The following is a 144,179-nucleotide window of genomic DNA, read 5'->3' on the forward strand; positions in this document are numbered from 1 at the left end:
TCTGGATTACTGCAACTCGCTGTTGGCTGGGCTCCCTGCCTGTGCCATTAAACCCCTACAACTCATCCAGAACGCCGCAGCCCGTCTAGTGTTCAACCTTCCCAAGTTCTCTCACGTCACCCCGCTCCTCCGCTCTCTCCACTGGCTTCCAGTTGAAGCTCGCATCCGCTACAAGACCATGGTGCTTGCCTACGGAGCTGTGAGGGGAACGGCACCTCAGTACCTCCAGGCTCTGATCAGGCCCTACACCCAAATAAGGGCACTGCGTTCATCCACCTCTGGCCTGCTCGCCTCCCTACCACTGAGGAAGTACAGTTCCCGCTCAGCTCAGTCAAAACTGTTCGCTGCTCTGGCTCCCCAATGGTGGAACAAACTCCCTCACGACGCCAGGACAGCGGAGTCAATCACCACCTTCCGGAGACACCTGAAACCCCACCTCTTTAAGGAATACCTAGGATAGGATAAAGTAATCCTTCTCACCCCCCCTTCCCCCCTTAAAATATTTAGATGCACTATTGTTGTCATGCAGGTGAAAGAGGACCCAAACGCGACTTAACAGAAACAGAGTTTATTAAAGTCCAAAACGGAATAACAGAAATCCTCTAGACTCGTAGAGGGGAAACAACTGGAGAAGCGGCCACAGACTGCAGGTCGCTTCGGGTAGGCGCAGGCCGTAGTCGACTGAGACACCTGCTCACACGCAGCATCTGATGAAGGCACAAAACACGACAGGACAGGGTGATACACAATCACGGCAAAAACACGACAGGACAGGGCGAAACGCAATCACGGCATGGTGAATACAATACAAGGAACCGACGGAACAGGAACGGATCACAAAGGAATAAATAGGGACTCTAATCAGGGGAAAGGATCGGGAACAGGTGTGGGAAGACTAAATGATGATTAGGGGAATAGGAACAGCTGGGAGCAGGAACGGAACGACAGAGAGAAGAGAGAGCGAGAGAGTGAGAGAGGGAGGGGGAGAGAGAGGGATAGAACCAAACAAGACCAGCAGAGGGAAACGAATAGCATGGGGAGCACAGGGACAAGACATGACAATAAATGACAAACATGACAGTACCCCCCACTCACCGAGCGCCTCCTGGCGCACTCGAGGAGGAATCCTGGCGGCAACGGAGGAAATCATCGATGAGCGAACGGTCCAGCACGTCCCGAGACGGAACCCAACTCCTCTCCTCAGGACCGTAACCCTCCCAATCCACTAGGTATTGGTGACCCCGTCCCCGAGAACGCATGTCCATAATCTTATGTACCTTGTAAATAGGTGCGCTCTCGACAAGGACGGGAGGGGGGAGGGAAGACGAACGGGGTGCGAAGAAAGGGCTTAACACAGGAGACATGGAAGACAGGATGGACGCGACGAAGATGTCGCGGAAGAAGCAGTCGCACAGCGACAGGATTGACGACCTGGGAGACACGGAACGGACCAATGAACCGCGGAGTCAACTTACGAGAAGCTGTCGTAAGAGGAAGGTTGCGAGTGGAAAGCCACACTCTCTGGCCGCAACAATACCTTGGACTCTTAATCCTGCGTTTATTGGCGGCTCTCACCGTCTGTGCCCTGTAACGGCAAAGTGCAGACCTCACCCTCCTCCAGGTGCGCTCACAACGTTGGACAAACGCTTGAGCGGAGGGAACGCTGGACTCGGCAAGCTGGGATGAGAACAGAGGAGGCTGGTAACCCAGACTACTCTGAAACGGAGATAACCCGGTAGCAGACGAAGGAAGCGAATTGTGAGCGTATTCTGCCCAGGGGAGCTGTTCTGCCCAAGACGCAGGGTTTCTGAAAGAAAGGCTGCGTAGTATGCGACCAATCGTCTGATTGGCCCTCTCTGCTTGACCGTTAGACTGGGGATGAAACCCGGAAGAGAGACTGACGGACGCACCAATCAAACGACAGAACTCCCTCCAAAACTGTGACGTGAATTGTGGGCCTCTGTCTGAAACGGCGTCTAACGGGAGGCCATGAATTCTGAATACATTCTCAATAATGATTTGTGCCGTCTCCTTAGCGGAAGGAAGTTTAGCGAGGGGAATGAAATGTGCCGCCTTAGAGAACCTATCGACAACCGTCAGAATCACAGTCTTCCCCGCAGACAAAGGCAGACCGGTAATGAAGTCTAAGGCAATGTGAGACCATGGTCGAGAAGGAATGGGGAGCGGTCTGAGACGACCGGCAGGAGGAGAGTTACCCGACTTAGTCTGCGCGCAGTCCGAACAAGCAGCCACGAAACGGCGCGTGTCACGCTCCTGAGTCGGCCACCAAAAGCGCTGGCGAATAGACGCAAGAGTGCCTCGAACACCGGGATGACCAGCTAACTTGGCAGAGTGAGCCCACTGAAGAACAGCCAGACGAGTGGAAACAGGAACGAAAAGGAGGTTACTAGGACAAGCGCGCGGCGACGCAGTGTGCGTGAGTGCTTGCTTAACCTGTCTTTCAATTCCCCAGACTGTTAACCCGACAACACGCCCATAAGGAAGAATCCCCTCGGGATCAGTAGAAGCCACAGAAGAACTAAACAGACGGGATAAGGCATCAGGCTTGGTGTTCTTGCTACCCGGACGGTAAGAAATCACAAACTCGAAACGAGCGAAAAACAACGCCCAACGAGCTTGACGGGCATTAAGTCGTTTGGCAGAACGGATGTACTCAAGGTTCTTATGGTCTGTCCAAACGACAAAAGGAACGGTCGCCCCCTCCAACCACTGTCGCCATTCGCCTAGGGCTAAGCGGATGGCGAGCAGTTCACGGTTACCCACATCATAGTTGCGCTCAGATGGCGACAGGCGATGAGAAAAATAAGCGCAAGGATGAACCTTATCGTCAGACTGGAAGCGCTGGGATAGGATGGCTCCCACGCCTACCTCTGAAGCGTCAACCTCGACAATGAATTGTCTAGTGACGTCAGGAGTAACGAGGATAGGAGCGGACGTAAAACGTTCTTTTAGAAGATCAAAAGCTCCCTGGGCGGAACCGGACCACTTAAAACACGTCTTGACAGAAGTAAGAGCTGTGAGAGGGGCAGCAACTTGACCGAAATTACGAATGAAACGCCGATAGAAATTAGCGAAACCTAAAAAGCGCTGCAACTCGACACGTGACCTTGGAACGGGCCAATCACTGACAGCTTGGACCTTAGCGGAATCCATCTGAATGCCTTCAGCGGAAATAACGGAACCGAGAAAAGTAACGGAGGAGACATGAAAAGAGCACTTCTCAGCCTTTACGTAGAGACAATTCTCTAAAAGGCGCTGTAGGACACGTCGAACGTGCTGAACATGAATCTCGAGTGACGGAGAAAAAATCAGGATATCGTCAAGATAGACAAAAACAAAAATGTTCAGCATGTCTCTCAGAACATCATTAACTAATGCCTGAAAAACAGCTGGCGCATTGGCGAGACCGAACGGCAGAACCCGGTACTCAAAATGCCCTAACGGAGTGTTAAACGCCGTTTTCCACTCGTCCCCCTCTCTGATGCGCACGAGATGGTAAGCGTTACGAAGGTCCAACTTAGTAAAGCACCTGGCTCCCTGCAGAATCTCGAAGGCTGATGACATAAGGGGAAGCGGATAACGATTCTTAACCGTTATGTCATTCAGCCCTCGATAATCCACGCAGGGGCGCAGAGTACCATCCTTCTTTTTAACAAAAAAGAACCCCGCCCCGGCCGGAGAAGAAGAAGGCACTATGGTACCGGCGTCAAGAGACACAGACAAATAATCCTCGAGAGCCTTACGTTCGGGAGCCGACAGAGAGTATAGTCTACCTCGAGGAGGAGTGGTCCCCGGAAGGAGATCAATACTACAATCATACGACCGGTGAGGAGGAAGGGAGTTGGCTCGGGACCGACTGAAGACCGTGCGCAGATCATGATATTCCTCCGGCACTCCTGTCAAATCGCCAGGTTCCTCCTGAGAAGTAGGGACAGAAGAAATGGGAGGGATGGCAGACATTAAACACTTCACATGACAAGAAACGTTCCAGGATAGGATAGAATTACTAGACCAATTAATAGAAGGATTATGACATACAAGCCAGGGGTGACCCAAAACAACAGGTGTAAACGGTGAACGGAAAATCAAAAAGAAATAGTCTCACTGTGGTTACCAGATACTGTGAGAGTTAAAGGTAGTGTCTCAAATTTGATACTGGGAAGATGACTACCATCTAAGGCAAACATGGGCGTAGGCCTGTCTAACGGTCTGAAAGGAATGTTATGTTTCCGAGCCCATGCTTCGTCCATGAAACAACCCTCAGCCCCAGAGTCAATCAAAGCACTGCATGTAGCACCCGAACCGGTCCAGCGTAGATGGACCGACATAGTAGTACAAGATCTAGATGAAGGGACCTGAGTAGTAGCGCTCACCAGTAGCCCTCCGCTTACTGATGGGCTCTGGCCTCTTACTGGACATGAATTAACAAAATGTCCAGCAACTCCGCAATAGAGGCACAGGCGGTTGGTGATCCTCCGTTCCCTCTCCTTATTCGAGATGCGAATCCCTCCCAGCTGCATGGGCTCAGTCTCAAAGCCAGAGGAGGGAGATGGTTGCGATGCGGAGCAGGGAAACACCGTTGATGCGAGCTCTCTTCCACGAGCCCGGTGACGAAGATCTACCCGTCGTTCTATGCGGATGGCGAGAGCAATCAAAGAGTCCACATCTGAAGGAACCTCCCGGGAGAGAATCTCATCCTTAACCACTGCGTGGAGTCCCTCCAGAAAACGAGCGAGCAGCGCCGGCTCGTTCCACTCACTAGAGGCAGCAAGAGTGCGAAACTCAATGGAATAATCCGTTATGGACCGTTCACCTTGGCATAAGGAAGCCAGGGCCCTAGAAGCCTCCTCACCAAAAACTGAACGGTCAAAAACCCGAATCATCTCCTCCTTAAAGTTCTGGAATCTGTTAGAGCAATCAGCCCTTGCCTCCCAGATAGCTGTGCCCCATTCTCGAGCCCGGCCAGTAAGGAGTGAAATGACGTAAGCAACCCGAGCTCTCTCTCTAGAGTATGTGTGGGGTTGGAGAGAGAACACAATCTCACACTGCGTGAGAAAGGAGCGGCACTCAGTGGGCTGCCCGGAGTAGCAAGGTGGGTTATTAACCCTGGGTTCTGGAGGCTCGGCAGGCCAGGGAGTAACAGGTGGCACGAGACGTAGACTCTGGAACTGTCCAGAGAGGTCGGAAACCTGAGCGGCCAGGTTCTCCACGGCATGGCGAGCAGCAGACAATTCCTGCTCGTGTCTGCCGAGCATGGCTCCTTGGATCTCGACGGCAGTGTAACGAGCGTCTGAAGTCGCTGGGTCCATTCCTTGGTCGGTTCCTTCTGTCATGCAGGTGAAAGAGGACCCAAACGCGACTTAACAGAAACAGAGTTTATTAAAGTCCAAAACGGAATAACAGAAATCCTCTAGACTCGTAGAGGGGAAACAACTGGAGAAGCGGCCACAGACTGCAGGTCGCTTCGGGTAGGCGCAGGCCGTAGTCGACTGAGACACCTGCTCACACGCAGCATCTGATGAAGGCACAAAACACGACAGGACAGGGTGATACACAATCACGGCAAAAACACGACAGGACAGGGCGAAACGCAATCACGGCATGGTGAATACAATACAAGGAACCGACGGAACAGGAACGGATCACAAAGGAATAAATAGGGACTCTAATCAGGGGAAAGGATCGGGAACAGGTGTGGGAAGACTAAATGATGATTAGGGGAATAGGAACAGCTGGGAGCAGGAACGGAACGACAGAGAGAAGAGAGAGCGAGAGAGTGAGAGAGGGAGGGGGGAGAGAGAGGGATAGAACCAAACAAGACCAGCAGAGGGAAACGAATAGCATGGGGAGCACAGGGACAAGACATGACAATAAATGACAAACATGACAATTGTAAAGTGGTTGTTCCACTGGATGTCATAAGGTGAATGCACCAATTTGTAAGTCGCTCTGGATAAGAGCGTCTGCTAAATGACTTAAATGTAATGTAAATGTGGGCCTGCAGGTACCAATCTGGAATAGGCCTATAGCAAATGCCTCTAATATCTGAAAATGTTCACAATAGGTCTGTTCTTGGATCATCAACCAAAGACCGTTGCAGAAAACAATATATCATACCCGTTTATTTAATAAGGTTCCCTGTTCCCTTGAATGTCTTAATACTCATGTCCTATTATGTGGCTGTGCTGGCGTTCCTTTTAGCATCCTCACAGTATCACAACTAGTAAAGCATCTGAGGTAGACCTGCAGTATTTGCTGGTTGTAAAACTATACACGTTGTTTCGTTTAGATATAGCTCTTCGTTGTGTTATTTAGCTTACTACATGTTATGTTGAGGCAAAGAAAATGTTGCCTTATTATTTCAAAATGATTTACTCTCTCCCTCTCTCTCTCTCTCTCTCTCTCGCTCTTTGTGGTCGCCAGACGCTCTTGCGCGCAAGGGTGAGAAAATCTGCAATTGATTTTAATGGGGAGTAGCCTACTTTCCAACACTATGGGTGCATTGGTCTCTTTTCACTTTGTCTGAACGGCGCGGGCGAGTGCAGTGTCGCACCCCTGTACTGTGTACTTGCTCATTATATCTGTCGCTATTTGGGCAGTACAGAAGAGCCTCTGTTTCTTAACGGCTTTCTATAATGTAGCCTACCTCCGCAGAACGCTCGAGACTGGGCAGACGGGACTCGTCAGTTGTGTTTGGGAAGTTTATATTTTCTTCCAACAGATGTGCATTTTTTTGTATTGTTTTGGACCTCAATCATTGCACCGTGTTGTCGTTTTAAGATTCGCCAATACACCCGTCTTCGGTAAGTTTGATAGTGTCAATTGTACGCATTTAACAGGTGAGTTTATGAAGTCAATTTCAGTCATTTCCAGTAACCTTAATGTTTGTCTGTCTTCACATGCTCTATTATTTAGCTCGCTTTGGGATTTTTTCTTTCTTCTGATATATTATAAGGCTGTGTCACTATGCGTAAAGCACTGTTGATTACGCAGCTGGCGACTTAATATTTATAAGAACTCAAGTATTGAGTGAATTCAAGTAACATTATTTCATTCTTGCAGCACGATTTCTAGTTATTATTAAGATATCGTTATTAGCTTGAAATGATGGCGCAACAGCCAGCCTATAATTTGTTCAGATAAAAACGGATTACTGTTATTATTATTGTTGTTTATAGTCATAATAGTATAGTGTAGTAATATTACATTCTCTGAGAGAACCTCTGGACGCACTGAAATGGAAAGGCACGGAGGACAGGTGGGCGAGGAAAGAACGTGGGGCGGGAGATCTAGCGCGCGGTGTGAACTCTCCTCGGTTTACAGCTGCCGGGTGGGTCCGAGGAAAGAGCAAGAAAAGCAGCCTAAGCAATATAGGTTACAATAAGTAGGCTATGGAGTCCATGTGTTTTAATAGCTCTCCGATGTAGGCCAAGTAGCGATGCCAAACCAAGCAGCACTTCTCGGATCCCGCATTCGACTGTACACCATATGCCAAGTCTCCCAATGCGTTTGTCAATTCTGATGTTTTCCCTTTACACCACTGCATTCGTATAGACAAACGAATTTAGGCCTATGAAAGATTGGGAAGTTATATTTTCAAGTCTAAATGCTGATACCAACAAGTGTAAACCCGATCAGAATGCTAGTGAAATTTAAGGATAATATTGATTTGTTCCCGCTTCTGGTTGAGATCAAGTCAGAATTGAAGATTGCTTATGAGATTATTTTATATATATATGAATCCAAGTATCTTAGAAAATAGTAATGCATATTAAAAAAGACTCAGGAAATGACTTGGCAAGTTGTCTTGTCTTGACAAGCTTTATTTGGCTGATATGGCACTGAGCATGAGTCCTATGAAACAAAATCACCTTGCAATTATAATTCGGAGGACTAACTTTTTATCAATGCACAAATCATATAGCCTGCATATGACGGATTAGTAGTAAAACGCAGACAAGCTGCTGGGAGAAAGGCACACCACAACTGCAATAGATTCCTTATATTAAATGCTTGAATTGAGCTCAAGTGTGCCTCTATTAGAGATTAGTGTCAACCACTTCACCCACGTATCCTCATTCTCCTGGAATGTTGCTGGTAGCTGTCCTGAAAGATGATGTTGTTCATGCAACCTTTATTTGTTCACTCAGATCAAGAAAACATTGATATGGTTTTAAATGTGGTACAATTATTACCTAGATTTTCTTTGTCGAATGCAACAACAGCACTTATTCACAGAGAATATCCGTAATTTCATTGGTTTATAAATTAACCACGGTCTTTTAATTGCATCATGTTATGATCCATCAATAACACACAGCCAAAGACTGCGCCAGGAGCCACCAGGGCTCAGGCACACGGTTGTGTAAGCTAATCCACTGGAACTTACTCCAGCAGGTTTATAAACTCCTTCTGGTGGTGTGTGTGTGTGGCCGTATCTTCTGGGAGCGTGTGTGTGTTGCCGTAACGTAAGCAGATCATTTTCTCTTTGCTTTGAAAGGCAGGATTCCTCGGGACTCTTGGCTCCGTCCACCTGAACGAGTAAAATCAACACGTCCAATATATTTTTCTTCTCTGGTTTGAACAGCCTGATGGGGGAAAGGAATGCTGCTGGTTCTTTTTCCCCCTCTTGTTTTTCTCTTATTTCGGTGGGCCTGAGACAGCTGTTGGTTTGCAGAAATACATATTTGTAATCCTTAACAAATTAAACAAGCTGATTGGAGTGTTAAACTAAGTCCCACACACTGGACTGAACTTTGACCTTTTATGGAAGAACAGTATGGCAGATTCATTTGATTCATGTTTGAACATTTTCATTCGTGAATCAATTATGGCCTTACCAATATAAACAGCTTCTATGTTAATTAAGGCTATCACACTGTTAAATAGCCAACACTAGCCGGCTTCCACCCGGGTACACAACACTGTATCTATATACATAGACTTGGAATCACTTGCCGCTTTAATAATGGAACATGAGTCACTTTAATAACGTTTAAATAATGTTTACATACTGCTTAACAAATTCATATGAATATACTGTATTCTATTCCACTGTGTTTTAGTCAATGCCACTCCGACATTGCTCGATCTAATATTCAAATATTTCTTAATTACATTATTTTACTTTTAGATGTCTGTTTATTGTTGTGAATCATTGTTAGATATTACTGCATTGTTAGATACTACTGCACTGATGGAGCTAGAAACACAAGCATTTCGCTGCCCCTGCAATACCATTCTGCTAAATATGTGTATGTGACCAAACATATTTGATTTGATTTGAATGCCAATGTCGTTCTCAAATCTACTGCAGTGTTTTTATGCTATGTCTACCTAATGGTTTGACATAGGCCTTCAAAAGTAGCGTTTCACTAGGCCTCAGAAGGAGGGGGGGGTCAAAAAGGGGCGGTCCCAATTCTATTTGTACTTAAATGGATATGCTTCTTAATCCGAAATTCCGAGCACCCTCGGAAATCGAATTAGCGTAATCAAAAAATCCCCATAAAAATCTGTCAGTTTAAGCTATAGGTATGATTTTTTTTTAAATTGGATGAGTCTCATCTGCAGCATCCGCCTATGTTGAACTTCTGCATCTGCGGTGATAAGTGACAGAGTGGTGTTTGTCAGACCATGAGATATCCCAAAAATGGGGTTTCTCTCAAAATCATCTGTAGCGTGCGAACGGTTTGGCCTATAAACCATTATGACCCATCTATGGAAAGATGAGGCTCACACGAACACGATCATATCGGTAGTTTTGCTCTAGGAAGCCAACATGATTCGTCTGAAGGTCCCATGGTAACAGTTGAAAAATGAATGGAAATATACAGTACCAGTCAAAAGATTGGACACACCTACTCATTCAAGGGTTTCTTTATTTTTACTATTTTCTACATTGTAGAATAACTGCGAAGACATCAAACTATGAAATAACACATATGGAATCATATAGCAACCAAAAAAGTAACAAATCAAAATATATTTTATATTTGAGATTATTCAAAGTAGCCATTCTTTACCTTGATGAAAGCTTTGCACACACTTGGCATTCTCTCAACCAGCTTCATGAGGTAGTCAACTGGAATGCATTTCAATTAACAGGTGTGCCTTGTTAAAAGTTCATTTGTGGAATTTCTTTCCTTCTTAATGCATTTAAAGCAATCAGTTGTGTTGTGAGAAGGTAGAGGGGGTATACAGAAGATTGGTAAAAGATTTGGTAAAAGACCAAGTCCATATTATGGCAAGAAGAGCTCCAATAAGCAAAGAGAAATCACAGGCCATCATTACTTTAAGACATGAAAGTCAGTCAATGACTTTGAAAGATTCTTAAAGTGCAGTTGCGAAAACCATCAAGCACTATGATGAAACTGGCTCTCATGAGGCCCACCACAGGAAAGAAAAACCCAGAGTTACCTCTGCTGCAGAGGAGAAGTTCAATAAAGTTACCGGCCTCAGAAATGGAAGCCCAAATAAATGCTTCAAAGAGGTCAAGTAACAGACACATGTCAACATCAACTGTTCAGAGGAGACTGCATGAATCAGGTATTCATGGTTGAATTGATGCAAAGAACCCACTACTAAAGGACACCAATATGAAGAAGAGGCTTGCCTGTGCCAAGAAACATGGCTGTGTGTTTAGGGTAGTTGTCCTGTTGGATGGTGAACTTTCTCCCCAGTCTGAGGTCCTGAGCGCTTTGGAGCAGGCTTTCATCAAGGATCTCTCTATACTTTGCTCTGTTCATCTTTCCATCGATTCTGACTCGTCTCCCAGTCCCTGCCACTGAAAAACACCCCCACAGCATGATGCAGCCACCAATCTGCTTCACCATATGGATGGTGCCAGGTTTCCTCCCAACGTGATGCCTGGCATTCAGGCCAAAGAGTTATATCTCAGTTTCATCAGACCAGAGAATCTTGTTTCTCATGGTCTGAAAGTCTTTAGGTGACTTTTGGCAAACTCCAAGTGGGCTGTCATGTGCCTTTTACTGACGACTGGCTTCTGTCTGGCCACTGTAACATAAAGGCTTGATTGGTGGAGTGCTGCAGAGACGGTTGTCCTTCTGTATGGTTCTCCCATCTCCACCGACAAACTCTGGACATCTGTCAAAGTGACCATTGGGTTCTTGGTCACCTCCCTGACCCTTCTCCCCTGATTGCTCAGTTTGGCTGATGGGCCAGCTGTAGGTGGAGTCTTGATGGTTCCAAACTTCTTCCATTTAAGAATGATGGAGGCCACCGTGTTCTTGGAGACCTTCGATGTTGCAGACATGTTTTTGTACCTTTTCCCAGATCTGTGTCTCGACACAATCCTGTGTCTGAGCTCTACGGACAATTCTTTCGACCTCATGGCTTTCTTTTTTGCTCTGACATGCACTGTCAACTATGGGACCTTATATAGACAGGTGTGTGCCATGTCCAATCAATTGAACCACAGGTAGACTCCAATCAAGTTGAAGAACAATCTCAAGCATGATCAATGGAAACAGGACGCACGTGAGCTACATTTAGAGTCTCATAGCAAAGGGTTGGAATACTTATGGAAATAAGATATTTCTGTTTTACATTTGTAATACATTTTCAAAAATAAATAAAAAACTGTTTTCACTTTGGCATTGTGGGGTATTGTGTGTAGATTGATGAAGAGAAAAAAAGATTGAATCCATCTTAGAATAAGGCTGTAACAGAACAAAATGTGGGAAAAGTCAAGGGGTCTGAGAACTTTCCGAATGCAGCGTATTTATATCCTAAAGAAAAATGATGGTCTTCATCCATAACCGTCCGTTACACGTCCCATTACGTCACAGCCCTGCTTTTCAGTCTGGAGGGGTGTGTGTCAGTGCCAGCCGGATATCCCTGTTTTAACTTCTGCTTGTCAGTGTGAAGCCTCGCTCTCCATCCCATAGGATGATCCCGGGCCAAGATTCCAAAGCTCAATTATTCGTCAGTGTGACAACTCGCGCGCCCTTTCCCTTGGGATGATGCCGAGATTGCAAAGCGCCATCCCATCACTCCCCATGCCCTCCCAAGTCTGCATTTGTCATCCGCACACATTTCCTCCAGATGCAGAAGGATGTGTGTGTGTGTGATGTCTGTGCATGTGTGTGTTTGTTCTCAGGGTGCCATCTAAACCATTTTAAGGTTTAACAGTTGTTTTATCTCAACTATCGATCAAGGAAATGCCACTAGTGTACACATGCAGGTGTTTTAGTTCTATCCGAATGAATCCAATACCTCCCTCATATCTTCTCTTCTCCTCTGGCCCTGGGGGCTGCCATGGCAACATGGAGCAGACCAGCTTGATGGACTGGGAGGGCCACTCTCTCGCCTCCCGGCCATGCTCTGCAGTGTACCATTACCCTGCTCCAGCCTGAAAAATTGACTTCACCATCGAGCCTTGTGAGGAAAGGGAGGGAGAAATTGGGACGAGGAGGAGGAGGTGGAGAGGGAGGAGAAGAGACAAGGGGAAGGCTGGGTTGTCCGATGATTCAGCCCCCGCCTACAAAAGCCCTGGTACCCCTGATAATGTATGGGTCTCCATGTGTGTGAGTGAGAGCGCATGTGTTTGTGTGATTGGATGTGGTGAGCCTATGTGTTTGTGCGTGTACATGTGTGCGAACGCTAATAGTATTTTGAACTCTTAATAAAAAATGATTCGTGGTTTCCCCCGACAGTTCAAAGTGGCCCAGCTAGCTTCTGGCTGTGAGAAGTGTCTTGTGCAATGGAAAAGCAGTTTTCCTGTCGGAGGGCTCGGGGAGAAACCGCAAGCCTGCCTACCACAGAGCCAGGCATCAAAGGGCTTTGAAGCACACACCTCGACACCCCTCTCTGGAATAGGCCTATATGCCTTACATGAAGTCGTCACTGATGTCTCGAGATTGTGAGATCTTCATTTAGAAGATCCCGAAGGGAAGTATTCCTCTCCTCTCTGAAGTCTCACACAGCAGCGGGTGTCATCAGTCCCATTTGAGTTCACATATAGGGGGAAATACACAGTAATGAAAAAAGTACCCAATTGTCATAAAGTTATGATACCTTAATAGAAAAAGTCTGAAGTCAAAGTGTCACCCAGTAAAATACTACTTGAGTAAAAGTAAAGATACCTTAATAGAAAATGTCTGAAGTCAAAGTGTCACCCAGTAAAATACTACTTGAGTAAAAGTAAAGATACCTTAATAGAAAATGTCTTAAGTTAAAGTGAGTCACCCAGTAAAATACTACTTGAGTAAAAGTAAACATACCTTAATAGAAAATGTCTCAAGTTAAAGTGAGTCACCCAGTAAAATACCTACTTAAGTGAAGTCTAAAAGTATTTGATTTTATACTTAAGTATCAAAAGTAAATGTAATTGTTCAAATATTCTTAATAAGTATCAAAAGGAAAAGGAAAAGTATAAATCATTTCAAATTCCTTATATTAAGGAAACCAGATGGCGCCATTTTCTTTTTTTTAAATGAAAAGCCAGGGGCACACTCCAACGCTCAGACATCATTTACAAATGAAGCATGTGTGTTTAGTGAGTCTGCCAGATCAGAGGCTGTAAGGAAAACCAGGGATGTTCTCTTGATAAGTGCTTGAATTGGAAAATGTTCTAGTCTTGCTAAGAATTCAAAATGTAATGAGTACTTTTGGGTGTCAGGGAAAATGTATGGAGTAAAAAGTACATTATTTTATTTCGGAATGTAGTGAAGTAAAAGTAGCACAAAATAGATATAGTAAAGTAAAGTACAGATACTACTTAAGTAGTACTTTAAAGTATGTTTTACTTAAGTACTTGACATCACTGGAAATACAGTATGTTAACTTTATATAAAAGTGGATCACACTTTGACACTGGCTATAATTTATAAGTCCAAACCGCCACTACGTTATGAAATGAACAAGCCTCTATCTCCTCATTAACGAAGGAACATTTCTCCAGGATTCCCGTATAAAGCATAAAAGTATGTGTTCTATGAAACTCAGGGATAAGCTTAAGCCCTTGTTCTTGCCCAGACTCCATGTTGAAATCTCCATGTCCTCAAACCCAGATGGGGGGGGGGATTTGTAGGCCTATAGGCAACATTTTTAAGTTTGGACTGGCAATATTCAATTGTCTCTGTCTCTCTCTCTCTCTCTCTCTCTCTCTCTCTCTCTCTCTCTCTCTCTCTCTCTCTCTCTCTCTCTCTCTCTCTCTCTTTCTCTCTCTCTCTCTCTCTCTCTCTCTCTCTCTCTCTCTCTCTCTCTAACTCTCCCTCTCACTCACCCACTTACTCATCCAATCTCAATAAGCTCCAAGGAGGAAACCACTTTAGACTAGTGAGTGTTGGTGGGAGTCTGTTGAGAGTAGGATGACATTTCCCTGACACTGATCTAAGGTCAGTTGTGTTGTCTAACCCAACCTCCCCCTCTTTGCCCCCTAATTTTTGACACGTGAGTTGACATTGTGCCACGCTCGCGGTCTCATATCCTTCCCCTTCCCCTTCAAACCCTCCTCCTCCACTCCACAGACTGTTACTCACAGACCAAAAACACTGAATTTGCAGAAATATCTAATGAACAGAAAATACCCCAAACGTGTGATATCAGCAGTTTTGCCTCCCTTTGTAGTGGCCTGTAACACAGAGAACCCTAAGTTTAGTACAGCTTCCTGTCTGGATCTATGAGAAGTGGCCTGACCTGAGGTTCTGCCTCCTCTCCTTTCCTCTCCTCTTAGTAGTTCTGGATCAGGTTCTGTTGTTTTACAACTGCTGGCCAGGAGAGCAGGCTGGGCCGCAGTGGCTGCATTCCTCTCCTGGGCGTTGTTGCTCTCTCAGAATGATGAGAAGGAGGCGAGAAAGAAAGAAACAGATCGCTGCCCCTGAAACCCACCTTCAGTGGCACACTGTGTGTCTGAGCTATAGTCCGGGCTGGGGGACAGTGGGACAGTTCCCTCAGATTCAGAGCAGACTCAAGGCTTTTCTGAATTTGTCAGTGATGCCCCTGCTAATGACACACTCGCTGTGAGAGTTGACCCCCTTTTGCCTCCCCCTCTCGCTCTCATTCACTGCTAATGAATACCAGAGAGCCACACTGAGACCCCCTCATTTTCTTTCTTTATTTAACCTTTATTTAACTAGGCAAGTCGGTTCAGAACAAATTCTTATTTACAATGAAGGGCTGCCGGGGAACCAGTGAGTTAACTGCCTTGTTCAGGGGCAGAACGACAGATTTCACCTTTTCAGCTCAGGGATTCGATCCAGCAACTTTCGGTTACCGGCCCAATGCTCTAACCACTAGGTTACACCACCCCCATTATTGGATTTGGTTTCTGTTATGCAGGTGAATGAGGACCCAAAAGCGACTTGGCGAAAACAGAGTTTTTAATCCAGTAAAGATACTTTACAAAACAAAAGGCATAATACTACTCGTAAAGACGAGAACAGACTGGAGACTTGATCAAGAACTGCAGGTTGCCTCGGGAAGGCACTTGAACCTAGCAGACTCAGACACCTGCTCACCACGCAGCATCTGAGGGAAACACGACACGACAGGGCAATACATAGACACAGCACGGTGAATTATAGACAAGGATCCGACAGGGCAGGAACGGAAAACAAGGAGAGAAATAGGGACTCTAATCAGGGAAAAGGATCGGGAACAGGTGTGGGAAGACTAAATGATTGATTAGGGGAATAGGAACAGCTGGGAGCAGGAACGGAACGATAGAGAGAAGAGAGAGCGAGAGAGTGAGAGAGGGAGGGGGAGAGAGAGGGATAGAAAGAGGGAAAGAACCTAATAAGACCAGCAGAGGGAAACGAATAGAAGGGGAAGCACAGGGACAAGACATGATAATTAATGACAAAACATGACAGTACCCCCACTCACCGAGCGCCTCCTGGCGCACTCGAGGAGGAACCCTGGCGGCAACGGAGGAAATCATCAATAAGCGAACGGTCCAGCACGTCCCGAGACGGGACCCAACTCCTCTCCTCAGGACCGTAACCCTCCCAATCCACTAAGTATTGGTGACCCCGTCCCCGAGAACGCATGTCCATGATCTTACGTACCTTGTAAATAGGTGCGCTCTCGACAAGGACGGGAGGGGGGAGGGAAGACGAACGGGGGTGCGAAGAAAGGGCTTGACACAGGAGACATGGAAGACAGGATGGACGCGACGAAGATGTCGCGGAAGAAGCAGTCGCACAGCGACAGGATTGACGACCTGGGAGACACGGAACGGACCAATGAACGCGGAGTCAACTTACGAGAAGCTGTCGTAAGAGGAAGGTTGCGAGTGGAAAGCCACACTCTCTGGCCGCAACAATACCTTGGACTCTTAATCCTGCGTTTATTGGCGGCTCTCACAGTCTGTGCCCTGTAACGGCAAAGTGCAGACCTCACCCTCCTCCAGGTGCGCTCACAACGTTGGACAAACGCTTGAGCGGAGGGAACGCTGGACTCGGCAAGCTGGGATGAGAACAGAGGAGGCTGGTAACCCAGACTACTCTGAAACGGAGATAACCCGGTAGCAGACGAAGGAAGCGAGTTGTGAGCGTATTCTGCCCAGGGAGCTGTTCTGCCCAAGACGCAGGGTTTCTGAAAGAAAGGCTGCGTAGTATGCGACCAATCGTCTGATTGGCCCTCTCTGCTTGACCGTTAGACTGGGGATGAAACCCGGAAGAGAGACTGACGGACGCACCAATCAAACGACAGAACTCCCTCCAAAACTGTGACGTGAATTGCGGGCCTCTGTCTGAAACGGCGTCTAACGGGAGGCCATGAATTCTGAACACATTCTCGATGATGATTTGTGCCGTCTCCTTAGCGGAAGGAAGTTTAGCGAGGGGAATGAAATGTGCCGCCTTAGAGAACCTATCGACAACCGTAAGAATCACAGTCTTCCCCGCAGACAAAGGCAGACCGGTAATGAAGTCTAGGGCGATGTGAGACCATGGTCGAGAAGGAATGGGGAGCGGTCTGAGACGACCGGCAGGAGGAGAGTTACCCGACTTAGTCTGCGCGCAGTCCGAACAAGCAGCCACGAAACGGCGCGTGTCACGCTCCTGAGTCGGCCACCAAAAGCGCTGGCGAATAGACGCAAGAGTGCCTCGAACACCGGGATGACCAGCTAACTTGGCAGAGTGAGCCCACTGAAGAACAGCCAGACGAGTGGAAACAGGAACGAAAAGGAGGTTACTAGGACAAGCGCGCGGCGACGCAGTGTGCGTGAGTGCTTGCTTAACCTGTCTTTCAATTCCCCAGACTGTTAACCCGACAACACGCCCATAAGGAAGAATCCCCTCGGGATCAGTAGAAGCCACAGAAGAACTAAACAGACGGGATAAGGCATCAGGCTTGGTGTTTTTGCTACCCGGACGGTAAGAAATCACAAACTCGAAACGAGCGAAAAACAACGCCCAACGAGCTTGACGGGCATTAAGTCGTTTGGCAGAACGGATGTACTCAAGGTTCTTATGGTCTGTCCAAACGACAAAAGGAACGGTCGCCCCCTCCAACCACTGTCGCCATTCGCCTAGGGCTAAGCGGATGGCGAGCAGTTCACGGTTACCCACATCATAGTTGCGCTCAGATGGCGACAGGCGATGAGAAAAATAAGCGCAAGGATGAACCTTATCGTCAGACTGGAAGCGCTGGGATAGAATGGCTCCCACGCCTACCTCTGAAGCGTCAACCTCGACAATGAATTGTCTAGTGACGTCAGGAGTAACGAGGATAGGAGCGGACGTAAAACGTTCTTTTAGAAGATCAAAAGCTCCCTGGGCGGAACCGGACCACTTAAAACACGTCTTGACAGAAGTAAGAGCTGTGAGAGGGGCAGCAACTTGACCGAAATTACGAATGAAACGCCGATAGAAATTAGCGAAACCTAAAAAGCGCTGCAACTCGACACGTGACCTTGGAACGGGCCAATCACTGACAGCTTGGACCTTAGCGGAATCCATCTGAATGCCTTCAGCGGAAATAACGGAACCGAGAAAAGTAACGGAGGAGACATGAAAAGAGCACTTCTCAGCCTTTACGTAGAGACAATTCTCTAAAAGGCGCTGTAGAACACGTCGAACGTGCTGAACATGAATCTCGAGTGACGGTGAAAAAATCAGGATATCGTCAAGATAGACAAAAACAAAGATGTTCAGCATGTCTCTCAGAACATCATTAACTAATGCCTGAAAAACAGCTGGCGCATTGGCGAGACCAAACGGCAGAACCCGGTACTCAAAATGCCCTAACGGAGTGTTAAACGCCGTTTTCCACTCGTCCCCCTCTCTGATGCGCACGAGATGGTAAGCGTTACGAAGGTCCAACTTAGTAAAGCACCTGGCTCCCTGCAGAATCTCGAAGGCTGATGACATAAGGGGAAGCGGATAACGATTCTTAACCGTTATGTCATTCAGCCTCGATAATCCACGCAGGGGCGCAGAGTACCGTCCTTCTTCTTAACAAAAAGAACCCCGCCCCGGCCGGAGAGGAAGAAGGCACTATGGTACCGGCGTCAAGAGACACAGATAAATAATCCTCGAGAGCCTTACGTTCGGGAGCCGACAGAGAGTATAGTCTACCCCGAGGAGGAGTGGTCCCCGGAAGGAGATCAATACTACAATCATACGACCGGTGAGGAGGAAGGGAGTTGGCTCGGGACCGACTGAAGACCGTGCGCAGATCATGATATTCCTCCGGCACTCCTGTCAAATCGCCAGGTTCCTCCTGAGAAGTGGGGACAGAAGAAATGGGAGGGATGGCAGACATTAAACACTTCACATGACAAGAAACGTTCCAGGATAGGATAGAATTACTAGACCAATTAATAGAAGGATTATGACATACTAGCCAGGGATGACCCAAAACAACAGGTGTAAAAGGTGAACGAAAAATCAAAAAGAAATAGTCTCACTGTGGTTACCAGATACTGTGAGAGTTAAAGGTAGTGTCTCAAATCTGATACTGGGAAGATGACTACCATCTAAGGCAAACATGGGCGTAGGCTTGTCTAACTGTCTGAAAGGAATGTCATGTTTCCGAGCCCATGCTTCGTCCATGAAACAACCCTCAGCCCCAGAGTCAATCAAGGCACTGCATGTAGTACCCGAACCGGTCCAGCGTAGATGGACCGACATAGTAGTACAGGATCTAGATGAAGAGACCTGAGTAGTAGCGCTCACCAGTAGCCCTCCGCTTACTGATGAGCTCTGGCCTTTACTGGACATGAATTGACAAAATGTCCATCAAATCCGCAATAGAGGCACAGGCGGTTGGTGATCCTCCGTTCCCTCTCCTTGGTCGAGATGCGAATACCTCCCAGCTGCATGGGCTCAGTCTCTGAGCCAGAGGAGGGAGATGGTTGCGATGCGGAGCAGGGAAACACCGTTGACGCGAGCTCTCTTCCACGAGCTTGGTGACGAAGATCTACCCGTCGTTCTATGCGGATGGCGAGAGCAATCAAAGAGTCCACACTGGAAGGAACCTCCCGAGAGAGAATCTCATCTTTGACCACTGCGTGGAGTCCCTCCAGAAAACGAGCGAGCAGCGCCGGCTTGTTCCAGTCACTAGAGGCAGCAAGAGTGCGAAACTCTATAGAGTAATCCGTTATGGATCGATCACCTTGGCATAGGGAAGCCAGGGCCCTAGAAGCCTCCCCACCAAAAACTGAACGGTCAAAAACCCGAATCATCTCCTCTTTAAAGTTCTGGTAATTGTTAGAACAATCAGCCCTTGCCTCCCAGATAGCTGTGCCCCACTCTCGAGCCCGGCCAGTAAGGAGTGAAATGACGTAAGCAACCCGAGCTCTCTCGCTAGAGTATGTGTTGGGTTGGAGAGAGAACACAATATCACACTGGGTGAGAAAGGAGCGGCACTCCGTGGGCTGCCCGGAGTAGCAAGGTGGGTTATTAACCCTAGGTTCCGGAGGCTCGGCAGGCCAGGAAGTAACAGGTGGCACGAGACGAAAACTCTGGAACTGTCCAGAGAGGTCGGAAACCTGAGCGGCCAGGTTCTCCACGGCATGGCGAGCAGCAGACAATTCCTGCTCGTGTCTGCCGAGCATGGCTCCTTGGATCTCGACGGCAGTGTTACGAGCATCTGTAGTCGCTGGGTCCATTCCTTGGTCGGATCCTTCTGTTATGCAGGTGAATGAGGACCCAAAAGCGACTTGGCGAAAACAGAGTTTTTAATCCAGTAAAGATACTTTACAAAACAAAAGGCATAATACTACTCGTAAAGACGAGAACAGACTGGAGACTTGATCAAGAACTGCAGGTTGCCTCGGGAAGGCACTTGAACCTAGCAGACTCAGACACCTGCTCACCACGCAGCATCTGAGGGAAACACGACACGACAGGGCAATACATAGACACAGCACGGTGAATTATAGACAAGGATCCGACAGGGCAGGAACGGAAAACAAGGAGAGAAATAGGGACTCTAATCAGGGAAAAGGATCGGGAACAGGTGTGGGAAGACTAAATGATTGATTAGGGGAATAGGAACAGCTGGGAGCAGGAACGGAACGATAGAGAGAAGAGAGAGCGAGAGAGTGAGAGAGGGAGGGGGAGAGAGAGGGATAGAAAGAGGGAAAGAACCTAATAAGACCAGCAGAGGGAAACGAATAGAAGGGAAAGCACAGGGACAAGACATGATAATCAATGACAAAACATGACAGTTTCTGCCACTAGTACCCTTTTACTTGTGGACTGTCAGTCACATTTTTTTACCCAGTGTGTGTTTGTGTGTGTGTGTGTGTGTTTGTGGGGTGATGACTCGGAACCATGATAGACGGTGCACAGTGCCCTCTTGTTCACCAATTTAAAAGTCCTCCACAGTCGCCACAACTTCTAACAGACCAATCAGGGATTACTGTACATTGGGCACTGTGACAGACAGCCAATGGGGCACAGGGCCTCCTCCCAGGGTCATCTGAGTGGAGGATCCCCAAGGAGCTCCATTCAGCCTCATGGTGAGGGAGCCACCTTCCCAGCACACTGCCCCAGCATGGGAGCCTCTGACTGGCTACGAGGTGGCTCAGCTGTCCCTCTAGTTCTCCTTCCCCGGTCCATCACGCCCAAGCCAAATGAAGCCTCTCAGCACCTCTCATTTTCCTAATCCGTGTAGTCTGCCAGAATAGCCACACACTTGAAAGAGATACAACTCAACATGGCAGAGCTGAAAAAAACTTCCCCCGTAATCCCTCATCCGGGACCACCATATTCCTCGCTCACTTAAACCAAATAAAATGTTATTAGTCACATGCTTCGTAAACAAGTGTAAGACTAACAGTGAAATGCTTACTTACTGGTCCTTCTCAACAATGCGGAGAGAAAGAACATTTTGAAATAACAGAAAAATAAAACATGTTATAACAAATACACAGTAATGAAAATGTGTCTATATACAGGGGTAGCAATGCCGAGTCGATGTGCACGGGTACAAGGTTAATGAGGCAGATACCTACAGTGCTGTGAAAAGGGTTTTCCCCCTTTCTGATTTTCTCAATTTTTGCATATTTTTTAAACTGAATGTTATCATATCTTCAACCAAAACCTAATATTAGATCAAGGGAACCTGAGTTTAAAATATATAAAATATATATATTATATATAATATATATAATATATATATAAAATATATTTACAGTACAGTGCATTCTGAAAGTATTCAGACACATTGACTTTTTCCACATTTTGTCACATTACAGCCTTATTCTAAAATGGATTAAATCATTTTTTTTCTCATCAACAATCTACACACAATACCCCATAATGAGGTATACCCCAAACATTTTTGCTTATGTATCAATAATAAAAAACCTAAATATACATTTGCATAAGTATTCAGACCCTTACCTCAGTACTTTGTTGAAGCACCTTTGGCAGCGATAACGGCATTGAGTCATCTTGGGTATGACGCTACATGCGTAAAATGAGTTTCTCCCATTTTACTCTACAGATGATCTCAAGCTCTATAAAGTTGGATGGGGAGCATTGCTGCACAACTATTTTCAGGTCTCTCCAGCGATGTTTGATCAGGTTCATGTCTGGGCTCTGGCTGGGCCACTCAAGGACATCAAAACAAATTTGGTTAGCAGATGTTAATGCGAGTGAAGTGAAATGCTTGTGCTTCTAGTTCCGACCGTGCAGTAATATCTAACAAGTAATCTAACAATTTCACAACAACTACCTTATACACACAAATGTAAAGGAATAAATAAGAATATGTACATATAAATATATGGATGAGCGATGGCCGAACGGCATAAGCAAGATGCAGTAGATGGTATAGAGTACAGTATATACATATGAGATGAGTAATGTAGGGTATGTAAACATTATATAAAGTGGATTTGTTTAAAGTGACTAGTGATACATTTATTACATCCAATTTTTAATTATTAAAGAGGCTAGAGATTTGAGTCAGTATGTTGGCAGCAGCCACTCAATGTTGGTGATGACTGTCTGATGGCCTTGAGATAGAAGCTGTTTTTCAGTCTCTGGGTCCCAGCTTTGATGCACCTGTACTGACCTCGCCTTCTGGATGATAGCGTGGTTAACAGGCAGTGGCTTGATGATCTTTTTGGCCTTCCTGTGACATCGAGTGCTGTAGGTGTCCTGGAGGGCAGGTGGTTTGCCCCTGGTGATGCGTTGTGCAGACCTCACTACATTCTGGAAAGCCTTACGTTTGTGGGCGGAGCAGTTGCCTTACCAGGCGGTGATACAGCCAGACAGGATGCTCTCGATTGTGCATCTGTAAAAGTTTTGAGTGTTTTTGGTGACAAGCCAAATATCTTCAGCCTCCTGAGGTTGAAGAGACGCTATTGCGCCTTCTTCACCACGCTGTCTGTGTGGGTGGACCATTTCATTTTGTCTGTGATGTGTACGCCGAGGAACTTAAAACTTACTACCCTCTCCACTACTCGATGTCGCGTCGATGTGGATAGGGGGGTGCTCCCTCTGCTGTTTCCTGAAGTCCAGGATCATCTCCTTTGTTTTGTTGACGTTGAGTGTGAGGTTATTTCCTGACACCACACTCAGAGGGCCCTCACCTCCTCCCTGTAGGCTGTCTCGTTGTTGTTGTTAATCAAGCCTACCACTATAGTGTCATCTGCAAACATTATGATTGAGTTGGAGAAGTGCATGGCCATGCAGTCATGGGTGAACAGGGGGTACAGGAGAGGGCTGAGAACGCACCCTTGTGGGGCCCAAGTGTTGAGGATCAGCGGGGTGGAGATGTTGTTTCCTACCCTCACCGCCTGGGGGCGGTCCCTCAAAGTCCAGGACCCAGTTACACAGGGCGGGGTCGAGACCCAGGGTATCGAGCTTAATGACGAGAGTGGAGGGTACTATGGTGCTAAATACTGAGCTGTAATCGATGAACAGCATTCTTACATAGGTATTCCTCTTGTCCAGATGGGTTAGGCCAGTGTGCAGTGTGATTGTGTCGTCTGTTGGCCTATTGGGGTGGTAAGCAAATATGATCCTTGACTAGTCTCTCAAAAGCACTTCATGTTGATGGAAGTGAGTGCTACGGGGCGATAGTCGTTTAGCTCAGTTACCTTAGCTTTCTTCGGAACAAGAACAATGGTGGCCTTCTTGAAGCATGTGGGAACAGCAGACTGGGATAGGGATTGATTGAATATGTCCGTAAACACACCAGCCAGCTGGTCTGTGCATGCTCTGAGGTTGCGGCTAGGGATGCCATCTGGGCTGGCAGCCTTGCGAGGGTTAACACTGTGTCAGAGGCACTGTATTATCCTCAAAGCGAGCAAAGAAGTTGTTTAGTTTGTCTGGGAGCAAGACATCGGTGTCCGCTACGGGGCTGGTTTTCCTTTTGTAATCCGTGATTGACTGTAGACCCTGCCACATACGTGTCGTGTCTGAGCCGTTGAATTGTGACTCTACTTTGTCTCTATATTGATGCTTAGCTTGTTTGATTGCCTTGCGGAGGGAATAGTTACACTGTTTGTATTCAATCATGTTTCTGGTCGCCTTGCCATGATTAAAAGCAGTGGTTCGCACTTTTTTTGTGTGAATGCTGCCATCAATCCACGGGTTTCTGATTTGGGAAGGTTTTAATAGTCACCGTGGGTACAACATCACCGATGCACTTGCTAGTAAACTAGCTCACAGAATCAACGTATACATCAATGTTGTTATCTGGGGCTATCCAGAACATATCCCACTCCACGTGATCAAAGCAATCTTGAAGCGTGGAATCAGATTGGCCGGACCACCATTGAACAGATCTGAGCACGGGGGTTTCTGTCTATAGGCTGGGAGCAACAAAATGGATTCAGAGACTTGTCCCGAAGCCACTCCTGCTTTGACTTGTGCTTAGGGTCGTTGTCCTGTTTGAGGGTGAACCTTCGTCCCAGTCTGAGGTCCTGAGTGCTCTGGAGCAGGTTTTCATCAATGATCTCTCTGTACTTTGCTCTGTTCATCTTTCCCTCATCCTTCCCTAGTCTCCGAAAAACAACCCCACAGCATGATGCTGCCACCACAAAGCTTCACCGTAGGGATGGTGCTAGGTTTCCTCCCAACGTGATGCTTCACATTCAGGGCAAAATCTTGGTTTCATTAGACCAGAGAATCTTGTTTCTCATGGTCTGTCTTTAGGTGCCTTTTGGCAACTCCAAGCAGGCTGTCATGTGTCTTTTACTGAGGAGTGTCTTCTGTCTGGCCACTCTACCATAAAGGCATGATTGGTGGTGCTGCAGAGATAGTTGTCCTTCTTTAAGGTTATTCCATCTCCACAGTTGAATTCTGGAGCTCAGTCAGAGTGACCATCGGGTTCTTGATCACCTCACTGACCAAGACCCTTCTCCCCAGATTGCTCAGTTTGGCCGGGCGGCCAGCTCTAGGAAGAATCTTGGTGGTTCCAAACTTCTTCCAGTTAAGGATGATGGAGGCCACTGTGTTCATTTGGACCTTCAATGCAGCAGACATTTTTTGGTACCCTTCGCCAGATCTGTGACTCGACACAATCCTATCTCAGAGCTTTACGAACTTTATGGAAATTCGTTCGACCTCATGGCTTGGTTTTTGCTCTGACATGCACCGTCAACTTTAAGACTTTATATACACAGGTGTGTGCCTTTCCAAGCCATGTCCAAATAATTGAATTTATCACAGGTGTACTCCAATCATGTTGTAGAAACATCTCAAGGATGATCAATGGAAACAGAAGCTACATTCTGAGTCTCATATCAAAGAGTCTGAATAATTATGTAAACAAGTATCACTTTGTCATTATGGGATATTGTGTGTAGATTGCTGAGGAAAATGTTTTATTTCATCAATTTTAGAATACGGCTGTAACGTAACAAAATGTGGGAAAAGTCAAGGGGTCTGAATACTTTCCGAAGGCAAGTTCATATACTTATTATATTTATTTAATTAACAAGTTATGCAACACCCAATTACTTTTTCCCCTGTGTGAAAAAGTAATTGCCCCCTTACGCTAATTGTTGTGCTATTTGTTTTCTCAGGTTCCCTGCATCTAATATTAGGTTTTGGTTGAATATTGAATAACATACAGTATCAAAAATGTGCAATAGTAGAGAAAATTAGAAAAACTAAATACTTTTTCACGGCACTTTCCATGTAACTGGTAACAAGTTGACAGATTATAACCAGTAGCAGCAACGTATCTCGCTCTCTTTTCTCTCTCTCTCTCCACTCTCTCTTCCTCATATTTTTGTTCTATCAATTGTTGATTGATCCTCTTAGGCTAAACCTATTGGAACCATTCCAATCCCATAAATAGGCTGATACTGTAGTCCTTGTGACATTGCAAATCCTTGTTTCCATGTTGCTTAATGTCATCGGCTGATCATTTGGCACCTATTTCATACACATAAAGGCATATATCAACCTGGGGAAATACATTGGTTAACCTCGCAGTACTCTGTAAAGCATCTTGCTCCGTTCCTGAACCAGTAAAGCATCTTGTCATGAGCAGCATAAGATTGAAACTGGCCATTTCAGTCCTTACTGAATGACTAGGCACTTTAGCCAAGTGGGTAGAACTGCTGTCTTTTGAGTAGGTTTGTGTTTTTAGGTGATAGATTTGAATCGAACCTGTAGTACATGACATGTGGAGTGCTCCACTTTGTAACAAGTAGCCTCTCCTTAGTAGTTAGCTGTAGCTATAGCTAGCTAGCAGAGTGTTTCCGTGTGGTATTCCCTACTCACAGACATTCACACAGCTGTCGCTACTTCAACCACATTTAATGAGAGAGTGTCTGCCCCTGTCAAGGATTACGTGTGGCTTGGGAAAAACGCAGTCGAGGCTAAGTGGAGCTGAGAATTTCTTGCTGGAGCTCAAACTTACCAAGTGTTTCATAGAGGTCAACAAGCTATGTCTTTTAGCTGACGTCTGAGCTGAGAAGTTTGCGGAATTGGCACGTACACTTGTCTTCGAAAGGTTCAACAGAGAACAATCAAGTGGAACAATGTCAGTCAGTGACGTTTCCATACTGAGCACAGCTTCTTGTTCAGAGCTAGACTAGAGTGGCTATGTGGTGGTTATCTTGAGTTGTTAGCATTAGTGTAGGTTTTTACTATCGGATTATGTTTGAAAAGCTAGCACATAGTTGCTTGTCTTGGAACTCCCTCCGGGAGAATTGTCATCAACTGACACTAACGCAACGGACAAAAAATATCATCTCAGATTTTGAAATTATGCTTTACAGCCAAAGCAAGACAAGCATTTGTGTAAGTTTATCGATAGCCTTGCATAGCATTATGCCTAGCTAGCAGCAGGCAGCTTGGTCACGAAAATCAGAAAAGCAATCAAATTAAATCGTTTACCTTTGATGAGCTTCGGATGTTTTCACTCATGAGACTACCAGTTAGACAGCAAATGTTCATTTTGTCCCATAAAGATTATTTTTTATAGCCGAAATACCTCCGTTTGTACTTCACGTTTGGTTGAGAAATCCACCGGAAACTGCGGTCACGACAATGCCAAAAAATATTCCAAATTAGATACATAATATCGACAGAAACATGGCAAACGTTTTTTATAATCAATCCTCAAGGTGTTTTTCAAATATCTATTTGATAATATATCAACTGGGACAGGTGGCTTCTTAGTAGGCAAGAGAGAAACAATGGCCGCACTTGTCTATTACGCACAAAACACTCTGAGAGTCTCCAGCTGACCACTGACGCAATGTAGTCGTTCAGGCTCATTTTTCAAAATAAAAGACTGAAACTATGTATTGTGACACTAGACACATTAGGGAAGCCATAGAAAAAGGAATATGGTTGATATCCCATTCACTGCTGAATAGGGACGCTGCCACGTTCTGACCCTAGTATTTGTTGTTTTGTGTTTCTAGGTTGGTTTTCTGTGCCTAGTATGTTTCTCAATCAGAGGCAGGTGTCGTTCGTTGTCTCTGATTGAGAGTCATACTTAGGTAGCCTGGGTTTCACTGTTGTTTTGTGGGTGATTGTTTCCGTGTCTATGTTTTACACCACACGGTACTGTTTTCGGTTTCGGTTATTCACGTTAAGTTTATTGTTTTTGTATGGAGTGTTCAGTTTATGTGTTTAAATATAGGTCCTATATAGTTCCTCCGATCCTTCTCGACTCTCCTCTTCAGACGAAGAGGAGGAAAACCATTACAGAATCACCCACCAAACAAGGACCAAGCGGCGTGGTAATGAGCAGCAACAGCGACCGAAGACACAAGACTCCTGGACGTGGGAGTAAATCCTTGACGGTAGAGGATCCTGGGCAAAGCCAGGGGAGTGTCGCCGTCCCAAGGTGCAGCAGGAGAAGCAGGAGCAGCAGGAGCAAAGCAGCAGCAGCAAAAGCAGCAGCAGGAGAAGCAACAGAAGCATCAGAGGAAGCGACAGCTGCAAAAGCAGCAGCAGGAGAGGCAACAGCAGCAGCAGAAGCAGCAGCAGCAGCAGGAGAGGCAACAGCAGCAGCAGAAGCAGCAGCAGCAGCAGGAGAGGCAGCATTATCTGGACTATACAACTTGGGAAGAGCTAGACAGGTGGGCGGTCGACCCAGGGAGAGTGCCGGAGCCCGCCTGGGCATCGCTGAAGCAGTGTGAGGAGGGTTACAGGAGAATGAGGTTGGCGAAACGAGCATGGCGGCGTGGTAGGAAGCCAGAGAGATAGAAATGTCTGTGCCCCCCAAAAAAATGTATGGGGGGGGGGGGCAGGGAGAGTGTGGTAGAGTCAGGAGTCAGACCTGAGCCAACTCCCCCTGTTTACCGTAAGGAGCCATGGATGGAATCAGAGCAGTCGGCAGAGTTGAGGTGTGAGTCTGAGAGGGTCGAGGAGTTATTGGACAGATTGGAGGAGAGTGAACGGATGGGAGATGATGAGACATTCGAGGAGTTGTTGATGGAATTGGAGGAGTGTGAAGAGAGAGAGCTGTTGATTTGGCGTAGTATGCAAGGCATTCGCCCTGAGGTGTGTGTCCCCAGCCCGGTACCACCAGTGCCGGCACCCCGCACCAGGCTGTCTCTCTGCCCCATCAATACTGGTGCTCCCGCCTGTCTGGCGCTACCAGAATTTCCACCACTCAGTCCAGAGGCGCCAGAGCCCCTCAGTCCAGAGGCACCAGAGCCCCTCAGTCCAGAGGCGCCAGAGCCCCTCAGTCCAGAGGCGCCAGAGCTCCTCTGTCTAGCGCTGCCAGAGCCTTCCTCCTCTTCAGCGCAGAGTGTTTTCTATCCTAAGCTGTCAATTATATGCATATTCTAGCATCCTGTCCTGACAAAATAGCCCGTTTACTTTGGGAACGTTATTTTTCAAAAAATGAAAATAGTGCCCCCTAGTTTGAAGAGGTTAAGTGTGCTTTTCAGGGAGCTGTAGATGTGGAATTAGACAGGCGACATGCCTGTTCCGTCTCTGTTTAACCTATGCGTCTCATCTGCCAGACGTGCTTGAGAGCATCAAACCCCTGTAAGAATCTTCCGGCAGAGCTGTGTTTTGACTGCACCATATTTAGTCATTCACAGGCCACCAGACCAATACTGTCCTCCTCCATCTGAATTGGTCTCCCTCCTTTTTTCTCTCCCTCCCTCTACTTCCACATTTAATCTCTTTTACTTCCCCCTCATATCATTCTCCTCGCTGCCTCTTTCAGTTATTTATTTTGCTCCATCCTTCTGACACTTTGCACCCCTTTGCCTTTCCGGCCTTTCTCTCTCTCTCTCTCTCTCTCTCTCTCTCTCTCTCTCTCTCTCTCTCTCTCTCTCTCTCTCTCTCTCTCTCTCTCTCTCTCTCTCTCTCTCTCTCTCTCTCTCTCTCTCTCTCTCTCTCTCTCTCTCTCTCTCCTCTCTCTCTCTCTCTCTCTCTCTCTCTCTCTCTCTCTCTCTCTCTCTCTCTCTCTCTCTCTCTCTCTCTCTCTCTCTCTCTCTCTCACTGTCTGTCCCTGTAATGGTCACTCCAGCCCTCTCTCTATTCTCCCTTTCTTGATCCAAACACTGTTCATGAGAAAGGCAAATCATATTTTACTTTATTTCCCTACTGACAAATCCTAAGAACTGATCCGTGAGCAGCATAAATAACGGACAGTAAGTGCCAGTGGATATGTGTCACGGGATACTAGGAGTGGTGGGTTGGAATCAGGCGCAGAGAGCAGGGTTCTGTATATCGTGAATTTATTCTCCGGCAAACAAACGGTCACGCAAACACACAGGGTGCATAGAATAGACCAGCTCAAACACAGGACAAAATAGTCTGGAGAATACACACATGAAAGCCACAATCCAACAGAGTAACAAAAACAATCCCGCACAAAACAAGGGCGGGACAACCTACTATATATAGTGAAGCTAATTAAACTAGAATACACACAGGTGAAACTAATAAGACAAAACCAACAGACAAACAAAAAAAGGAGCCAAGCACCGCCCGAACAGGCAGGGGAGCCAACTTCGGCGGAAGTCGTGACAATATGGTTCAGCCGTCACAGGTCTGTCTGGCAAGAACAAATTCAGATATTTTTAAGACAGGTTTATTCCAGATATAATGGGTCCTTATTAAAAAGGCCATACATTCCAATATAGAACGTCTCTATGCACCCCTAGCTTGTCCCATTAACTAGACTCAAACATTATCTCAGCCTATCGTGGCTTAGCTATTACCGTATCTCAGTGCCTCTCCCCCTTTCTAGTCAGAGTGAGTCAGATCGCCTCATGAGAATGTGTACAGCTGACAAGAGTTTCCCTAAGTTTTACCTCAGCTTGACGTGTTGCGTGTGTATTTCAAATACCAAACCACACACACACACACTCTATCTCCAGTTATTCATTAAAAGCCACCCCCATTTATACTGGGTAAATATGAACTCTAAACAAAACACTAGACTTCAAGGGGATGACATAAGACTACTAATGTGTGTTCATCTACCAGGGCAGAGAGGCATAGGTGTAAAGGAGCCAGACAAGGGAAACCCCAGTCCTTGAGTGTATCTGGCCACCCTGTCAGAAACGTAGAGTATAGGCATCTGGCCACCCCTTCAAGAAGGTTCTGGGCCTACTGGGAAAGACAACTGGGGTCCTAGCATAGCAGGAGACTGTAAAGACTCTAGGAGATCAGGGAACTGATAGCTAAGATGCTCTGGGCATACTGTGGCTATAGACTGAAGACATAGTAGGGCAGAGTGAGGTGCCTTTTACAACAGGACACTGGCTACCTAGGTCAGGAGGGTCCCCCACGGGGACGTTAGGAGGGTCTCCCGAGGCGAGAGTTGGAGGGTATGGAGGGAGCGGGACACCAGAGACTGGAGATAGCAAGGTACTAGCTGGATTGGCCTCTGTTGGCCACCCCAAGGTGGTGACAGGCAAGTCCCACCAGGCAGGGGCTGACATTGCCTGAGCAGACTGAATCCATATGGGGGCAGGCAGACACCACTGGATGGTGGCAGGCTTGAAAGGTAGGAGGATGTCCCACCAGGCAGGGGCCGACTTACATTCTGATACGTCGGCTGGTGTTGTGTGCTCTTTCAGGGTGAGATCTGGTAGCTCCTACGTCCCTGGAGAAGGCTTTGGGACCACTGTGAGGGACTCTACGTCAGAAGTTGACTAGGGCACATTGGTAGGGTGCTCCCCCAGGGTAGAATCTGGCAGCCTCTCTGGCCCTGGGGAAGGCAATGGAACCACAGTGGAGACCTGTTGGGGCGCCATTGGTAACAATAGCTTAATTAACACTATGGGCTACTGTATGTTTAAGCTTAAACTCTATTGGACCAGTTAGGTTCACTACTGGAGCAGTAGCGTGAAATGAAAACCACACAAGTGAATCATTTAGGAAAATGATTCAAATATTGATATTTGAAATTTGTACAATGAGCTCAATATGAATGAAATACATCAATAGTACAATAGACTGAGATATCGGCCATATTTCAGGCATATAGTTTACCAGGGTGCACCCAATGTCACACCTTGGTCATTATATTTTGTGTTTTTGTTATATGTTTGGGTAGGCCAGGGTGTGACGTGGGTTTATATGTTGTATTTCGTATTGGGGTTTGTATTATTTGGGATTGCGGCTGATTAGGGGTGTGTCTAGTTAGGCTTGGCTGCCTGAGGCGATTCTCAATCAGAGTCAGGTGCTTGTCGTTGTCTCTGATTGAGAACCGTATTTAGACAGCCTGAGTTCGCGTTGTATTTTGTGGGTGTTTGTTCCTGTCTCTGTGTTGTAGTCACCAGATAGGCTGTAATAGGTTTCACGTTCCGTTTGTTGTTTTTGTATTTATTCAGTTATTTCATGTACCGCGATTATTTTCATTAAAGTCATGAGTAACCTACACTCTGCATTTCGGTCTGACTCTCTTCATACAACAGACGAACGACGTTACACCCAACGTTATCTTAATCTGAGGGTCTCTCAGATTTCAGTGTTCATAGTTCCACAGCAATACAATAAACATGAAAACACAACCCAATCCACAAATACTGACTTAAAAAACACTATGACAAGGAATCAAATGTGAGTAACTGTGCCTATCAATAACAACTGTAAGGTGTTTAAGTGTAGAATGTGCATGCATAACAATCCCACTGCAATGTATGATGCAATCCTACCACAGCCTAGTATGGCAGTGCCAATTCAGTGTTCTCTAAGGAAAATCAAATCAAATGTATTTATAAAGCTCTTCCTACATCAGCTGATGTCACAAAGTGCTGTACAGAAACCCAGCCTAAAACCCCAAACAGCAAACAATGCAGATGTAGAAGCACGGTGGCTAGGAAAAACTCCCTAGAAAGGCCATAACATAGGAAGAAACCTAGAGAGGAACCAGGCTATGAGGGGTGGCCAGTCCTCTTCTGGCTGTGCCGGGTGGAGATTATAACAGAACATGACCAAATGTTCAAATGTTCATAGATGACCAGCAGGGTCAAATAATAATAATCACAGTAGTTGTTGAGGGTGCAACAGGTCAGCACCTCAGGAGTAAATGTCAGTTGGCTTTTCATAGCCGATCACTCAGAGTATCTCTACTGCTCCTGCTGTCTCTAGAGAGTTGAAAAAAGGTAGCACGTCTGGGACAGGTAGCACGCCCGGTGAACAGGTCAGGGTTCCATAGCCGCAGGCAAAACAGTTGAAACTGGAGCAGCAGCTGGGGACAGCAAGGAGTCATCAGGCCAGGTAGTCCTGAGGCATGGTCCTACTGCTCAGGTCCTCTGAGAGAGAAAGAAAGAAAGAATTAGAGAGCATGCTTAAATTCACACAGGATAAGACAGGAGAAATACTCCAGATATAACAGACTGACCCTAGCCCCCTGACACATAAACTACTGCAGCATACATACTGGAGATAAGAATAAGAAATCTTTGCATGCAAATGTTCTTATTGATTTTCTGGGTTTGGGCGGCTTGCCATCCTTGGTGGAAACTGAATCCTTACTCAAAAAAAAGAAAAATCCTGGCTTCAATCTTTCCCTCAATCCCTCACAGCACGTTTGTATAGATAAGTGAGTGTTAATATTCAATTCTCGCTTTTTCTCAACGATTTGAAACTTAGTTTTTCTTCCATGGAATGGCAGTAGCACTTCACATTCCATTCTTGCTCTCTTTTGTTGCATGTTGGGGCCAACTGGTGTATAACGTGAGGTTAGGAGAGGGACTAAGAGAATATTGAGTTTGATTGGCTCAGCTTCTGACAGCTGATTTGTAATAGCTGTCAACTTAAGGCTAGGCGTCCTGCCAACGGGACTCCTGTCGACAATTTCTAATGAAATTGGAGGACACGCAATTCAAATAAATAATCGTACAAATTATGGATATTAACATCTAGGTACATACAAGTGTCTTAAATTGGTTAAAAGCTTCAATGATTGTTAATCTAACTGCATTGTCCGATTTACAATAGGCTTTTCAGCGAAAGTATGCCATGCGCTTGTTTGAGGATGGCACCCCACATCAACATATTTCTCAACCAGCACAGACTTCATAAAATCACAAATAGCCATTAAATAATCACTTACTTTTTGAAAATCTTCCTCTGATTTGCAATCCAAGGGTCCAAGCTACAATACGCATGGTTGTTTTGTTAGATAAAATCCTTCTCTATATCCAAAAAAGTCTGTTTAGTTGGCGCCATCGATTTGAATAACATGCAGACAAAGACTCCAAAAAGCTACCGCTAAACTTTGTTAAAACAAGTCAAACTACGTTTCTATTAAATCCTCAGGTACCCTAAAATGTAATTAAACTAAAATATTGCATATGGAAAGTAGTATGTTCATTAGAAAAGTTAAATTAACTAGTGCGCGTCCTCTTCGTCGCGCACCTATAATAATAATAATAATATATGCCATTTAGCAGACGCTTTTATCCAAAGCGACTTACAGTCATGTGTGCATACATTCTACGTATGGGTGGTCCCGGGGATCGAACCCACTACCCTGGCGTTACAAGCGCCATGCTCTACCAACTGAGCTACACAGGACCACCTACAGACTGATTTCCAACTCGGTGACTCCCAGTACCAAAACTCAAACTTCTTCCTAGTTTTGGAAGAAACAAGCCTGAAACATTGAACAAAGACAGTTGACCTCTAGTGGAAGCCATAGGATTTGCAATCTGGGAGGTGGAATTGCATAGGACCCATAGTGTTCCATTGTAAAAGCATGGGATGTCAACAAAAAAATATTCTGGTTGGTTTTTCTTTGGATTTTCTCCTACCATATCAATTGTGTTATAGTCTCATACATTATTTTAACATTTCTACAAACTTCAGTGTTTTCTATCCAATGGTACCAATTATATGCATAACCTGGCATCAGGGCCTGAGCAACAGGCAGTTTACTTTGGGCACGTCAGTCAGGCGGAAATTCTGAAAAGAAGACCTTAGCCCTTTTAACATATCAATAGCAATATAGTATAATATGATTGGTTACTGGAATCTCACTAGTAACGATTAGTATTCAACATTAGTTGACCTGCGTTACACATGGCTGAAGTAGGTTTGAGCACCAGGCTCTGCTAACTCTTATGTCCCTGGAGAAGGCGGAGGCTCCATGCCAGGAACAGGTGTAATAGGATCCACTGATAACTTGAGCTCCATACTCGGAGCAGACTGGATCGGAATGGCTGGGGTCGGCTGGAGCACAGTTATGGGGTGCTCCCCCCAGGGTAAGCTTTGTTAGTAGAGACCAGGGCGGCTGGCGACTCTGATGGTGAGGGCGTTGTCAGGGGCTCATGCTGATGAAGGTGCTTTAGGCTGGCGATAGTGGAGTGACGCTGCAGTGTGTAAATCTGCAGCATCCCCTGATAGTGAGCCACAACAGCTGGCAATGAACAAGAAGGTGCTTGAGAAAGGGGACGTGAGGACTGGTCAGACTCCACTTGGTCGGGATGGGCGTCCCTTTTGGTGACCAATGGTGGTGATCTTCTCCTCGTGGTAGATCCATTTCATGTATATTTTCATTGGCCCTCCGGGATGTGCAGGGACGAGCCTGTGGCACTAGAGGCTTAGCTGGCTGTGGGGTTATTTGGCAAGTGTAGCCTTGAACGGCTCCATCTGTTTGAGTTTCTGCTTGGCCTCAAGTAGCATCAGGTCAAAGATGAGAGCTGTGCTGCGGCGAAGGTCTTCAGACCTCTCGCTGATAGGATGCAACCAGTCTTCTGCCAACTGGTCACCATGATCAGGAAAGTGTCATTTTGTGTCTTGACTTGTCTGCTCGTCTTTGTCAAGGGAGAGAAGACTGGGATGAGTTGGGTGGTGACCAATAACTGGACACTGTAACATCTTGAGCTGTGGTAGCTGTTGATATCTAGCTCAAAGGACCATGAAAAATACTAAGGTTTGATCCGGGAGGATCATGAATAACAGGCAGTACTGTAAGTGCCAATGGATACGGTTCAGCCGCCACAAGTCTGTCCGGTACAGATGTCTTCAGAACAGGTTTATTCCACATATAATGGTTCCTTAATGAATAACTGGAGATGCGGCAGCGTAGCCTAGTGGTTAGAGCGTTGGACTAGTAACCAGAAGGTTGCGAGTTCAAACCCCCGAGCTGACAAGGTGCAAATCTGTTGTTCTGCCCCTGAACAGGCAGTTAACCCACTGTTCCCAGGCCGTCATTGAAAATAAGAATATGTTCTTAACTGACTTGCCTGGTTAAATAAAGGTAAAAAATAAAAATATATTTTTTTAAATACAGTAGTGTGTGGTTTGGTATTTGAAATGCAAACTCAACAAGTCAAGCTGTAGGAAAACTTAGGGACACTCTCCTAAACTGTACACATTCTCACTCTGACTAGAAAGGGGGAGGGGCAATGAGGTGCGGGATTAGCTCAAATGTGATTGGCTAAGAAAGTGGGTGATTCTAACTAAAGAGACAAACTAGCGGTGCCTATAGAAATTCTATATCTGAATGCTTGGTGTTTTAAAGAACTACAACATTGTTAGGGAATTAAAGGTAAACCACTTTCTTATATTTTCACAAGAATGCATTTTTTTGCAAGCAAATTCAAAATAAATCTTAGACAAGGCTGTCGGAAAACATAAAATTAAAATTGTTTTCTAACTTTCCTGGTAATAATCTTAAAATGAAGATGAGTCCTTCAACACCTCTTTCCGTTCTTACCACACGCACACACAGTCCTCCAGTCAGAAGAGATGCCAAATGGTCAAGGCTTAAATACTTGAGCAGAAAAGAGTGCCCTACTTTCTCCAGTGTTCTGAGAGTTGCTAGCTGCGGACCCTCTCAAAATGAAAAGGTACAGAACATGACTTTTTCGACTAATTTTAACTTGCTCCCGTCTGCCTTCCTCCTCGATTGAAGTGCAAGGTAGAAGCAGGCTTTTGTTTTGATTAGGGAGGAAAGGCCCCTGGCCATATACAGTACATCTCTTCCCACTGGGCACAAACTGGTTGAATCAACATTGTTTCAACTACATTTTCTAAACTATTGTGATGTGGAATCTACGTGGAAAATACATTGGATTTGAAAAAAGTAATCAATGTTGTTGTGAGGGTGGAATTTCAACTACAGGATTACGTAATTGTAACGAATTTTCAATATATACAAACCCTGTATAAAATATGTTGAACTTACCTTTGAAACAACATCAGATCTTCAACGTTATATCCACAGTACGCTGGGCAGCTTCTTCTACTGGGGTGTTGATCTATCCTTTGGCCTCCCATCCAGGGTTTTAACCAAGCCCAGCTTTGATATTTGATATCTCTTAATAACTAAATATAGTCACAGTTGCTGTTGAAATCATTCAAAAGGGTAAGTTTAACAGAGCAAATGAAACGTAACAGTACTTTATAAGTCATATCATAAATTATACTATTTAGACCTACATAGTACTTGCAAAGTGATCAACAGTTATTGTTTCAATTCAACTCAAGATTCAATACAAAAATAGACAATACATGTAGGCCTATAGCATTGGTTTATTTCAAATGTAATCTTCAAGTTAATCATTAATATGTTGGATTAACATTTCCATCTCAAAAAAACATCATTTCATTTGATTTAGTCCTAGTCTTTAACTTGAATTCTTGTTTGAGATGGAGACGTGAATCTAACATATCAATTATTCATTTGTAGACAAACTGAACTAAGTCAGTGGCACAAATGATTCATCTCCTTCAAATGTTGATATTTGGTTGTCTTGACAACCAAACACAATTCAACATCATTTTCAAATTCAATAATGTAAATAAATAGCCTATTAACTCGTTGACAAGTTGCTAAATTATACGTTTGATTCACATCTCCAACCAAACCAAAAACAAAAGTTAAAAATTCTTTAAAGGATCCATCCCTATTTTTCAATTTTCACCTACAATGACAAACCCAAATCTAACTGCCTGTAGCTCAGGACCTAATGCAAGGATATGAATATTCTTGATAAGATTTGAAAGGAAACACAATGACGTTTGTGTAAATGGTGCCGGAGAAGAAGGCAGACGTTTTACATGTCCTCATTCGATTGTGTTTTTATTTGCATTGTTTATTAAGTTATTTCTTTACTTATTTTTTTGCATAAAGTTGTCGCTACCGTCTCTTATGACCAAAATTAACTTATGGACATCAGGACTGCGATTACTCACCACAGACTGGCAGAATCCTTTTTCATTTAACGAGTTTGATGAGCCCGACGCGAACGATATAATGCTTTCTCGGGAACATGCCCAGATCCCCGTGATTTGCGTGAAGAGGAGGTGGAGAAAAAGGGGTCAGAGGGCGGGCTTCCTTCTGAGAATTTGTGGGTGATCGAAAAAAAAAACCCACTTCCTTCCATTCTGCTAGCAAATGTGCAATCTTTTGAGGATAAAATCGATAACTTACTGAAAGATTAAACTACTAACAGGACATTAAAAACTGTAATATCTTACGTTTCACGGAGTCGTGGCTGAACGACGACATAATCAACATGATAATGTATTTTTGTAAACAACAGCTGGTGCATGATATCTAAGAAAGTCTCGAGCTATTGCTCACCTGAGGGAGAGTATCTCATGATAAGCTGTAGACCACACTATCTACCTAGAGAGTTTTCATCTGTATTTTTCATAGCTGTTTTACATACCACCACAGTCAGAGGCTGGCACTAAGAGAGCATTGAATTAGCTGTATTCTGACATATGCAAACAAGAAAAGTAGCCAGGGACTTGTAGGGAAACTTCAATCCGTTTTAACACATTTTTATCAGCATGCTAAATGTGAAACCAGAGGAAACACATTTCTGGACCACCTTTACTCCACAAACAGAGATGCATACATAGCTCTCCCCCGCCCTCCATTTGGCAAATCTGACCATAATTTTATCCTCCTGATTCCTGCCTAAAAGCACAAATTAAAGTAGAAAGCACCAGTGGCTAGATCTATAAAATAGTAGTCAGGTGAAGCAGATGCTAAGCTACAGGACTATTTTGCTAGCACAGACTGGAATATGTTCCAGGATTCCTCCGATGGCACGGAGGAGTACATCACATCAGTCACTGGCTTCATCAATAAGTGCATTGATGACGTTGTCCCTAGAGTGACCATACGTACATACCCCAACCAGAAGCCATGGATTACGGGCAACATCCGCTTTCAAGGAGTGGGACTCAAACCCACAAGTTTATAAGAAATACCGTTATTCCCTCAGATGAACCATCAAACAGGCAAAACATCAATGCAGGACTAAGATCAAATCGTACTACACCGGCTCTGACGCTGGTCGGACATGGCATGGCATGCAACCCATTACAGACTACAAAGGGAAGCATAGCCGAGAGCTGCCCCGTGACACAAGCCTACCAGACGAGCTAAACTACTTTGATCGCTTTGACGAAAATAACGCTGAAACATTAATGAGAGCACTAGCTGTCCCGGAAGACTGTGTGATCACGCTCTCCACAGCTGATGTGAGTAATACCTTTAAACAGTTCAACATTCACAAGGCTGCAGGGCCAGATGAATTACCAGGACATGTGCTACTAGCATGCGCTGACCAACTGTCAAATGTCTTCATTGACATTTTCAACCTCTCCCTGTCCGAGTCTGTAATACCAAGATGTTTTAAGCAGACCACAAAAGTCCCTGTGCCCATGAACACCAAGGTAACCTGCTTAATTGAATACTGACCCGTAACACTCACGTCTGTAGCCATGAAGTGCTTTGAAAGGCTGGTCATGGCTCACATCAAACCTAGACCCACTCCAATTTTTATACCGAACTCAACAGATCCACAGATGATGCAATATCTATTGCACTCTACACTGCCCTTTCACACCTGGATGAAAGGAACGCCTATGTGAGAATGCTATTAATTGACTACAGCTCAGTGTTCATCCCCATAGTGCCCTCAAACCTCATCAATAAGCTAAGGACCCTGGGACTAAACATTTCCCTCTGCAACTGGATCCTGAACGTCCTGATGGGCCGCCCCCAGGTGGTAAGGGTAGGTAACAACACATCCGCCACACTGATCTTCAACACAGGAGCTTCTCAGGGGTGCGTGCTCAGTCCCCCCCTGTACTCACTGTTCACTCATGACTGCATGGCTAGGCACGACCAACACCATTAATAAGTTTGCCGATGGCACAACAGAGGTAGGCCTGATCACTGACAACGACAAGACAGCATATAGGGAGGAGGTCAGAGACCTGGCCTTGTGGTGCCAGGACACAAACCTCTCTCCCTCAACGTGATCAAGACAATGGAGATGATTGTGGACTATGGAAATAGAAGGACCGAGCACTCCCCCATTTTCATCGACGTAGCTGCAGTGGAGCAGGTTGAGAGCTTCAAGTTCCTTGGAGTCCACAGCACCAACAAACTAACATGGTCCAAGCACACCAAGATAGTCGTGAAGAGGGCACGACATAACAAATTCCCCCCCAGCAGACTGAAAAGATTTGGCATGGGTCCTCAAAAGGTTCCATAGCTGCATCATCGAGAGCATCCTGATTGGTTGCATCACCGCCTGGTATGGCAACCGCCTGGTATGGCAACCGCCTGGTATGGCAACCGCCTGGTATGGCTCCCACCTGGTATGGCTCCCACCTGGTATGGCAACCGCCTGGCTTCCGAGCGCAAGGCACTACAGAGGGTAGTGCAAACGGCCCAGTACATCACTGGGCCAAGCTTTCTGCCATCCAGGACCTCTTTTTTCACCTTTATTTAACCAGGTAGGCAAGTTGAGAACAAGTTCTCATTTACAATTGCGACCTGGCCAAGAAACAGCATAGCAGTTCGACACATACAACAACAACAGTTACACATGGAGTAAAACAAAACATACAGTCAATAATACAGTAGAAACAAGTCTATATACGATGTGAGCAAATTAGGTGAGATAAGGGAGGTAAAGGCAAAGTAAATGGTGGCAAAGTAAATACAATATAGCAAGTAAAACACTGGAATGGTAGATTTGCAGTGGAAGAATATGCAAAGTAGAAATAAAAATAATGGGGTGCAAAGGAGCAAAATAAATAAATAAATAAATAAAATAAATACAGTAGGGAAAGAGGTAGTTGTTAGGGCTATTTACAGGTGCGGTAATCTGTGAGCTGCTCTGACAGCTGGTGCTTAAAGCTAGTGAGGGAGATGTGTTTCCAGTTTTAGAGATTTTTGTAGTTGGTTCCAGTCATTGGCAGCAGAGAACTGGAAGGAGAGGCGGCCAAAGAAAGAATTGGTTTTGGGGGTGACCAGAGAGATATACCTGCTGGAGCGCGTGCAACAGGTGGGTGATGCTATGGTGACCAGCAAGCTGAGATAAGGGGGAACTTTACCTAGCAGGGTCTTGTAGATGACATGGAGCCAGTGGGTTTGGCGATGTGTATGAAGCGAGGGCCAGCCAACGAGAGCGTACAGGTCTAAATGGTGGGTAGTATATGGGGCTTTGGTGACAAAAAGGCAGGGTAGGATAGATATAGGTCTGTAGCAGTTTGGGTCAAGAGTGTCCCCCCCCCCTTTGAAGAGGGGGATGACCGCAGCTGCTTTCCAGTCTTTGGGAATCTCAGACGACACGAAAGAGAAGGTTGAACATGCTTGTAATAGGGGTGGCAACAATTTTGGCAGATAATTTTAGAAAGAAAGGGTCCAGATTGTCTAGCCCGCTTGATTTGTAGGGGTCCAGATTTTGCAGCTCTTTCAGAACATCAGCTGAACGGATTTGGGAGAAGGAGAAATGGGGAAGGCTTGGGCGAGTTGCTGTGGGGGGTGCAGTGCTGTTGACTGGGATATGGGTAGCCAGGTGGAAAGCATGGCCAGCCGTAGAAAAATGCTTATTGAAATTCTCAATTATAGTGGATTTATCAGTGGTGACAGTGTTTCCTATCTTCAGTGCAGTGGGCAGCTGGGAGGAGGTGTTCTTATTCTCCATGGACTTTACAGTGTCCCAGAACCTTTTTGAGTTAGTGTTGCAGGAAGCAAATTTCTGCTTGTAAAAGCTAGCCTTGGCTTTTCTAACTGCCTGTGTATATTGGTTTCTAGCTTCCCTGAAAAACGGCATATCACGGGGGCTGTTCGATGCTAATGCAGAACGCCATAGGATGTTTTTGTGTTGGTTAAGGGCAGTCAGGTCTGGGGAGAACCAAGGGCTATATTTGTTCCTGGTTCTACATTTCTTGAATGGGGCATGCCTATTTAGATGGTTAGGAAGGCATTTTTTTTAAATAACCAGTTATCCTCTACTGACGGGATGAAATCAATATCCTTCCAGGATACCCCGGACAGGTCGATTAGAAAGGCCTGCTCGCTGAAGTGTTTCAGGGAGTGTTTGACAGTGATGAGTGTAGGTCGTTTGACCGCTGACCCATTACGGATGCAGGCAATGAGGCAGTGATCGCTGAGATCTTGGTTGAAGACAGCAGAGGTGTAATTAGAGTGCAAGTTGGTTAGGATGATATCTATGAGGGTGCCCGTGTTTATGGCTTTGGGGAGGTACCTGGTAGGTTCTTTGATAATTTGTGTGAGATTGAGGGCATCAAGATTGTAGGATGGCTGGGGTGTTAAGCATCTTCCAGTTCTATACCAGGCGGTATAAGAGGAAGGCCCTAAAAATGGTCAAAGGCTCCAGCCACCCTAGTCATAGACTGTTCCCTCTGCTACCACATGGCAAGCGGTACCGGAGCGCCAAGTCTAGGTCCAAGAGGCTTCTAAACATCTTCTACCCCCGAGCCATAAGACTCCTGAACACCTAATCAAATCACTATTTGCATTGCCTCCCCCCTCTTTACACCTCTGCTACTCTCTGTTGTTATCATCTACATATAGTCACTTTAATAACTACCTACATGTACATAATACTTCAACTAAATGGTGTTCCCGCACATTGGCTCTGTACCGGTAACCACTCTGTATGTAGTCTCGCTATTGTTATTTTACTGCTGCTCTTCAGTTACTTGTTACTTTTATTTCTTACTCTTATTTGTATTTTTTTAAACTGCATCGTTGGTTATGGGCTTGTAATTAAGCATTTCACTGTAAGGTGAATGTTGTATTCGGCGCATGTGGCTAATAACATTTTGAAATGCAAGTAAAGGGCATAATGACTTTTCTAGCCCATACACAATTTAGAGTTTGGCCACTAGATGGCAGCACTGTATGTGAAAAGTTTTAGAGTGTTCCAGCGAAATCCTGCGTATCTATACAATATGTTGTATCAAGACTGCCCACATGTACCTAATTGTTTTATTCATACATTTTCAAGTTAATAATTGTACACTTTCCTCAATCAATAGCATGGTATTCTTTCACTGTAATAGCTACTGTAAATTAGACTAACAAGAATTTAAGCTTTCTGCCCATATCAGATATGTCTATGTACTGGCAATATTTTTGTTTCTTACAACTTCATGCTAATCACATTAACCTATGTTAGCTCAACCGTCCCGTGGATGGGTCACTGATCCTGAAGAAGTTTTAAAGAATAGGATTTAGCCAGTGGCTCAGATTAAACTATCCAAGCATTAGATATCATTTAAATGATATTTGGTTGCATTGAAAACCAAACACAATTCAATATTACATTTTGTAATACAGAAAATAGCTTAAAGTTTAAAATGACTAACACATCCATGGCCACATGTTAAGGTTAGTCTACTGTCTCGCCCCGATCAGTTTCACCTGTCCTTGTGATTGTCTCCATCCCTTCCAGGTGTTGTTTGTTATCCCTGATGTATATATCCCTGTTTCCTGTCTCTCTGTGCCAGTTCATCGTGTTTGTTCCAAGTCAACCAGCGTGTTTTTCCCATCCTCCTGCCTTTTCTATTCTCTTTTACTAGTCCTCCCGGTTTGACCCTTGCCTCTTTTCTGGACTCTGTACCCACCTACCTGACCTTTCTGCCTGACCTCGAGCCTGCCTACCACACTGTACCTCCTGCACTCTGAACTGGTTTTGAACTTTTACCTGTCCATGACCATTCTCTTGTCTACCCCTTTTGGATGTAATAAATATCAAAGACTCAAACCATCTGCCTCTTGTGTCTGCATCTGGGCCTTGTGCCCTTATATATACTGTAACTATAAATGTCTTATGCACCATAACTTCAAATAAATCAAATAGCCGCCTGTCCCTTTTTAACCTTTTCACTCGTGAGTTCCAAATATCTCTAACAGTTGCCCCAGCGTGAGTTTTCTTTGATGCGTGTGATGTCAGAATGCACTCACTGTTCCAAAATGTGATTGTTATGCAATAGGACAGTTAACCCTCATACATAAGAACACATTTATAGTTACAGTAGGCTAACCTTAACATGTGACAATTTATGTTTGAGGCTTTACTGAGCCTTCAAGAGCCCAATCACTTCCCTAGTGTTTCCTTAGATCAAGTATGAAGACATTGTGCATCTCTTGTCAGAACCGGCCTTGTACAGACTTTTCCCCACAGCACATTTTTTGTCTGGAACCTGCATTGCCTTCATTGTTTTCCTTACAAATTGGACTTTGGACATGTATGCATTCCTATCACAGTAAGTGGCTTATTTTATGTATATTGCGTTTTTGTTTTTACTTTTTCCACACCATTTCTCTGTATGGATCATAATGCATTTAATGTTTTCAAGTACTGGTGACAAATCAGGCATTCCAACACATTATAATGGAAACATATGATGTGTGTAAAATACTTTTTTGAAGGTTGTACTGATTATGATGAGCTAATGCTAAGCTTTTTGCTGGCTGTGTGTGGCGCCATGTTTGTTGACATCATTCAATGCATTCTGGTTGTCACGTAAACTTCTGTCAGACAAAAGACGTTATAATAAGGGATAGTTCAATCGACTGACTTATAGTGCTTTGAAGTCAACTGTGATCTCTGAAAAATACTAGGTCAAACTATGACCTTAATGATCTACAGGTTGGAAAGTTGAAGCTCTAGAAAGAGGCCTGAGTTCCCAAGGTGAATATAAAAAAATATATCCCAGTCGGAGCTGGTTTTTTTCCCGAGTTCCCAGTTGTCTTGAATACACTGTAGTCAGAAGTCCGAGATTTCTGAGTTCCCAGTTCTTTTGAACGCGGCATCAGATTGTAAACCCTTTCCAAGGGTTTTATTTTTATTTAGCGTATAAACTCGTGTTTGCCCCCCATTTATTGATACCCCTCCCCATCAAAGTAATATTTCCTGCATCATATCCCCCCCATGATACCTTTCCCATTTCTACCCCATGGACTTGAAACCCCCACAAAACCACCTAAGATGGTTTCATCCCTGTTTAGCTTTCGTGCTAGGCAGTAGGCTTGTATTTGGTGATCTGTGAGGTGATAACGTTTTATTTGTTTTGTGATTTGTCAAAAACAGTACATTACTTGTTAAGTCATGTGCTCTGGTTCTTGCTTAAAAGTTGCTAAACTTTGTAAGTCGCTCTGGATAAGAGCGTCTGCTAAATTACTTAAATGTAAATGTTAAATGTAATGTAAACTAAGTTAACCTCTTGCTCCTACCTGGCACGCAGGCGTCCCATCTAGAGCTCTGGAAATGCAAATGCGCTACGCTAAATGCTAATAGTATTAGTTAAAACTCAAACGTTCATTAAAATACACATGCAGGGTATTGAATTAAAGCTACACTCGTTGTGAATCCAGGCAACGAGTCAGATTTTTTTTATGCTTTTCGGCGAAAGCATGAGAAGCTATTATCTGATAGCATGTAACACCCCAAAAGACCCGCAGGGGACGTAATCAAAATCATTAGCATAGTCGGCGCTACACAAACCGCACAAATAAAATATAAAACATTCATTACCTTTGACCATCTTCTTTGTTGGCACTCCTAGATGTCCCATAATCACTATTGGGTCTTTTTTTCAATTAAATCGGTCCATATATAGCCTAGATATCGATCTATGAAGACTGTGTGATAAACGGAAAAAAATAGCGTTTCATAACGTAACGTCATTTTTTTAAATTCAAAAAGTCGACGATAAACTTTCACAAAACACTTCGAAATACTTTTGTAATGCAACTTTAGGTATTAGTAAACGTTAATAAGCGATCAAATTAATCACGAGACGAAGTGTTTTCTATAGGGGTCCGCCTGTCTCTTGTTCGTTTGACCAAGAAACAAACAATTGGCAAATGACAAGACTGTTGACATCGTGTGGAAGCTGTAGGTACTGCAACCTCAGCCCTATTTAATGTCTTTCGCCCATAACAATGGGTTGAAGCGGATATATTTTTCCACTTTCAGTGATCAGATTTTCCTGCACTTTTCAATGAAACGCACGTTCTTTTAAAGTCACAGCCGTGATTTAACCCGTTTTATAAACGTCTGAGTGTTTTCTATCCACACATACTAATCATATGCATATACTATATTCCTGGCATGAGTAGCAGGGCGCTGAAATGTTGCGCGATTTTTAACAGAATGTTCGAAAACGTAGAGGGTCGACTGAAGAGGTTAATATTTTTTGGACAATGGGTGCAGCCACAACTTTGTTGTGCTTTTAAGTGGTTGATAGCGCAGTGATAACACATTTAGGTGTCCGCTAAACCAAAAACCAGATATTGTTTTCCATTGGGGTTTGGTTGCTCTTTTAGGTCGTTGAAAACATTGGGAATTCAATGAACTTCTGGCTGACTTTTTGAGTGGGTGAATAAAGGTTGATATCTCATTGGGAACATTTCAATTTGGAAATTTGCCCCACATCTCTGCTCTCTCTCACACATCTGAAATCAGGCTGATGGGACTTTTGATATATGCAGAAAATTGCCACCATATTGACTTTCTATAACAGTGACCATGTTGGAAATAAAGCTTGTATGTGAAAACTATTTTGAAGATGCATACTTTCAATTTTTCCGAATTCACTTTACTCGTGTATAAGAGGGCGGCTTGCCCAGATCAAATACCCCACTGGAACTACATTTTAAGCTGTTTACGCGTCCTAATAATTCTATTGCTCAGAAAACCAGATGTTTTAATCAGTATATTTCGATTTTGACCTTACGCCGATTTAAGACTGAGCAGAGTAAGGCGTTTACATGACTATTTCCATACTCTGACTACTGTCGTAATCAGTTTCATATTGAATTATTAGTGTGCATGTAAACGCCGAGATTTATAGAGAACCTTCAGTCCAAACCAAGGGCTTTGTTACAGCAAGCTCTGCCAATGGAATCTGTAAAGAACACATTGGCGCCATCGTAGCCTACATATAGCAGCTACCATGGTATATGTTCAATAGGCATATAACTTTGCAATTGCCAAGTGGGGAAATAAATACTATATTGTGTTTAACACTGTGTGCAGCTAGTTATTCCTACGCTGTAAAGCTGGATTGAGAATGATAAGTGGTTAATACCTCCAAAGGAAGGCACATTACTTGGTCCTATTTAGTTACCTTTTAGGTCAAAGTTTTTATTAACTATTGAATTGGTTATTGGCTAAGGTCACGTGCGGCTGATGGCTCTGCCTGCATATTTTGAACGGGGGGGTGGGGGGGTGGGGGGGTTATTGGGTGACGTCTGACGCGTGCACCACTGAAGCATGACCAGAATGCCTTGCCACGAACAGAATGGAGGTGCTGAAAGAGTGGCGCCATTGAAATTCAGGGCACAGTCGCTCCAATCCGGCCCCTAACGTCTCTCTTTATATGGTTATTCTCTTTCTCCTTCTCTTCCTCTCTCTTCCCCATCTCTCTCTTCTCTTTCCTTCTCTCACTCTCTCTCTCTCCTCCTTCTCCTATCTCTCCTCTCTCTCTCTTTCTCTCTTTTGCAAGGTTTTAGTGAATGAAAACACTCCATTACTCATCATAAGGTTCTGAGGTGTTTTGAAATGTCACAAATGTGATATTTAGCTGATATGAGTCAGCTTGCGCATATAGTAGGATTGAATTGACGACAATAGGATGACTGGATGTGTTTGAGACAAATGGACGTGTCAACAATGACATGAGAATAACTACATTACGGAACTGTGAATATTTTCATCAATAAGCGTGTCAAAAATGTTGCTTGTTGCTTTGAATCCTTTTATGGCCACGATGGCACTGATCTTTTTCTTGCTTTTCTCTCTCTTGGCACAGATTGCGGTGGTCACGGTCACCCTAAATGAAGGGTCTGTGAGCTGGGATTCTCTCCTTCCACTCCCCCTCACACACACACACTCTCTCGCATAGACATTCTGCAGAATGAGGGAAGCCTGGAGGTGCTTGCTGGGACTGTGCCTCCTGGTACGCTCTGCCTCCCCCGCCTCCCCCCACGGTGCCGCCAACCCCTTTGTTGGGCAACAGATACCCCCAGATCCCTGCTACGATGACGCAGGCGCCGCCCGCCGCTGCATCCCGGAGTTCATCAACGCCGCCTTTGGCAAGGAGGTGGCCGTGTCCAGCGTGTGCGGCTGGCCGACGTCGTCGCGCTCTTGTAGCATGGTGGAGCACGGTGAGGAGTGGCCTTCAGTGCGCACCTGCCAGATCTGCGACGCAGCGGACCCCTGGCATGCCCACCCGCCCTCCTACCTCACCGACCTCAACTCGGCCCACAACCTCACCTGCTGGCAGTCGGAGAATCTGCACATCTCGCCAAACAACGTCAACCTCACCCTGTCGCTGGGAAAGAAGTTTGAGATCACCTACGTCAGCTTGCAGTTCTGCTCGCCCCGCCCAGAGTCATTGGCAATTTACAAGAGCATGGACTATGGCAAGAGCTGGACACCTTACCAGTACTATTCGTCCCAGTGCCGGCGCATGTACAACCGGCCTAACAAGGCGGCCATCACAAAGCAGAATGAGCAGGAGGCCCTTTGTACCGATGGCCACACTGACCTCTACCCACTTTCCGGAGGGCTCATTGCCTTCAGCACTCTGGACGGGCGGCCCTCCGGGAAAGACTTTGACAACAGCCCTGTGCTCCAGGACTGGGTATCAGTCACCGACATCCGTGTGGTCTTCAGCCGGCCCCAGCTGCCCCGCGAAATAGGGACAGGAGAAGGGGCAGGGATAGGTGGGGGAGGCCAGCCGGACGAGGACCCAATGGTACCGTCCACGTCTCTGCCGGCGTACTTCTACGCGGTGGGGGACTTCCAGGTGGGCGGGAGGTGTAAGTGCAACGGGCACGCCTCACGCTGCCTCAAGGACAAGGAGGGCAAGCTGGTGTGCGACTGTAAACACAACACGGAGGGGCCCGAGTGCGACCACTGCAAGCCCTTCCACTGCGACCGGCCGTGGCAGAGGGCCAGCGCCCGTGAGGCCAACGAGTGTTTACGTGAGTCCCAGGTCTATTCAGCATTTTCTATCTGTTTTGATTGTTCTTTTAGATTCTGCGCTTTTCCACTCTTTTCACTCTCTTATTTTCCATTATTTATTTTTGGGATCAATTCTTTAATGTTGACCCTTGTTGGTTAGCAGGTATGTGCACAGTAAATAGACATAGTAATTCATAATATAGTAGCATTCATAATGTTAGTATGGTTTTACAAAGAGATGTCATCAGCTTTGCCCACTTAAATCAGTGACATGGGCAGATCTGACTCGGTATCTCAAAGCTAATGACATCAGCATGCTTATACAGTGCCTTCGGAAAGTATTCAGACCCCTTGATTTTTTCCACATTTTGTTACGTTACAGCCTTCTTTTAAAATTGATTAAATAAAACATTTTCCTCAGCAATCTACACACAATACCCCATAATGACGATGCGAAAACAAGTTTTTAGACATTTTTGCAAATGGCAAACTTATTTACATAAGTATTCAGACCCTTTGCTATTAGACTTGAAATTTAACTCAGGTGCATCCTGTTTCCATTGATCATCCTTGAGATGTTTCTACAACTTAATTGGAGTCCACCTGTAGTAAATTGATTGGACATGATTTGGAATGGGAAACACCTGTCTATATAAGGTACCACAGTTGACAGTGCATGTCAGAGCAAAAACCATGCCATGAGATCGAAAGAATTGTCCGTAGAGCTCCGAGACAGGATTGTGACGAGGCACAGATCTGGGGAAGGATACCATAACATTTCTGCATCATTGAAGGTCCCCAAGAACAAAGTGGCCTCCATCATTCTTAAATGGAAGACGTTTGGAACCACCAAGACTCTCCCTAGAGCTGGCCGCCCGGCAACCTGAGCAATCGGGGGAGAAGGGGCTTGGCCAGAGATGTGGGCAAAAACCCAATGGTCACTCTGACAGAGCTATAGAGTTCCTCTGTGGAGATGGGATAACCTTCCAGAAGGACAACCATCTCTGCAGCACTCCACCAATCAGGCATTTATGATAGTGGCCAGATGGAAGCCACTCCTCAGTAAAAGGCACATGACAGCCGGCTTGGAGTTTGACAAAATGCACCTCTCAGACCATGAGAAACAAGATTCTCTGGTCTGGTGAAACCAAGATTGAACACTTTGACCTGAATTCCAACAGTCACGGCTGGAGGAAACCTGACACAATCCCTACAGTGAAGCATGGTGGTGGCAGCATCATGCTGTGGGGTTGTTTTTCAGCGGCAGGGACTGGAATACTCGTCAGGATGGAGGGAAAGATGAATGGAGCAAAGTACAGAGGTCCTGATGACAACTTGTTCCAGAGCGCTCAGGATCTCAGACTGGGGTGAAGGTTCACCTTCCAACAGGACAACGGTCCTAAACACACAGCCAAGGCAATGTAGGTGTGGCTTTGGGACAAGTCTCTGAATGTCCTTGAGTAGCACAGCCAGATCCCGGACTTGAATCCGATAGAACATCTCTGAAGAAACCTGAAAATAGCTGTGCAGCAACGCTCCCCATCCAACCCGACAGAGCATGAGAGGATCTGCAGAGAAGAATTGGAGAAGCTCCCCAAATACAGGTGTGCCAAGCTTGTAGCTGGAATCGCTGCCAAAGGTGCTTCCACAAAGTATTGAGTAAACGGTCTGAATACTTATGTTAATGTTATATTTCAGTTAATTTTTATATTTTTTATACATTTAAAAAATGCCTATAAATCTGTTTTTTTCTCATTATGGGATATTGTGTGTAGATTGATAAGGAAAATATACATTTTAATCCATTTTAGAATATGGTTGTAATGTAACAAAATGTGGAAAAAGGATCTGAATACTTTTCAAATGCACTGTTTGTGCTAGTGCCAACATCATTTTGTATATTATCCATTGACAGTAAGGTATATGAATACGCACAAAAGGGGAGGAAACTAAAGGAAGACAAAAAATCATTATGAAAGAATAAGGTTTTGTTAATGGAGAAACCCCCCCCCAATAACTAGAAATGTATTATATATTATATTTATTATACAATTTATATACACCCATACATATACTTACAATGACTGTGTAAGCACGGATGGGAATTCTTCAGTACTCAGTTTTAATAGAATAACTTTTGTGATAGTCTATTGATTGGATTTACCATACATTGTTATCTTGCAACTTTGTACAAATTATTATAGAAACATCATTCAATTGTCTGGTCTGTGCGAATACTCATCATTCAATTGTCATCATGTTGGAAGGACCGTGCAAATGTAATGCGACTGAGAGTGGGGTCTACTCTCTTCATTATCGTTCTACACTGAGTGTACAAAACATTAGGAACAACTGCACTTTCCATGACATAGACTGACCAGTTGAAAGTTATGATCCCTTATTGATGTCAATTGTTAAATCCACTTCAATCAGTGTAGGTGAAGGGGAGGAGACAGGGTAAGAAGTATGTTTAGACCTTGAGACAATTGAGACATGCATTGTGTATGTGTGCCATTCAGAGTTTAAATAGGCAGGACACAAAATTTAAGTGCCTTTGAATGGGGTATGGTAGTAGGAGCCAGGCACACCAGTCAGAGTGTGTGAAGAACAGCTGGGTTTTCCACGTTCCCATGCGCATCAAGAATTGTCCACCACCCAAAGGACATCCAGCCAACTTGACTCAACTGTGGGAAGCATTGGCGTCAACATGGGCCAGCATCCCTGTGGAATGCATTTGACACCTTGTAGACGAATGGAGGCTGTTCTGAGGGCAAAAGGGGTGCAACTCATTAGCAAGGTGTTCCTAATGTTTTGTACACTGTGTATATCCAGACCTATTTTTCTCTCTCTCCTTCTCATCCTGTCTCGCTCTCTCCCTCTCTTCACCATTCTGGGTCTCTCTCGCTCGCTCTCTCTCTCTCATCCTGTCTCGCTCTCTCCCTCTCTTCACCATTCTGGGTCTCTCTCTCTCTCTCTCTCTCTCTCTCTCTCTCTCTCTCTCTCTCTCTCTCTCTCTCTCTCTCTCTCTCTCTCTCTCTCTCTCTCTCTCTCTCTCTCTCTCTCTCTCTCTCTCTCTCTCTCTCTCTCTCTCTCTCTCTCTCTCTCTCTCTCATCCTGTCTTGCTCTCTCTCTCTCTCTCTCATCCTGTCTTGCTCTCTCCCTCTCTTCACAATTCTGGGTCTTTTTTTGACAAGTAGCATAAGAATATTTTCTATTTATTTATGTCTACAACATTTGAAAGCAACACTTGAATTAGTCATTTTCCGTATGACTATTTATAATCCCCGAAGTGAGGACATTTTCTCCCATTTTCAACAAATCTTTCCCTAATGCTATCTTAAAAAGTTCCTTTGATTCATTCTTAATCTCTGTTCTCTCCGAAGTTGCTGTAATGTTCTCAGCATTGCAGATGGAGAAAGAGAGAGTTAAAATGAGATTTGACTATATTAAGGCTAGATGTGTGTGCTGCCTGAATACACCAGATGACTTGCTGCTTAGACAAGTGAAGATGAGGGTGAAATGTTCTTTTGGAGTTACATGATTTCCTAAATAGTTATTGCATAGTTTGGAGCTGTGCTTCGGGGCATTTTCCTGTTGTAGGAGGAAATTGACTCCAATTAAGCGCAGTTCACACGATATGGCATGGCGTTGCAAAATGGAGTGATAGCCTTCCTTCTTCAAGATCCCTTTTACCCTGTACAAATCTCCCACTTTACCACCACCAAAGCATCCCCAGACCATCACATTGCCTCCACCATGCTTGACAGGTGGCGTCAAGCACTCCTCCAGAATCTTTTCAGTTTTTCTTCCTCTGTCCAGTGTCTGTGGTCTTTTGCCCATCTTAATCTTTTCTTGTTATTGGCAAGTCTGAGATATGGCTATTTTTTGCAACTCTGCCTAGAAGGATAGTATCCCGGAGTCACCTCTTCACTGTTGACTTTGAGACTGGTGTTTTGCGGGTACTATTTATTGAAGCTTCCAGTTGAGGACGTGTGAGGCATCTGTTTCTCAAACTAGACAATCTAATGTGCTTGTCAGTTGTGCACCGGGGCCTCCCACTCCTCTTTCTATTCTATTTCTGGTTAGAGACAGTTTGCGCTGTTCTGTAAAGGGAGTACTACACAGAGTAGAAGGAGATCTTCAGTTTCTTGGTCATTTCTTGCATGGAATAGCCTTAATTTCTCAGAACAAGAATAAACTGATGAGTTTCAGAAGAAAGTTCTTTGTTTCTGGCCATTTTGAGCCTGTAGTCGAATCCACAGATGCTGATTCTCCAGATACTCAACTAGTCTAAAGGACAGTTTTATTGATTCTTTAATCAGAACAACAGTGTTCAGCTGTGCTAACATAATTGCAAAATTATTTTCTAATGATCAATTAGGTTTTTAAAATGATAAACTTTGATTAGCTAACACAACGTGCCATTGGAACCCAGGAGTGATGGTTGTTGATAAAGGGATCTCTGTATGCCTATGTACAGTAGATATTCCATAACAAATCAGCTATTACCAGCTATCAATAGTCATTTACAACATTAACAATGTCTACACTGTATTTCTGATCAATTTGATGTTATTTTAATGGGCAAAAAAATTGCTTTTCTTTTAAAAACAATGACATTTCGAAATGACCCCAAACTTTTGAACGGTATTGTAAACATTTTGGTAGACTTATTAAATGGACTTAAGCATAGATAATAACAGAGAGTAGCAGTAGCTTAAAAGCGTGAGGGGGAGCAATGCAAATAGTCTGGGTAGCCATTTGATTAGATGTTCAGTAGTCTTATGGCTTGTGGGTGGAAGCTGTTTAGAAGCCTCTTGGACCTAGACTTGGCTTTCCGGTACTGCTTGCCATGCGGTAGCAGAGAGAATAGTCTTTGACTGGGGTGGCTCAAATCTTTGACCATTTTTAGGGCCTTCCTCTGACACCGCCTGGTATAGAGAGTCTTGATGGCAGGAAGCTTGGACCCAGTGATATACTGGGTCGTATGCACTATTCTCTGTAGTGCCTTGCGGTCGGAGGCCGAGCAGTTGCCATACTGATGCAACCAGGCAGGATGCTCTCGATGGTGAAGCTGTAGAAACTTTGAAGATCTGAGGACCCATGCCCAATCTTTTCAGTCTCCTGAGTGGGAATAGGTTTTGTGGTACCCTCTTTACGACTGTCTTGGTGTGCTTGGACCATGTTAGTTTGTTGGTGAAGTGGACACCGAGGAACTTGAAGCTCTCAAACTGTTCTAATACAGCCCCGTTGATGAGAATGGGCATGTGCTCGGTCCTCCTTTTCCTGTAGTCCACAATTATCTCCTTTGTCTTGATCACATTGAGGGAGAGGTTGTTGTCCTGGCACCACCACACAGCCAGGTCTCTGACACCCTCATTATATGCTGTCTTGTCGTTGTCGGTGATCAGGCCTACCACTGTTGTGTCATCGGCAAACTTAATGGTGTTGGAGTTGTGCCTGGCCGTGCAGTCATGAGTGAACAGGAAGTACAGGAGGGGACTGAGCACGCACCCCTGAGGGGCCCCCATGTTAAGGATTAGGTTGCCGGATGTGTTGTTACCTACGCTTATCAGGATGTCCAGAATCCAGTTGCAGAGGGAGATGTTTAGTCCCAGGGTCCTTAGCTTAGTGATGAGCTTTGATGGCACTATGGGGTTTAATGCTGAGCTGTAGTTAATGAATAGCATTCTCACATAGGTGTTCCTTTTGTCCAGGTGTGAAAGGGCAGTGTGATCTGCTTGAAACGTGTTGGTATTACAGACTTGGACAGGGAAAGGTTGAAAATGTCAGTGAAGACACTTGCCAGTTGATCAGCGCATTCTCTGAGTACACGTCCTGGTAATCCGTCTGGCCCTGCGGCCTTGTGAATGTTGACCTGTTTAAAGGTCTTACTCACATCGGCTGCAAAGAGTGTGATCACACAAACTTCCGGAACAGCTGGTGCTCTCATGCATGTTTCAGTGTTACTTGCCTCGAAGCGAGCATAGAAGTCTGGTAGGCTCATGTCACTGGGCAGCTATCGGCAGTGTTTCCCTTTGTTTGTAGTCTGTTTGCAGTCCCTGCCACATTCAACGAGCGCCGGAGCCGGTGTAATATGATTCAATCTTAGTCCTGTATTGATGCTTTGCCTGTTTGATGGTTCGTCAGAGGGCATTGCGGGATTACTTATAAGCTTCCGGGTCAGAGTCCCGCTCCTTGATAGCAGCAGCTCTACTCTTCAGCTCAGTGCGGATGTTGCCTGTAATCCATGGCTTCTGGTTGGGTATGTACGTACAGTCACTGTGGGGATGACTTCATCGATGCGCTTATTGATGATGCCAGTGACTGATGTGGTCTACTCCTCAATGCCATCGGAAGAATCCCGGGACATATTCCAATCTGTTCTAGCAAAACAGTCCTGTAGCTTAGCATCTGCTTCATCTTACCACTTTTTTTTGACCGAGTCACTGGTGCTTCCACCTTTAATTTTTGCTTGTCTTAATCAGGAAGATAGAATTGTGGTCAGATTTGCCAAATGGAGGTCAGCTTTGTATGCATCTCTGTGTGTGGAGTAAAGGAGATCTTGAATATTTTTCCCTCTGGTTGCACATTTGAGATGATGATAGAAATGAGGTAAAACAGATTTAAGTTTCCCCTCATTAAAGTCCCCGGCCACTAGGACCACCGCCTCTGGATAAGCATTTTCCTGTTTGCTTATGGCCGTATACAGCTCATTGAGTGCGGTCTTAGTGCCAGCATCGGTCTGTGGTGGTATGTAGATATCTACAAAAAAATACAGCTGAAAACTCTCTAGGTAGATAGTGGGGTGTGACGTAGACGTCCGTCACTGGCCGCGGGCAGCATTTGGTTCTTTAACGCACACACATATTCTTCACTCCTCCCTGCGCCATTATAAGATAAGTTAACAATGTGGGTCGACACACAAATTAACTTCTGTCTTGGTGCATGCATTTCACACCTGTCAGTGTTCATATTTGAGAGATACAATAATTATTATACTTATCAATGTTGTGGATGAGCGCATTGTTTTTTTGTTCTGTTCCTCTCTCTCCATCTCTGTAGCTTCCGGGTATGCTGGAAAAGGACCCGAGCTAAGGGAATTGGGTTGGCTTTATAGTGCCTGTCCCAAATGGCTCAGTAATGCATATGGGCATATTGAAAGATATTGTCAGTAGTGAGGTAATGTTGTAAATGTTATGTTGTGATATTGTTTAAAACCGTGTTGCAATGTATATCCTTTAGTATGTTTAGTTCATGGAAAAGGTAGGTTTGTATTGTTAATTGATTAATTAATAAGGGTTAATTGTTCTGAGGGGAGGGGCTAGCCCTACAAAAGGAGCCTCTCTTTCAGTCATGGGGAGGTTTTTGTTTTGGATTGAGCTGTGGATGGGGCAGCATTGTTTTTAAGCTGTCCCATAAGGTAGACGTTGATGGCAGTACTGTTGTTTTTTTGTTCCGGAATCACTTGTAAATAAACACCTTTGCACAGAAGAACTTTTGTGGTTCCGCCATCTTTTTATTTTGATAGAGGTTAGGTTATCCAGTTTAGCCTTCTGGCCTACTCTACGTGACATGGGGTCTACAGCTTATCATGAGATACTCTACCTAAGGCGAGCAAAACCTCGAGACTTCCTTAGATATCGTGCACCAGCTGTTGTTTACAAATATACATAGACCCCTACCCCTTGTCTTACCAGAGGCTACTGTTCTATCCTGCCAATGCAGTATGTAACCCACCAGCTGTATGTCAATCATGTCGTTGTTCAGCCACGACTCGGTTAAACATAAGATATTATAGTTTTTAATGTCTGGTTTGTTGGATATATTACAGTTTTTAATGTCTGGTTTGTTGGATATATGTGCTTTTAGCTCATCCAATTTATTTTCCAGCGATTGTACATTGGCCAGTAGTACGGATGGCAAGGGCAGATTAGCCACTCGTCGGCGGATCCTCACAAGACACCCCAATCTCTTTCCGCGACCGGGTGTCTGGAGTAAATCCCTCTCGTCCGACTAAAGATAAATTCTTCGTCCAGTTCAAGTTGAGTAATCGCTGTTCTGATGTCCAGAAGCTCTTTTCTGTCATAAGAGACGGTAGCAGCCACATCATGTACAAAATAAGTTTCAACAAATAAAAAATAAAAAACATAATAGCACGGTTGGTTTTAAGAGCCCATGAAATGGCAACCATCCTCTTTGGCGCCATCTTACTGCAGCAGCAATATTTGTGATTTCTGTTTCATTAGCTCTATAAGCAGGACTCCTCCACACTCAACCCAACATGATGTTTTCTGCACTCCCCTATGAATAATGAATGTCTTAACAGTGAATGACAACAGCTCCAAGAATTTCATTTGGCAGTGATTGCCCTTACCTCAAGACGCATAAGAAAAACACCATCTAGACCAGGGGTGTCAAACATACGGCCCGCGGGCCGGAACCGGCCCCCAAGGAGGTTCGATCAGGCCCGCAGGATAATTTGAAAGTGGAAAAAATGCATAAAAGACATGGAATTAATATTTTTAATTCGCTGCAATTCATGGATTATCCGCTAAGGGGCGCACTCTTTCCATCAGAGTAGAAGACAAGCCGCATCACTGAGACAGACTGAAAACAGCAGACGGTATCAATGCGCCATCTGCTGCTTGTTACGACGTTGTTAATACCTTGGTCTCTACCTCTCCGCTACACCCTCATTAGCCAAAATGTCGTTATCCAAACGGAGAAAAGTAGATAAGGAGTGTAGAATTTTCAAAGAAAAATGGACCACGTCCTATTTATTTACAGAGATGCACGGAAAACCTTTGTGCTTGGTGTGTTTGCAACAAGTTTCGGTATTGAAGGAATATAATATTCGACGCCACTACGAGACTCATCACAGCGAAAAATATGACGGCTTGCAAGGACAACTGAGAAGAGATAAGATTAACGAATTGCTGGCGGGTCTGGGATCAGTAGCAATGCATATTTGTGAATGATAAAAGTAAATTGCACATTTGTCTAAGGAAATATGAGGTGTTTCATGAAATGTTTTGTAAAAGGATAGTTCATTAAATTTCAATATTTTCCTAATGTTCTTGTGCTTCTTTACACCAAAACAAAGGAAAGACATGATATTTTGGTTATTTATAGCAGAGTATGGTATAATTTTAATGGTCCGGCCCACTTGACATCTCCCTAGGCCGTATGTGGCCCACGATGCGAAATGAGTTTGACACCCCTGATCTAGACAATCTGAAAGCTTACCAAGTCAAATTGTAGTCATTTGTGTGACCTTGTTCATGTTAACAGATTACATTCTATGGGATTACTGTGTCATTTGATCAAGTGAATGTGGATTTTTGATATGTCAAAAAAATTATCAGCATTTCTCTTCAAAGGGACATTACATCATACAAAAGTATGTGGACACAGTTTCAAATGAGTGGATTCGGCAATTTCAGCTACACCCATTGCTGACAGGTGTATAACATTGAGCACACAGCCATGCAATCTCCATAGACAAATATTGGCAGGAGAATGGCCTTACTGAAGAGCTCAGTGACTTTCAACGTGGCACCGTCATAGGATGCCACCTTTCCAACAAGTCAGTTTGTCAAATATCTGCCCTGTTACAGCTGTCCTGGTCAACTGTAAGTGCTGCTATTGTGAAGTGGAAACATCTAGGAGCAACGACGGCTCAGCCATGAAGTGGTTGGTCACACAAGGTCACAGAACAGGACCGCCGAGGGCTGAAGAACGTAGAACGTAAAAATTATCTGTCTTCGGTTGCGACACTCACTACCGAGTTCCAAACTGCCTCTGGAAGCAACGTCCGCACAATAACTGTACATCGGGAGCTTCATGAAAGGGAATTCCATGGCCGAGCAGCTGCACACAAGCCTAAGTTCACCATGTGAAATGCCAAGCGTCGGCAAGAGTGGTGTAAAGCTCGCCGCCATTGGACCATGGAGCAGTGAAAACGCATTCTCTGGAGTGATGAATCACGCTTCACCATCTGGCAGTCTGACGTATGAATCTGGGTTTGGCAGATGCCAGGAGAACTTTACCTGCCTAAATCCATAGTGCCAACTATAAAGTTTGGTGGAGGAGGAATAATGGTCTGGGGCTGTTTTTCATGGTTCGGGCTAGGCCCAGTGAAGGGTAATCTTAGCGCTACAGCATACAATGACATTCTTTTAAAAAATGTTACCCCTTTTTCTCCACAATTTCATGATACCCATTTGGTAATTACAGTTTTGTCCCATCGCTGCAACTCCCCTGTGGACTCAGGGGAGGCGAAGGTCGAGAGCCATGCGTCCTCCAAAACACAACCCTGCCAAGCAGCACTACTCCTTGACACACTGCTCGCTGAATCCGGAAGCCAGCCGCACCAATGTGCGGAGGAAGCATCGTCCAACTGGCGACCGTAGTCAGCTTGCAGGCACCCGGCCCACCACAAGGAGTCGCTAGAGCGCGATGGGACAAGGAAGTCCTGAATGGCCAAACATCCCTTAACCCAGACAATGCTGGGCCAATTGTGCGCCACCTCATGAGTCTCCCGGTCACGGTCGAATGTTACACAGCCTGGGATCGAACCCATACAATGACATTCTAGACGATTCTGTGCTTCCAACTTTGTGGCAACAGTTTGGGGAAAGCCCTTTCCTGTTTCAGCATGAGAATGCCCCCGTGCACAAAGCGAGGTCCATACAGAAATGGTTTGTTGAGATCGGTGTGGAATAACTTGACTGGCCTGCAAAGAGCCATGACCTCAACCCCATCGAACACTTTTGAGATGAATTGGAACGCAGACTGTGAGCCAGGTCTATTCGCCCAACATCAGTGACCTCACTAATGCTCTTGTGGCTGATTTGAAGCAAGTCCCTGCAGCAATATTCCAACATCTAGTGGAAAGCCTTGCCAGAAGAGTGGAGGCTGTTATAGCAGCAATGAATTCCTATGATTTTGGAATGAGATGTTCGACTGGCAGATGTCCACATACTTCACAAGCATTCTACAAGTAATTCTGTTACAGTATGCCAGTGGTGATAGCGCTGCTGGCCTGAAATCATATTGAGCAGTGCCAGATCCGCTTATTAAGGGGAGAGAGAGTGACAGGACCAGGGGAACAGAGTCGGGCCATTGCAGTGCTGGGCCAAGAAACGTGTATTTTTCTATTTCCACCCTAGTCTGTCCCCTGACACCCCCCCCCCCCCCCAGACCCTCAACCCTGTCCTCTCACACCCACTTCATACCCAAAGCTCCCTGACGTGTCTCATAGGGAACACCCCCCAGCCCAGCACCCCCCCATTCCCTCTAACTTCCCCCACATCTGCACCACTCTTCCTCACTGTCACTGTCTCGCCCTCTCTGCTCCCTGTTGTCCAGCTCTTTTTACTACACTCTTACTTACTCTCAACCCTCTACCACCACACGCGACTCTATCCCATAACACTAACTCCCTCACTGTTCTCCTCTCCCCACCCCCACCACCCCTCTTTAGGAAACGTTATGCCTGGGTTGATATGTCACCTTTGTCCATTACTCTCAGACTGAATTCCTGTGTGCTCCAGCAAACACTTGCATGCTATACCTGATCACAGAACAGTGGGGACACCAAACCCACGTTTCATTCCAACATGTCCCTAATTCCATTGTTCCAAAAGGCCCTTTAGGGTTCATTCTAGAATGTCTCCACCCCAGTGTTAAAAAGGTCCCCACGGCACACTAAAGCTCATTCTTAGTGCCCCCTCCCTTTGTTTTTAATTTTTTAATTTTCTTCATGGCGCTGCAGAAAGCAGTGGGACGAGCAATATCCCCTGTGGGACACCACCGTCTGGGCAGCAGCAGCCGTCTGTGGTGCTGGCCAAGGTGTGTGTGTTTGTTTAGTCTGGGAGAAGGTGTGAGACTGCCAAATTTTTAGGAAGACGGGGTCCCCCAGGTATCACCGGAGCCCTCCTCTGGGCCGCAGGGCTAGGGATGTGTTTGAGGGGGCGCGCTGAGGTCATGATCCTCTGTGGGGTGATGACAAGGTTAAGCTGATGGGGAGATGCCCCGGGGGATGCTGGGTTTAAAGGGGAGTTCAAGAAGGAGAATGGGGTGTCATGAGCAGGTGGACAGAAAGAGAGACTGACCAACAGAACATTCCACCCACCCCCCCTTACTGACTACCATGAAGTAAATGTGTTTTATTATATTCAAACAAAGTTTTTTTGCCATTGATACCATAGGAAACCAGCACTACTATGTTGCTGAAGAGAAAGCGCGCCTTTCGTTTTTGTGACAGATACATCGTGCCCTATAGTGTTTAAAACTTCTTTAAGTCATTAAAATATACTTTTAATCCACCTTCTGGTTCTGAACTGAATCGAGAATTTTTTCCGTGGAGTGAGCCAAGTGTTTACTTACAGTGATAGGGATGGTGAGTGGGCATTGGTGTGACAGTGATGATGCTGTTATGGCTATGGCATGCTGGTAGTACAGAGTTACAAAGATGTATTACCAAGATGATATGGTGGTATGAGAGCCTGACTGGCAGGTCATGGTATGACAGTGTGATGCAACAACTCTTAATTAAGGTGACTGTTTAATATTAACTTTGACCAAAAAAATGCACTTTGACTGTTGAATCTCTGACCATAACTATTAATTCTATGACATTGTAGCCCTGCAGTCCTGGCTCTCTACCTGTGATAGCTCTGCTCACCCCTACCCTGCCCTGCCCTGCCCAGGTTAGCTCTTTCCCCAGCCAGTCCTTTTGCTCTTTCCTCTTGCTATTCCTTCTCATTAGTGTTGACCGGTGGTCACCAACCGGGCGATCGTAACCAAGGCATTCCCAGTCGATCAGCAAACATTTCTGTAAAAAAACAACAACGATAAAGCCTTGCGCTCCTATTTTTTAAAATTCGTTTTGTGTTGCAGTAGGTGCACTTGATTCAGCAGCTCTAGTACCGGGAAGGCAAAGCGTTCCCATTTTGAACTATTTCATGTGTCTGAAGGTAGAACTCCGCCTACCCAGCAGGCCCAGAAAGCAAATCAAGTTCACCTATCGGCCTACCGCTGGCCAATCAGATAGCTCACATCACTGTGTCTGACCAGTTCCCTCGAGCCATAGGCTGTAAAAAGAGGCCTCGCACGGACAGGAAAGTTGATACTGTGAGATTTCAAAACTTTTAAAACCCTGACTAGAGAGACTCAACGAATACAGCAAGGAGCTGCTGTTTATATGAGTAAGTTCAGTTCTTACTGTCAACACTTTGTGCAACACTTTTATAAATTATCAAAAAATGTGCGTTCTTCCTACTTCCACTCGCGCTACCACCAGCACTGCAGCTGCAATGAATGACTACAGCAAAGTGTTCCAACTTGTGTTGTTATTATTAGCAGCTTGTGTCTTTTTTAATGTAAAGGAATATTTAACTTCCTCTGGTCATAGAAGTAACTACATGAATTGGTGCATGAGGCAGAAATAATGCAGTGTGACTTGAATATCCCGTCAGCTGGAAGACCGTCTCCTTTCTCTCAGCGGAAGGAGGGAGACGGTGAGTCGGGTGACAGGCAGCTCTCTCCCTCCCCTCAGACTGACCATCGGATGTAGGCCATCAGTCCAGTAAGAACAAAACAGTATTATGCTCACTCAGCCTCACAAGTCATACAACAAATGATTTATTACCTGCGTGACTATACCTAAAGGTTTTTCATATCACTTCAAAATGGTTTGAGAAGAACAACATTGGCAAGGCAATTCAAGCATAGCCGATATAAAGCGAGCCGATAGTCTACTGCACAAACCTCATTGCTACAGAACTATGTTTAATTGGTTAATGTTGCAAAAAGGATCTGAGCAGTAGATCTCGGCTTGCATTTCATCTTCGAAAGTGATCTGGACTCTGGTGACCACTGATGTGACCACTGGTGTAGTCAATAGTCTACACTCCATGCCTGGGTTGTGCTAGGCTCGACCCTCTGTAAACCAAATGTCCACACTGGGAATAACAGTACAGGTCAGACCCCACCAGATCTAATGGAAACAGACCAGACACTCGGGGGATGAAGCACACAAATCAAGCATGGAGCACATTACTTCTAAAATATGCCTAGCATTTGTCTGAAAGCAGGTCATAAAAATGTGTCTAGAGCACTGCCGGTAATGTAAAGTAACTATCCCCCCAAAAATATACATACAGTTGAAGTCAGGAGTTTACATACACCTTAGCCAATTACATTTCAACTCATTTTTTCACAATTCTTGACATTTAATCCTAGTAAAAAAAATCCCTGTCTTAGGTCAGTTAGGATCCCCACTTCATTTTAAGAATGTGAAATGTCAGAATAATAGGAGAGAATGATTTATTTCAGCTTTTATTTCGTTCATCACAATCCCAGTGGGTCAGAAGTTTACATACACTCAATTAGTATTTGGTAGCATTGTCTTTCAATTGTAAAACTTGTCAAACGTTACAGGTAGCCTTCCACAAGCTTCCCACAATAAGTTGGGTGGATTTTGGTGTCAGGTTTGTAGACCTTGCTCGCACACGCATTTTCATTTCTGCTCACAAATGTTCTATAGGATTGAGGTCAGGGCTTTGTGATGGCGACTCCAATACCTTGACATCGTTGTCCTTAAGCCATTTTGCCACAACTTTGGAAGTATGCTTGGGGTCATTGTCCATTTGGAAGACCCATTTGCGACCAAACTTCCTGACTGATGTCTTGAGATGTTGCTTCGATATATCCACATACTTTTCCTCCCTCATGCTGCCATCTATTTTGTGAAGTGCACCAGTCCCTCCTGCAGCAAAGCACTCCCACAACATGATGCTACCACCCCTGTGCTTCACGGTTGGGATGGTGTTCTTCAGCTTGCAAGCCTCCCCCTTTTGCCTCCAAACATAACAATGCTCATTACTGTCAAACAGTTATATTTTAAACAGCAGTCTGGCTTTTTTTATGGCGGTTTTAGAACAGTGGCTTCTTCCTTGCTGAGTGGCCTTTAAATGTTATGTTGATAGGACTCGTTTTACTGTGGATATAGACACTTGTGTACCTGTTTCCCCCCAGCATCTTGACAAGGTCTTCAGAGAGAGAGAGAGAGAGAGAGAGAGAGAGAGAGAGAGAGAGAGAGGGGGGGGTTGATTTTGGAGGAGAAAGACTTTGTAGTGATTATTGACGTTTTATTGACAAAATCTTTCTGTCTTCAAAGGGGGCTCAGTATTTTTGGTGGGTCTCTGTTTTTTTGTAAACTATTAGCTGGAATTAGGGGGATTTGACAGATCGGCTGCAGGAGAGAGCAGGGCGGTCCAGGAGGGTGTGTGTGTCTGGTTGGGCTCTATTTATGTCAGGCCCAGACCCAGCACAGACACATCCCCTGGGACAGAGCAATAAGTGCTAAGCAAACATATCTGTGTTGTACTCTGGAAACTCTGAAGGAGCCCCAAACGCCAAAACCGGCAACTCGTTTCTCCTTCCTTCCTTCTCTCTTTCTCTCTCTCTCTCCTGGTCACCTCTCCTCTTCCACTCCACCACATATTCATCACAAAGACATTTAGACACCAGATCATGATTACTTAATTTTCACACACAAACACATCGGTTCAGGTTGCAAGGTCACATGGAATCTTAAAAACATCGCGCGTTAGAATGTAATAACTTATAGTCACTTCTAGGCATGAGATGTATGTGTGTGTATGTCTACATATTTCCACTTTTGGAGGGAGACCCACAGGTGTCAGTACTGATGTTGGGCCCTAGAGGGCACTGGTGTGTCCGTGAGTGTCCATGTGTCAGACAGACACCTTTGGCTTTCTCTGGGTGCCTGTGTTGTTGTCACATGCATGTTGCCACGTTCCCGCTTTCACCTCCGCTGTCGCCCGGGGCTCGCTGGGACCCGACACTTCATTTACTTACAGCGTGACGGCCAAATGAATTGGGCTGGGTTGAGGGAGGCTTGTGGGGTGGGGATACCTCCTGTTCCTTGAAATAATCACGCGGGTGAGGAATGCTGCTCCAAAATCAGCAGCTCTATGAAATGGTGCCTTTAGGGTGGTTAGCCTGAGCCACTGTCGGGGGCATGTATGGCGAAGCTGACAGCGCCTTTGTGTGTGTCTGAGTGGGGCATAAGGTAAGGGTGCAGTAGAGGTTTCCCTTATTATTGGTGGTAGGTTTGGTCGTTTAGTAATTTTCCTTTTGGAACTGTTTGACTTTGTTGATTGGATGTGTCTGATTTATTTGAGTGGTTCGTCGAGGTTTAGTTGGTGTTTATTTTTCTATTAAGCCATTATTTGGTTTTATGGCAGCAAGAAAAGACACTCAAACACTAAAAACAATATTTTAAGACAGTCATATCCACAGCATCAGCAGAGTAATGTTGGAACCCTGGGAACCTTCTGTGAATGCTGGCAGCGGGGTGTGTGTGTGTGTGTTTGCGTGTGCGTACATGCGTTTTGTGTATGTATGGGTCTGTGCGAGCCACATACTGTATAATCTGGGAGTGTGATCTGAGATGTGCTGTTTCATCCCTGTGCCAAGGCTAGCTGCTGGGCTGGGGCTCCAGCTAGCGTGCCCACCCGCCCAAACTCCCATGCCCCCATCCTACTCTGTTCCACAGATGTTTGCAATCACGACCATAGCTGCCCAACATTGGGGTGATCTGAGCCGTAATTGAATCTTGTCAAAGTCTGTGACCTCCCCCAGCGTAGAATTTACTCTATGGGAGTTAAGTTTTTGAAGGATTGGGTATACTATGTTATGCTGAAAATGTATATATATATTTTTTATCATCTTAATATCATACAATGTACTATATATCTAATATGTTTCAGTTTGGGACTTTTTTTCTGTTCGAGGTCTCTGTGGAGTATTCCTTTTAAAGCGTTCCTGTTCAAATATGTGGGTTTGGGCTCCAAGCCATTGTTCATCATGGCAGGAGAATCTGTGGGTCTATGGAGAGCAGAATATATCTGTCTGAAGAACGTAGATCTGTCCACCTGTGCTGTCAAGGCTGTTTCATCCGTGTTTTGGATTGCTGTGTCCATAGTCTAATCTATAGCTGAACGGTATACTACAAAGCAGGATCAATGAGTTAGCCAGCTAACTTGCCTTAATGTTCTGAAATCAATGTCATTTTCTTTCGAAGGACTAGCTTGTAATGGGCATGGAATGGTCTAATTGACTCAACAACAAAAATACAAAGTTGCTCTTTCCAGAACCAGAAAATCAATAGTTATTTCTGGTTGTTTATCAACGTCAGCTGGCTAACGTGCAGCTCTTGCTTTGTAGTATACCTCTCTGGTCTCTGTGTATGTTTGTACATACTCTCTGTCGATAGTTAACTCTAGAATACTTGATCTACAGTATCTATAAAGGTGTATACGGTATCTTTGAGATGTGTGTCTGTGTCTGTCGTGTCTGACCTGACGGATGCAGATATTTGCCGACTGGTTTTTAAATGTGGAGCACTGGAGGTTTCAGGCTAAAAGACTCATCCCTTCCCTGATATTTTCCCCTCATCATGGAACAGCTCCACTGGGACGCTCAAACCTAGTTCTGCTTTTTCAGTTTGCTGTGCAAAACTGTCAGCCTCTTCTCTCTACTACAGGGCTTTCGATGTCTCTATGAAAAACGGTTGGTGGGCGGGCGAAAGGGGATGGACAGACACGGGCATATTCAAGGCTCAGAATGTCACAAAAGGGAGTAGGGGTACATCTATCTTTAGCTGTTGAGGTTTAGATGATGGATTGATGAAGACTGTGGCTGTGGAAAGATCGAACCAGGGTCAAGTTCAGTACAATACAGAATGGGTTTTGAAACAGAGGAGATATTACCTGATCCCATTCAGAATGTTCATTTCAGTTTTCTGTTCTCCAGGTGTTGTGAACATATGTCACTCCCATGCCACCCAGATGGTGGAGAGAGGAGGGAGGGTGTTGGTCTGCCCATAGGGGGTTCAATTGAGAAAGGGGCGGGATAACTAGTCAGTTATACAACTGAATGCCTTCGACTGAAATGTGTCTTTCGCATTTAACCCAACCCCTCTGAATCAGAGAGGTGCGGGTGGTTGCCTTAATCGACATCCGCGTCTGCTGAGTGGTGGGCTGCGGGCCGAAAAATACACATGATCTATTTAGAAATATAAAAGGTAAACAATAGCTTTAGGGTCTTTAAACAATAGCTTTAGGGTCTTTAAACAATAGCTTTAGGATCTTTAAACAATAGCTTTAGGGTCTTTAATCAATTGCTTTTTCGTAAGCAATCATAAAATAACACTTTAAACATTAATGACATTAACATTCTAGCAGATGTTCTTATCCAGCGCGATTTACAGGAGCAATTAGGGTTAAGTGCCTTGCTCAAGGGCACATCAAACCAGCAACCTTTCAGTTACTGAGCCAGTGCAGCAACCACTAGGCAACCCTGAGGTCAATCAAATTGTTCATCAAATTGTAGTCATATAACTTGGTACACCTAACTACACATTCTGATTTCCAGACTTTTTTTATTTTATACCTGTAATTTTAGACTGTCTCTCTGTTTTTTTATCCCCTTACCACCTTTCTTCCTCGTGCCATCTGGCCAGGCGATCTGCTTGTTTGAGGTCATGGTGGTCTGGCCACCACATCGCCACATATGGCTGTCTGCGTCTCTCTTTCATCTAATTTCTCTCTCTCTCTCTCTCTTTCCTCTCTCTCTTTCCTCTCTCTCTCTCTCTCTCTCTCTCTCTCTCTCTCTCTCTCTCTCTCTCTCTCTCTCTCTCTCTCTCTCTCTCTCTCTCTCTCTCTCTCAATTTCAACACACCAGTCTTGTGTCTGTCTTTTTTCCAATCTTTTTCTCTCCCCATCTCTTTGTCTCATTCTCCCTCTCTGTTTCCACACACCGTTATCCTGTTTCTCCCTCTCCTTTTCAGCCCCCATCTTTCTCTCTCTTCTCTTTCACTCTCTTTTTTTCTCTCTCTTCATTAGAATATCTCAGTCCTTAATAGTCCCACTTTCTGTTCACTGCAACACATAACCCCTCATGTCACTATTGCTTGACAACTTACCTATACCATTTGCCTTAACACTTTAACCCTTCACTTCTTCACCTGACCCACAGCTTACAGTTAATATCTCTGAATATGATCCATCTTTCCTAAACAATTTCCAGTATCGCCTTAGCATTCCGTTTGTCCTCTAATGCCAAATGCAGTGGGTATCATAAGTATTCACCCCTTCTTGGATTTTTATGTTATAAGTATTTACCCCCCTGAGTCAATGCATGTTGGAAACACCATTGGCAGCATATTGCAGCTGTGAGTTGGTGTGGTGAGTCTCTAAGAGTTTCCACACCTGGATTGTGCAATATTTACCCATTATTCTTTTCAAAATTCTTTAAGCTCTGTCAAGGTGTTGGTGATAATGGCTAGACAGCAATTTTCAAGTCTTGCCATAGATTTTCAAGCACATTTAATTCTAAACTTGAACTTGGCCACTCAGGAACATTCACTGTCTTCTTGGTATAAAACTCCAGTGTAGATTTGGCCTTTTATTAGGTTATTGTCCTGCTGAAAGGGGAATTATTCTCCCAGTGTCTGGTGGAAAGCAAACTGAAGCAGGTCCTCCTCTAGGATTTTGTCTGTGCATAGCTCCATCCTACAACTTTTTATCCTGAAAAACTTCACAGTCTTTGTCAATGTCAAGCATACCCATGCCATGATGCAGCCACCACCATGCTTGAAAAAAGGAGGCAGTTACTCAGTGATGTGTTGCGCTGTATTTTCCCAAAGATAAGGCTTTGCATTTAGGCTAAAAAGCATTACTTTAGTGCCTTGTTGCACACAGGATGCCTGTTTTGGGATATTTTTATTCTATACATCTGTGTTGTTCCTTTCACGCTGTCATTTAGGTCATTATTGTACCTCAGTTCAGAAGGATGAGTGGATGACTCTATCTTTGTTGTGTCTGCGTGGTTTAATACATAATCCACATCATATAATTATTAGAGAGAGAGTCAATGAGAGAGTCGATGTCTGATTTGTTATTGGTACCCATCTACCAATCTAAGCCCTCCTTTATGAGGCTTTCGAAAAGCTTGCTGGTCTTTGTAGTTGAATCTGTACTTGTAATCATCTGTAATGTAATACTTGACTGAGGGACCTTAGATGTTGTATGTATGGGGGACAAAGGAAGGGGTAGTCATTCAAAAACCATGTCAACCCCAGTTATTTCACTCAGAGTCCATGTAACTTATCATGTGTTTTGTTAAGCCAAATTTGACAACTGATCTCATGTCATTGCCTTAACAAAAGGCGTTAATACCTTTGAAACAGTATATTTCAGTATTTTCACTTTGACATTCTGGGATATTTTGTGTAGATCAATGACAAAAAAAAAATCCATTTCAATCTCACTTTGTCACACAACAAAATGGAGTGAATACTAATGACACCCAGAGTTGATTACATGCTGTCTTAATTCTCATTGGAGATGCTGTTCCAAAACGGTTATCTTTCTCATCTCATTGTATCAGTCCTACATGGAGCGAACATGATTGTGTAATAGGTTCCCTGCCTGTCTGCGCATCACTGGTTCTTTCCAGTGGAAAGAAATAGAGAGAGAGATGGGATTGAGATAACAATGTTTATACGTGGCGAGGTGAAGTGGACTAGAAAGACCAGAGCTTAGCAGACTCCTACTGGCAACATTACCCAATCTGGCAACCCTCCAGCCTTATCTTGTTCAACTCTTCGCCCTGTTGGTGCCATCCAGAGGGAAGGAGGAAAAGGGAAAGTGAGGGATAAAGTAGGATGTAAAGAGAGAAAGAGAGAGAGTAGGATGTATAAAAGAAAGGGATACTGTAGAAGGAGGGATGGAGGGAGGAGGAAGGAATTAAGGGACTCCCAATTCAAAAGGACTCCCTAGAACTGGCTCTTAAGCCGACGCTGTGTGGCTCACCGCAAAATGGGGGGAGGGAGAGTCAAGAGGATGGAAGGGAGACCCTGAGACGTGCCAGGTGTGTGTGTGTGTGTGTGTGTGTGTGTGTGTGTGTGTGTGTGTGTGTGTGTGTGTGTGTGTGTGTGTGTGTGTGTGTGTGTGTGTGTGTGTGTGTGTGTGTGTGTGTGTGTGTGTGTGTGTGTGTGTGTGTGTGTGTGTGTGTGTGTGTGTGTCTCCCACCCCTCCTTGTGCTACTGGGACAGAAGTGTCTCTCTTAAATAAATTATAGATATAGGGCTGTTGAGAATCCTTTAAGAGGTCTGTTGTTTCCCCAGGGCTTTAGGCCCTAGTAGTGTCAGGTGTCTAGCCTTAGTCTACACTCACATAATCTAGTCTTCCATCTTTAGTTTCTGGTCTTCAGTGTGTGGTCATTAGTTTTGGTCTGTGTGTGTGTGCATTTGTGTTTCCGTATGTGTGTGTGTGTGTACACTGGACCTGGCCCTAATGAGAACATAAGTAACCTGGATCCTCCGGAGCTCTAGAGCAGGTGGCTGGACCAGGCCAGGCGGAACAGAGCCCATACACAGGCAGGGGCTGTGGCCATACCCCGGACAGGGGATTATGGACCTGCCTGCAGTCTGGCACACACGGACATGCAGGTGTAGGGCAGCCCCCAATGTGACTCTTTACACTATATGCAAGCATTCTCTGTGTTATCTTGCCATCCCCCAATGTCACACTTCTAACAAGTAGAGGTTTGGTTGTCTTAGATTCATTGTTCTCTCTTTTTTGTTCCCGATCTGCGCTGGTGAGATACTCACTCATTCTTTCATTCTCCCTCTCCCATGAGCCATGGGCCATGGCACAGGTTACTTTTTCTCTCTATACCCCTCTGTGATCATGCTTATGATAATGCCTTGTAATGCTTGTTAATGCTACGTAACTTCAGCTTTATGCCTTGCATGTGAATCCATTCATTTGACCAAGTAATTAAATAGACTTGTATTAGAATTCCATTCTCAGACATTTCTTGTTACTGTAACTCAATTATATATTCTGTTTCATATTCCTATTTATGGTGTAAGATAAACATTTGAATAGGCTAATTGGGGCTCCCGAGTGGCGCAGTGGTCTGAGTCACTGCATCTCAGTGCTAAAGGTGTCATTACAGACTCTGGCTTGATTCCAGGCTGTCACGCCCTGACCTGAGTATTCTTTGTTTTCTTTATTGTTTTGGTTAGGTCAGGGTATGACATGGGTGATGTATTTGTTTTTTGTACTGTCTAGGGGTTTTGTAGGTTTTGGGGGTTAGGTTACTATCTAGGTGTTTATATATGTCTATGGTTGCCTAGATTGGCTCTCAATTAGAGGCAGGTGTGTATCGTTGTCTCTGATTGGGAACCATATTTAGGCAGCCATCTTCTTTGGGTATTTTGTGGGTTATTGTCTATGTCTAGTTGCCTGTACTAGTATTATTATAGCTTCACGTTGTTATTTTTGTATAGTTTGTTAAGTGTTCTTCGTCTTCATTAAAAGCATGTATTCATCTTACTTTGGCCTTGGTCTCCTCCATACGACGAACGTGACACAGGATGTATCCCAACTGGCTGTGATTGTGGATCCCATAGGGCGGCGCACAATTAGCCCAGTGACATCTGGGTTAGGGTTTGGCCGGGTTAGGCCGTCAATGTAAATAAACATTTGTTCTTTAACTGACTTGCCTAGTTAAATAAAGGTTAAGTAAAATAAATACAATTGCATTGTCTTAACACTGGTTGCATGTGGGGTAAATATAATATACACATATTCAATATTACCCCACCAGTAAATGGTTACACACACACACACACACACACACACACACACACACACACACACACACACACACACACACACACACACACACACTCACAGAGGATGGCAGGTTCCCACATAGCAAGGAGGGGTGGGGGCTCCTTTTTTCAAGGACCAATCTTAGCAATGGGATTTGGGTTTGTACAAGCATCCATGGCTGGGCACACCGGCTTGGCTCCGGCCGGGCGAAGGACAAATGAGGTTAGACTTAACCCTAACATATGGGGCTGGAGTTGAGACATTGCACACTCGATGCAATTGAGTTTTATTTGGATAGCACTATTTTACGAGGCAATTTATCATAGGACGCTTGACCAACTCATTCATAGGCTGAAACAGTTTGTTTAGACACCTGCTGGTTCAGCTCCAGCGAGGGAGCGCAACATTTGTCAATGAACGTCTGCCATTAAGAAAACATGCCACAGTTCATCCTTACCTATTTTTGCGTACAGCTAAGGATGTTCTCTAAAACACACTAATCTGTAGTTTGTGTACTTTGCACATTAACAATACACATTAACAAGGCTATAAAGTTGTGTAACAAGACTGCTAAGTGTGGTTGGAGAAAAAATAGTGATATGTGGGGTTTGATATGGTAATCAGACTGAAATAATGACAGACTGATATAAAGCATTTGGAATGAGTGGAACCAATTAGGACCCACTGTGAGAAAATGATGGAGGCAGCTGTTCTCCCTAGAGCGAGGGGGATGAAGATCTCAGAAGAAAAATACATGTTCTCTTTAGCTCTCTCTCATCTTACTCCCTCTGCACCTTTCTTTTCTGGGTTGTACTTTATCTATTCGATCACTTTTTGACTTCATTTTTATTTACTCCTCTGTTCTTCATGCTATTTCTTCATTCTTCAGCAAACGTATCATCTAATTTATTGGACACCAGAGTACTACTAGTAGACTGGGGGAGTACAATGCACGCTACTTTGCACGCTAATATTTCAGAATAAGCACTGTGCTTGCGTGGGTTTAATATTTTACAGAGAATCGACTAATTTGTCCTACTAAAAAAATTGCAAGAAATGGCTGGGAAACCCGGTATTCCCGTTTAAACCAGGAGTGCTATTTAAAAGCATATACAGTCGAAGTTGGAAGTTTACATACACTTAGGTTGGAGTCATTAAAAGTCATTTTTCAACCACTCCACAAATGTCTTGTTAACAAACTATAGTTTTGGCAAGTCGGTTATGACATCTACTTTCTGCATGACACAAGTCATTTTTCCAACAATTGTTTACAGACAGATTATTTCACTTATAATTCACTGTAATAGAATTCTAGTGGGTCAGAAGTTAACATACACTAAGTTGACTGTGCCTTTAAACTGCTTGGAAAATTCCAGAAAATTGTCATGTCTTTAGAAGCTTCTGATAAGGCTAATTGATATCATTGGAGTCAATTGGAGATGTACCTGTGGATGTATTTCAAGGCCTACCTTCAAACTCAGTGCCTCTTTGCTTGACATCATGGGAAAATCAAAAGAAATCAGCCAAGACCTCCACAAGTCTGGTTAATCCTTGGGAGCAATTTCCAAATGCCTGAAGGTACCACGTTCATCTGCACAAACAATAGTACGCAAGTATGAACACCATGGGACCACGCAGCCATCATACCGCTCAGGAAGAAGGCGCGTTCTGTCTCCTAGAGATGAACGTACTTTGGTGCGAAAAGTGCAAATCAATCCCAGAACAACAGCAAAGGACCTTGTGGAGATGCTGGAGGAAACAGGTACAAAAGTATCTATATCCACAAAAGAAAAACAGACTATGGTTTGCAACTGCACATGGGGACAAAGATTGTACTTTTTGGAGAAATGTCCTCTGGTCTGATGAAACAAAAATAGAACTGTTTGGCCATAAGGACCATCGTTATGTTTGGAGGAAAAAGGGGGTGGCTTTCAAGCTGAGGAACACCATCCCAACAGGGAAGCACGGGGATGGCAGCATCATGTTTTGGGGGTGCTTTGCTGCAGGAGGGTCTGGTGCACTTCAAAAAATAGATGGCATCACGAGGGAGGAAAATTACGTGGATATATAGAAGCAACATCTCAAGACATCAGTCAGGAAGTTAAAGCTTGGTCGCAAATGGGTCTTCCAAATGGACAATAACCCCAAGCATACTTCCAAAGTTGTGGCAAAATGGCTTAAGGACAACAATGTCAAGGTATTGGAGTGGTCATCACAAAACCCCTGACCTCAATCCTATAGAACATTTGTGGGCAGAACTGAAAAAGCATGTGCAAGCAAGGAGGCCTACAAACCTGACTCAGTTATACCAGCTCTGTCAGGAGGAATGAGAAACTTGTGGAAGGCTACCCAAAACGTTTGACGCAAGTTAAACAATTTAAAGGCAGTGCTACCAAGTACTAATTGAGTGTATGTAAACCTCTGACCCACTGGGAATGTGATGAAAGAAATAAAAGCTGAAATAAATCATTCTCTCTACTATTATTCTGACATTTCACATTCTTAAAAAATAAAGTGGTGATCCTAACTGACCTAGACAGGGTATTTTTACTCAGAGTAAATGGCAGGAATTGTGAAAACTGAGTTTAAATGTATTTGGCTAAGGTGCATGTAAACTTTCAACTGTAATACTCGTGAAACAAATAGTTATTTAACCATTGTAAATGGAGAAATACATTTCCCTCAAATTATTCACCCCCTTTTTGTGTTTTGTTGTGTTACAAATTGGGATTAAAATTGATTTAATGTTTTTTCTTTTTGAACAATTTACTCAAAATACTCTGTCAGTGGAGGAAACAGTAAATGTATTTCAAGGTTATTTAAGTCAAAACTGTAACAAGACCACTCAGGAATATTAAATGTCATCATAGTAAGCAACTGCAGTGTATATTTGACTTTTTGGATTATTGTTGAAAGGTTCATTTGTCTCCCAGTGTCTGTTGGAAAGCAGACTGAACCAGGTTTTCCTCTAGAATTTTCTATTCCGTTTCTTTTTATCAACAACAAAAAAGCTCCCTTGTCGATGACCAACATAATGCAGCCTGAAAATATTGTACTCAGTGATGTGTTACACACGCCTCTTGGAGGGAAAGCAACACCCTGCTACAACTCAACTCCCCGTGGAGTGAAAGATGTATGGGATTGCAGGTGCGGGATGACAGAGGCAGAGAATTTGACCTTTAACAGGGAATGTATTTCATTCACACAGTCATTTGGGGAAAAGGGGCTGGGTGGAACCAAAGCAAAGACAGTAAAAGTTAAAGAGCCCCCTCTCCTACCCATTTTAGCACCACCTGGTGCGTTAACCAAAATACAGGGGATGGTCTGCCCAGGTCTTACCTAGTGTGCATAGACATAGTAAATACTATGTGTATATGTGTGCCCGCAGGCCTCTTGCCTAAGCACTCCCAAGGTGCCTTCCCCCCTGGGAACAAAAACAGAATAATTCAAAGTGAACAATTTCACTAATCAAGAACATTGCGTCCTATTGGCGCGCGCACACATACCTCAGAAATAGCAGCTACAAAATACTTAACAAAACCTGTCTCTGAGCAACAACCAACACAGGACATCCAAGAAGCTCTCTTCCTACAAAGGAACGTTGGATTTTAAAGCTATGAAGGAGTCGGTAATTGCCGACAGCTGTATCCCCTAACGAGAGGGCGGGATCAGAACTCCAATCAGCTGCTTTGGACTTCAGGAAGCCATTTCCTGAAATACACACATACAAACCCACAACCTTGCTGATTAATGTGAGTCACTGAGGGGGAAATCGGATGAGTTGTCATCGAATCTGCGCTTCCAACACGAATATCGGGAGGCCTGTTTGCTGGCATTTACTGAGACTTGGCTGGATGTCAGAGTCCTGGACAGAGAAGTGGAGCCGGCTGACTTCACTCTGGTCAGAGCGGACCGTGATCTGACGGGGGCGTCTGCCTGCTTGTCAGGGACCAGTGGTGTAAATCGATCCTGGTAAGAGAGAGACTCTGTACCCCCGACATTGAACTGCTGTCTGTGTCATTGCGACCTTTCTATCTGCCCCGTGAGTTCCCTCAATTGTTTGTTACCGTTGTGTACATTCAACCTAAAGCTAATATAACAAAGGCATCAGAGATGATTTATAATCTGTCCCAGAAACTGGAATCCATCTCCCCGACGCACCCAAATTTATTTTAGGGGATTTTAACAACTGTACATTGCGCAAAGTCTTGCGAACATACCATCAGTATGTGAAATGTCTTACTAGGAAAAATAGGACTCTTGATTTGTGCTATGGGACAATACCAAAGGCGTTCTCTGCCACCACCAGACCTCCCCTGAGGACATCAGACCACAATGTGGTCCACCTCGGGCCAACCTACTCTCAGCTCCTGGAGAGGGAGAAACCCACAGTTAAAACTGTCCAGATCTGGAATGACAACAGTATCACTTGTCCCCAGGGGTGGTTTGACTGTACAATGTGGGAGGTATTTGAGGACAGCAGCTCTGATATGGATGAACTCACAGAGGTTATTTCAGACTATGTAAACTTCTGTGTTGAGTCAGTTGTGCCTGCTAAGACCTGTAAAATCTCTGGTTCTGTGGCTGTTGGACTTCCTGAGCCATCGCTCACAGCGAGTCAAAATGGGTCCCCATGTGTCGGATATACGCAATACCAACACAGGCTCTCTTCGGGGATGTGTATTGTCCCCACTTCTGTACATCTTGTACACTAATAGTTGTACTAGTTCCCATCCTGACAGACACCTCGTTAAGTTCGCTGACGACACTGCCTTGATCAGCCTGTTGCATGATGACAAGGAACATCATGGCCCGGTCCTAGATTACTTTGTAGAGTGGTGTGAGGAATCACACTTGGTCCTCAATACCAACAAGACCAAAGAGATGTGCACAGACTTCAGGAAGCGTATAACACCTGCCTCTGCAACATCTATCAGAGGTCAGAATATGGAGATTGCAGAGGAATACAAATACCTGGGTGTTGTCTTGGACAATAAGCTTCAGTGGAGTAAATGTACAGACCTGATCTACAAAAAGAGCCAACAGAGACTGTACTTTCTAAAACAGCTGGGATCTTTTAATGTAGACTGTACTATACTGACTGTTTTACAAATCTTTCATTGAGAGTATTTTAACTTTTTGTATTGTTTGTTGGTTAGGCAATGCCACTGTCAGTCAGAGAAACATGCTGAGAAGGATTATTACCACAGCAAGCAAGGTACTTGGAGTCAAACAGACAGGCCTGGATGAGATCTTTAAGTTCAGGGCCCTCCGTAAGGCTCACAAAATCATTTAAGACCCAAGCCACCCCCTGTAACCGGACTTTGAATTACTCCCCTCTGGGTGCAGGTATAGGGCATCCCTCAGCAGGTATATAGAATGAGACAATCATTTGTGCCAGGTGTGATATCCCTCCTGAATAGCTCGGTCGAATGTTCCCATTGACCCCGTAAGGCCATCAGGCTAGTCTTTTCTTATTTAAAAGAAAATGTTCTATTCATTATTTCTTACTATTATTATTTTTATTGGTGTGTAACTGTTATGAAGGTTGTAATGTCAATCTTGTTTTGAATTTAAATGGCACTTTAAATGTGTACATGACACTGCAACAAAATTTCCCCATGGGGACAATAAAGTCCGTAAGTAAGTACAACAACACAGAAACTGGGGAACGTAACACTTGTGTTGGATTTGCCCCAAACATAATTCATAACATAATATTCAGGACAAAACTTTAATTATTTTGCCATGTTTTTTGCAGTTTTACTTTAGTGTCTTAAGGCAAACAGGAATATTTGTATACTGTACAGACTTCCTCACTCTGTCATTAAGGATAGTAGGGTGGAGTAACTACAATGGTGTTGATCCAGCATCAGCTTTTCCTATCACAGACATAACTCTGTAACTGTTTTAAAATCACCACTGGCCTCATGGTGAAATCCCGGAGCAGTTTCCTTCCTATCGTATTATTACTGTATGTTATGGCAAGCCTAAATACATTCAGGAGTAAACATTTCCTTAACAAGTCACATAATAAGTTGCATGGACTCTGTATGTAATAATAGTTGTTAACATCATTTTTTATGACTACTCCATCTCTGTACCCCACACATACAATTATCTGTATGGTCCCTCAATCAAGTAGAGAATTTCAAGCACAGATTCAATAACAAAGACCAGGAAGGTTTTTCAATGACTCTTAAAGAAGGGCACTGATTGGTAGATATGTAAAAAATAAACTAACACTGAACATCCCATTGATCATGGTGAAGTTATTAGTCACACTTTGGATGGTGAATCAATACACCCAGTTACTACAAAGATAAAGGCATCCTTGCTAACTCAGTTGCCAGAGAGGAAGGAAACTGCTCAGGAATATCACAATTAGGCCAATGGTGATTTTAAAATGGAGTTTAATGGTTGTGATAGGAGAAACCTGAGGATAGATCAACAATATTGTAGTTACACCACAATACTAACCTAAATGACAGATTGGAAGCCTGTACAGAATACAAATATTTGCATCCTGTTTGCAATAAGGCATTAAAGTAATACTGCAAAAAATGTGGCAAAGAAATTAACTTTTTGTCCTGAATACAAAGCATTATGCTTTGGGCAAATGCAATGAAACACATCACTTAGTACCAAACTTGATATTTCAAGCACGGTGGTGGCTGCAACTTGTTTTGGGCATACTTGAGGCAGCAGGTAGCCTAGTGGTAAGAGCGTTGGACCAGTAACTGAAAGGATGCTAGATCAAATCCCCGAGCTGACAAGGTAAAAATCTGTCATTCTGCTCCCGAACAAGGCAATTAAACCACTGTTCCTAGGCCTTCATTGTAAGTAAGAATATGTTTTTAACTGACTTGCCTAGTTAAATAAAGGTTAAATAAGGAAATACTTGCCAGCGGCAAGGACCTGGGAGTTTTTTATGATGAAAATAAACAGAATATAGCTATAAGCACAATTCTAGAGGAAAACCTGGTTCAGTCGTCTTTCCACCCGACACTGAGAGACAAATTCACCTTTCAGCAGGATAATAATCTAAAACACAAGGCCAAATCTATGCTGGAGTTGCTTAACAAGAAGATTGTGAACTTATAGTTTTGACTTGAAAATATATGGTAAGACTTGAAGATGTCTGTCTAGCAATGATCAACATTGAACTTGACAGCTTGAAGAATTAAAAAAAGAATAATGGGCAGATATTGTATCATCCAGGCGTGCAAAGCTCTTGGAGACTTACTCAGAAAGACAACTGTTATCACCACCAAAGGTGCTTCTACAAAGTATTGACTCAAGGGTGTGAATATGTATGTAAATTAGATATTTCTGTATCAAATAAGCAAAGAGAAACGGCAGTTTAAGACATGAAGGTCAGTCAATCCGGAAAATGTGAAGAACTTTTGAAGTTTCTTCAAGTGCAGTCACAACAACCATCAAGCGCTTTGATGAAACTGGCTCTCATGAGTTCCGCCACAGGAAAGGAAGACCCAGAGTTACCTCTGCTGCAGAGGATAAGATCATTAGAGTTATCAGCCTAAGAAATTCCAGCCCAAATAAATAAGTACCAAACACATCTCAACATCAACTATTTAGGCTTTCATGGTCGAATTGCTGCAATGGCAAAACAAACTACTAAAGAACACCAATAAGAAGAAGAGACTTGCTTAGGCCAAAAAACACGAGCAATTGACATTACACCAGTGGAAATATGTCCTTTGGTCTGTCCAAATTTGATATTTTTGGTTCCAACCCACCGTGTCTTTGTGAGACTCAGTGTAAGTGAACGGATGATCTCCGCATGTGTTGTTCCCACCGTGAAGCATGGAGGAGGAGGTGTGATGGTTTTGGGGGTGCTTTTCCGGTGACACTGTCAGTGATTTTATTTAGAATTCAAGGCACACTTAACCAGCATAGCTACCACATTATTCTGCAGCAATACGCCAAGAAAGCTAAGGTAACTGAACTAAACGACTACCGCCCCGTAGCACTCACTTCCGTCATCATGAAGTGCTTTGAGAGACTAGTCAAGGACCATATCACCTCCACCCTACCTGACACCCTAGACCCACTCCAATTTGCTTACCGCCCAAATAGGTCCACAGACGATGCAATTTCAACCACACTGCACACTGCCCTAACCCACCTGGACAAGAGGAATACCTATGTGAGAATGCTGTTCATCGACTACAGCTCGGCATTCAACACCATAGTACCCTCCAAGGTCGTCATCAAGCTCGAGACCCTGGGTCTCGACCCCGCCCTGTGCAACTGGGTACTGGACTTCCTGACGGGCCGCCCCCAGGTGGTGAGGGTAGGCAACAACATCTCCTCCCCGCTGATCCTCAACACGGGGGCCCCACAAGGGTGCGTTCTGAGCCCTCTCCTGTACTCCCTGTTCACCCACGACTGCGTGGCCACGCACGCCTCCAACTCAATCATCAAGTTTGCGGACGACACAACAGTGGTAGGCTTGATTACCAACAACGACGAGACGGCCTACAGGGAGGAGGTGAGGGCCCTCGGAGTGTGGTGTCAGGAAAATAACCTCGCACTCAACGTCAACAAAACTAAGGAGATGTTTGTGGACTTCAGGAAACAGCAGAGGGAACACCCCCCTATCCACATCGATGGAACAGTAGTGGAGAGGGTAGCTAGTTTTAAGTTCCTCGGCATACACATCACAGACAAACTGAATTGGTCCACTCACACTGACAGCGTCGTGAAGAAGGCTCAGCAGCGCCTATTCAACCTCAGGAGGCTGAAGAAATTCGGCTTGTCACCAAAAGCACTCACAAACTTCTACAGATGCACAATCGAGAGCATCCTGGCGGGCTGTATCACCGCCTGGTACGGCAACTGCTCCGCCCTCAACCGTAAGGCTCTCCAGAGGGTAGTGAGGACTGCACAACGCATCACCGGGGGCAAACTACCTGCCCTCCAGGACACCTACACCACCCGTTGTTACAGGAAGTCCATAAAGATCATCAAGGACATCAACCACCCGAACCACTGTCTGTTCACCCCGCTATCATCCAGAAGGCGAGGTCAGTACAGGTGCATCAAAGCTGGGACCGAGAGACTGAAAAACAGCTTCTATCTCAAGGCCATCAGACTGTTAAACAGCCACCACTAACATTGAGTGGCTGCTGCCAACACACTGTCATTGACACTGACCCAACTCCAGCCATTTTAATAATGGGAATTGATGGGAAATGATGTAAATATATCACTAGCCACTTTAAACAATGCTACCTTATATAATGTTACTTACCCTACATTATTCATCTCATATGCATATGTATATACTGTACTCTACATCATCGACTGCATCCTTATGTAACACATGTATCACTAGCCACTTTAACTATGCCACTTTGTTTACTTTTTCTACACACTCATCTCATATGTATATACTGTACTCGATACCATCTACTGTATGCTGCTCTGTACCATCACTCATTCATATATCCTTATGTACATGTTCCTTATCCCCTTACACTGTGTATAAGACAGTAGTTTTGGAATTGTTAGTTAGATTACTTGTTGGTTATCACTGCATTGTCGGAACTAGAAGCACAAGCATTTCGCTACACTCGCATTTAACATCTGCTAACCATGTGTATGTGACAAATACAATTTGATTTGATTTGATCCCATCTGGTTTGCGCTTAGTGGGACTATCATTTGTTTTTCAACAGGACAATGACCCAACACACCTCCAGGCTGTGTAAGGGCTATTTGACAAAGAAGAAGAGTGATGGAGTGTTGCATCAGATGACCTGGCCTCCACAATCACATAACCTAACCCAATTGAGATGGTTTGGGATGAGTTTGACCGCAGAATGAAGAAAAACAGCAAACGAGTGCTTAGTATATGTGGGAACTCCTTCATAACTGTTGGAAAAGCCTTCCTGGTGAAGCTGGTTGAGAGAATGCCAAGTGTGTGCAATGCTGTCATCAAGGAGAAGGGGGGTTACTTTTTTGTATGTTTTATTTCATAGTTTTGATGTCTTCACTATTATTCTACAATGTAGAAAATAGTCAAAATAAAGAAAAACCCTTGAACGAGTAGGTGTGTCCAAACTTTTGACTGGTACTGTACATTTTAAGATCAAATAATAAAAATATATATTTTGGGTCAACTATAAAATACAGTTTCTGTGAGCTATTTCCTGCTATTCTACACATTTTGCCTGAGAGAAAATGTCACAGTTTTTTCAGCAAATTACCTGTATATTGAAATACACTGCTCAAAAAAATAAAGGGAACACTTAAACAACACAATGTAACTCCAAGTCAATCACACTTCTGTGAAATCAAACTGTCCACTTAGGAAGCAACACTGATTGACAATAAATTTCACATGCTGTTGTGCAAATGGAATAGACAACAGGTGGAAATGATAGGCAATTAGCAGGACACCCCCAATAATGGAGTGGTTCTGCAGGTGTTAACCACAGACCACTTCTCAGTTCCTATGCTTCCTGGCTCATGTTTTGATCACTTTTGAATGCTGGTGGTGCTTTCACTCTAGTGGTAGCATGAGCAACTCACACAAGTGGCTCAGGTAGCATGAGCAACCCACACAAGTGGCTCAGGTAGTGCAGCTCATCCAGGTATGGCAAGAAGGAGTGCTGTGTCTGTCAGCGTAGTGTCCAGAGCATGGAGGCGCTACCAGGAGACAGGCCAGTACATCAGGAGACGTGGAGGAGGCTGTAGTAGGGCAACAACCCAGCAGCAGGACCGCTACCTCCGCCTTTGTGCAAGGAGGAGCAGGAGGAGCACTGCCAGAGCCCTGCAAAATGACCTCCAGCAGGCCACAAATTTGCATGTGTCTGCTCAAACGGTCAGAAACAGACTCCATGAGGGTGGTATGAGGGCCCGACGTCCACAGGTGGGGGTTGTGCTCACAGCCCAACACCGTGCAGGACGTTTGGCATTTGCCAGAGAACACCAAGATTGGCAAATTCACCACTGGCGCCCTGTGCTCTTCACAGATGAAAGCAGGTTCACACTGAGCACATGTGACAGACCTGACAGTCTGGAGACGCCGTGGAGAACGTTCTGCTGCCTGCAACATCCTCCAGCATGACCGGTTTGGCGGTGGGTCAGTCATGGTGTGGGGTGGCATTTCTTTGGGGGGACGCACAGCCCTCCATGTGCTCGCCAGAGGTAGCCTGACTGCCATTAGGTACCGGGATGAGATCCTCAGACCCCTTGTGAGTCCATATGCTGGTGCGGTTGACCCTGGGTTCCTCCTAATGCAAGACAATGCTAGACTTCATGTTGCTGGAGTGTGTCAGCAGTTCCTGCAAGAGGAAGGCATTGATGCTATGGACTGGCCTGCCCGTTCCCCAGACCTGAATCCAATTGAGCACATCTGGGACATCATGTCTCGCTCCATCCACCAACGCCATGTTGCACCACAGACTGTCCAGGAGTTGGCGGATGCTTTAGTCCAGGTCTGGGAGGAGATCCCTCAGGAGACCATCCTCCACCTCATCAGGAGCATGCCCAGGCGTTGTAGGGAGGTCATACAGGCACGTGGAGGCTACAAACACTACTGAGCCTCATTTTGACTTGTTTTAAGGACATTACATCAAAGTTGGATCAGCCTGTAGTGTGGTTTTCCACTTAAATTTTGAGTGTGACTCCAAATCCAGACCTCCATGGGTTGATAAATTTGATTTCCACTGATAATGTTTCCGTGATTTTTGTTGTCAGCACATTCAACTATGTAAAGTAAAAAGTATTTAATAAGAATATTTCATTCATTCAGATCTAGGATGTGTTATTTTAGTGTTCCCTTTATTTTTTTGAGCAGTATATATTGCTTTTGACGTGTTCATATGGTATCTGGAGCCCCGACCTCTGGTGGAGCTTTGATGTGTTAATGAATTGAAAAATAGCCCTCTCCGGTGTTCAGTTATCCCTGCTGAGCCTAATTAGAGTGAGTTTGTCTGGTGTCTGTGTGTGTGTGCATATGCATATGTGTGTGCGTGTGTTGTGTGAGTCCTAGTAGCTGTGCACAAAGCACTTCAAAACAAACCCATAAACATTCCAAGTGCCGCAGCAAATCCTCGAGCAGGCACTGAGGTGAAGTTAACACCCCCCCACCCCTCTCTAGATTCCTCTTTCTCATTTCTCTTCATTTCCCTCTTCTCAAGCTTTTTTTTAAAGAGAGAGAGGAATAATGGGAACGTCTTGTTTAAAGTATCAGGTCCAGCTGTAGTGCAAGCAACTGATTCACAACACATAAACACGCTCTCCCTTTCTCAACAGGTCTAATCCAGCATTTGAGATTTCCTCTTACATTGGAACTCTAGAGCTCTAGACCTGGACTTTTTTATTGTCCAGTTTATTCCTATTCACAATGGCAGTTTAGACAATCTGTTGATCCAAATTATTTGTCCATTTTGTGTAGAAAAGTCCTAATATTGAACATTGAATTCCTCCATGTGAAGGAGGGACGTATGGCAGTATAGGATTTAGGCTGGAGAAAAATGAGAGTGCCAGTGATCCGGCTACAAGGTGCTAATGGACACAGCTGTTTGTGTGTTTGCGACGTTTTATCACAATCTCCATCCCTCCTCCAGTTCGCCCCACCCTCCAAACCAGTGTTACTCACTATTCTTTTTAAGGGGGCCCCATTGGGTTGAGACAATCATTCAGAGGGCCGCACAGATCTGTCATTTGTTGTACTTTTTCTTCCAATATTATCAATTATCAATTGAGAACAAATTCAGAGCAATAGAGCACATGCAATTGATTTGATGTACAGCACATCACAAATGTATATGTATACACACACATCAAATAGGCTACATCACATACTGTAAATTAGACCCATATTAAGGGTTACTTCAGTAGTTGGATGAGCAAAAATGTCCCTTCTGCTCCTTGACTGAATTCCTTGTAAATTTATAGTCTGTTGTTGCTTGTGAGGCAATCCAGGTGTTTAGTAAGTCTGTTTCTCTGTTTTTGTTTCACAATGTTCATTGTTGAAAATGTAGCTTCACATGAATAAGTGCTGACAAAGAATGTCACCTTTTGCACACATTGCTTCAGAAGTGGATACTCTGTGTCTGACACAAGGCTCCAGAAAGGGGTAACACCTGATCTTAGTTCAACTTGCAATGTGTCATTTGCCCGCAGCTCCACTACATCACTCTCTATTCCAGCACGGTCAGGACAGAGGGCTGTGATGACTGGGGTCAGAGATGACACCATCTCACTCTCTATTCCAGCACGGTCAGGACAGAGGGCTGTGATGACTGGGGTCAGAGATGACACTATCTCACTCTCTATTCCAGCACGGTCAGGACAGAGGGCTGTGATGACTGGGGTCGGAGATGACACTGGCACATGAAAGGGGTTCTCAATGAAGTTGAAAAACTCCTTGTACTCCATCATATCCTTGAATCTTGACTCAAACTCCAACTTCAACTCTTCCAACACATGCACAAATGCATCATAGCTAAAATATTGCTGTATGTCTGGGTTGGATCTGGCGACTGCTCTGAGTTTTGGGAAATTAACAAACTGTTTGTCAGGTATGAAAACTGTCTGGTGATTTTATTTTGAAACACTGTGACCACACGTAGCATTTTGCCCGGAATTGTAGCTTTCCCTTGGAGCTGGAGATTCACTGTGTTCAGGTGGCAGGTGATGTCAGTTAAAAAAGCCTTAATATCCACTGTGGATCATCCAGCTCTGGCTCCTCTCTCCCCTTGTTTGCAACAAATTCACGGATTTGAGGGAGGAGAGAAAGAAATCTTTTCAAATCTTGCTGTATTCTGTCTGGTATTCCTCCAGCAACTCCCGGGAATTGCCGGTGATTCAGTGCCCTCGCAATAATAATGTTCACCACGCGCATAACTTGCTGAATCACATTCTGTAAGTCAGTCAGTGAGTATAGCCACAAGTGCTTCCTGACGAATGATACAATGAAACGTAACAAATTCGGGAATATCCTCTCTTTCTCATCAGGCCTATGAGTCCCTTCTCCCCTCGCATGCTTGGGTTGCCATCAGTGGATACAGATGCCAGATTTGACCAGTCAATATTATTATCAGCAGAAAATGTAACAAGGACTATCAAGATATCCTCTCCTCGTGTTTGTCCCTGAAGGGGCAGTAAAACAGAAATGTTTCTCTCTGAACATTTTTTTTAGGTTTGAGGGAAGCGGACCCAAACGCATAATTGGGCAATGTCACTGACATCAGTGCTTTCGCCAAGCGCAATACTAAAACACGGCGTCACGGATATGTCAGTAATCAGTTGCTTACCGATGGCCTCACTGATGTTGTCTATTCATCTCGTTATGGTCAAGTCTGAGAGTTGCAGTCCCTTAATTTGCTTTAAAATAGCTTCCTTGTTTGTGAAATCGGCATACAATATTTTGGGCTGAGGCCTAAAACATTCTTTGACAATCTCCCGTCTGTGAAGGTTTGTTTCTGTCCACCATTTGTTGTTGTCCTTTGAGCTGTCCTTTTGAGTTGTGTTATTTTGTTGTTTCTGAGGTTGCTTCATGGTGGAAATGTGTGACTGGAAATGTCACTCTACATTTTCTTGTTTAAAACAATTGACTGCCTTCTGTCAAATAAGACACAGTGAACTAGTCCCATCATGCAGTATAGAAAATATACTTGTCTGTCCATTTCTCTTAGAATTTTCGGTGTTCTTCTTGAATCAACCGCATCCTTCTCTTAGCCACTGGAGCCACGTTAGCTAGCTGCATTTCCCAGCCGCCATTCTTCCGGATTTGCCTGGCTCTCCGGTGGTTGTTCGTTCATAGATGTCACATTGTTAATAGATTTACAATAATTTTTTACAGTAAATTGATCCATGTCGACCAATAGATATATTCAATGGACATTTTCAGACTACCTGTATTTTTCCATTTAAAAAAAAAAATGATGGTAAGTGTTTTTATTAAACCTACTGTGGGTGTCACCCGTGCCAGTTCTTCATTCTCAATAACATCCATCCATGTGTCCAGACCAATGATGTCATGTCTATGGTCCAAACCCTTCTGTTAAAATGGCTTGAGGTCAAGGGTCAAACCAAGGACCCCATGCCACCAGCCTCCAAGAACACACCCCTAAAGAGCCAGCAGCAGCGTAGCTTCAGAAACAGGACATGTCCAAGGGGGATTCAAATCCAACTAGTATTTCATTAAATGTAGAATTCCATGGAAATTGGCTGCATAATAACTGGCAGATGGAATTGAGGGAAGGAGTCTGAGAATGTGCTCTGTTCCTGGGGCCTGCGACCATGTAAAACTGGGAGGAGAAATGTCTTCGTTCCCATCTCCCTGTGCCAGGCATTCCTCTTCCGAGGGAAGTAGCATTTGAGAAACAGAATTCCACTGTCGGATGGTTTAAAATTCCCATTATTATTGATATGGCCTTGAGATTTTTCGTTCAAGTATCTCATGGTCCCATCAAAGGTAATTTTGTTATCAAATTCAAAGCCAAGCTTGACGTGGTGGCAATCTCTGTACTGGATGTGGATATAACACTGTTCTTGGCTAGAACAAAGAAGTCTATCTGTCTACCACACACTGTGATTGGCAACACTTCATGGCACCATGCTCTCAGTCAGTGCAGACTAGAGTTACCAAATGTCCCAGCTTGTGCTGGACAGTTCCGCATTATGGCCCTTTGTTCCGCATTTGATCAACAAATTCAAACAGTCATTTAGAAAAAATAGTTGAATTGTCCCATATTTGAGTCAGACATTCCATCCTGTCTCTTGGAGTCACTTTGCGATTAAGACAAGATATATATCATAAAGATGTGGTACTGGTGACGTTAATCACTGGTGACGTTAATGACATATGATGTTCTGCTCCGCCCAAGACGAGAGGTAGGCCTATCATTAACCAATGGCATTTCTCAAACCGTTTCAGGTTCAATTCCAGCTAAATTTGGAGAGGACAGTTACGACTAACTAGATCTTATTTGCTAACTGTTTCACATTCTCTGAGACCAAACAGAAATGTTTCCTTGGACAAAGATTACTCAGATTTTCATAAAACAGTTACTGGCCAGGCAAAAGAGTAGGATAGGTGCAATTCAATTAGTTTCTTTGGTGCAGCGGTGTAGTGCTGCTGGAGTGTACCGGTGTAGTGTTGCTGGAGTGTACCGGTGTAGTGCTGCTGGAGTGTACCGGTGTAGTGTTGCTGGAGTGTACCGGAGTAGTGCTGCTGGAGTGTACCGGTGTAGTGCTGCTGGAGTGTACCAGTGTAGTGCTGCTGGAGTGTACCGGTGTAGTGCTGCTGGAGTGTACCGGTGTAGTGCTGCTGGAGTGTACCGGTGTAGTGCTGCTAGAGTGTACCGGAGTAGTGATGCTAGAGTGTACCGGAGTAGTGCTGCTGGAGTGTACCGGTGTAGTGCTGCTGGAGTGTACCGGAGTAGTGCTGCTAGAGTGTACCGGAGTAGTGCTGCTGGAGTGTACCGGTGTAGTGTTGCTGGAGTGTACCGGTGTAGTGTTGCTGGAGTGTACCGGTGTAGTGTTGCTGGAGTGTACCGGTGTAGTGCTGCTGGAGTGTACCGGTGTAGTGTTGCTGGAGTGTACCGGAGTAGTGGTGCTGGAGTGTACCGGAGTAGTGCTGCTGGAGTGTACCGGTGTAGTGCTGCTGGAGTGTACCGGAGTAGTGCTGCTGGAGTATACGAGGCACCTGCAAGTTCCTGGGCATTTCTGGGGGGAATGGCCCTAGCCCTCACCCTCTGATCCAACAGGTCCCAGACGTGCTCAATGGGATTCAGATCCGGACTCTTCGCTGGCCATGGCAGAACACTGACATTCCTGTCTTGCAGGAAATCACACACAGAACGAACCGTATGGCTGTTGGCATTGTCATGCTGGAGTGTCATGTCAGGATGAGCCTGCAGGAAGGGTACCACATGAGGGAGGAGGATGTCTTCCCTGTAACGCTCAGAGTTGAGATTTCCTGCAATGATAACAAGCACAGTCCGATGATGCTGTGAAACACCGCCCCAGACGATGACAGACCCTCCACCTCCAAATCGATCCCACTCCAGAGTAGAGGCCTCCGGGTAACGCTCATTCCTTCGACGATAAACGTGAATCCGACCATCACTCCTGGTGAGACAAAACCGCGACTCGTCAGTGAAGAGCACTTTTTGCCAGTCCTGTCTGGTCCAGTGACGGTGGGTTTGTGCCCATAGGCGACGCTGCCTTACAAGAGGCCTACATCTACTGAGCAAGCTACAATCATATATCTGAATGAGTGTTTTGAAAATGTGCTTTCAAATACTGTGATTTATGGCGTATACCCAGACTATACCAATAATGCTGATTGTTGTACTTCAACCTGTGGCGATGCCAGTTCACCAAATGCTTTTCAACTATTACTGGTTTCTAACAAAAGGCTAAGCTTGAGAGCCAATATATTTATTTCATTTCATTTGCAATTTTCATGAATAGTTAACGTTGCATTATGGTAATGAGCTTGAGGCTATAATTACGATCCCGGGTACGGGATTGCTCGTCGCAACAGGTTAAGTACCTTGAACATGTTTTGATATATGAAGAAGTAAAGCTATTCTCACTGAACATACAAGACATCTAAACTTTATTTTTGCCTCTCTTTTCCCCTTCCCTCATTCCTCCCTCTCGTAGCGTGTAACTGCAACCTGCATGCCCGGCGCTGCCGCTTCAACATGGAGCTGTACAAGCTGTCAGGGAGAAAGAGTGGAGGCGTGTGCATGAACTGTCGCCACAACACGGCTGGACGCCACTGCCACTACTGCAAGGAAGGCTTCTTCCGGGATATGTCCAAGCCCATCACACACCGTCGCGCCTGCAAAGGTATGGAGAATACTCCATCTCTCAGAACAGGGTTTATAGCGTAAATGGTCCTTTTCAATTCAGTCAATTCAGGAGATTCATTTACATGTTTTATTCAAAATGGGTATTTATTTACATCAACTGATGTATCACAGTTATAACAGGATTAGTACAACTATTCTAAGAAGTAGGCTGGCAAACTCACTTCCAACTCTTTGGCTCTTTCCACCCTCCTAGGGTAAAAACAAATTAATACCAAGCCTCCTTAATTAAGTAAATCATTTGAATCCGTCAAAGAAGCTGTTCTCCTGAAAACCCACATGAAAAATATTACACTGGACCACAAGCCACATTAAATTAGCAGCCAATTGAGTTATTTCTCATGGAAAAAGTGGTGTTTGAATTGTGGAATGTTTAGAATTTGCAGTGAATATTTTTCTGGCAAATTCATACACTGACAGCTTTTTATCATTGTTGCTTGGAGAAATGTGAAAATCAATAGAAGAGGGAGCTGGCATTTTTTCTTGAGTCTATAGATTATAATGAGAAGTTACGGGATTACTTCCAGAGAACTCAAAACAACGTGGATGTTGAGAACTAGCAACACTATTAGCTGTGAAGGTCTTTTGTTGGAGATTCCATGGTGGGAATCTCCCCTCATTGGCTCCTGGTCAGTTTTCCACTCCGGGCCGACCCAAAACTGAGGGCATGACCCAAGTAACTATAAATGAAAAGGAGTTCCCAATGGTATGATGGCACATTACTATTGACCATATTATATCAATATTAAATACATTTTCATTATACTGTACAGTACAAACTTGCCACAACAGTGATTTTTTTTTGTGGGGGGGCACACCCATGCCATTTGTCCACTCACAGAGCAATTGACCACTGTGACACAGTAATTGACTTTAGCAATTGTTTTGGCATTCACAAATGACAAGTAACATACAGTATAATTACAGGTAGCTATGACTCAGCTGTAACGAAACGTATGTCGTTGTTGCCAATGCAAGACACATCACACACACACGCAACCCGTGCCTGGGAGTGCTGCAGTGCTCGGGCCCTGGAGGTGATCTGTTTTTCTCAAAGCGGAGCAGTGCGCAGCAGGTCAGACCCGCTCAGCGGTAAAAACTTTATCTCCCTCCCCCTTGGGAGGCCAGATGTGACGGAAATTAAAGTTCCTGTGGAAACGACCCTCAACCTGGGCGGCTGGTACCATGATTGATCAGACCAATCCCAGACCCTTTTAGGACCTGTTACTTTCCACCGCCCCCCCGCCCCCCCTCTCACTTTCTCTCCCTCTCGTGAGGACCAAGCTCTCTTCTCATCTATTCTCTACTTCTCTCTGATCCTCTGATTCGTTCTAGCTTTTTTCTCTGCCGCAGTGTTCAATATATTTGTCCACATGTGACAGGGCCAGGATAATGGTCAGGGGTTCAAATATGATCGGTGTCATGTCTCAAGTGGAGGAACGGCAATAAAATACAGGTGTTTAAAAAAATATATTTTATTTTATTTAACTAGGCAATTCAGTTAAGAACAAATTCGTATTTACAATAACAGCCCAGGAACAGTGGGTTAACTGCCTTGTTCAGGAGCAGAACAACAGATTTCTACCCTGAAAGCTGGAGGATTCAATCTAGCAACCTTTCGGTTACTGGCCCAACACACTAACCACTAGGCTACCTGCCACCACTATGTTTAAAGGAAGTGAGGAATGGGCGGGTAGGTCTTGAGGGTTGGGGGGGAGGAACGTCTGCCTGCTTCCAATCAGACCTCCTTTGTGGACGAGTGTCCATGTCGGACCTGCAGTGTGTGTGTATGTGTGTGAGTGTGTGCTAATGTGTGTCCGCGTGCTTGAGTGAGTGTCCAACACACACTCTTTAAGGATTGCCAGTTTAATGGACAGGCCAGACTCTGATGGAGGGTCAAGTGGCAGCGTCTCTCCCATCTGCTCCCAGTTACACCCTGGTGCTTAGTTAACACACACACAGGTCCCAACCCCCCTCCACCCCCCATCCGCAGTGCCTCTCCGTGGGGTTCTCAGCTCCTGCACGCCGGGGCAGTGGCTGCTGCCACTCTCAATCCACGGCTTTATGCTGCTACATACATAAAAACAGCCAGCAAATTAAAGAAACTTGCGGGCCATCACCGGTGCGACTGTAACCAGTCTTACCTATGAGGTCTTCAATGTCAGCCCTTTATGTGCCTCCTAACATGTTGTAATGTTGGCATCTATGTTGACTAGAATGAATGGATTTCAAATTCAGACCGTTGAGTGGGTCAGCAGCACTTTCCAACAGAATTCCACAAATCGACTCAATACTGAATGTATTGACACCTCCAGGTAGCTTCTGAAGTGGAGCTAAATCATTTTTATAGAATCACTTTTTCGAAAGGGAATTAGGAAATCTAAGATGAGTCATTCCAATACCAAAATGCCCATGCCTATCAGGTTTCAGGTATGACCCAGATGCAGACCGTGTCGAAAGAAACAAAAGTGCATTTCTAATACAAGGGCAGGCAAACGACAGGTCAAAGGCAGGCAGAGGTCAGTAATCCAGTGAAGTGGGGAAAGGTATAGAACGGTAGGCTCAGGGTCAGGGTCAGAGCAGGCAGAGGTCAGTAATCCAGAGAGGTGGGGAAAGGTATAGAACGGCAGGCTCAGGGTCAGGGTCAGGGTCAGGGCAGGCAGAGGTCAGTAATCCAGTGAGGTGGGGAAAGGTATAGAACGGCAGGCTCAGGGTCAGGGTCAGGGCAGGCAGAGGTCAGTAATCCAGTGAGGTGGGGAAAGGTATAGAACGGCGGGCTCAGGGTCAGGGTCAGGGTCAGGGTCAGGGTCAGGGTCAGGGTCAGGGCAGGCAGAGGTCAGTAATCCAGAGAGGTGGGGAAAGGTATAGAACGGCAGGCTCAGGGTCAGGGTCAGGGCAGGCAGGGGTCAGTAATCCAGAGAGGTGGGGAAAGGTATAGAACGGCAGGCTCAGGGTCAGGGTCAGGGTCAGGGCAGGCAGAGGTCAGTAATCCAGTGAGGTGGGGAAAGGTATAGAACGGCAGGCTCAGGGTCAGGGTCAGGGCAGGCAGAGGTCAGTAATCCAGTGAGGTGGGGAAAGGTATAGAACGGCGGGCAGGGTCAGGGTCAGGGTCAGGGTCAGGGTCAGGGTCAGGGTCAGGGTCAGGGTCAGGGCAGGCAGAGGTCAGTAATCCAGTGAGGTGGGGAAAGGTATAGAACGGCAGGCTCAGGGTCAGGGTCAGGGTCAGGGCAGGCAGAGGTCAGTAATCCAGTGAGGTGGGGAAAGGTATAGAACGGCAGGCTCAGGGTCAGGGTCAGGGTCAGGGCAGGCAGAGGTCAGTAATCCAGTGAGGTGGGGAAAGGTATAGAACGGCAGGCTCAGGGTCAGGGTCAGGGTCAGGGCAGGCAGAGGTCAGTAATCCAGTGAGGTGGGGAAAGGTATAGAACGGCGGGCTCAGGGTCAGGGTCAGGGTCAGGGTCAGGGTCAGGGCAGGCAGAGGTCAGTAATCCAGAGAGGTGGGGAAAGGTATAGAACGGCAGGCTCAGGGTCAGGGTCAGGGCAGGCAGGGGTCAGTAATCCAGAGAGGTGGGGAAAGGTATAGAACGGCAGGCTCAGGGTCAGGGTCAGGGTCAGGGTCAGGGTCAGGGTCAGGGTCAGGGTCAGGGTCAGGGTCAGGGTCAGGGTCAGGGCAGGCAGAGGTCAGTAATCCAGAGAGGTGGGGAAAGGTATAGAACGGCAGGCTCAGGGTCAGGGTCAGGGCAGGCAGGGGTCAGTAATCCAGTGAGGTGGGGAAAGCTATAGAACGGCAGGCTCAGAGTCAGGGTCAGAGCAGGCAGAGATCAGTAATCCAGTGAGGTGGGGAAAGCTATAGAACGGCAGGCTCAGAGTCAGGGTCAGAGCAGGCAGAGGTCAGTAATCCAGTGAGGTGGGGAAAGGTATAGAACGGCAGGCTCAGGGTCACTGTCAGGGTCAGGGCAGGAGGAGGTCAGTAATCCAGAGAGGTGGGGAAAGGTATAGAACGGCAGGCTCAGGGTCGGGGTCAGGGTCAGGGCAGGAGGAGGTCAGTAATCCAGAGAGGTGGGGAAAGGTATAGAACGGCAGGCTCAGGGTCGGGGTCAGGGTCAGGGCAGGAGGAGGTCAGTAATCCAGAGAGGTGGGGAAAGGTATAGAACGGCAGGCTCAGGGTCGGGGTCAGGGTCAGGGCAGGCAGAGGTCAGTAATCCAGAGAGGTGGGGAAAGGTATAGAACGGCAGGCTCAGGGTCGGGGTCAGGGTCAGGGCAGGAGGAGGTCAGTAATCCAGTGAGGTGGGGAAAGGTATAGAACGGCAGGCTCAGGGTCACGGTCAGGGCAGGAGGAGGTCAGTAATCCAGAGAGGTGGGGAAAGGTATAGAACGGCAGGCTCAGGGTCGGGGTCAGGGTCAGGGCAGGAGGAGGTCAGTAATCCAGAGAGGTGGGGAAAGGTATAGAACGGCAGGCTCAGGGTCGGGGTCAGGGTCAGGGCAGGCAGAGGTCAGTAATCCAGAGAGGTGGGGAAAGGTATAGAACAGCAGGCTCAGGGTCACGGTCAGGGCAGGAGGAGGTCAGTAATCCAGAGAGGTGGGGAAAGGTATAGAACGGCAGGCTCAGGGTCAGGGTCAGGGTCAGGGCAGGAGGAGGTCAGTAATCCAGAGAGGTGGGGAAAGGTATAGAACGGCAGGCTCAGGGTCGGGGTCAGGGTCAGGGCAGGCAGAGGTCAGTAATCCAGAGAGGTGGGGAAAGGTATAGAACAGCAGGCTCAGGGTCAGGGTCAGGGTCAGGGCAGGAGGAAGTCAGTAATCCAGTGAGGTGGGGAAAGGTATAGAACGGCAGGCTCAGGGTCAGGGTCAGGGTCAGGGCAGGAGGAAGTCAGTAATCCAGTGAGGTGGGGAAAGGTATAGAACGGCAGGCTCAGGGTCAGGGTCAGGGTCAGGGCAGGCAGAGGTCAGTAAGCCAGAGAGGTGGGGAAAGGTATAGAACAGCAGGCAGGCTCAGGGTCAGGGCAGACAGGACCTCAAAACCGGGAAGGACTAAAAAACAGGTGCAAGAACAGTCTGGAGCAGGGGAACAAATGCTGGTAGGTTTGACGAAACAAAACGAACTGAGGGAGTCAGTACCATGTGAGCTGGTAATGAGGGAGGGTGTGGTCGGGTGGGGGGGGGGGGTTAGTGCTCTGTTCTTCAGACATATGTGGCTGTTCCGTCCGGCTGGGATGTCAAAGTGCATCTGTTCGTTTGCTTCGTATATCTGACAGCTCACATTCCGTGCAAAATCCCCACCACCTGACCCGGCTCCAAATTCACGGAAGGCTTTGATTGGCTGTGGTTTGGCAGGGTTTGTAGTAGAGTGTTAGTCTGTATTGAGTGGGGTGACGCACGGGGAGGTTGATAGTCAAATGTGGGTCCGGACTCAAGGTACTTCTAGTACGACTTAGTTCCTGTTTTGTTCCATGTCTACCATGTGACTTCTCTACTGCCAAACGCTCCGAACTTGTTCCTGTGCCTAGGTGCAACGCGGACGGGGCCTCCATCTCTTTTTGGGAATTTTGGGCATCCCTGGGATTGGTGCCCCTTTAGACGTGTTAATGAAACACAGCTGATAAGTCCACAACATTTAAAAAATAAAATAAACTGATTCCTACTAAGGGGAACAACAAAGCAAGGCCCTGAAGAAAACTCCTGTTAGCAGCTGCCATTCCTTGGCAGGCCCTATCAGAGACTATTTGGTTACTGGGTTTTCCCCAAATGCTTGTTTCGCCATTTCTTGTTGTTTTTATGAAAGCGAGAGGACAATTACCAGCTATCACATTACTGTTGCAGGCATACTTCAGGATTGTTGCAATGATGCCCGTTAACTACTTCCCCAGAGTGTGATGAACTTGTGGATACCATTGTTATGTCTCTGTGTCCAGTATGGTAGAAGTTAGTTGGTAGCATGCTAGCTAACGCTAGTTAGCAACTTCCTTCAAACTGCACGCCCAGACATAAAAATAGTATCCACTAGTTCTGACTCTGGGGAAGTAGATAAAGTACCTCATTGCCAAAATCCCAAAGTATCCCTTTAAGTAAGGCAGTTTGCTTTGGCCATTTTGCAGCTCAGCGAATGTGTTTTCTAATTAAGTAGGGGAAAAGAGGCGTCCTCCCCTATCTTTTCAAGGTTTTTTGGCCAAAAGCTATTCTCGATGCCAGAACTGATCGACAAGATAAAATGTACCATTTCATTATTAAATCATGAGGTTTTTTTTAGTTTTTATTTTATTTTTTGAAAGCATGGCTTTTTATTTACTCTGGATAGAGGAACTGCAGTTTCAAGCCAAATCATTTAATCACACCCTTTAAAGCAGAATGTTACTGGGATATTAAAGTTTGTGTTTTTATGTGTCAGGTCTGTCGAATTGGACCAGTCTAAAGTGTAATGGTGATACTTGATAGTGTGTGGATAGAGAGGTTTATCTTCCGATAGTATGTGTGCATGTGTGTGTGGTTTCTTAAACACATTCACATTTCTGTTTTAACTGTTGAGCTGGGTTGAGCCAAGGGAGATTTGATGATGATGAGCACACCAGAGGCAAAGTTGGACCATGTTATCTCTCACCCTCTCCCTTTCACTGTTCTTCCCCTCTGTGTCTCTCTCTTTATTCTACTTTTTTATTTATTTTTTATTTTACCTTTATTTTACTAGGCAAGTCAGTTAAGAAAAAAATCTTATTTTCAATGACAGCCTAGGAACAGTAGGTTAACTGCCTGTTCAGGGGCAGAACTACAGATTTTGTACCTTGTCAGCTCGGGGATTTGAACTTGCAACCTTTCGGTTACTAGTCCAACGCTATAACCACTAGGCTACCCTGCCGCCCTTTCTCTCTCCTCTCTCCTCTCTCCTCTCTCTCTTTCTATCGCTTCTCTCGCTCTCAATTTTAACACCATTTTTTCTCTTTCTCTCTCTCTCACACTCTTTCCACTTTCTCTGTATTTGTCCTTCTCCCCTATTCTGCTTCTCTCTCTCTTCGCCTCAGTCTCCTCTCTGTCACCTTGTAAAGAGCTCTTGGAAGAGAAGAGTTGACCGACAAGCCGAGTCTTGTATTCTGCAGATTTTTAGACATAAAAAGCCCTCTATTGCTCAATGTGCGTTTGGACAGCCAGAGCATATCATGAAGGACAGAGGGACTGGGACTCTTTCTGGCTGGCGTATTTCTGTTGGCACTCGGCGGGCGGCGGGCAGATTTTCGGGAAGCGATGAAACTGCAGAGTGGGTGTGTGTGTGTCAGTGTGTCACACACACACAGGCACCAGCGTAGCACTTGAGAGACTAGACAAATGGAGGCTTTTCTTCCCTGTCCACACAAACATATGCAAACACACACAAATACATGTATGCACTTGCACGCACAAACACACACGTATGCATGCGCACAAACACACCTTTGCAGGGTATTGGTCCCAAAACCTGGAGGCGACAGTGGCAGTGTAGCCCAAGTGAGCAGAAGTAATCTCAGACCTACAGTCTGGAGGATAGAGGCAATAGACTAGAGGAACACTCAGTCCCGTTGCATCTGGAAAACTGTGGAATACTATGGCAGATGATGATTAACTAGGATTTGTTGTAATACTGAGCCTATTCATGAAAGGGTTCAAAATGGCATCGTGTTTGAGTCGAGTCACAAATAAACCTTAAAAGTGACACTGAACATCTGTGTGACTAACTATTGATTGTTTCTCAAAATGCCACATCTAACCCCCCCCTTGCCTTCTCTCTCCCCCTCTCACCTCCCTCTCCCTCCCTCTCTCCAGCCTGTGACTGCCACCCGGTGGGTGCAGCAGGGAAGACATGTAACCAGACGACGGGCCAGTGCCCCTGTAAGGACGGCGTGACGGGCATCGCCTGCAACCGCTGTGCCAAGGGCTACCAGCAGAGCCGCTCGCCCGTGGCCCCCTGCATCAGTGAGTAGATCACATACACACACACACTCATAGCTTGCAGGTCAACCTCACGCACACTCGCAGGTCACATATTCACTTATAGCTCTCGTAGCTCACACATACATACACGCACAAGCAGACACATAGGTTTCACAATTATGGGTCACACTCACAAGTCACGCTCAAACAAACTGCTTGCATATACTCACAGCCACAAACACGGAGGGCCACTGATTGCAAAAACAGTACTTCCAATGATGACTGAAATAAATATGTGCTTCTGTTAAGTGCATGTCAATGACTTTATGACACAGGGGAGGCCCCAAAGCAGGAACACATTCTCATGAGGGAAGCATCATGTATTGATGAACCATCTTTCAAATACATCCATCATGGTGTGCATGATTGTTGTGAGTGGCTCTGTGTGTGTAACATAATGGGGGAACCATACCTTTGTACGATACTAGAGAAACCATACCCATGTACGATACTGGAAAAACCATGAACCATGTACGATACTGGAGAAGCCATACCCATGTACGATACTGGAGAAACCATGACCCATGTACGATACTGGAGAAACCATGAACCATATACGATACTGGAGAAACCATGAACCATGTACGATACTGGAGAAACCATACCCATGTAAGATACTGGAGAAACCATGAACCATGTACAATACTGGAGAAACCATGAACCATGTACGATACTGGAGAAATCATACCCATGTAAGATACTGGAGAAACCTTACCCATGTAAGATACTGGAGAAACCATGACCCATGTATGATACTGGAGAAACCATACCCATGTAAGATACTGGAGAAACCATGACCCATGTAAGATACTGGAGAAACCATGAACCATGTACGATACTGGAGAAACCATGAACCATGTACGATACTGGAGAAACCATGAACCATGTACGATACTGGAGAAACCATGACCCATGTACGATACTGGAGAAACCATGACCCATGTACGATACTGGAGAAACCATGAACCATGTACGATACTGGAGAAACCATGACCCATGTACGATACTGGAGAAACCATGACCCATGTACGATACTGGAGAAACCATGAACCATGTACGATACTGGAGAAACCATGAACCATGTACAATGCTGGAGAAACCATGAACCATGTACGATACTGGAGAAACCATGACCCATGTACGATACTGGAGAAACCATGACCCATGTATGATACTGGAGAAACCATGACCCATGTACGATACTGGAGAAACCATGAACCATGTACGATACTGGAGAAACCATGACCCATGTACGATACTGGAGAAACCATGAACCATGTACGATACTGGAGAAACCATGACCCATGTACGATACTGGAGAAACCATGACCAATGTACGATACTGGAGAAACCATGACCCATGTACGATACTGGAGAAACCATGAACCATGTACGATACTGGAGAAACCATGACCCATGTACGATACTGGAGAAACCATGAACCATGTACAATGCTGGAGAAACCATGAACCATGTACGATACTGGAGAAACCATGACCCATGTACGATACTGGAGAAACCATGACCCATGTACGATACTGGAGAAACCATGAACCATGTACAATGCTGGATAAACCATGACCCATGTACGATACTGGAGAAACCATGACCCATGTACGATACTGGAGAAACCATGACCCATGTACGATACTGGAGAAACCATGAACCATGTACGATACTGGAGAAACCATGAACCATGTACGATACTGGAAAAACCATGAACCATGTACAATGCTGGAGAAACCATGAACCATGTACGATACTGGAGAAACCATGAACCATGTACGATGCCCATGTTTAGAGCCACACATGTAATATGGCAGGTACACCTGTTTCATTCCCGGTCTCATTTCTATAGCCAGATAACACCATTGCCTGTGTTTGAAAGAGAAATCCGAGTTTTCGGTGCCTTTCGCAGCAATTGTTAAAAAAAGAAAATAATTAGACAATAACACCAGAAACATTTGCTCACTCTTTGGCCGGGTTGTAAAAGAGAATGTGTTCTCAGTTAACCTGCCCTGGTGAAAGCAAGGTAGCGATAGAAAGGTTCCAATCTGGCATCAGTCACACATCATGGTGGTCTGGTCTGTGCTACTCTGAGACCCCAGTACTTGGCTTTAGTACAGTCACGTGTGTGTTTGTGTGTTGCGTGCGCGTGCTCTGTGAGTGAGTGAGTGTGTGTTTGTATGTATGAATCGGACCACTTGTCCACCACCTGCGAGCTGGGGAAATAGAGGGTAGCTTGCCATCGTGCTCTGCCATGTGGTTTGGCACAATGACCCAGACACACACACACACACACCAGACTTGTGTAACCCTGAACAAGCCACAACAGACCATGCCGTACCCTGCTACGCTATACCACGCCGTGCCACATGGTGCTGTGTTGTTGCTTTCACATTGGTGTTACAGAGCAGATGGTGGAGGGCAAAAAGGAGAAAACAATGGCGCTCACGGCAAACTAACCAACCATACACTTTCCAGGGATACTGAAGACACCCAATGAGGAGAGTGTGTTTATTGGCCTCAGTGTGTGTGTCTGTCAGCTCATGCATGTACGAAGGCATCTCTTCCCAAAACGCCCTCCATTTTGTTGGTACTATCCATCAGTCCCCGGTCAAGCCCTTCTGCCCCCTAACACAGTAAGACACAGAAACCAGGTCTGCTAACGCCCAATTAGTATGATACCACTGCCCCTCATCTCAATATCCCTTTTTCATGTGAATATCTACCCCTCAAGTCTTCACCTTCAAAGGAGTTGCCTACAGCTTACTGTGCCTCTGACCAGCTGCTCTCCTCTCCTCCCTGCCTTTACCAAGCACTCCAAAGCTCAATGCCCTATTTCTTTTTCTTTGTGGGGGTGTCCATAATTTCAAAGCGAGACAACTGCCACTTGCCTCTCAAAACACTCTTTCCAAGGAAGCACCCTGTCTGTTTGTTTGACTCCAACCCGGTTCATTGTCCCTCTAACTCCCCAGTCGAAAGGCAAGTCCCTCTGGGTGCACGCTAACAATGCTAAGCCAGTGTCCAATTAGCCTGTTGTTATCATTGAGGCAGTGGATTTGTTGTTAGCATTAGCATTCTTTTTTAGTTGTATTAGCATTTGTATTGAATAATTACCCTTGTTTTGGAGGGAATTCCTTAAGGATTGGATTGTTTTGACTGTGGTCGAGACCGGCAAAGGGTTTTGGTTGAGCTAATCAGGCGTATTGAGGGAGTTTGCATCTGTCTAAAGATGTTACTAATATAGGTGGCTCCCTCCTTTGCCATCTGTCTGATATTTCCATTTTAAAATACATTGATATCTTGCACAATGTTTGTTTGGTGCTACAGATCTCAGAGGAAGAGAATTCGATTCAAAGTATATTTCCACAAAGCGTGTGTGCGTGTGCCAATATCACTATCTTTATCCCTGTGTATTTTCAACCTACACCCTCCTTCCTGTCTTCCTCCTATGTCAAATAACTGTGATTGAATTCAGGCATACCGAATCTGCTTGACCACATATGCAAACAGTAGGCATATGGCCACAGCAATGTCTGTCTACATCAACTATATGGACATACATTTTTTCCATAAAGCTCTTGTTAAAACTCTGTTGTTCTATGCATGTGTTTCAGAGATCCCAGTGGTGAACCCTACAGCCATGGTCAGCAGCAGCACAGAGGAACCGGCAGGTCAGTTACTTCCCCAGGCTCATTTCACATTTCACTCATTTTCCTTTTTAAGATTTCTGGCATCCCTTTCTAACTGTGTTTCTATGTTGATGTTCCATGACTGCTCACAATCCAAGTGAGATGTTCCATTGTCTTAAAACCTGGGGTTTTTTAACGCTTTTGCCTCGTGGAATCACAGCCCTGTGATTCATCACAGCCCTGTGATTCATCACAGCCTTTAACGACATAACTCAACGCTGCAGCGACCACAGATATACCTCCCACAACTACATCAACCCCTACTCAGCTTTCACAGTTGGGTTGAGATACGGTCCACTTTGCAAGGCCCAGGGCACAAGATATGTGCTGCAAGGCCTGGAAGTTCTCACATCCCACATGAACAAATACTATCGTAGACTATGGTATAAATACTATAATATTCACTGTAGTGTTTTAGTCCCCCCAAAAAACACTACAGTGAGCCAAAGACAGACTTGGTCTCAACTTGAAGGAATTGCAATAGGAGGCAACTTAAAATAACTTCAATGTCTAGCTCGGCCGTGACAGTTGTGGTGTCATCTCATCAGCCCAACTGCCAGACCACAGCTAGCCCACCGATAGGCTTAGCAGTTCCACCTTGCCCTCTGATAAGCTAGGTGGAATTTTCACCACATTGCTTACACCAACCCAATCTTTGCTTGGGATTGTAACCCACACACAATACACACAATACACTGTGTTTTTGCTTCCCTTGGAAAGTGTTTTTCCACTGTGACAAACAAAGATGGCGTAACAGTTCAGACTTTTTGTCATGTCGTGTCCCTTGTATATATCGTTTTTTTTACATATTTTCTTCGCATATCTTTTAAAACATTTTGCTAAACCTCAACTTCTAAATACTTTCCTGCAACCCGCCTCACCCAATGTAGCGCGGATCTGCTTTTTTTCTCTAAAGTATTTATATTTACTTCGGATCCGGAACCCCTCAACTGAAGCTAGCCAGCTAACTACCAGCTATCAGTCAGCAAACCATTGCTAGCGGTCTTCAGCTAACCGGTCATCAGCTAACCTTTAGCTCGGAAAGCTCTCGCCAGTTCGAACAACGCGACTCTAACCCAGAGCATAACGGACCTATAATTTTTTTTATCCCCGGATTCCCACCGCAAACGGGAAACATTTTCAGCTGGATCTTCACAACTAGCTAACTAACTAACCGCAACCACGGATGATTACTCCTGGCTAGCGTTTCCACCCACTTAGCTTGAAGCTAGCCTGGCCAGAGCTCCTGTGCTACCACCGAAGCATACTCCTGGGCTACAATATCCGGACCCACGACCGGTCTATCACCGCATGAAGAGGCATAAACAGACTCACCCCATCGCGACGTCCCCCAAAGGCTAACTTTCTAGCCCTTGCTATCTCCTTGCTTGCTAATTCGGCCTGCTAACTGCTAGCTTGTTTAACCCCGGGCCGCTAACTGCTACCTTGTTTAGCCCAGGCCTACTAACTGTTAGCTTGTTAGCACAGGCCTGCTAACTGTCTGAATCGCCGCGTCCCAACCACTCACTGGACCCATATTTACTTTCAATCTCTTTTCGATGTTTTATTCGTTTATACCTTCCGGTAACCTGCCTCACCCAATGTGATATGGAATCGCTATTATTTTAAATTTTTAAAACGCACTCAAGAACCTCCAGAAGCTAACCAGCTAACTAGCTACAAGCTATTTAGTCATTGTTAGCCACTGCCAGCGGCTTTTACCTTTTTCCTTCTGCACAGCCAGCCAGTTTTTTTTTACCTGGATAATACTCGCCAGTCTAGCTTCCCCTACCCTGCTGTTGTTGTGCTAGCTGATTAGCTGTTGTTGTCTCACCTACTGTTTTAGCTACTGTTTTAGCTAGCTCTCCCAATTCAACACCTGTAATTACTGTATGCCTTGCTGTATGTCTCTCTCAAATGTCAATATGCCTTGTATACTGTTGTTCAGATTAGTTATCATTGTTTTAGTTTACAATGGAGCCCCTAGTTCCACTCTTCATACCCCTGATACCTCCTTTGTCCCACCTCCCACACATGCGGTGACCTCACCCATTACAACCAGCATGTCCAGTGATACAACCGCTCTCATCATCACCAAGTGCCTGGGCTTACCTCCGCTGTACCCGCACCCCACCATACCCCTGTCTGAGTATTATGCCCTGAATATATTCTACCATGCCCAGAAATCTGCTACTTTTATTCTCTGTCCCCAACGCTCTAGGCGACCAGTTTTGATAGCCTTTAGCCGCACCCTCATTCTAGTCCTACTCTGTTTTCCGCAGGTGATGTGAAGGTAAACCCAGGCCCTGCATGGCCCCAGGCACCCTCATTTGTTGACTTCTGTGATCGAAAAAGCCTTGGTTTCATGCATGTCAACATCAGAAGCCTCCTCCCTAAGTTTGTTTTACTCACTGCTTTAGCACACTCTGCTAACCCTGATGTCCTTGCCGTGTCTAAATCCTGGCTCAGGAAGGCCACCAAAAATTCTGAGATTTCCATACCCAACTATAACATTTTCCGTCAAGATAGAACTGCCAAAGGGGGAGGAGTTGCAGTCTACTGCAGAGATAGCCTGCAAAGTAATGTCATACTTTCCAGGTCCATACCCAAACAGTTCGAACTACTAATTTTGAAAATTACTCAGTCTCTCACTGTTGCCACCTGCTACCGACCCCCCTCAGCTCCCAGCTGTGCCCTGGACACCATTTGTGAATTGATCGCCCCCCATCTAGCTTCAGAGTTTGTTCTGTTAGGTGACCTAAACTGGGATATGCTTAACACCCCGGCAGTCCTACAATCTAAGCTAGATGCCCTCAATCTCACACAAATCATCAAGGAACCCACCAGGTACAACCCTAAATCTGTAAACAAGGACACCCTCATAGACGTCATCCTGACCAACTGGCCCTCCAAATACACCTCCGTTGTCTTCAACCAGGATCTCAGCGATCACTGCCTCATTGCCTGTATCCGCTACGGAGCCGCAGTCAAACGACCACCCCTCATCACTGTCAAACGCTCCCTAAAACACTTCTGTGAGCAGACCTTTCTAATCGACCTGGCCCGGGTATCCTGGAAGGACATTGACCTCATTCCGTCAGTTGAGGATGCCTGGTCATTCTTTAAAAGTAACTTCCTCACCATTTTAGATAAGCATGCTCCGTTCAAAAAATACAGAACTAAGAACAAATATAGCCCTTGGTTCACTCCAGACCTGACTGCCCTCGACCAGCACAAAAACATCCTGTGGTGGACTGCAATAGCATCGAATAGTACCCACGATATGCAACTGTTCAGGGAAGTCAGGAATCAATACACGCAGTCAGTCAGGAAAGCTAAGGCCAGCTTCTTCAGGCAGAAATTTGCATCCTGTAGCTACAACTCCAAAAGGGACACTGTGAAGTCCATGGAGAACAAGAGCACCTCCTCGCAGCTGCCCACTGCACTGAGGCTAGGTAACACGGTCACCACCGATAAATCCATGATTATCGAAACCTTCAACAAGCATTTCTCAATGGCTGGTCATGCCTTCCGCCTGGCTACTCCAACTTCGGCCAACAGCTCCGCCCCCCCGCAGCTACTCGCCCAAGCCTCTCCAGGTTCTCCTTTACCCAAATCCAGATAGCAGATGTTCTGAAAGAGCTGCAAAACCTGGACCCGTACAAATCAGCTGGGCTTGACAATCTGGACCCTCTATTTTTGAAACTATCCGCCGCCATTGTCGCAACCCTTATTACCAGCCTGTTCAACCTCTCTTTCATATCGTCTGAGATCCCCAAGGATTGGAAAGCTGCCGTAGTCATCCCCCTCTTCAAAGGGGGAGACACCCTGGACCCAAACTGTTACAGACCTATATCCATCTTGCCCTGCCTATCTAAGGTCTTCGAAAGCCAAGTCTCGAATCCCACCGTACCTTCTCCGCTGTGCAATCTGGTTTCTGAGCCGGTCTCGGGTGCACCTTAGACACGCTAAAGGTACTAAACGATATCATAACCGCCATCGATAAAAGACAGTACTATGCAGCCGTCTTCATCGACCTTGCCAAGGCTTTCGACTCTGTCAATCACCATATTCTTATCGGCAGACTCAGTACCTCGGTTTTTCGGATGACTGCCATGCCTGGTTCACCAACTACTAGACAGAGTTCAGTGTGTCAAATCGGAGGGCATGCTGTCCGGTACTCTGGCCGTCTCTATGGGGGTGCCACAGGGTTCAATCCTCGGGCCGACTCTTTTCTCTGTATATATCAATGATGTTGCTCTTGCTGCGGGCGATTCCCTGATCCACCTCTACGCAGACGACACCATTCTATATACATCCGGCCCGTCCTTGGACACTGTGCTATCTAACCTCCAAACGAGCTTCAATGCCATACAACACTCCTTCCGTGGCCTCCAACTGCTCTTAAACGCTAGTAAAACCAAATGCATGCTTTTCATGTCATGTTTTGTCATTTATTATCTTGTCTTGTCCCTGTGCTTCCCATTCTATTCGTTTCCCTCTGCTGGTCTTATTAGGTTCTTTCCCTCTTTCTATCCCTCTCTCTCCCCCTCCCTCTCTCACTCTCTCGCTCTCTCTTCTCTCTATCGTTCCGTTCCTGCTCCCAGCTGTTCCTATTCCCCTAATCAATCATTTAGTCTTCCCACACCTGTTCCCGATCCTTTCCCCTGATTAGAGTCCCTATTTCTTCCTTTGTGTTCCGTTCCTGTCCTGTCGGTTCCTTGTCTAGAATTCACCGTGCTGTGTTTGTGTATCGCCCTGTCGTGTCGTGTTTTCCTCAGATGCTGCGTGGTGAGCAGGTGTCTGAGTCTGTCTGGTTCAAGTGCCTTCCCGAGGCAACCTGCTGTTCACCTGCTGTTCAAGATCGAGTCTCCAGTTTGTCCTCGTCATTTCGAGTGAAAGTTGTGTTTTTTGTTTGTATTTACTTTACTGGATTAAAGACTCTGTTTTCGCCAAGTCGCTTTTGGGTCCTCTTTCACCTGCATGACAGAAGGAACCGACCAAGGAATGGACCCAGCGACTTCAGACGCTCGTTACACTGCCGTCGAGATCCAAGGAGCCATGCTCGGCAGACACGAGCAGGAATTGTCTGCTGCTCGCCATGCCGTGGAGAACCTGGCCGCTCAGGTTTCCGACCTCTCTGGACAGTTCCAGAGTCTACGTCTCGTGCCACCTGTTACTTCCTGGCCTGCCGAGCCTCCAGAACCTAGGGTTAATAACCCACCTTGCTACTCCGGGCAGCCCACTGAGTGCCGCTCCTTTCTCACGCAGTGTGAGATTGTGTTCTCTCTCCAACCCAACACATACTCTAGAGAGAGAGCTCGGGTTGCTTACGTCATTTCACTCCTTACTGGCCGGGCTCGAGAATGGGGCACAGCTATCTGGGAGGCAAGGGCTGATTGCTCTAACAAGTTCCAGAACTTTAAAGAGGAGATGATTCGGGTTTTTGACCGTTCAGTTTTTGGTAGGGAGGCTTCTAGGGCCCTGGCTTCCTTATGCCAAGGTGAACGGTCCATAACGGATTATTCTATTGAGTTTCGCACTCTTGCTGCCTCTAGTGAGTGGAACGAGCCGGCGCTGCTCGCTCGTTTTCTGGAGGGACTCCACGCAGTGGTTAAGGATGAGATTCTCTCCCGGGAGGTTCCTTCAGATGTGGACTCTTTGATTGCTCTCGCCATCCGCATAGAACGACGGGTAGATCTTCGTCACCGGGCTCGTGGAAGAGAGCTCGCATCAACGGTGTTTCCCTGCTCCGCATCGCAACCATCTCCCTCCTCTGGCTCAGAGTCTGAGCCCATGCAGCTGGGAGGGATTCGCATCTCGACTAAGGAGAGGGAACGGAGGATCACCAACCGCCTGTGCCTCTATTGCGGAGTTGCTGGACATTTTGTTAATTCATGTCCAGTAAAAGCCAGAGCTCATCTGTAAGCGGAGGGCTACAGGTGAGCGCAACTACTCAAGTCTCTCCATCAAAATCCTGTACTACTTTGTCGGTCCATCTACGCTGGACCGGTTCGGGTGCTACATGTAGTGCCTTGATAGACTCTGGGGCTGAGGGTTGTTTCATGGACGAAGCATGGGTTCGGAAACATGACATTCCTTTCAGAGAGTTAGAGAAGCCTACGCCCATGTTCGCCTTAGATGGTAGTCATCTTCCCAGTATCAGATTTGAGACACTACCTTTAACCCTCACAGTATCTGGTAACCACAGTGAGACTATTTCTTTTTGATTTTTCGTTCACCGTTTACACCTGTTGTTTTGGGTCATCCCTGGCTAGTATGTCATAATCCTTCTATTAATTGGTCTAGTAATTCTATCCTATCCTGGAACGTTTCTTGTCATGTGAAGTGTTTAATGTCTGCCATCCCTCCCGTTTCTTCTGTCCCTACTTCTCAGGAGGAACCTGGCGATTTGACAGGAGTGCCGGAGGAATATCATGATCTGCGCACGGTCTTCAGTCGGTCCCGAGCCAACTCCCTTCCTCCTCACCGGTCGTATGATTGTAGTATTGATCTCCTTCCGGGGACCACTCCTCCTCGGGGTAGACTATACTCTCTGTCGGCTCCCGAACGTAAGGCTCTCGAGGATTATTTGTCTGTGTCTCTTGACGCCGGTACCATAGTGCCTTCTTCCTCTCCGGCCGGGGCGGGGTTCTTTTTGTTAAGAAGAAGGACGGTACTCTGCGCCCCTGCGTGGATTATCGAGGGCTGAATGACATAACGGTTAAGAATCGTTATCCGCTTCCCCTTATGTCATCAGCCTTCGAGATTCTGCAGGGAGCCAGGTGCTTTACTAAGTTGGACCTTCGTAACGCTTACCATCTCGTGCGCATCAGAGAGGGGGACGAGTGGAAAACGGCGTTTAACACTCCGTTAGGGCATTTTGAGTACCGGGTTCTGCCGTTTGGTCTCGCCAATGCGCCAGCTGTTTTTCAGGCATTAGTTAATGATGTTCTGAGAGACATGCTGAACATCTTTGTTTTTGTCTATCTTGACGATATCCTGATTTTTTCTCCGTCACTCGAGATTCATGTTCAGCACGTTCGACGTGTTCTACAGCGCCTTTTAGAGAATTGTCTCTACGTAAAGTCTGAGAAGTGCTCTTTTCATGTCTCCTCCGTTACTTTTCTCGGTTCCGTTATTTCCGCTGAAGGCATTCAGATGGATTCCGCTAAGGTCCAAGCTGTCAGTGATTGGCCCGTTCCAAGGTCACGTGTCGAGTTGCAGCGCTTTTTAGGTTTCGCTAATTTCTATCGGCGTTTCATTCGTAATTTCAGTCAAGTTGCTGCCCCTCTCACAGCTCTTACTTCTGTCAAGACGTGTTTTAAGTGGTCCGGTTCCGCCCAGGGAGCTTTTGATCTTCTAAAAGAACGTTTTACGTCCGCTCCTATCCTCGTTACTCCTGACGTCACTAGACAATTCATTGTCGAGGTTGACGCTTCAGAGGTAGGCGTGGGAGCCATTCTATCCCAGCGCTTCCAGTCTGACGATAAGGTTCATCCTTGCGCTTATTTTTCTCATCGCCTGTCGCCATCTGAGCGCAACTATGATGTGGGTAACCGTGAACTGCTCGCCATCCGCTTAGCCCTAGGCGAATGGCGACAGTGGTTGGAGGGGGCGACCGTTCCTTTTGTCGTTTGGACAGACCATAAGAACCTTGAGTACATCCGTTCTGCCAAACGACTTAATGCCCGTCAAGCTCGTTGGGCGTTGTTTTTCGCTCGTTTCGAGTTTGTGATTTCTTACCGTCCGGGTAGCAAGAACACCAAGCCTGATGCCTTATCCCGTCTGTTTAGTTCTTCTGTGGCTTCTACTGATCCCGAGGGGATTCTTCCTTATGGGCGTGTTGTCGGGTTAACAGTCTGGGGAATTGAAAGACAGGTTAAGCAAGCACTCACGCACACTGCGTCGCCGCGCGCTTGTCCTAGTAACCTCCTTTTCGTTCCTGTTTCCACTCGTCTGGCTGTTCTTCAGTGGGCTCACTCTGCCAAGTTAGCTGGTCATCCCGGTGTTCGAGGCACTCTTGCGTCTATTCGCCAGCGCTTTTGGTGGCCGACTCAGGAGCGTGACACGCGCCGTTTCGTGGCTGCTTGTTCGGACTGCGCGCAGACTAAGTCGGGTAACTCTCCTCCTGCCGGTCGTCTCAGACCGCTCCCCATTCCTTCTCGACCATGGTCTCACATCGCCCTAGACTTCATTACCGGTCTGCCTTTGTCTGCGGGGAAGACTGTGATTCTTACGGTTGTCGATAGGTTCTCTAAGGCGGCACATTTCATTCCCTCGCTAAACTTCCTTCCGCTAAGGAGACGGCACAAATCATTATCGAGAATGTATTCAGAATTCATGGCCTCCCGTTAGACGCCGTTTCAGACAGAGGCCCGCAATTCACGTCACAGTTTTGGAGGGAGTTCTGTCGTTTGATTGGTGCGTCCGTCAGTCTCTCTTCCGGGTTTCATCCCCAGTCTAACGGTCAAGCAGAGAGGGCCAATCAGACGATTGGTCGCATACTACGCAGCCTTTCTTTCAGAAACCCTGCGTCTTGGGCAGAACAGCTCCCCTGGGCAGAATACGCTCACAATTCGCTTCCTTCGTCTGCTACCGGGTTATCTCCGTTTCAGAGTAGTCTGGGTTACCAGCCTCCTCTGTTCTCATCCCAGCTTGCCGAGTCCAGCGTTCCCTCCGCTCAAGCGTTTGTCCAACGTTGTGAGCGCACCTGGAGGAGGGTGAGGTCTGCACTTTGCCGTTACAGGGCACAGACTGTGAGAGCCGCCAATAAACGCAGGATTAAGAGTCCAAGGTATTGTTGCGGCCAGAGAGTGTGGCTTTCCACTCGCAACCTTCCTCTTACGACAGCTTCTCGTAAGTTGACTCCGCGGTTCATTGGTCCGTTCCGTGTCTCCCAGGTCGTCAATCCTGTCGCTGTGCGACTGCTTCTTCCGCGACATCTTCGTCGCGTCCATCCTGTCTTCCATGTCTCCTGTGTCAAGCCCTTTCTTCGCACCCCGTTCGTCTTCCCTCCCCCCTCCCGTCCTTGTCGAGAGCGCACCTATTTACAAGGTACATAAGATCATGGACATGCGTTCTCGGGGACGGGGTCACCAATACTTAGTGGATTGGGAGGGTTACGGTCCTGAGGAGAGGAGTTGGGTTCCGTCTCGGGACGTGCTGGACCGTTCACTCATTGATGATTTCCTCCGTTGCCGCCAGGATTCCTCCTCGAGTGCGCCAGGAGGCGCTCGGTGAGTGGGGGGTACTGTCATGTTTTGTCATTTATTATCTTGTCTTGTCCCTGTGCTTCCCATTCTATTCGTTTCCCTCTGCTGGTCTTATTAGGTTCTTTCCCTCTTTCTATCCCTCTCTCTCCCCTCCCTCTCTCACTCTCTCGCTCTCTCTTCTCTCTATCGTTCCGTTCCTGCTCCCAGCTGTTCCTATTCCCCTAATCAATCATTTAGTCTTCCCACACCTGTTCCCGATCCTTTCCCCTGATTAGAGTCCCTATTTCTTCCTTTGTGTTCCGTTCCTGTCCTGTCGGTTCCTTGTCTAGAATTCACCGTGCTGTGTTTGTGTATCGCCCTGTCGTGTCGTGTTTTCCTCAGATGCTGCGTGGTGAGCAGGTGTCTGAGTCTGTCTGGTTCAAGTGCCTTCCCGAGGCAACCTGCTGTTCACCTGCTGTTCAAGATCGAGTCTCCAGTTTGTCCTCGTCATTTCGAGTGAAAGTTGTGTTTTTTTGTTTGTATTTACTTTACTGGATTAAAGACTCTGTTTTCGCCAAGTCGCTTTTGGGTCCTCTTTCACCTGCATGACATTTCAACCGTTCGCTGCCTGCACCCGCACGCCTGACCAGCATCACCACCCTGGATGGTTCCGACCTTGAATATGTGGACATCTATAAGTACCTAGGTGTCTGGCTAGACTGTAAACTCTCCTTCCAGACTCATATCAAACATCTCCAATCGAAAATCAAATCTAGAGTCGGCTTTCTATTCCGCAACAAAGCCTCCTTCACTCACGCTGCCAAACTTACCCTAGTAAAACTGACTATCCTACCAATCCTCGACTTTGGCGATGTCATCTACAAAATTGCTTCCAACACTCTACTCAGCAAAGTGGATGTAGTTTATCACAGTGCCATCCGTTTTGTCACTAAAGCACCTTATACCACCCACCACTGCGACCTGTATGCTCTAGTCAGCTGGCCCTCGCTACATATTCGTCGCCAGACCCACTGGCTCCAGGTCAGTCCATGCTAGGTAAAGCTCCACCTTATCTCAGTTCACCGGTCACGATGGCAACACCCATCCGTAGCACGCGCTCCAGCAGGTGTATCTCACTGATCATCCCTAAAGCCAACACCTCATTTGGCCGCCTTTCGTTCCAGTTCTCTGCTGCCTGTGACTGGAATGAATTGCAAAAATCGCTGAAGTTGGAGACTTTTATCTCCCTCACCAACTTCAAACATCTGCTATCTGAGCAGCTAACCGATCGCTGCAGCTGTACATAGTCTATCGGTAAATAGCCCACCCATTTTTACTTACCTCATCCCCATACTGTTTTTATTTATTTATCTTGGCCAGGTCGCAGTTGCAAATGAGAACTTGTTCTCAACTAGCCTACCTGGTTAAATAAAGGTGTTCTCAACTAGCCTACCTGGTTAAATAAAGGTGTTCTCAACTAGCCTACCTGGTTAAATAAAGGTGTTCTCAACTAGCCTACCTGGTTAAATAAAGGTGTTCTCAACTAGCCTACCTGGTTAAATAAAGGCGTTCTCAACTAGCCTACCTGGTTAAATAAAGGTTAAATAAAAAAACAATTAAAAAAACAAGAAAGATTGTTTATCGTCAATTAATCTCTGCACAAATGGGCAACATACAGGCAAATGTCCCATCCATCCCTCTCTCTCCTCCCGCCCAGCCCACCATAGACGAACATACCTCTCCTCCTTCATAAGGCCCTCAGAAACCCAAAATCTGAAAATGTCTCGCTTTCGTGTGTGTGTGTGTGTGTGTGTGTGCGTGTTTGTGTATGTTCAAGGGGGTGGTAGTTGCAATTTGTCCCTGTCACCACGCTGTGAATAGGTGACAGGGGAACAAGAGTAACCAGAGCCGCCAATGCATGTGATTGTGTGTTTTCAGCCGCGGCCCTTCTGGGTCAATGGGCGATTCATGGGGGGTTTTCCAGGTGAATGCCCATCAGTAAGTGACTCTTCATGGGAAAACACACACTGGCCCTGAGCCAGAGTTTCACCACTGATATCATGGGCTGCACAGCTTGCCACTGTACCAGGGTACCATGCACACACATGCAGGAACGCACACACAGATGTGCATATACAGTTGAAGTTGGAAGTTTACATACACCTTAGCCAAATACATTTAAACTCAGTGTTTCACAATTCCTGACATTTAATCCTAGTAAAAATTCCCTGTCTTAAGCCAGTTCAGACCACCACCACACTTTTAAGAATGTGAAATGTCTTAATAATAGTAGAGAGAATGATTTATTTCAGCTTTTATTTCTTCATCACATTCGCAGTGGGTAAGAGGTTTACATACACTCAATTAGTATTTGGTAGCATTGCCTAAATGTATTTGGCTAAGGTGTATGTAAACTTCCGACCTCAATGATATATTTAAACACCAGTCTCAATGTCAACAGTGAAGAGGCACCTCCGGGATGCTGGCCTTCTAGGCAGAGTTCCTCTGTCCAGTGTTTGTGTTCTTTTTCCCATCTTAATCTTTTCTTTTTATTGGTCAGTCTGAGATATGGCAACTCTGCCTAGAAGGCCAGCATCCCGGAGTCGTCTCTTCACTGTTGACGTTGAGACTGGTGTTTTGCTGGTACTATTTAATGAAGCTGCCAGTTGAGGACTTGTGAGGCGTCTGTTTCTCAAACTAGACACTCTAATGTACTTGTCCTCTTACTCAGTTGTGCACCGGGGCCTCCCCCTCCTCTTTCTATTCTGGTTAGATCCATTTTGCGTTTTTCTATAAAGGGAGTAGTACACAGCATTGTACGAGATCTTCAGTTTATTGGCAATTTCTCGCATGGAATAGCCTTAATTTCTCAGAACAAGAATAGACTGACGAGTTTCAGAAGGAAGTTCTTTGTTTCTGGCCATTTTGAGCCTGTAATCAAACCCACAAATGCTGACACTCCAGATTCTCAACTCCAGATATTCTAAAGAATAAAGTTTTAAAAGTTTAAAGTTTTATTGCTTCTCTTATCAGCATATTAATTTTGAGTTTTCAAAAGGGTTTTCTAATTATCAGTTAGCCTTTTAAAATTATATATTTGGATTAGCTAACACAACGTGCCATTGGACAACGTGCCATAGGGTTTCTGGCATGACAGTGTTGATGTGAGCCATGACCAGCCATTGAAAGCACTTCATGGCTACATACGTGAGTGCTACGGGGTGTTAATAATTTAGGCAGGTTACCTTCGCTATCTTGGGAACAGGACATTTTTTGGTCTGTTTAAATATTACAGACTTACAAGGAGAGGTTTAAAATGTAATTGAAGACACTTGCCAGTTGGTCCACGCACCCTTTAAGTACAAAACCTGGTCATCTCTTTGGCCTCGCAGCTTTGAATATTGACCTGTTTAAAGGTCTTGCTCACATTGGCCACGTGATCACACAGTCCTCCCGAACAGCTAGTGCTCTCATGCATGCTTTAGTGTCAATGGAGATTGCATGGCAGTGTGCTCGATACACCTGTCAGCAACGGGTATGGATGAAATAACCGAATTCACTAATTTGAAGGTGTGTCCACATACTTTGTTTTACATATAGGGTGTATCAAATCAAATGTTATTTGTCACATGCACAGAATACAAAAGGTGTCGACCTTACAGTGAAATGCTTACATACAAGCCCTTAACCAACAATGCAATTTTAAGAAAAATAAGACCTTATATACATACCGTACATACACACGCGCAAGCATATATGTACACAAACAACACTTTAGAGCCCAAGCCCCTATGGTTAAAAGCCAGGGAGCAGGTTGAACCTTCCTTTTCTACTTGACTGGCCGGTTGAACTGCTCTCCCACATCACTAAGTGTGTTTTCTCTCCACTCCTATAGTTCGACATTCAACAGATTTATTCAGCTCTCCCCATGACAGATTCAGTGTGGTCTACTTCATCAATTCATTCAATGCGCCCCATCCACAACTCACGCACCCACGCACTCATACCAAATCCTCTCTCTCTCTTTCACATACTCACACACACATTAACCCAGGTTTGTTTAACTGTGGTTTATTGAAAGCTGCTGTGAGTGAGAGGTATAGGCACTAGGCAGCTGCTCTGCCTCTCTCTCTGCTTGTCACTAATAAAAGGTCCATCACTCTGATATATATGGGCCAAGCCTCCCTGACATTTTTACTGGCTCCTCGGCCTCCTCTCTCGTCCTCCTCCCCCTCCTCCTCCTGCCCTAGTCTGTTCCGGCTCTCTCCAAACCCTCAGCAAAACGAGCGTATGCGACTTACCCAGAAACCCTTTCTTGGGCCACATTCCTGCAAGCAATCACTTTTATTTAGTTTGGTTTTGGAGGGCGAGACCGCTTCCCTTCACAACTTCTGAATGTTTTCACTTTGAAGGCAGCTAGAGAGGGAGACCAGGGAGTTCGCAGATACCTGGGCTCAGTGTCTTTGCGATTTTTACGCTAGCTGTAAATGCAACCTGGTGTCTTCTGGTCTTTTCCGTGTGTCCCTTTCAAAAGCCTGAATAAAATGAGATCAGACACCAAGCTCCCTGGCTTGCTCACTAGAAGTCAGGTCAGCAACTCTGTGTCCCTATGTGACCTTTTAAACCAAACCATATATTAAAGTACACCATCCTTTTATAATCACAAACTGTAGGCAAAACTAGTACTGTAGAGGTGGTTTAATGAACATGCTTGACCCTTTGTCCTTTTGTCACAACTCCCACTGCAGTGACATCAAAGCCAATAGGCCATTTTAATAGTCATGTGTTTTCTGATGTCCTATATAGATCTCTATGGGTTCAATTTAATCAAATCCGTACTGCAGTATGTATGGAGTCGATCAAATGCAAAAGTTGTTCAACCTCTCTAGTTTACACACCTATGATGCAACCCCCACTAAACATGGTCAAGAGAAACACATCGACACCCCCCCCCCCCCCCTGTAATATTTCACCGGCAGCGACTCCCCCACCGGTTATTGCAGGGGCTTACATGTGATTTGTCTAAGGTCGTATTTTACTCCAACTAACCCGACCAAACCTAACATTTCCTCTATCCAGGCGCCTGTCTCAGAACCCCGGCACATGTGGTGTGTGTGTGCGTGTGCGCATTCGGCCGTTTGTGTGATTGCGTGTGTGTGTGTGTTTGCGGGCCTGTGTGTGGGTGCGTGTGTATGTTTGTGTCTCTTGGTGTGTATGTGTGTGTAATACGTGCGTGTGAAACGTGCATTTCATTGAAAACACTCTTGGTGTGTGTTTTTTTAGTGTGCAAAAGCCTGCTGCGTGTAATGATTCCTAACGTGTATTCCAACTTCTAATGTGAAACAGTCTTAGGCGTGTAATAGTTCTGAAAATGTAACCATGTCACCATCTTCACTTTTTTATCATCTCCAGTGTGTAACTATTGTCTTGTTATGTGCGTAATAGTCCCTATATCTGTCAATGTCCTGTTTTGTGTGTAAGTGTGTAACTATCCCCAGCAAGTTAGACTTCCAGATGTGAGACTGGACTTCCAGATGTGAGACTGGACTTCCAGACATGAGACTGGACTTCCAGACGTGAGACTGGACTTCTAGACGTGAGACTGTACTTCTAGACGTGAGACTGGACTTCTAAACGTGAGACTGGACTTCTAGACGTGAGACTGGACTTCTAGAAGTGAGACTGGAATTCTAGAAGTGAGACTGGACTTCTAGACGTGAGACTGGACTTCTAGACGTGAGACTGGACTTCTAGACGTGAGACTGGACTTCTAGACGTGAGACTGGACTTCTAGACGTGAGACTGGACTTCTAGACGTGAGACTGGACTTCTAGACGTGAGACCGGACTTCGAGACGTGAGACCGGACCTCGAGACGTGAGACCGGACTTCGAGACGTGCGACTGCCTATTTGTGTGTGTAAAAGGTACTCTTTCTTTTATCAGCAGATTGTGAGTCATATTGCAAACCAGTGAAAGGGAATCTGAAAATCAACATGAAGAAATACTGCAAGAAAGACTATGGTGAGTGATTGACCAGACGAATACAGCCTATTTATTTATCAAACATGATTGGTGAATATGGTGAAAAAAGAAAGTACCCATATTGGATCTGTGACTTATAACAGTGAATTATCAACCCAGCACTCCAAAACATGATTTTTATGTTACTACTGGCTTTTGAATAGTATTTTCAATGAGTTTTTCATTTTTGTTAGTACTGTACCTGCATCAGTTGTAATGGTTGGTTTGTCTGTGTGTCTCGTCAGCGGTGCAAGTCAACGTGCTGGACATGGAGACGGTGGGCGACTGGGCCAAGTTCTCTGTCAGCGTGGTGTCCGTCTACAAGAGCCGTGGCGAGCCACTCAAACGGGGCGACAACGTCCTGTGGATTCACATGAAGGACCTGGCTTGCAAGTGTCCAAAAATCCAGATGAGCAAGCGCTTCCTGGTTATGGGCACTAGCGAGACCGGGCCTGGGGGTTCAGTGCCTGGGGGTCCCAGAGCTGGACCAGGGGCCATAGGGGCCACTGCAGGAGCAGAGCGAATAGGGCTCCTGGCCGATAAGAACAGCCTGGTCATCCAATGGAGAGACATTTGGACACGGCGCCTCCGGAAGTTCCAGCGCAAAGAGAAGAACGGCAAGTGCAGCAAAGCATGATGGGAGAGAGAGCAGCACATCCCATCCAACACCACCCCCCACCCATTCTCCTACCCCCCCATGACCCCTTCCTAGCTCTCAGCTAGTTCACAAACGACCCCACCCCTGACTCCCTAAAAACCCTGAACCCCAAAGCGGGGACACTGCACATGACAGGGACTGCATGTATTTTGCCTGTTTAAGGACCACTTTGTGTATATTATATAACTACTTCATTTTTATTTTGTGCTTTAATCATGGGACTCTTATCTATTGGTCTGCCTTAAAAAGGGACCATTAAAAAGGGTACGAAATGACAACGACAGCAAAAATGTCCACTCTTGCCCCACTCACAACCCCCCCCCCCCCTTCAGACTGCTTTAGTCCCCCCTCCTGTCACCATGTTTTAGTGTTTTGAAACTATCAGAGTTCACATTTCCGTTCTTGTACCAGGAGTATTTATGAAGCTTGGATAATCGGAGAGAGAGAGACTGATTTTTTTGTGTTGTAGCAAAGTCCCTCATGCAGGCTGCAACCAATGAAAAGAAAAGCTGCACAAGCTCAGCTCGTCTGCCTACTCCACCACTGTTTCACTGTCTCTAAACCCCCACCTTGTTCTACGCAACTGAGATTACTAGCCTAGAGAGGCCATTTTGCCTTGTACTCTTATTCCATATGTTAAGATATGTAGACATCAACTCTCTGCAGTAGCATCTCTGGACCAGACCCCACAACGGCTGCATCCTCGTCCACAGAGGATCGTCACCACAACAAGAGCTGTCCCCACAGGGGCCTTCTCCACCTCCAAACCTCACTTTTACCACCACTGCCATTGCAGTATATACATAACTTCAGACAGAGGCACCTGCTACACTCTAGTCTACACGCTACAGCTGTTGACAATGACCCCACCACTCACTCACTGGTTCTACAGATCCAGTCATAGACAGACAGTGAGACTGCTTAGAGACGGACTAACTCTAAACTCTAATATTGTTTCTCCTTTATTCTATATTCACGTAATTCTGTTCTCAGATCCCTATACTCCTACCGACCTACTGTCTCACTATCTAAGTGAAGTCCCAGAACCCATGCACCCCCCCCTGCCAGCCCTCACACCATGAGCAGGAAATTGAACCATGCATCATTATCTGACTAAATATATATATTATTATTTTTTTAGAGAGGGAGAGAGAGAGACTCCGGCAGAGTGGAAAGTAGCCCGCTTCACAACAAAACAACAGCCAATACCCCAAACTTCAGGAGGATATTATGCATAATGTCTTCCTGTGTTAGTTGATAAAAAGGTCACGTGTCATTGTGTGACCAATATGTTTATTATTTCTGTCTTTCTCTTTTCCTACCACTTTTGACGATGTGTCCAATGACGGGCTAGTGATCGCTTGCCAAGAGAAGAGCTCAAAACAAAGAGTCCGTAAACTTCTAGGCGACAGGTTTTTTGTACATTTGCATGTTTGTGGTTTTGCTGGTCTGTCCGATGCAAAGAAAGAAGTTACAATAAGCAGAGCAAGGAATTAACAATTGTTAACATCACAATCCAGAGGAAACACCCTTCGTCATCTTGCCGACACCTGACCCCTCTCTTCTGTTGCCAATAATGCATCGGGCTGTTCCTACATTTAATCAAGAAAATGAGAAAATCAGGCCAGAAACGAAACCACAAAGGAACGTCTGTTTGCTCTTAATGCTGATGTTTTGTCTTTGACCTTTGACTTAATTTATTTAAAAAGAGCGTACAACGTAAAGACATTGTTAAGGGGTCATTCTAGCGAGCACTAATGTAATGCTCGTGGTTTGTTGGCTGCAGTGCTATGTTTGGTTTGTCACATTTTCAAGCCCCTCAGAAGTGTCTCTCCCTCTCTCCTTGTCAGGCCTCTGTTCTTTCTGTTCCGTAACGTGTGTTTCTGTGTCTTAGATAAGTGACAGAAGTCAGCTGCAGTCCTTATTAATAAGTGGTGTAGTTTCCATTTAGAGTTTTCCACACTGAGTGTACAAACATGTAGGCTCTTTCCATGCAGGTGAAAGCTATGCTCCCTTATTGGTGTCATTTTGTTCAATACACTTCAATCAGTGTAGAAAGGATAAAGACGGATTTTGAGGCCCTGAGATAATTGGGATGGATTGTGTGCCATTGAGAGTGAAGACAAAATATTTCAGTGCCTTTGAATGGGTTATGGTAATAGGAGATAGACGCACCTGTTTGCGTGTGCCAAGAACGTTTTTTTCATGCTCAACAGTTTTCTGTGTGTATCAAGAACGGTCCCCCACTCAAAGGACATCCAGCCAACTTCCTACAACTGTGGGAAGCATTGGAGTCAAAATGGGCGAGCATCCTTGTGGAACGCTTTTGACGAATAGAGTCCACGCCCTGACGAATTGAGGCTGTTTTGAGAGCAAAAGGGGGTGCAACTCAATGTCAAAAATATGTTCCCAATGTTTTGTACACTCAGTGTCTATAAATGAGACGATGCCAACTGTAAAAACTACATACAGACACATGGTATGATTGTACTTCCTTCTGAGATCATGTTGTTGCAGCGAAGAATGTTTACTAAATATTGTCAGTCCAAAAAAAGCTGAATGGATTTAGAATTTGTTCACACAAATTGTGTCTGTCTAGACTAAGTTTTATGTGTAATGGTTGAGGGTCCTCCTTCATACACTATATATACAAAAGTATGTGGACACCCCTTCAAATGAGTGGATTTGGCTATTTCAGCCACATCTAGTGCTGACAAGTGTATAAAATTGAGCACACAGCCATGCAATCTCCATAGACAAAAAGGGCCTTAATGAAGAGCTCAGTGACTGTCAACGTGGCACCATGATAGGATACCACCTTTCCAACAAGTCAGTTAATCAAATTTCTGCCCTACTAGAGCTGCCCCGGTCAACTGTAAGTGCTGTTATTGTGAAGTGGAAACGTCTAGGAGCAACAATGGCTCAGCCGAAAGTGGTAGACCCCACATGCTCACCGAACGGGACAGCCGAGTGCGGAAGCATGTAACGCGTAAAACATGTCTGTCCTGGGTTGCAACACTCACTACCGAGTTCCAAAGCAACGTCAGCACAAGAGCTGTTCTTCGGAAGCTTCATGAAATGGGTTTCCATGGCCGGCCGAGCAGCTGCACACAAGCCTAAGATCACCATGCGGAATGCCAAGTGTCGGCTGGAGTGGTGTAAAGCTAGCTGCCATTGGACTCTGGAGCAGTGGAAAAACGTTCTCTGGAGCGATGAATTGCACTTCACTAAAAGGCAGTTTGACGGACGAATCTGGGTATGGCGGATGCCAGGAGAATGCACCTGTCCCAATGCGTAGTGCCAACGATAAAGTTTGGTGGAGTAGGAATAATGGTCTGTTTTCATGGTTCGGGCTAGGCCCCTTAGTTCCAGTGGAGGGAAATCTTAACGCTACAATGACATTTTAGACGATTCAGTGCTTCTAACTTTGACAACAATTTGGGGAAGGCCTTTTCCTATTTCAGTATGACAATGCCCCGTGCACGAAGCAATGCCCATACAGAAATGGTTTGTCAAGATGGGTGTGGAAGAACTTGACCGGGCCTGCACAGAGTCCTGACCTCAACCCCATCAAACACCTTTGGGATGAATTGGACCATTGACTGGAAGCAAGGCATAATCGCCCAACATCAGGGACGTCACTAATGCTCTTTAGCTGAATGGAAGCAAGTCCACACAGCAATGTTCCAACATCTAGTGGAAAGCCTTCTCAGAAGAGTAGAGGCTGTTATAGCAGCAAAGGGGAACCAACTTCATATTAATGCCCATGATTTTGTAATGAGTTGTTTGACAAGCAGGTGTCCACATTCTATTGGTAATGTAGTGTATGTATCAATGTTTGCGTCCTACGATGTTAGTTCAACATTTATGTAGCACAGTGCTCTGAAAACCTATCCAAAACCTATCCATAACCAAAGTGAACTAGGTTGTTTTCCGTAAATGTTGGTGTAATACGTCACTGTATTTCTTAGAACAGTAACGAGGTCAGACAGAACCACTGACATTTCCAAGTAGAATTAAAGGAATTCCCCAGAGATGGAGTTTCACAAAAATGCAGAACCAAATCATCTGATTATTCATGTATTTCCGTCCATGACAAGCTGTCTAACAGGTGTTGCTACAGTAGCCACTATTTCCTGGCCTGATATATGGGGATAGCGTTGGCAGGTTTGATGGATGTCCAGAACCCCTCTCAGACTCCACCCGTAACTAACCTGCTTCCTCACAGGGTTATACTGCACTGTCTACAGTGCCTAGCTGCTCAAGTATGAACTTCAACACTTCATCATATAGCCTGGTCCCTGATCTGTTTGTGCTGTCTTGCCAACTCCTATGGTAATTTGCCATAGGAGTTGGCAAGACCCCACAAACAGATCTGGGACCAGGCTATAAATCATATCCAGCATGGCAAATATCACTACACTCAGTTTCCATTTTCTTCCTTTTTGATCTGTGCCTCCCTGAATATTGGACTAGAGATACTGTAACAATCTTCAATAAACCCTGCCGATGTTTAGAAATTGAAACGTGCCCCTCGTGAAAGCCATTTTGCAGTCTTCATAGGGTGAGTCACCCCGTTGTTTTACGTTAACAAGCCCAACAGCTTGGTAGTGGAACTGGGGTCCACTACCAAGCTGTTGGTTTTGGTTTTGTCTTGGTTTTCCTTTAGCAGTATTTATAATGTCCACAGGTAGGTGTGTGTGTGTGAGAGTGAAAGAGAGCGAGGGTGTGTGTGAGAGCTTGAAGGGAGAGCGAGAGAAAGTGTGTTTGTGAATGAATGTGTTCGTTAATACCTTCATTAGTACCTTTATAAAACAAAGAGATATACACACATATGGAAAGTGAGGAAAAGTGAGTTAAGGTTAAAAAGGTTGTAGGAGAGCTTTTGCCCATTGAGTATAATATGGAAATACGTACTGAACTGACCATACTTTTTCTGTCATTGTCTTTGCTCAGCCAATTCCTCACCTAACAAGCCAGAGAGACAAACTAAATGATTATACATACAACATTTAGGTACATATCCACAAAATGATTGTGACCACAACAGTAGACCTACTGCTACCAGGTGTTATTTAAGCAATAAGGCATTAGGGGGTGTGGTATATGGCCAATACACAACGCGGAGTGCCTGGATACAGACCTTACCCGTGGTATATTGGCCATATACCACAAAGCTCCCAAGGTGCCTTATTGCTATTATGAACTGGTTACCAACGTAATTACAGCAGTACAAAGAAATGTTACGTCATACCCGTGGTATACGGTCTGGTATACCACGGCTGTCAGCCATTCAGCATTCAGGGTTCGAACCATAAGACTACTTATGAAATATGTGAAATCTTGCTCAGGGTCATTCAGTGAAATGCTGCCTCCCCTTTCCTCCTCATGACGTTCTGGCCACAGAGTTAACGTATGGTGCACTACTGTCCATCTGCCTTGGGGTGTTGCCTTCCGCCCCATGCACCCCCCTTTCATCACTTGTGTTATTATGAAGTCTTCCTTATACATTTTCCTCTGATGCAATGACCACTGACTTTAAATAATAAATGACAAATAAATTATTAGTTAATTCAATATTTACATTGTCTGTCTTTGTTTGTGTTACGCAATGCTGTAATTTCGGCCGGGACCCAACGGTCTGTGTGTGTATGCGTTCCCGTGTATGGTGCATGTGCTCTTATACTGATGACTAATTCCTTTCTGATTTTGGGTGCTGCACGGGGCTGACCATGAGGGTGAGAGTCTGCGCCTGCATCCTGCTCTGGTGTTTTTACTCAAAATGTAGAAAGAAAGGTCGGACTACAGAAAAAGGCAAGACTAGGGAGGGATGTAGTCGGGAGAGGCTGGGTGGCTCCCCATCCAATGCACAGCTAGAGCTGAAGCTTTGAAAATAAACAGTGGCAGCACCCCCTCCCCACCCCCCACCTCCATCTCAGTCCAGACCGGCCCAGCTACACCTCACCTGGGCCATGGCAGGAAACTCCCCAATCCTCGCCCTTCCTTCTCTCCCCTCCTCCCCCAGCCTCCTCTCCTCTCTCCACCCTCTAACCAAACAAGCCACCTCCATCATTTCGGTTAATTACAAGAAAGCAGTAATTTATCATCACTCTCTCTCTCCCTCGACCAGAAATATGGCCAGATCTGAGACGAAGACTGACAGAGACTGTGACGGTCTGGCACCACTGCAGCACATCTCCATCTGTGACAGACGTGTCAATCCCACCTTACCCTGTGGCCTGGCCTATCAGCCTCCAGCCCCTATTACTCGCAGAATGAACGGTTGGACTGGACCTCTTCTTCTAGGGTACGAGGACCCCTCTCCCCTCTCTTGCCGCTTTCCCAGGGGTTGGCAGACTTGGCTAGACTTGGACTCGGGCTCAACCCTCCGCTGCCTCCCATAGGGGTGACAAATGACGTGCTGAAACCTTGCCCCGCCGTACAGGAAGTACTTGCCTGACGTGACATCTCAGACACGTGCCATCGGGCCCTGGTTGGCCTCTCTGTCTACCGGCGGGCTAGACCGACTGATTGAAAACAGGGGCTGAAGGCAAGGGCCAGGGAGCTCTGCTGTCACTCTCATGGGGAGACTGGGGTGTTTATCAAAAACAGTACCCAATTTGTTTTACAATAACATACAGTACCCAAAATACATTGATTGATAGAAACTAACTTGGCTGCTAAAAGACAGTCCCCTCCCCCAGAAACAGTTTTATATTTAGCCATTTATCCAGAAGCATCCCTTAATAGAAATGGTAATAGTCCACGGTTTATTAATTGTTTAGTACTAGTGCACACGTGTTGAATAATGGGTTCTCCTAAATGCATTACTAATATCATTAAGGAATCCAGCCATGTCAATCTTACCACATAGCTCAGCTCTGGCATGGCTTCTTGAGGCCGGACCTTTGGGATATTCTCAGCCTCTGATTGGTCGAAGGCTAAAACCCCCAATAGCTCCCGGGGTCCAAACCGCTGCCCTCGAAAGCAACAGTATGTGTTGACATCAGGGCCGTACCATTTCACCTGGCTTACCTTGGCAAACGCTCCAACAAGATGATTGAACATATGGCTATAGTCTTCCCCTCAATTTTATGTAATGGTAAGAATATGGGAGTCATTGTGATTTAGGGGGCACAGCCCTGCGTGGGGGTAGGTTACAGGGAGAGTTATGGAGGTGATAGAAAAACATGATTTTTTTTTTGCATGATTTTTGCTTCTTCTTTTATTTTGCTCTCCGTTCATGATGTCATGTTAATTGGAGCTTTGTGATCTATGTTTGTAAATAAAACGCACTCCTTTTTTATTATGCTAATTCTATTTCTACGAGGGCACAGCCATCGACTCTAGCGTTAAAGTCACTATTGGCCTCATGGTGAAATCCCTGAACAGTTTCCTTCCTCTCCAGCCACTCAGTTAGGAACGACGCATGTATCTTTGTAGTGACTGGGTGTATTGATACTCCATCCAAAGTGTAATTAATAACTTCATAATGCTCAACGGAATATTCAATGTCTGTTTTTTAATTTTTACACATCTACCAATAGGTGCCCTTCTCTCGAGCAATTGGAAAACTTCCCTGTCTTTGTGGTTGAATCGGTGTTTAAATTCACTGCTCGACTGAGGGATCTTAAAGATAATTGTATGTGTGAGGTACACAGAGAAGGTAGCCATTCAAAAATCATGTTAATCATGTTAAATATTGTTATTGCCATTAGTCCATGCAACTTATTATGACTTGTTAAGCTCATTTTTTCTACTGAACTTATATAGGTTTGTCATAACAAAGGGGTTGAATACTTATTGACTCAAGACATTTAAGCTTTTGATTTTTAATGAATTTGTCAAATTTGACATTACGAGCTATTGTGTGTAGGCCAGAGACACATTTTAAATGCTGGCTATAACACAACAACATGGGGAAAAAGTCAAGAGGTGTGAATACTTTCTGAAAGCACATGCATGTATGTCTTCAATTATTTTTGCTGGTCACCTAATATTAGCCCCCTGGAAACGACAGAAATGTGGTGAGAAGCCTGCATGGACTAAAGTCATAAATATTCAGTGTCTCTCTCTCTCTCTCTCATCTCTCTCATCTTGAGTAAAAACAGCTGTTGTCCATTGAAGACACCCTGGTTCTCTCTGAACTGACAACAAGCGTGACGATGACCGCACCTCTGTTCACACATCTGTCCTCCTTCAATATTCCCATCTTTCCATTTTAAAAACCTTGAAAACATTCTACGCTTATTTTATCTCAGAGCCACCCCTTCAACCCTGTCATCCCTCACAGGTGAACCAACCCTGTCCTTACAGGCTTACGTGCCATACTAATAACGGCAATACTCTAAGTCAATTTTACCTACACAACTGAATAATGTTTGTCGCATGAAGGTGACTCAGTACATAGCTTGAGTCCGTGTTCCTTTGCTGAGTTTGTTTATTGGTGTGATAACGTCCGTTTTCGGTGTTGTAACGGTTTTCTTCTGTGGAAGGAGAGGAGGACCGAAATGCAGCGTAGTTCGTGTTCAGCATGTTAAATAAAAGACGATAACGTGAACACTATACAAATACAAAATAACAAACGTGGCAAAACCCGAAACAGTCATATCTGGTGCAGAGAACACAAAGACAGGAAACAACCACCCACAAAACCCAACACAAAAACAAGCTACCTAAATATGGTTCCCAGTCAGAGACAATGATTAACACCTGCCTCTGATTGAAAACCATATCAGGCCATACATAGAAACGGACAAACTAGACACACAACATAGAATGCCCACCCAGCTCACGTCCTGACCAACACTAAAACAAGGACAACACAAAAGATCTATGGTCAGAACGTGACAGGTGTAGGAGTCAGGCGCAGGAGAGCAGGGACGTCTGAGAAGCGTGTTTATTCATTTAGTCCACCAATACAAAAATGGCACAGACGAAAATACTCAAACTCGTGCAAATATCAAGTACAATTGAGCGCAGTACACACAAGTCTAATCCCGCACAAACTAAGGCAGGCAACAGGTACCCTATATACACACAGAAATAAACGCAAATGAAACCAGGTGTGGAAAGAATCACAGACAAAACAAACAGAAAAGGAAAAAGGGATCGGTGGCGGTTGGTAAACTGGTGACGCCGACCGCCCCAACGAACAGAGAGAGGAGTTACCTTCGGTAGAAGTCATGAGAATTTGTAGAAACAAATCTTATTGGGCTATTTATTGAGTGACTGAAGGTGAGGAGAAATGTGAGTTATTTAATACTGGTGTGGTCCTGCGAGGGCTTTGATAAGAGCATTATGTACGAGCTCCATCCTAGTCAGGTCCTCAGCTTTGTGTTTGATTGGGTTCTGTTGAAAATGGGGATGGCTTTTCCTCTTTAAAACCTGTAGCATTAGATGTTTGTGTGTGTGTGTGTGTGTGTGTGTGTGTGTGTGTGTGTGTGTGTGTGTGTGTGTGTGTGTGTGTGTGTGTGTGTGTGTGTGTGTGTGTGTGTGTGTGTGTGTGTGTGTGTGTGTGTGTGTGTGTGTGTGTGTGTGTGTGTGTGTGAGCTGTGTGTGTGAGCTGTGTGTGGATGTATGTGTGTGTGAATAATCACCAGCAGTGGAAATAAAATAACATGCCAACATTACTGGACTACAAACTGTCTGACTAACCTTTTCAGGAACTTTAATATCCCCTGGCATTGGGTTGCAGCAGCATATAATTTCATCCTCTTTATCCTGTGCCAAACATTTATTCAGACTAAATCATTAACGTTATGTGCTGGCTGCATGATTGCATCATCCTAGCTAGCTAATGTTCGCTAGCTAGCTGTCTAGCAAGGCTACTAAAGATAACGTTAGCAGTTTTGTTGGCTATAGATTGGATCATTCTATATCATTTTCGAGGACGACTAGACTGCTTTTTTTAATCCACCTTGTTTTCCATGAGCGTGTGTTGGCTCTCTCATGAAGCAGGCAAAAGGGCAGGCAGGAGAAGAGCTTCAGCAAAGAAAGAAACCGAGTGCAGAGTCAAACAAGGAGGTGCTGGTACAACCCAACTATAGTAGATGACAGGCTTGGTTGATGAGGCTCTGTAGGCTGTGGATGCACAGGTTGCAAAACGATTTTATACATTTTTCTATGACCTGAACTAATTGATATATTTGGTAAATGTGTTCGGTGCTCCTGCTTTGAAAGTGGTCTGGGGGCGCCACACCAGATTGAAAAGTACTGGTGCAAATGCTCTCACCACACATTTTCCAGCGGCTCTGCCATGCGCTGTGCTCTCCCTAAGGCCAGATAATCAACACTCAGTAACACCGTAGGAGGTTATTGCGTAGTTAGGGCTATTGTTACAATAATATTTAGAATAATCTTTCAGCATGTAGCCTGTAGAATAAATTCACTAAGTCAATGAACAAGTGTTTCTATCTAATCACTTCTTTTCGCTGTTTAGCCAAGTGGTTTCAGCTATACTGTTATACTGTTATAGAAGCGGTGTAGACCTACATTCCCTTTTTTAACCGTTGTAGAACAGTTTCTATGTTCTGTCAAATGTATTGAAAAGCTTATGGGAAAAGTGTGTGTATCTGCATCGGTAAGCTAAGTGATTGAAACGCATCAGAAATGTATTGGAAATTTCAGGAAAACGTCAAGGAAGCTCATCAGTTAGCCTATATAGGCCTAATTGTCTGTGTAGAGAAGAGCTGCATTGCTTTTATTTGCTAGACTAACATGAGCACTCCTGTCAATTTAGTTAACATTTCCCAGCCTAATTGTTACCAAATATCCAAACAGAGATTCAATGAAAAAAAATCAGAAGTTGATTTATCAAAACGAGCTCCAATGGTTGTCTCAAAGCAGCACAATGGCACTGTCCCCGTCAAAACACTGCTGAAATTATCATCTACTCGACCACACACAGCCATTGTTTAACTTTTATTATGACAGTTGGGTGACTTTGGGAGTTTCACATAACCACGGCTCTATGGACTAAGTGGCGCATTCAGTTGACTACATTGTTTTTACACCGTCGCAGCAGCTCAAAGGATTTGGGGCTGGCCCAAAATCCCTAAAGCCTGTTCCTGGTGACGTCCCTGGGAGAGAGCTTAAGCGGCCATCTTGTTTTGGGTAAAGACTTGAGTCCGGATCAGATGGTGAAACTGGTTTTGTTTTTACCAGCCTTTGGATAAAGAGAGGCACAAACTAAACCAGGCAGTCTTCAATCACTCACACTCTGGATAGAGAGTGGAACAAACGAATCCAAAACACTACACTCACTCACACTCTCCTAAACATAAGGTGGTTTGGACCAGAAGAGAGAGATCAAACTGTCATGCAGGTGAAAGAGGACCCAAACGCGACTTAACAGAAACAGAGTTTATTAAAGTCCAAAACGGAATAACAGAAATCCTCTAGATTTGTAGAGGGGAAAACAACTGGAGAAGCGGCCACAGACTGCAGGTCGCTTCGGGTAGGCGCAGGCCGTAGTCGACTGAGACACCTGCTCACACGCAGCATCTGATGAAGGCACAAAACACGACAGGACAGGGTGATACACAATCACGGCAAAAACACGACAGGACAGGGCGAAACGCAATCACAGCATGGTGAATACAATACAAGGAACCGACGGAACAGGAACGGATCACAAAGGAATAAATAGGGACTCTAATCAGGGGAAAGGATCGGGAACAGGTGTGGGAAGACTAAATGATGATTAGGGGAATAGGAACAGCTGGGAGCAGGAACGGAACGACAGAGAGAAGAGAGAGCGAGAGAGTGAGAGAGGGAGGGGGAGAGAGAGGGATAGAACCAAACAAGACCAGCAGAGGGAAACGAATAGCATGGGGAGCACAGGGACAAGACATGACAATAAATGACAAACATGACAGTACCCCCCACTCACCGAGCGCCTCCTGGCGCACTCGAGGAGGAATCCTGGCGGCAACGGAGGAAATCATCGATGAGCGAACGGTCCAGCACGTCCCGAGACGGAACCCAACTCCTCTCCTCAGGACCGTAACCCTCCCAATCCACTAGGTATTGGTGACCCCGTCCCCGAGAACGCATGTCCATAATCTTATGTACCTTGTAAATAGGTGCGCTCTCGACAAGGACGGGAGGGGGAGGGAAGACGAACGGGGGTGCGAAGAAAGGGCTTAACACAGGAGACATGGAAGACAGGATGGACGCGACGAAGATGTCGCGGAAGAAGCAGTCGCACAGCGACAGGATTGACGACCTGGGAGACACGGAACGGACCAATGAACCGCGGAGTCAACTTACGAGAAGCTGTCGTAAGAGGAAGGTTGCGAGTGGAAAGCCACACTCTCTGGCCGCAACAATACCTTGGACTCTTAATCCTGCGTTTATTGGCGGCTCTCACCGTCTGTGCCCTGTAACGGCAAAGTGCAGACCTCACCCTCCTCCAGGTGCGCTCACAACGTTGGACAAACGCTTGAGCGGAGGGAACGCTGGACTCGGCAAGCTGGGATGAGAACAGAGGAGGCTGGTAACCCAGACTACTCTGAAACGGAGATAACCCGGTAGCAGACGAAGGAAGCGAATTGTGAGCGTATTCTGCCCAGGGGAGCTGTTCTGCCCAAGACGCAGGGTTTCTGAAAGAAAGGCTGCGTAGTATGCGACCAATCGTCTGATTGGCCCTCTCTGCTTGACCGTTAGACTGGGGATGAAACCCGGAAGAGAGACTGACGGACGCACCAATCAAACGACAGAACTCCCTCCAAAACTGTGACGTGAATTGCGGGCCTCTGTCTGAAACGGCGTCTAACGGGAGGCCATGAATTCTGAATACATTCTCAATAATGATTTGTGCCGTCTCCTTAGCGGAAGGAAGTTTAGCGAGGGGAATGAAATGTGCCGCCTTAGAGAACCTATCGACAACCGTCAGAATCACAGTCTTCCCCGCAGACAAAGGCAGACCGGTAATGAAGTCTAAGGCAATGTGAGACCATGGTCGAGAAGGAATGGGGAGCGGTCTGAGACGACCGGCAGGAGGAGAGTTACCCGACTTAGTCTGCGCGCAGTCCGAACAAGCAGCCACGAAACGGCGCGTGTCACGCTCCTGAGTCGGCCACCAAAAGCGCTGGCGAATAGACGCAAGAGTGCCTCGAACACCGGGATGACCAGCTAACTTGGCAGAGTGAGCCCACTGAAGAACAGCCAGACGAGTGGAAACAGGAACGAAAAGGAGGTTACTAGGACAAGCGCGCGGCGACGCAGTGTGCGTGAGTGCTTGCTTAACCTGTCTTTCAATTCCCCAGACTGTTAACCCGACAACACGCCCATAAGGAAGAATCCCCTCGGGATCAGTAGAAGCCACAGAAGAACTAAACAGACGGGATAAGGCATCAGGCTTGGTGTTCTTGCTACCCGGACGGTAAGAAATCACAAACTCGAAACGAGCGAAAAACAACGCCCAACGAGCTTGACGGGCATTAAGTCGTTTGGCAGAACGGATGTACTCAAGGTTCTTATGGTCTGTCCAAACGACAAAAGGAACGGTCGCCCCCTCCAACCACTGTCGCCATTCGCCTAGGGCTAAGCGGATGGCGAGCAGTTCACGGTTACCCACATCATAGTTGCGCTCAGATGGCGACAGGCGATGAGAAAAATAAGCGCAAGGATGAACCTTATCGTCAGACTGGAAGCGCTGGGATAGGATGGCTCCCACGCCTACCTCTGAAGCGTCAACCTCGACAATGAATTGTCTAGTGACGTCAGGAGTAACGAGGATAGGAGCGGACGTAAAACGTTCTTTTAGAAGATCAAAAGCTCCCTGGGCGGAACCGGACCACTTAAAACACGTCTTAACAGAAGTAAGAGCTGTGAGAGGGGCAGCAACTTGACCGAAATTACGAATGAAACGCCGATAGAAATTAGCGAAACCTAAAAAGCGCTGCAACTCGACACGTGACCTTGGAACGGGCCAATCACTGACAGCTTGGACCTTAGCGGAATCCATCTGAATGCCTTCAGCGGAAATAACGGAACCGAGAAAAGTAACGGAGGAGACATGAAAAGAGCACTTCTCAGCCTTTACGTAGAGACAATTCTCTAAAAGGCGCTGTAGAACACGTCGAACGTGCTGAACATGAATCTCGAGTGACGGAGAAAAAATCAGGATATCGTCAAGATAGACAAAAACAAAAATGTTCAGCATGTCTCTCAGAACATCATTAACTAATGCCTGAAAAACAGCTGGCGCATTGGCGAGACCGAACGGCAGAACCCGGTACTCAAAATGCCCTAACGGAGTGTTAAACGCCGTTTTCCACTCGTCCCCCTCTCTGATGCGCACGAGATGGTAAGCGTTACGAAGGTCCAACTTAGTAAAGCACCTGGCTCCCTGCAGAATCTCGAAGGCTGATGACATAAGGGGAAGCGGATAACGATTCTTAACCGTTATGTCATTCAGCCCTCGATAATCCACGCAGGGGCGCAGAGTACCGTCCTTCTTTTTAACAAAAAGAACCCCGCCCCGGCCGGAGAAGAAGAAGGCACTATGGTACCGGCGTCAAGAGACACAGACAAATAATCCTCGAGAGCCTTACGTTCGGGAGCCGACAGAGAGTATAGTCTACCTCGAGGAGGAGTGGTCCCCGGAAGGAGATCAATACTACAATCATACGACCGGTGAGGAGGAAGGGAGTTGGCTCGGGACCGACTGAAGACCGTGCGCAGATCATGATATTCCTCCGGCACTCCTGTCAAATCGCCAGGTTCCTCCTGAGAAGTAGGAACAGAAGAAACGGGAGGGATGGCAGACATTAAACACTTCACATGACAAGAAACGTTCCAGGATAGGATAGAATTACTAGACCAATTAATAGAAGGATTATGACATACTAGCCAGGGATGACCCAAAACAACAGGTGTAAACGGTGAACGGAAAATTAAAAAAGAAATAGTCTCACTGTGGTTACCAGATACTGTGAGAGTTAAAGGTAGTGTCTCAAATTTGATACTGGGAAGATGACTACCATCTAAGGCAAACATGGGCGTAGGCCTGTCTAACGGTCTGAAAGGAATGTTATGTTTCCGAACCCATGCTTCGTCCATGAAACAACCCTCAGCCCCAGAGTCAATCAAAGCACTGCATGTAGCACCGAACCGGTCCAGCGTAGATGGACCGACATAGTAGTACAAGATCTAGATGAAGGGACCTGAGTAGTAGCGCTCACCAGTAGCCCTCCGCTTACTGATGGACTCTGGCCTCTTACTGGACATGAATTAACAAAATGTCCAGCAACTCCGCAATAGAGGCACAGGCGGTTGGTGATCCTCCGTTCCCTCTCCTTATTCGAGATGCGAATCCCTCCCAGCTGCATGGGCTCAGTCTCAAAGCCAGAGGAGGGAGATGGTTGCGATGCGGAGCAGGGAAACACCGTTGATGCGAGCTCTCTTCCACGAGCCCGGTGACGAAGATCTACCCGTCGTTCTATGCGGATGGCGAGAGCAATCAAAGAATCCACATCTGATGGAACCTCCCGGGAGAGAATCTCATCCTTAACCACTGCGTGGAGTCCCTCCAGAAAACGAGCGAGCAGCGCCGGCTCGTTCCACTCACTAGAGGCAGCAAGAGTGCGAAACTCAATGGAATAATCCGTTATGGACCGTTCACCTTGGCATAAGGAAGCCAGGGCCCTAGAAGCCTCCCCACCAAAAACTGAACGGTCAAAAACCCGAATCATCTCCTCTTTAAAGTTCTGGAATCTGTTAGAGCAATCAGCCCTTGCCTCCCAGATAGCTGTGCCCCATTCTCGAGCCCGGCCAGTAAGGAGTGAAATGACGTAAGCAACCCGAGCTCTCTCTCTAGAGTATGTGTGGGGTTGGAGAGAGAACACAATCTCACACTGCGTGAGAAAGGAGCGGCACTCAGTGGGCTGCCCGGAGTAGCAAGGTGGGTTATTAACCCTGGGTTCTGGAGGCTCGGCAGGCCAGGGAGTAACAGGTGGCACGAGACGTAGACTCTGGAACTGTCCAGAGAGGTCGGAAACCTGAGCGGCCAGGTTCTCCACGGCATGGCGAGCAGCAGACAATTCCTGCTCGTGTCTGCCGAGCATGGCTCCTTGGATCTCGACGGCAGTGTAACGAGCGTCTGAAGTCGCTGGGTCCATTCCTTGGTCGGTTCCTTCTGTCATGCAGGTGAAAGAGGACCCAAACGCGACTTAACAGAAACAGAGTTTATTAAAGTCCAAAACGGAATAACAGAAATCCTCTAGATTTGTAGAGGGGAAAACAACTGGAGAAGCGGCCACAGACTGCAGGTCGCCGGGTAGGCGCAGGCCGTAGTCGACTGAGACACCTGCTCACACGCAGCATCTGATGAAGGCACAAAACACGACAGGACAGGGTGATACACAATCACGGCAAAAACACGACAGGACAGGGCGAAACGCAATCACAGCATGGTGAATACAATACAAGGAACCGACGGAACAGGAACGGATCACAAAGGAATAAATAGGGACTCTAATCAGGGGAAAGGATCGGGAACAGGTGTGGGAAGACTAAATGATGATTAGGGGAATAGGAACAGCTGGGAGCAGGAACGGAACGACAGAGAGAAGAGAGAGCGAGAGAGTGAGAGAGGGAGGGGGAGAGAGAGGGATAGAACCAAACAAGACCAGCAGAGGGAAACGAATAGCATGGGGAGCACAGGGACAAGACATGACAATAAATGACAAACATGACACAAACGAGAACAAGAGAAGTAACTGATCCCTGACATTTTCCGCAGTAAAGCTGAACGTCAGAGCAGGTGTCAAGGGTTAAAAGTGACTTGGCACTTCAAACAATTATACAGAGGAAAACCAAAAAGAATGGATGCATTCTTTAAAGATAAAATAATGGTTAAAAGCCTGGGCAAAAGACTCGCTGGCACGAAAATAGGCATGAATGAACAGTTCCCGAAGGAAATTCAAAGAGAATAGACTAAAAGGGAAACGTGTAGCTCTCACAGTAGATCATCTGGATTAATAACCTACTGTTCCGAGACACCAAGAACACTCCATGGCTATTCTAAATAGTACAGTATAAAGTTCCCATAGAGGAGTAGAATAATGGAACTCACAATACTAGCCATGGCTATTCTAAATAATACAGTATAAAGTTCCCATAGAGGAGTGGAATAATGGAACTCCCAATACTATCCATGGCTATTCTAAATAGTACAGTATAAAGTTCCCATAGAGGAGTGGAATAATGGAACTCCCAATACTATCCATGGCTATTCTAAGTAGTACAGTATAAAGTTCCCATAGAGGAGTGGAATAATGGAACTCCCAATACTATCCATGGCTATTATAAATAATACAGTATATAAGTTCCCATAGAGGAGTGGAATAATGGAACTCCCAATACTATCCATGGCTATTCTAAATAATACAGTATAAAGTTACCATAGAGGAGTGGAATAATGGAACTCCCGATACTATCCATGGCTATTCTAAATAATATAGTATATAAGTTCCCATAGAGGAGTGGAATAATGGAACTCCCAATACTATCCATGGCTAATCTAAATAATACAGTATAAAGTTACCATAGAGGAGTGGAATAATGGAACTCCCAATACTATCCATGGCTATTCTAAATAATACAGTATAAAGTTCCCATAGAGGAGTGGAATAATGGAACTCCCAATACTATCCATGGCTATTCTAAATAATACAGTATAAAGTTCCCATAGAGGAGTGGAATAATGGAACTCCCAATACTATCCATGGCGGGGATTGTATTAAAAAACAGAAAAACAATCAAATAAAACAATTGATAAAGATACACTATAAGATACAAATACACTATACCATTCATGATATGGAATGTGGTAAAATAATTAGTATTCAACATTCTATTTACAGTATTTATAAATAGATAAAATACAGAATTTTAAGAAAGTACAATTATTAAAATAATACATCTTCAAATATAAGGAACTAGAACACAAAAGCCCGAAATTAGGTAGGAATCAACATGGTAGAGATAAAAACACAGCAAACAGAGGACAACGAAGGCACGGTAGGTGGGTATGCGCTGGTGGTTGTGATTGTGATGTGGTTGTGATGAAAGATGGTGAGTTAAAACCTCTTGGTGTTAGGGGGCAGTATTTTCATTTTTGGAAAAAAACGTTCCCGTTTTAAACGGGATATTTTGTCAGGATAAGAAGCTAGAATATGCATGTAATTGACAGCTTTGGATAGAAAACACTCTAATGTTTCCAAAACTGTAAAGATATTGTCTGTGAGTATAACAGAACTGATGTTGCAGGCGAAAGCCTGAGACAAATCCAATCCGGAAGTGCCCCAGGTTTCGAAAGCGCTGCGTTCCAATGACTCCCTATTCAGCTGTGAATGTACCATCAACGAGCATACGCTTTCTACATTTCTGTTGAAGAATAGCCGTAGGCGGCCACATTGCGTAAGTGGTCACATGGTGGCTCCGAGAGAGATTCTCGCGTAAAATACAGAAGTAGCCATTACTCCAATCGGTCCTAGTGAAAAACGAATTGTCCCGACTGATATATTATCGAATAGATCTTAGAAAAACACCTTGAGGATGGATTCTAAACAACGTTTGGCATGTTTCTGTCGATATTATGGAGCTAATTTTGAATATTTTTAGGCGTTGTGGTGACTGCAATTTCCGGGCGATTTCTCAGCCAAACGGGAAGTACAAACAGAGCTATTTCGCCAACAAAAATAATATTTTGGGAAAAAATGAACTTTGGCTGACTACCTGGGAGTCTCGTGAGTGAAAACATACGAAGTTCATCAAAGGTAAACGATTTAATTTGATTGCTTTTCTGATTTCCATGACAAGGTTGCCTGCTGCTAGCAAGGCATAATGCTATGCTAGGCTATGATAAACGTACACAAATGCTTGTCTAGCGTTGGCTGTAAAGCATATTTTGACAATCTGAGATGACAGGGTGATTAACAAAAGGCTCAGCTGTGTTCCAATATATTTCACTTGTGATTTTCATGAATAGGAATATTTTCTAGGAAGATTTATGTCCGTTGCGTTATGCTAATTCGTGTCAGATGATGACAATGGTCCCGTTCACGGGATGGGGTGTCACTACAGGTTAAATGAGTGAAAAAGGAAAATGGTTGCAAATGCCAGAGCCCATGTGTGTCTGCGAGCAGGAGTTGTGACAGAGAGAGATTTAGATCAGAGACCCACTAAAGTAGCACCAGCCCCTCAAGAGTCTGAGCGTGCCTGTCAGGGTTGATCCAACAAAGCCAAAGCCCCCGGGTGGTTGAGCATAATTTACAAGGAATTTGTCAAAGCTACTAATGAGAACCTTGACAACCTTGTACCTAGCTGGTGGGAATACTGGTGGAGTACCCCCACCCAGGTAGGGACAGTGCTGGCAACACTAGCTGCAGTAACCCATGGGGAGGGGATCACAAGCGGACAATCAGAGAGGGGGTAAATTATTGTGGCCCTGGCGGTACAAAATAATCAAAAGGTCTGATGGCTTAGAGATGCTTTGGAAATGGTCACAACAGGGGACCAGCGTTTCTGTGTTTCAGGAGAAAGGACTGTATCTGGGCTCCATCAGATAGGACTTTACATTGGTTAGCCAAATCTCCCCGTTCTTGCAAAATGTTTCATGCCTTCTCAAACAGCTACAACTGTATATGTATTTGCAGATCAAGTCTTCTCTTGAATTGGGCTCATGGATGTAACAACTGTTGAAAATCTGAGCTTTTGGTTGTATGTGGAGGGTGAGGAGAGTGTGTGTATATGTCCCACATCTGTTGCTATGGGGTAATGATGTTAGGGACAGTACAGGATGAATCACAATGTCATTTTTTTATGCCGTTCCTGGTTGTAGGTAACAATCCTTCATATGAAGTGACAATATTATTACGCATATTATTCGGTAATTGTGGAAATAAATTAAGATATGCCAGATTTCTATATATATATATATATATAAGTCGGAAGTTTACATACATACACTTAGGTTGGAGTCATTAAAACTCGTTTTTCAACCACACACACAAATTTCTTGTTAACAAACTATACTTTTGGCAAGTCGTTTAGGACATGTACCTTATGCATGACACAAGGAATTTTTCCAACAATTGTTTACAGACAGATTATTTATTTCACAGATTAATTCACTGTATAACAATTCCAGTGGGTCAGAAGATTACATACACTAATTTGACTGTGCCATTTAAACAGCTTGGAAAATTCCAGCAAAATATGTAATGGCTTTAGAAGATTCTGATAGGCTAATTGAAATCATTTGAGTCAATTGGAGGTGTACCTGTGGATGTATTTCAAGGACTACCTTCAAACTCAGTGCCTCTTTTCTTGACATCATGGGAAAATCAAAAGAAATCTGCCAAGACCTCAGAGAAAAAAATTGTAGACCTCCACAAGTCTGCTTCATCCTTGGGAGCAATTTCCAAAAGCCTGAAGGTACCACGTTCATCTGCACAAACAATAGTACGCAAGTATATAAACACCATGGGACTACGCAGCCATCAACCAGCTCAGGTAGGGGACACGTTCTGTCTCCTAGAGGTGAACGTACTTTGGTGGGAAAAGTGCAAATCAATCCCAGAACAACAGAGAAGGACCTTGTGAAGTTGCTGGAGGAAACAGATACAAAAGTATCGATATCCACAGTGAAACGAGTCCTATATCGACATAACCTGAAAGGCCGCTCAGCAAGGAAGAAGCCACTGCTCCAAAAACCGGGGAGGCATGCAAGCCGAGGAACACCATCCCAATCGTGAAGCATGGGTGTAACAGCATCATGTTGTGGGGGTTCTTTGCTACAGGAGGGATTGGTGCACTTCACAAAATAGATGGCATCATGAGGATGGAAAGTTATGTGGATATATTGAAGCAACATCTCAAGACATAAGTTAAAGCTTGGTCGCAAATGGGACTTCCAAATGGACAATGACCCCAAGCATACTTCCAAAGTTGTGGCAAAATGGCTTACGGACAACAAAGTCAATGTATTGGAGTGGCCATCGCAAAGCCCTGACCTCGATCCAATAGAACATTTGTGGGCAGGAACTGAAAAACTGTATGCGAGCAAGGAGGCCTACAAACCTGACTCAGTTACACCAGCTCTGTCAGGAGGAATGGGCCAAAATTCTCCCAACTTATTGTGAGAAGCTTGTGGAAGGCTACCCGAAACATTTAACCAAAGTTAAACAATTTAAAGGCAATGCTACCAAATTCTCATTGAGTGTATTGAAACGTCTGGAAATGTCTGGGAATGTCATAAAAGAAATACAAGCTGAAATAAATCATTCTCTCTACGATTATTCTGACATTTCACATTCTTAAAATAAGTAGTGATCCTAACTGACCTAAGACAGGGAATTTATACTCGGATGAAATGTCAGGAATCGTGAAAAACTGAGTTTAAATGTATTTGGCTAAGGTGCATATAAACTTACAACTTCAACTGTATATAGTACCTGACAAAAGTTTGGACACACCTACTCAGTCAAGGGTTTTTCTTTATTTTTACTATTTTCTACATTGTAGAATAATAGTTAAGACATCACAACTATGAAATAACACATATGTAGTACATGTAGTAGCCAAAAACTGTTAAACAAATCAAAATATATTTTACATTTGAAATTCTTCGAAGTAGCCACCCTTTGCCATGATGATAGTTTCGCACACTCTTAGCATTCTCTCAACCAGCTTCATCATGTGGGGATGCATTTCAATTAAAACCTACACAACCAGATGAGGGGAGTAAACAATATGTGCCTCCAGCTCATTATGCCTCCAGCTCATTAAAATAGACATTCTCGTCCAAATCGAGGTTAGTGATAGCTGTTCTGATGTCCAGAAGCTCTTTACTTTCATAGGAAACGATGGCCATGCCCTCCACTGCCAACTGCTAAAGCTATGCACACTCCTAGAATAGGCATAAGCCGATGTATTGGACCCTATCAGAAAACATGAATTCTATAAGCGAAAAGATAAATGAGTTTCACATTCTGAAATTACATGTACTGTAGATACAATACATCCGGAAAGTATTCAGACCCCCTCCACGTAATATATGTTTGTAAACTTACCATTAAAATGTACCATGAGGATTGAGTGTCCATCCATATACAGTGGGGAGAACAAGTATTTGATACACTGCTGATTTTGCAGGTTTTCCTACTTACAAAGCATGTAGAGGTCTGTAATTTTTTATCATAGGTACACTTCAACTGTGCGAGACAGAATCTAAAACGAAAATCCAGAAAATCACATTGTATGATTTTTAAGTAATTAATTTGAATTGTATTGCATGACATAAGTATTTGATCACCTACCAACCAGTAAGAATTCTGTCTCTCACAGACCTGTTAGTTTTTCTTTAAGAAGCCCTCCTGTTCTCCACTCATTACCTGTATTACCTGCACCTGTTTGAACTCATTACCTGTATAAGAGACACCTGTCCACACAATCAATCAAACAGACTCCAACCTCTCCACAATGGCCAAGACCAGAGAGCTGTGTAAGGACATCTGGGCTAAAATTGTAGACCTGCACAAGGCTGGGATGGGCTACAGGACAATAGGCAAGCAGCTTGGTGAGAAGGCAACAACTGTTGGAACAATTATTAGAAAATGGAAGAAGTTCAAGATAACGGTCAATCACCCTCGGTCTGGGGCTCCATGCAAGATCTCACCTCGTGGGGAATCAATGATCATGAGGAAGGTGAGTGATCAGCCCAGAACTACATGGCAGGACCTGGTCAATGACCTGAAGAGAGCTGGGACCACAGTCTCAAAGAAAACCATTAGTAACACACTACATGAATTAAAATCCTACAGCACACGCAAGGTCCCCCTGCTCAAGCCTGCGCATGTCCAGGCCCGTCTTAAGTTTGCCAATGACCATCTGGATGATCCAGAGGAGGAATGGGAGAAGGTCATGTGGTCTGACGAGACAAAAATAGAGCTTTTTGGTCTAAACTCCACTCGCCGTGTTTGGAGGAAGAAGAAGGATGAGTACAACCCCAAGAACACCATCCCAACCGTGAAGCATGGAGGTGGAAACATCATTCTTTGGGGATGCTTTTCTGCAAAGGGGACAGGACGACTGCACCGTATTGAGGGGAGGATGGATGGGTCGTGGCTGGGTCTTCCGCTAACGGGATCGATATGACAACAGTGAAAGTGCAGGGTGTCAAATTCAAAACAACAGAAATCCCATAATTAAAATTCCTCAAACATAGAAGTATTTCACACAATTTTAAAGATACACTTCTTGTTAATCCCACCACAGTGTCCAATTTCAAATAGGCATTACGGCGAAAGTACCACAAACGATTATGTTAGGTCAGAGCCAAGTCACAGAAAAACACAGCCATTTTTCCAGCCAAGGAGAGGTCACAAAAATCATAAATAGAGAGAAAATGAATGACTAACCTTTGATGATCTTCATCAGATGACACTCATAGGACTTCATGTTACACAATACATGTATGTTTTGTTCGATAAAGTTAATATCTATATAAAAAAAGTCTCAGTATAAATTGACGCATTATGTTCAGTAGTTCCAAAAACATCCAGTGATTTTGCAGAGAGCCACATCAATTTACAGAAATACTCATAATAAATGTTGATGAAAATACAAGTGTTATGCATGGAACTTTAGATGCACTTCTCCTTAACGGGATAATTGTCATCAACAACCACTGAATTGCATAGCACCACATTCAAATAATATTACTAAAACATTTATATTCATGAAATCACAAGTGCAACATAGCAAAACCCAGTTTAGCATTTTGTTAATCCACATGTCGTGTCAGATTTTGAAAATATGCTTTACAGCGAAAGCAATCCAAGCGTTTGTGTAAGTTTATTGATCGCTCGACAACACATTATGCACACCTAGCATCAAGATGCTTAGTCACGAAAATCAGAAAAGCAATCAAATTATTAGTTTATCTTTGATGATCTTCAGATGTTTTCACTCACGAGACTCCCAGTTACACAATAAATGTTCCTTTTGTTCCATAAAGATTATTTTTATATCCAAAATACCTCCGTTTGTTTGGCGCGTTATGTTCAGGAAATAGAAGCCACTTCCTGGTTTTATTTTCCTCAGGGTTTCGCCTGCAATATCAGTTCTGTTATACTCACAGACAATATTTTGACAGTTTTGGAAACTTTAGAGTGTTTTCTATCCAATAATAATAAGAATATGCATATATTAGCAACTGAGACTGAGGAGCAGGCCGTTTAGTTTGGGCAAATTATTCATCCAAGCAAATCAATACTGCCCCCCAGCTATAAGAAGTTAAAGAACCACTCTCGTGGTGCCCCAGTTCCTAATGAGTTAATTGTTACATGATTAATTTAGTCAGGTAATAATGAAACATATGTAGGTAATTCAATAAATAACAGTATTCAGATTAATGTTAAAGTCAATCACGACAATGGGCTTATAAGTAAGTATTTCACTGTAAAGGCTATACCTGTTGTATTAGGCGCATGTGACCAATAAAATGTGATTCGATTTGACGAACCTTTCCGTTGACTGAAGGGTCTATATGTCACTTACCTGAGGCTACCTCTGCATATGTGGGTGGTAGTGAGGCTGAGTTATGGTCTGGGCTATGCTACCCTCCTGTTGGCCACTATTTGTCTTATCTTAGAGTACAGTCCAGTGCTGTGAATGGATGTGTTGGGCTGAGCTGTGTCTGGCACCACTGGGCTGAGCTGGGTTGGTTCTGGCACTACTGGGCTGAGCTGGTTTGGTACTGGTACTGCTGGGTTGGGCTGGGCTGAGCTGGGTTGGTTCTGGCACTGTTGAGCGGGTCTGGGTCTAGTTCGGACATGTTGGTAGGGGCGTCTGAATTGTTTCCTCTTGCTTGTGTAAGTTTAGGTGCTTGCTTTCCTCTCTTTTGCCCTCTCCTTTATATTTTTTATTGTTGTTTTTAATTATTTGTTAACTAGGTTTTTTAGCTAACAGCAGGTAGCCAGTTGCTAGAAACTCTCTTAGCAAATCCCTAGAAACATGTAAACAACTGTTAGCTTGTTAGCTATCCAGTTGAGTTATAAGGATAAAAATTGTTTTCTGATGTATTTTCTTCTTCTGATTTTATATTCTTAGTCCGTCTTCCGTTTTTTTCAAATGCACTCTTCCTCTAAATCATTTGAAATATGATATATAATTCCAGGAGCGCCAAGTCTAGGTCCAAAAGGCTCCTTAATTTCTTCTACCCCCAAGCCATAAGACTGCTAAACAATTAATCAAATGGTCACTGGACTATTTACATTAACACCCCACCCCACCCCACCTCCATTTGTTTTGTACACTGCTGCTACTCTCTGTGTATTATGTATGCATAGTCAATTCACTTATTTTATACTTTAGTTTATTTGGTAAATATTTTCTTCACCAACAGTGCAGTTCAAGAAGAGTTAAGAACCCCAATAGCAAGAACCTTGGTTTAGATTAAAGTCCTTCTCTTCTTCTGTCCTTACCCTTTGGCTCCATAGGATGTGATGTGCTCTACTATTCTATGCTCTGATATGCTATGCTCCCATCTGTTGGCGTTTAGCGACAGCTCTCCCACCCCTGTGCTGATCTCCGGGCCCATATTAACCAGGCTAATTTGTCTGCCAATGCCCCCTCTGATTGCTACCATGTGATGTCATGTGAAAGGTGAGGGATGCTCACTTATCTGTAGAGAGAGAGAGGGGGAGAGAGTAATAAAGAAAGAGAGCGAGAGAGTGGAGGGGGGGGTGAGAGAGGGAGAAGGGCAAAGGGGAAAAGAGAAAGAAAAGAAGGTCGAGAAAATAAGAAAAAAAAACAGATCAAGAGAGTCACTTTAGTCACTTTGTCCTTACCTATATGTACATATCTACCTTTCAGGTTCCATGTTCAGGGCCTGAGCTTGAGACCAGACTGATATCTCATCTGACGCTCCTCTGAGACCATACCAGTTGTGTGTCTGTCTGGGATTCTGGAAGCAGGCCTGGATCATGGATGACCACACAGACAGGAGCAACTCTTCCATATGGAGCCTCTGGCTCTGAGATTCCCAAATCCCCAGATTCCCAGTCCCTCTCTGTACTTTTAAGAGCCGAAGACCAGGAGGCTCTCCTGTACAGTGCGCACCACAAGGGAGGACCAGGAAGATGAGCTTTGTCCGTGCGACAGGCAGGTGAGATGGAGGAAATACGGGGGCACCGTATTGACAGAGACCCACACAGATAAAGAGGGGAGTTGTTCCATCTTCTTGGAGGATTCCTACGGTACTGCCGACGCTCCACTCAGTACAGCCTCTCTTGGAACACTGTACAAACTTCCCCCTCAAACCCCACTTTGGCAGAAGATGTGGAAGATGCCTTTAGGCACATACCTAGGATCGGCTTACCCAAACCTAATCCTCTAGGGATGGAAAATTGCAAAACTGTCCTTAGATCAGTGGCTAGGGGCAACTTCCTCCCACCTTCCTTCACCACCATAGGAAGACCACTGCATTCAGTCAGAACTCCATTCCAGTATTAAGACTCTTCTCAGCGAGCCCACACCAACCCAAACAACCTGGGGCTGAACAGCAGACATGACTTGGCTTGGGGCCTGGTGCTCCAGGCCTGTCAGTTTATCCAGCCACTGAGCCAACATTGGACATGGGACTGTGATATCCAAAAATGCTGATGTAGTGTTAAAAACAGCCAGTTCGCATGTCCAGGTAGTAAGAGCATGGGGGATTTTCAATGGCACGTTATGGACTTAATCGTTCTAACCCTGACCTTGAGAAAGTACTGTATGCCAATCAAAGCTAAGTCTAAACAGAAGTATGGAGGAAGAGGCAGTCAAACTCGACATCAAATATTTCTCGCAGTGGCAATAAACACATTCAGTCCTTGATTTATAAACACAATAATGTATTCAAATAATGAAGGACCAGACTGGAGGCCCGAAGAGAGCGAGATGACATTTTTAAAGGGAAAGTTTCCTGACGGACCAGAAAGCCCCCTTTCACCAGAGGAAGTCCCAGACAACTGTGGGCCTTGTGTGTGCCAGAGAAAGCAGGAGTCAGGCTCGAGGTTCAACAACACGGAAACCTGTGAAAATACAAGCAGCGCACCAACGTATCAAACCAAATAAACCCACTTCAGAGCAGAGCAAAGAGGCACACTTGCCAGCCAATATCTTTTTTGTTTTACCTTTATTGAACTAGGCAAGTCAGTTAAGAACAAAACATTTTTTTCAATGACAGCATAGGAACAATGGGTTAACTGCATTGTTCAGGGGCAGAATGACAGATGTTTACTTTGTCAGCTCAGGGATTTGATCTTGCAACTTTTCCAATACTAGTCCAACACTCTAACCACTAGGCTGAACCAGGGAGGATGTGCAATGCTCACAGGAAGGGAGCTGGCAAGTGCTAGTGATGTAAATACTAGTCTTTCTTTCACACTGCAGCGTCCAAGCAGTGGGGGAAAAAGT

General features: G+C 45.2%; 1 protein-coding gene across 2 annotated transcripts; it reads left to right on the forward strand.

Annotated features, from left to right (window-relative positions):
• The first annotated feature begins 6,556 nt into the window (after positions 1–6,556).
• On the forward strand, positions 6,557–119,030 carry LOC124020226 (netrin-3-like). 2 transcript variants are annotated; one of them, XM_046335593.1, is made up of 7 exons: positions 6,557–6,824; positions 47,442–48,618; positions 88,978–89,166; positions 96,969–97,118; positions 100,757–100,813; positions 115,970–116,047; positions 116,293–119,030. In XM_046335593.1, exons 2-7 carry the CDS (start codon positions 47,547–47,549, stop codon positions 116,682–116,684), a joined length of 1,938 nt encoding a protein of 645 aa, XP_046191549.1. In that variant the 5' UTR covers positions 6,557–6,824; positions 47,442–47,546; the 3' UTR covers positions 116,685–119,030. The 2 variants fall into 2 exon arrangements, with proteins under 2 accessions (XP_046191549.1, XP_046191550.1); XM_046335594.1 differs by having other exon boundaries at positions 115,973–116,047.
• The last annotated feature ends 25,149 nt before the right edge of the window (positions 119,031–144,179 follow it).

The sequence above is a fragment of the Oncorhynchus gorbuscha genome, unplaced genomic scaffold, assembly GCF_021184085.1.
Source record: "Oncorhynchus gorbuscha isolate QuinsamMale2020 ecotype Even-year unplaced genomic scaffold, OgorEven_v1.0 Un_scaffold_777, whole genome shotgun sequence".
NCBI lineage: Eukaryota > Metazoa > Chordata > Actinopteri > Salmoniformes > Salmonidae > Oncorhynchus > Oncorhynchus gorbuscha.

What these genes read in the sequence shown, in the direction of transcription:
- LOC124020226 (XM_046335593.1), top strand. Translation starts at nt 47,547, where the DNA reads ATGAGGGAAGCCTGGAGGTGCTTGCTGGGACTGTGCCTCCTGGTACGC. An exon ending in TGAGGCCAACGAGTGTTTAC is followed by an intron (nt 48,619 to 88,977) that starts GTGAGTCCCAGG and finishes TCCCTCTCGTAG; the next exon opens with CGTGTAACTGCAACCTGCAT. An exon ending in GCCCGTGGCCCCCTGCATCA is followed by an intron (nt 97,119 to 100,756) that starts GTGAGTAGATCA and finishes CATGTGTTTCAG; the next exon opens with AGATCCCAGTGGTGAACCCT.